Genomic DNA, 144,179 nt, shown 5'->3' on the forward strand with positions numbered 1-144,179 from the left:
CCAGAGGCAGACAAGCACATATTGTGATTACACCATGTGGAGAGCGGCTACAGTGTTTGGACAGGCTCAAGCCTCGGACTAACGAGAGGCACAGTCCCCTCATTGCCACGTGCAAGTCCCAGCTTGGAGGGCAGAGTCCTCCCAGCATAATTATAGCCAACAGCTATAGTTGTAAGCTTGAACCTATGGTCCGAACATGTGGCCCCACGTGCCTGAGTGATGTGGGCTTGATAGAGTTCAGGTGCATGTAATTGAGTAGGATCGAAACCCACAAGAATGTTGTAAACATCTTGACCGCGCCCTTACTTTGTCTCATGGAATCTGGCTATAAAATAAAGACACAGCGTGTAGTTCGTGGCACTGTCTCTCCATCTGGGAGCAGCGTCCCACGCAGACCCAGCTTTTATTCTCTTGTCTGTCTTTTCTCCATCCTCCACCGCCCCCTCTCAGGGTCACTGAACCTGGTTGAGCTGGCACATAAGACACCCTGGGGTTGAGTATTCCATGGCCGTGCCGGCTCGCCATAACACCAGAGAAATTCTCAAGGATCTAGTAATGGTGTCAGAGAAGAGACTAAGCAAAAATGCATCACAGGCAGTATGTACCCATGTACTTTGAATGGTACAAAAATAACAGAGAAAGGACAGATGGTTTCGCTGTGGGATAAATAGAACCATGGAGGAAGCAGGACAAAGTCAGGACTTGAGGAATGAGTTGGAATTTAATTATTTTCCTGTGGGGTTGGGAGGATGGCATTGAATTTGTGGTCTGGGGCTGACGGGGCCTGGAGAGGAAAGGAAAGGGAAGGAAACCAGCATTTACTGAGTGTAGGTCCAGCCTAAAGGGACACAGTGATCAGGAGCACAGTTTGTACACACACTATCACATTTAATCCCCCAAATAACCACATGAGCAAGGTATCTGCCATAGTCAGCTTGGCTGCTATAACCAAGTACCATAGACTCGGTGGTTTATAAACAACAGGAACTTGTTTCTCATGGTTCTAGAGCAGCGGTTCTCAACCTGTGGGTCGCGACCCCTTTGTGGGTCGAACGACCCTTTCACAGGGGTTGCCTAAGACCATTGGAAAACACATATATAATTACATATTGTTTTTGTGATTAATCACTATGCTTTAATTATGTTCAATTTGTAACAATGAAATTGGGGGTCACCACAACATGAGGAACTGTATTAAAGGGTCGAAGCATTAGGAAGGTTGAGAACTACTGTTCTAGAGGCTGGCGGTCAGAGAGCAGGGTGCCAGCATGGCAGGGTTCTGGTGAGGTTGTCTTCCAGGATGCAGACTGCTGAGTTTTTGTATCCTTACTTGGTGGGGAAAAAAGCTAGCTGTCTCTCTGGCCTCTTCTAATAAGGGCATTAGTGCCACTTATGAGGGCTCCACCTATGATCTAATTATCTCTCACAGGTTTAAGGCTTCAACATATGAATTTTGAAGGGACACAGATATTCAGTTCATTGCAGTCTTATATAAACTAGAGGCCTGGTGCAAGAAATTCATGCACAAGTAGGGTCCCTAGGCCTGGCTGGTGATCAGGGCCGATCAGGGCCTTCTGGCTGCCGGCTGGAGCCTCCCTTCCCTGGCTGCTGGCTGCCTGCTGCTGGCCGGGGCCTTCTTCGTTCTGCGCCACCCCCTGGTGGTCATCACACGTCACAGTGAGCAATCAAACTCCTGGTTTTCCAGTCGAACTCCTGAGGGGACAATTTGCATATTAGGCTTTTATATATATACTAGAGGCCCAATGCACAAAAATTCGTGCAAGAGTAGGCCTTCCTTTCCCCAGTTGCAGGCACCGGCTTCCCTCTGGCACCCAGACCCGGGCTGCTTCCCTCCGCCAGCCGCCTGCAGGCACCCGGGACACTGGCTGGCTTTCCTCCAGCCTCGCTTCATCAGGAAGGACGTCCGGGATGACGTCTAGTCTAATTAGCATGTTACCCTTTTATTATTAAGATACTAGAGGCCTGGTGCACAAAAATTTGTGCACTCGGGGGGGAGAGGGGGCCTCTCAGCCTGGCCTGTGCCCTCTCGCAGTCTGGGACCCCTCAGGAGATAATGACCTGCTGGCTTAGGCCCGCTCCCAGGTGGCAGAGGGCAGGCCCAATCCCTAGGTGCAGCCCCTGGTCGGGCTCAGAGCAGGGCTGATTGGGGAGTTGGGGCGCCGCCCCCTGTCACACTCAAGGCAGGGTCGATAAGGAGGTTGTGGCGCCACCCCCTGTCACACACAGAGCAGGGCCGATCAGGGGGTTGGGGTGCTGCCCCCTGTCATGCACAGAGCAGGGCCCATCAGGGGGTTGGGGAGCTCCCCCCTGTCATGCACAGAGCAGGGCCCATCAGGGGGCTGGGGAGCTCCCCCCTGTCATGCACAGAGCAGGGCCGATCAGGGGGTTGAGGAGTTCCTTCCGTCACTCACAGAGCAGGGCCAATAGGGGAGTTGGGGCACTGTCCCCTGTCACACACAGAGCAGGGCGGATCAGGGGGTTGGGGCACCGCCACTGTCACACACAGAGCAGGGCCGATCAGGGGGTTGGGGCGCCGCACCCTGTCACACACAGAGCAGCAGGGTGACCAGGGGGTTGGGGAGCTCCCCCCCACCCCCTGTCACACACAGAGCAGGGCCAATCAGGGGCTTGAGGAGCTCCCCCCCGTCACGAACAGAGCAGGGCAGATAGGGAGGTTGTGGCCCCGCCCCCTGTCACACACAGAGCCGCGGGGCGATCAGGGGGTTTGGTCGCTGCCCCCTGTCACGCTGATCCCGGTGCCAGGAGGCATATTACCCTTTTACTATATAGGATAGAAGCCTGGTGCATGGGTGGGGGCTGGCTGGTTTGCCCTGAAGGGTGTCCTGGATCAGGGTGGGGGTCCCGCTTGGGTGCCTGGCCAGCCTGGGTGAGGGGATGATGGCTGTTTGCATCTGGTTACACCCCCTTTAGGGTGGGGGTCCCCACTGGGGTGCCTGGCCAGCCTGGGTGAGGGGCTGAGGGCCGTTTTCAGGCTGGCGGGTGACTGAAGCTCCCAACCTCTCCTTTTTTCCTTTTTTTAAATTCTGGGCCAGCCTTAGCTCTGAGGCTCGGCTCCAGCTATGAGACCTTCGCTGCTGAAAGCAGGTTTCTGGCCTTTGTTTACCTTCTGTATTTGAAACAATGGTTCGGTCCTGCTGGCTGAAGCCCGGGGTTTTGTTTAGCTTCTATATTTGTTACAATGTTGCTTAGAGTGCAGCTGAGAGGCCGGCAAGGCAGGCGGGGAAGCTTGGCTTCCTCCGTCATTGAAGCAAGCAAGCCTTCCTGTTCACATCAGCTGCCTGGCTGCCGGCCGCCATCTTGGTTGGCAGTTAATTTGCATATCTCACTGATTAGCCAATGGGAAGGGTAGCAGCCGTACGGCTAATTACCATGTTTCTCTTTTATTAGATAGTATATAGTTTATAGAATAGAAAGGAAAGGCCCAGAGATTTAATTGATTGGTTTAAGGTGACACAGATAGTAAGTAGCAGATATAGGGACTATATCTATATGAGCCAGTGCTAGAAAGTAGATGAAAATGCAGCTTATTGAAAAGTTTAATTTAATGAAACAGCATTCCATTGGACTGTAATGCCAAAAAATGATGTTCATTATTTATCCACATTCCCATGTTCTGGCTCATTACTTGACAAAATCAAACTTGGTAGACAATTTTAATCACGATTACTGAACAGATGAAGAGCCTAAAGATCTGGAGTTATCACTAGGTTCTAAGACACTACAATATTTTTTTTAAATGGAAAGAGAGTTAATTCCCATCTTTTTTACATAATGTTAATGACACTAAAACATAAGGAAGGATGCTTTGTATCTTCATGCACCAGACTCTTTTCTAGCTTCTTCTCCTTTTAAAAATAATTCTTTATTGTTGAAAGTATTACATATGTCCCCCTTTTCCCTCATTGATCCCTTCCAGCCTGCCCCTGCCCCCCACCCCAGGCCTTCAGCACCCTATTGTCGGTGTCCCTGGGTTATGCATATATGGTTGATTACTTCCTGACTACCCTCCCTCCCCACCTTCCCTCTGAGATTCTGCACTCTGTTCCATGTCTCTGGATCCACTATGTTCATCAGTTTATTATGTTACTTAGATTCCACATATGAGTGTGATCATGTGATACTTGTCTTTCTCTGACTGACTTATTTCACTTGGCATAATACTCTCCTGCCGGCGACCAATTCCAGCATGTCATAATTTCAAGAGTTTCATCAAAAGGTTGATGAGACTTGGGGACTCAACAGGGTTGAGTCACACATGTAGTCACCTGTTGGGAATGGCTAAAGGCATTTCCCCAAACCTGAATAGGAAACTGACTGTGGCTGCCAGACAGCTAAAAGGCATCTTAATCTACATGTTTTTGCCTCCTACTGGCCAAACACCTGAACAGCCGTAGGCTAATTCCCCCAAACTGAATGCTTCTGTACCCTTTAAAACCTTACCCTTTGAAGTGTATTATCTCCACCTTGCCTGAGGACAAATTGTGTTAATAAAAGCAAGGGTCCTAGACAAGGAGATACTCTTCAGTTCCTTTAGCTGAAGGTCCTCTGACCCCCAATGCCTTTCAAAATTATATCTCATCTCTGGACTCTTTATTCGTCTCTGGATTCCTATGTCATCTATGCACAACCTTTTCCAGATTCCTGAACCCTTCTTGATGCTGGGACAAGAACCCCGGCACTCTTCAGGTCCCTCCATGCTGTCTCAAAGGGTAAGAGATTCTTCTTTTTCACTGCTGCATAGTATTCCATGGCATATAAATGTACCACTGCTTTTTTAACCACTCATCTACTGATGGGCACTTGGGCTGTTTCCACATCTTAGCTATTGTAAATTGTGCTTCTATGAACATAGGGGTGCATACATTCTTTCTGATTGGTGTCTCGGGTTTCTTAGGATATGTTCCTAGAAGTGGGATCACTGGTGGACCTACTTTCAAGGACCTCTAACCTCAAATGGCAAATCCTACCTCAAGTCATAAAAGACATAATAGAATTAGCAGTTTTACCTTGAAAACATGGATGTAGTGAAGTGTGTCTGTTACAAACCGAAGGTCCTGTGCCTACTGCTTTGAAAGGCCACAACTTAAAACGTCAGAGTTTGGAGTAAGGAAAGGTTTATTGATCGAGAAGGCGCGGACCACCAAGATAAGAGACCTAATGGAGCCTCAAACCTGCCCTGCTTGCTGGACTAGCTTAAGGGTTATTAGGGGCTGGGGGAATAGGTATGCGGAAGTGCTGGTGGGGCAAGTCTTAGCTGGAGGACTTTGGAACCTGGCCGTTTATGGAAAAGGGGCATCAACACTGGATCTTCCTGGACAACAGACCCTTTGCTTCTGAAAGGGTTTTAGTGTTCAAGTTCCAGTTACATCCTGGGCCTTTGGTTCCATGGTTGAGGGGTGGAGACTTCGGTTCTGGGTGCAGCTGGAGGTCAAAGTTCTCTCCTCTGCTCATGCTTTGGCTGCAGGACTTGCAGTTTTGGTCTGTCGTCTCTGCAAAGCAACCCAGTATCTTGTTAAACAGGATAGGACCATTTTGAGCAGGTTCTGCAGTTACATGTCCACTTAGCTATGCAAAATGTTTTTGTTTGTCTTTGCAGTCTCTTTAGCAAATTGACAGTAATGAGCACCACATTCATGAGAATGACCTGGGTAGATTGAAAAATACAGATTCCTGAGCCCTCCCAAGAGATTCTCTCAGTGAGTCTGAGCAGAAATGGGAATCTGTGCATTTAGTAAACACCCAGGCAATTCAGATAATTAGCTGGGTTTGGGAACCAGCGTCTAACTAATCCCTGGCATGTGTGTTCTTGTGCTAGAAAAGAGCCAGTCAAATGAAAGAAGAGTCTTTAGTCACTTGGGGAACCACTGAAAGTTTATCCCAGTGAGGACCCCTTTGAAATTGCTTTATTCCTTTCATTTGGTTCCATGTGTTTTTCCCCCTCTTTTTTCTGTCTTCTTCATTGCTTTTTATTTCTACATGAGCTCATTATACAAGATCTTAAAGTACCCAACTAATTCTGGTCCAAGTTATGATTTAATCAGCTGCATCTATTGGACTTAGGTTCCAAATGTTTTCTGACTCACATACTCCTATCTCAACTACATGTATTAAAGAGGTATCCAGTGTACTCTGTGCATGCCAGCGCAATGGCAGACGATCGTAAACAAAGACCTAGTAAGGCCGTTTCTCAAGAAGTTCAGGGACTTTCTTTGTTAGATTAGCAGAGACACTATTTTCTAATTATACCATGTTATTACCTTAAACAAAACCATATCATTGGAGATTTACTATGGTTTTGGTTGTTTATCACCCCAGCTCTGGTGACACACATTCACTGGTAAGGCTCTGACTGAACCAGGGGTGGTGGCCTCGGTTCTGTGTCTCGTGGCTGCCTTTCCACCAGCACAGCTGCAGCAAAAGTGGTAGAACTGTGATTGAGCACATTTCTGGGTTCCTGTGAATTTGTGCCATATTTCAATGGAAGTAAACCCAATAGCCACTGTCAAAATAGATGACATTGCTGTGCGGCCTATGAAGAGATAATTTGGGCAGTTACATAGGAAATGTAATTCCTTGGTTAAAAAAACATATGTAAAGTCAAGAACAGGGATCTTTCTTTTTACAGAAAGTCATTATCTATTATCCCTGGATGGTAACATAAAAAAAATTGATCATAGATTCTAGAATTGGCTTCAGGTGTGTTAGAAAAAGTAAAGGAATCAGAAGCAAAGGGAAATGGGTTCTGTTTTTTTCCCTTATCTTCACAATTTATTAAATTGCACCTCATAAAGATTAAGAGTAATTGGGGAGGAGGTCACAGTAAACTGGAGAGTTGTAGCAAAGATTGACTTACCTGGAATCCAAAAATAACCCTCTCAGAAGACACTTTGCCTAAAGTACCCTGTTTGGTTTAATACAACATGAATCTCCATTCCCTGTCATACAGCCAGCCTCCTGCCTGCCTACCTCTTCAACATTTCTCAGTGCTTTTTTAAAAAAATGTTTTTATTGATACTTTTTTTTTAGAGAGAGAGGAAGAGAGAGAAACATCAAAGTGAATTTCTCAGTGCTTTGAACCCTGCTCAGTTTAATTTTTTTCCCCTTTTAAGTTAAATTGATTGGGATGACATTGGTTAATAACATATAAGTTTGAAGTGTATGATTCTAAAATACATCATCTGCATATAGACCCATAGTCTAGTCTCCTTTTACCCTCTTCATCCTTCCTCCAAACCCCATCCCCTCTGGTCACCACCATTCTGTTGTCTTCATCTAAGAATTTGTTTGTTTTATTTGTCCATTAGTTGCTTTCCATTTTATAACCCACATATGAGTGAAATCATGTTTTTTTGGTGTGCTTTTCTAACTTATTTTCTTTAGCATGATACTCTCAAGATCCATCTTTCCATGTTGATGTAAATGGCAGTATACTATCCTTTCTATGGCTGAGTAGTACCCCATTGTACATGTGTACCACATCTTTTGTTTGGAGATGAGAACTAGAAGTCAATTTGCGCTTTAGCTTCAAAATAATTAGTGCAAACTGCTCTTTGACTTGTTATCCATTTGTTCCTTCTTTCACTCATTTCTCAAATCATTTACCAAACATTTGTTGAGTATTTATCTCGAGTTATAGAGATAAGTAACAAACTATTTGTGCTCAGGAAGCTCAAAGTCCTGGAGAAGTTGGACATGTACACCAGCAGTTCATTAGGTGTGATGGGTGTATAGTGGACACTGTGTCCAGGGTAATGACGAGCCTGGAAGAAAGTGGATGACCAACCATCTGCTTGGGGTAGGGTGTGGTTTCAGAGGAGGAACCTTTGAGCTGAGTAGAAAAGAGGAGGGAGGCATTTCATTGCTAAGGAATAACATATGCAAATGCAATGCACCACTGAAAGGTGAGTAGTTGTCAGGGGCCATGTAATTATTGAGGCTGCAATAGTAAGAACAGTAAGAAATATACTGTACCTATAGATCTAATGAAACCTGGGCATGGCGGGGCTAGGTTGGTGGAGAAGGCACATACACCCTTTTTTTCCATGCCATCTTTATTTTCAGGAATTATGTTACTGGCACTACATTGGCATTGCATACATATTTTGTTGAATTTGATTGAATTGATTTGATAGTGTTTTCTTTTCAATTACGAAGATATGAAAGTAATAAAGCAAATAGAGAACAATACATATGTTATTTGCTATGAGTGAGTTTATGGTAATCAAATTTGCTAGTGGCAATAAATGTAAAGATGTTATTATGGGATCAACATTCCATGTCAGTATGTCTTCTATACGGAGAGAAAAGGAAGTTGACAATCCCACTGCAAATGAAAGGAAAAAAAACACACACTTCTTCAAAGTGTGCACCAGAATTTGTACTCAAGAGTGACTCAGCCCTAGCTGGCTTGGCTCAGTGGATAGTGTGTTGGTCAGTGGACTGAAGAGTCCTGGGTTTGATTCCAGTCAAGGGGTTGTGGGCTCGATTCCCAGTGTGGGGTGTGCAGGAGGCAGCCGATCAATGATTCTCTCTCATCATTGATGTTTCTATCTTTCTCTCCCTCTCTCTTCCTCTCTGAAATCAATAAAAATGTATTTAAAAAAAGAGTGACTCAACTGATTCTCCACCAGTAAGACAGTAACCTATATTACCATTACTTTCTCCTAGGAGAGGGGAGGACCCATAAGGTCTTTGTCACTAAGGACATACATCCTTATTGAGAAGTTGCCTACTTCATGCTGTTGCCTGCCTGTGATGAAAGTGGTCACTTGTTTACAAAGATGATTACAAAATACCTCCCATGTCCTCACCATTCCCCTTTACAGTGTGACTCTGCCACCCCTGTCCATTCCTAAAGTCTGTTTCTCCTTCCCCTTGAACCTGGGCTGGTCTTGTGGCTTGCTTGATGGACAGAATGAAGGAGAATGATGTTCAACATTCATTATTCAAGGCTATCCTCAAGAGGCCCAGCAGAGGAGCTTGTGTTCTCACCTTAGGAAGCTTTGATTAGCCTGTTGGAGACATAGGGACAACTTAGCAGATAATACAAACTTTCAGATGTGATTTAGACCAGCGGTCACCAGCTGGTGGTCCACGGACCACTAGTGGTCCATGAGGTCTGAAAGGTTGGTGACTGCTGATTTAAGGAAACCTTTGGAGCAGCCGTTGCCAACCGGTGGTCCGTGGACCACTGGGGGGTCTGTGAGCTCTGAAAGGTTAGCGACCGCTGATTTAGACCATCATCTTCGTTAAAGAGGACATACAGACGGCCAATAGATATATGAAAAGATGCCCCCATATCACTAATCATCAGGGAAATGCAAGTTAAAACCACAATGAGATGTCACCTCACTCCTGTCAGAATGGCTACCATCAATGAATCAACAAACACCAAGTTGTGGCGAGGTTGTGGGGAAAAGGGAACCCTGGTGCACTGTTAGTGGGAATGCAGATGGGTGCAGCCACTGTGGAAAACAGTATGGAGGTTCCTCAGAAAATTAAAAATGAAACTGCCTTATGACCCAACGATTCAACTTCTGGGTATATATCTGAAGAAACTAATACAAAATAACATTGAATATAAACAGTAATTGAAAAATAAAATTAAAAGAAAAGAAAACATGAACAGATCTAAGATTATCCTTATGATGCTCCAGAGCCAGAGTCAACAGGCCAAGATAACACCCTGGAAGAGTTAATAAGTTGAACTCAGACTCAGAGATGCACAAAAGCAGCTCCTGAGTTGAAGAGCCTGTTTTAAATTGTCATGAGGAGTTATTTTAGCTTTGTTGCTAAAGATGCTACAACTGCATCCTGAAGTAGACTTGAATAACCGAAGTAAGCTGTGAAATACTCATTGCTCTAATTACGTCATTATTGCTGAGGCAATTGTGTAGCGTGTGGCCCCACTACTCGCCCCCCCCCCCCCCCCGCCCCCCGGATTACAAGTCCCACTTTCTTCACTCAAGTCTCCTTTTTCCTTCTTTGACTGCCGTTTCCATCAGAACGTGTTGATTGAGCAGCTACTGAGAGCAGATGCTGCTTAATGCTATGTGAAGGAGGGGGATCAGAGCTCAGGTCTGGCCTCAGCGGTATAAGGCAGTCTGGAGCCAAGCCACAGGCATGAGACAAATGGGAAGCTATCCCCTATTTAGATGACAAGCACAGGGAGTCAAGACAAGAGAAGCTGCAAGGCTGCTCATGATTAAGAAGTGAGCGAGCATTTTACACAGTGTACATGGGGAGTCATGAAGTCCTTCCCTCTCAATGTGAGGGACCATTCTCTTTTCTAGGATGTATACCAGTAAGGGTACTGTCCCTTCTTACAGGATATAGTTTCCATTCCTTTTAATTAAATGAGATAATACGTGAAAGTGCATGTCCTAATCTCTGACACATAATAAGTCCTTAATGCGTATTTGTTCATGTCTCCGAAACCTCTTTTCTCTGTATTCTTTCCAAAGTGAGGTCACTACAACCGGCAGCCCACAGTGAGGCTTTCCATGGGTTGTGAGTTGATGTCCATAGAGACATCTCTCCAAGAGAGTTTGGAAACTCGGAAAGGAGACGTGGTGGGACTAAGGGAAAAGTAACAGCAGGAGACTCTATGAACTTAGTATAAAAAATGATTAACTGGCCAGCTGACTGATCAGTAAACTAGAGTCACCACAGAACCTCAGCTGCAGGCGAACTGTGGCATGGGTGTAGGGACGGTGAGTTGGTAGGGGGAGGATTACACAGGAAGCAGGCAGGAATGCTTTCAGACCACAGGTCGGTGAGTGAAGTTTGAACCAATTACAAGAAAATCTTACCTTCAAACAAGGCTTTTGGCTGACTATGTAAGTTGGGACATGGAGGCGTAAAATGTAGAGAACTCATTTACTGGTATTTCAAAATCAAGCCCCAAATAATGGTAATGCTGCTCTTTTAACTTTTCCTTTGATGTCAGTTCTTAACTTGCATTTAAAAGAAATGTTTAGATGTACCACAGTTTTTTAATCCACTCATCTGCTGATGGGCACTTAGGTTGTTTCCAAATCTTAGCTATTGTAAATTGTGCTGCTATGAACATAGGGGTGCATACATCCTTTCTGATTCGTGTTTCTGGTTTCTTGGGATATAGTCCTAGAAGTGGAATCACTGGGTCAAATGGGAGTTCCATTTTTAACTTTTTGAGGAAACTCCATATTGTCTTCCACAGTGACTGCACCAGTCTGCATTCCCACCAGCAGTGCACGAGGGTTCCTTTTTCTCCACATCCTCTCCAGCACTTGTCGTTTGTTGATTTGTTGATGATAGCCATACTGACAGGTGTGAGATGGTGCCTCATTGTTGTTTTGATTTGCATCTCTCGGATAATTAGTGACTTTGAGCATGTTTTCATATGTCAGCCTTCTGTATGTCCTCTTTCGAAAAGTGTCAATTTAGGTCCTTTGCCCATTTTTTGATTGGATCGTTTATCTTCCTTTTGTTAAGTTGTATGAGTTCTCTGTAAATTTTGGAAATTAAACCCTTATCTGAAATATCATTGGCAAATATGTTCTCCCATGCAGTGGGCTTTCTTGTTATTTTGTTGATGGTTTCTTTTCTGTGCAGAAGCTTTTTATTTTGATGTAGTCCCATGGAATACTATGCCGCTATAAAAAAGAAGGAACTTTTACCATTTGCAACAGCATGGATGGAACTGGAGAGCATTATGCTAAGCGAAATAAGCCAGTCAGAGAAAGATAAATATCACATGATCTCACTCATATGTGAGATGTAATGATCAACATAATTTGATGAACAAAAATAGATCCAGAGACTAATGGCAGAGGAGAGGGGGGGTTAGAGAGCAACCAAAGGACTTGTATGCATTCATATTAGCATAACCAACGGACACAGACACTAGGGCAGTGGGGGCTTGCCCGGGGTAGGAATGGCTGGGGTGCAGGGGTCAAGCGGGGATAAAGGAGACATACATAAAACTTTAGACCATAAAAAAAATGTTTAGGTAGGCCCGAGCTGGATGTCTAAGGAATGTATTAGCTTTGGTAAGTTTTTTTCTTCTTCTCTGTTTTTATTTTTTTTAAAAAATTCAGACAAAGAAAATTCATTTTGCAACATATTTTTAACTTCTCAAGTGCTAGTTAACTTGGATTGTTTGAAGAACAATCTAAGAATTAATGAATAAATCCAGTAAAATATTGGGTGTGCAATGCTAAGTTACTTTGGACATGGCGCTCTGTTTCGTTGGGCTTTGATTCAAACACTGACTAAAATAAAGGATTAGGTTAGATGATCCCCAAGTTTCTTCCAGCTTTAATCTTCTGCTTGAAAGAATGTTGCAGTCAGTATGGATATTTTGAGCAATAATATCCGTCATTCTTAAAGTGACAGTCAGAAACTGCACCGCTCATGATGCAGACTGATCCCATCTATTAGCATAATAGGCATCAGGCGTGTTTCATTCAGAGCTCAAATATATCTGTGGTGCCTGAAATTCCCACTATTGACCTTGCCTTCACTAATAAAGATGGGAAACTCAAATGGACGACCCCCGTTCAGGAGGGAAATGTAAAAGGGGAAAGTTGGGGGTGGGGTGGAGGAATGACCTGGGTAAACAGAGGAGGGCAATGTTTTATTTAAAGAAGGAAACAGCTGCTCACCTCCAGCCAGTTTTTACCACGTGGGAATATGGGTTTCAGGGTTGCCAGGTTGTCTGAGTTTTCAAAGGGTGTTGGATATTCTGATTTTCTGTGCAATCTCCTATTTTAAAAAAATTGGATCAACATCGTTTGGGCCAAACATGTCTTTGACTTAAGTTGCCTAGTGGGCTGTCAGTTTGCAATGTCTATTTAGGAACAACCAGCTAAGATACGCAAGCCCCAGAGAGAGACCACATGCTAAGGCCATTTTACCAAATCTCAGCATCTAGTGGAGGAGGTTTTAGATTAGTCAGTGGAGGGCCTGGCTCTGGCGAGAGTGGACCAGTAGCTGGGGCTTTAGATGCACTGACTTTATCTTCCTTTGGTCCCAGCTTATACACTGAGCTTCTCTGGGGTGAGTAGTAGGTGCTTCTTCATTAGCATGACTTCCGTGTTGTGATTCTTGGATGGAGATGTGCAGAGTCCAACTGGACAACGTTTCCATTCCTGGCAGATGTGTAGCACGTTCTATGAATATTGAATCACGTGGATAAACCACTTGCATGGGGAGTCGCTGAGATAACTGTATGGAAGTCCCTCTTGTTAAAGAGACTCCAAAGAGGTGCAGCCCATCCATCCAATTACAGGAAAATCAGTAGAAAAGTCTGTATATTTGATATTTAAACTATTTTTAATGTTTAAGATAATTTAGTATACTAGGGTATCAGATTAGCTTTCTGATTTCAATTTAAAATGTGTACTTGATGTTTGGTTTACATACTTTTTTGTTCAGAATTTTACTGTTTACAAATAGCATGGCAATGTTTAAAAGAATTAAGACGAATTATATGGATACACGTTCTTTTACTAGATTTTTCTAAAATTGCTTAAGTACTTGGGAAACTTTTGCTTAGTAGACATTTGAAGAGCTTAAAAATTTGAATATATTACTTTTGCCAATTCAGTTTAAGATATTTAAGGGAGTTAATAAGTCCTTTTACAAATGGAACCAAACCTGAATCAACATTCCCCTTAGTGACTATTGAAATTTACTAGATTGTAAGTAGAATAAGGGGATTTTAAAATTGAACGCAAATGCTTAAGAAAAACTGCCTTTTGAATTTGCAGTTCTTCTAAACTTAATCTTAGTTTTTTAAAAAAGGACAGAGTGGCCAGGTTATAGAAAAGCCTTTTACAAGTTAAAAAGCGGTCCTTAAGGAGCTGAAAGCCTCACTCTCACCCCCGAGGCCTCCCAGCCTGGTACAGCTCCTGCCTCTTAGAGCTGCTTAATTAATGTTTGCTGAGCAGGTTGAGAATTGAGGTTGTTACTTAAAATGGGGAGAGTGATGCCCAAAGGGAGTGTGGGAGGATGACAGAAATAGGCCGTGATTGCTTTAAGTGGTGCCTGGCAACTGTCCATGTAGCTGTTACCTGTGAAAGAATCTGTTGAAAGCTGTGAAATCTCACGACAGGAAAAATAAAAGTATATATATGTGCTTATGATCATAATTTGTATAAAATTCTAGGGGCTTCTTATTATAAACTCTTACTGCAAACAGCCCATGAAATTAAATTTTTGTTTCTGTTAAGTTGACATAAAAAAAATAATGAAATTGCCTTAATATGTGATTTCTTTTTTTTTTTAGCAACCCCCCAACCTCCCTTCCATCACTATTCCCTTAGACTGGTTCCTATAGTAACTCCTGAGCTCAAAGGTGGAACCTCACATGGGACATTTGGAGTTCTCCCCCGCCTCCCTCCTTCCTTATTGCTTTCCTATTCCCTTTGGGCTTTCTCCTTCTCCTTCTGGATGAAGGGCTCCTTCTCTTTATTTTGTAAATATAAACCTTTTGCTGTTCCCAGCTCCCTCATTCTATGGAAATGTACCTGTTGCAGCTTTTCAGCTTCCCTATCCTATGGAAATATACCTTCTGCTGCTCTGCTGCCCTGTGCTTCTTCCATGGTCCTCTTAATTTCCAAAATTTCCTAAAATATGTCTTTTTCACCCCCAAAATTCCCATTTCACTACCACCGGGGTTGTCATCCTTTTCTGGATTACGAACCCCTGTGAAAGAATCTGTTGAAAGCTGTGAAATCTCACGACAGGAAAAATAAAAGTACATATATGTGCTTATGATCATAATTTGTGTAAAATTCTAGGGGCTTCTTATTATAAACTCTTACTGCAAACAGCCCATGAAATTAAATTTTTGTTTCTGTTAAGTTGATATAAAAAAATAATGAAATTGCCTTAATATATGATTTCTTTTTTTTTAGCAACCCCCCAGCCGCCCCCTCTCCCCCTCTTCAGATGGACAGTGGTTGTCTCACTGGAATTCCTTTTGGGCTGAATTCCAGGTTTTCACTTACCAAGTACACCAACATGCTTTTGAAAATTCAGCTGCAGAAATATAAGATCCATGTTACTGAAACAGTCTGTCTCCTATTCTGTTTGATAGCCTTTCTGCCATCTGTTTTTCTTTTTTTTTGCTGTCATGTTTGTAGTTGCTATTTTCATTTGCACAGTTTTCCTCTGTCAGATGCGTTCTAATCCAGGTAGAATCCTGATCTACCTGTCTTTGCTCCTCCCTAGGAGTCTCTAACCCCTCCCCTGGGTGTGGCCACATGCACGATGCGGCCCTGTGGTCTGTCCTGGAGGTCATGTGTTGGTCAATTTCTTTTTGGACAACAGGTAGCAAGATCCTCCTATTTGAGTTGTAAAATTTGTATACAGTCCTCCAACTACCATGTATAACTTTTGCTTTTTTTGCTGATGAGAAACCAAATTGGATTATTCATTCATGAATATAAGTCAAGATTATTTTTCTTGGTTTCTTTCCTGCCGTTCCCAGTTACCATTTTCTCTTACTTACACAAGTAGCAACTCAAGTCCGCCCTCAGTCTTCCAGTTTAGCCAAAGGCAAAGTGTGGGCTTGGCACCCCCTCTGCTGTCCAGAGGGATCTGTTCTGACTGAGAGCTGGCGGGGGCTCTGACATTGAGAAGCCGAATTTAATCATCCAGGAGCTCGAAACTTCCTGCATCCTGAGCCCATTTCATCTGGGTGGATGCTTTGGGGCTTGTTTACCTTCCTTTTCTTGTGCTTTCCCCTGGGCTGTCAGCACTCTTGACTATTTATACGGATACTCCCAGGCGGTTTGGGGGTGTTCAATGTCTTCCTCTTCTATAGTCCAGCCATTAAAAAGGGGGAGCTCAAGTCTATGAAGCTTCATTTGAGAATCCATTCCATCCAACAGTGACAAGTTTTGACTCAGCATTTGGGTGTCTGTTTACAATGTGGTACGAACTTTACCCAAAGTTCTAAGCTCAAAGAGCAGAAATCCTGGCACCTCAGAAATGGAGGGACCTAGCATAGCACAGGCCCTAAGCTTTTTATGTTGCTGACAAAGGATTTGAAACCTGGAGTTGTTAATTAAAATAACAAAACTAAATTTGCAAATGGAAAGCAGTTTCCAAAAAATGATGTAGTTTTCATTGGCATTTTATTTTTTAGCTCCAAATTAAAACATAAGAGTCTTGTGGGAAAATAACCACATTCAACAGTTGTTTTCCAGGAAGGATAACTTTGTCTGGGAATTAAAGTGATTTAAAATGTATTTATTGTGACATCAGGTGCCAAATGGAAACTCCAAAAAAGTCTCATAGAAGTTGCTAAGTGACTTGTGATGGTTTACAGGGGTACCTCTTGCTTCCCCAAGCTTGAATCTGGGAAGGGGCCACAGCCACAGGGCATCAGAAACCCCTTCAGCCCCAGCCCACAGGGACCAGTGGGGTCACAACCTCTCTGGTCCTCTGGCAGGCTTCCCAGCGGCCCCGCGCTGGCAGCTGCCAATGTTTTACTGCCCCAGTGTGAACTGTTTAACACTGTCGCCCAAGTGGGCTGTTGCTACTTCTGCTTGTGCTGCTGGGCTCAGCGTTTTCCTTCAGAAATGCAGAACTTGCCAGTTGTTAACGGCCCCATATACAGTATATGTGTTATTTCTTTGCTATTTCCTTCTCTCTCCTAGGTTCTTGATGAAGTCAGAGTGTGACTGAATGGCATTGATCAGGGTAAACTCAAGATCGCGCCTCCTACCAGCCGCTGCAGTGGCAGGTCCCCCACGCCAGGGAACCCCTTCTCCGGGGTCAGTGACTCACTTCACTGCTCCCAGCCTGCTTCCTCCACATGCCCCATCCTGAGAGAGGGCAGGTGAGTAGCCAGTAGCTTGATACATGAGGCCCTTGGTGCCTGTTTTCTGGCTCCTTTGGCTTCATATCCCAGAGCAATTGCACACACTTGCACCTATCCTTTTGTTTCAGCTCTAGTCAATCCTTGTTTTTGGTTTCCATATTTGCAAATTTGCCTGCTTTATAAAAGTTACCGGTAACCCCCAAACCAACACTGGGGGTGCCTGGGTGGTCACGGTGGGCATGGGCACGTGCAGAGTGGTGAGTTCCCCATGTGTTCCCAGGTGACACTCTGCCTGCTTGTCTCAGCTCTCATACTGTAAACAAGTTATTTGGTACCATGTTTTCTGCACTTTGTACCTTTTGTTGATGATTTCACTGTTTAAAATGGCCCTTATGTGTGGTGCTGACATGCTGTCTAGTGATCTCAAGTGCAAGAGGACTGAGATGTTCAATGTTCATGAGTCAATAATACAGTTTAAATAATGTGTCTCTAAACAGAAACACAGTTCAAAAGAGGTTAAGTATTGAGTGACTGATGGAAATGTGACCAGAGGGTTGCAGGAGCCTAACCCTGTATTTCCCCTCTCGAGCAATAAATGGTTCAGTAACTTTTAATTCAGTGTTTGCTGAGACTTGACAGAACACAACTGATGCAAATGAGGATGACGCTATGTATGTGAATACTCGCAATTCTTTAAATAATGATATGCCGAGTGCCAACTTGTCGCCTGCCTGAGGCTGTCCTCTGTCATTTCTGGCAGCTTCCCTCCAGCTCCTCAATCTGCCACCTCTTTATCCTTTAAGACGTAATTCATTAATCCATCTACCCCTCAACTGCTTCACCCACAACTCATTGTGTATATTCACATCAGTTATTTTCACATGAAGTTGGAGGATCATTTCAAGGGGAAGCGGAATCTCACAAGTACAGGTGGAGCTGGAGGGAGGGGCACGATGCTTTGGTGGGGAGGCAGGTCTCATGGGGAGGAGAGAGACAGGTCGACAGGTAGGTGTTTTCTCCTCTTTCTCCTTTCTGGGTACATTCCCCACACTCCCATAGTTTATTCTGGCTCTTTGGGGATGGCTCTGGTTTGGGGAAATGTGAATGATTTAGGATGGAAATACTTGAGGACAAAATATGAAATAGAAATAGAAATATATATATATATATATATATATATATATATATATATATATATACTCACAGCAACAGATAACTGGCTGGGAGTTTCCAAGAGAGCAGAACAGACAGGGAAGCCTTGAGAACACAGACATAAGTGGGTTCACAGGGAGTGACCCGGTGCCCACCCTCCTGCCCGAGTTCCAGGTGACAGTTTTCATTTGCATAGTCTGAACAGTAGGATTCAGAGATATGGGGGAGGGCACTGTACTCCTGCTGGACCCATGGAGGCAGCAGGACTTCAGAGCAGAAATGACCACACTGACTGTGGAGCCGGGAGGGGTCTTAGCAGCCTCCCAGAGTCCCTTGCACATGCATTGTCCCCCAAGGACCACGAGGCTGGGGAAGAGGGATGTATATTCAGTTATCAGGTGGCTGATGGGATCTGGTCTAAATGGTTGCTGGTGTGTCCAGATGCCATCAATAACAGGACTATTCCCCTCTTTCAAAATGTGCCTTCCCCTCCCTGCGCTCAGGCACAACCCCAGAGAACCACAAATTCACTGAGACACAGTTTCTGCCACCCCAGCAGAATGGAGAATTTAGGTAGAAAAATAACAAAGCCCTAGCACATTTCTTACACATGAACTCACTGACATTTGTATTTACTAGGAGATTTAAAAATAGTCAAAATAATCACCCAGCAGAACTGTGTTTATGGATGCGCAGTAAAATAGAGCACGCCAGAAGGACTTGCAGGTCACACGTACCGAGGCTGCTAAGTAAACATGTAAACCTGCGGCATATTTGACACGCATCGTCATTTCACAAAACCTTCCCTTCGTACTTTTACAGAGACCCTGCGCATCCTGGGCCAGCATGTCAGCCTTAGCTTCTGCCCCTTTCTGCCGTCTGGCCCAATGCCTGACCTTCGACAGGTAGTCAACAAATGATTCTTGAATAAGGACTAGATACAAAGATGCAAACCTAGTCATGAGATTCTGGAAAACGGACACCAGAGATCACTGTGGCCCTAAGCCAAACTATAATGGAGAGAAACTTCAGGGTCTACCTCAAATCCATTCCCTCCTCCATGGGCCAGTGTGCCCAGGCCTAGGTGACATCCATTACTGACCAAGACACTCAGGGCAGCGCTGTGTTCCCGCTTCCTCACCAGCTTTTGAGCTCTGGTGAGCCCGTGCCCCAGTGCTGGCTCTCCTCAGACACCAGTAAGATGAGGGCTTGCATCCAGAATGTCTTCTGGGAAATCTCTTACTTTTCTGATGTGTCGAGTGAAACTCCTATTCTCACTTCTTTTTGCCTTAAATGTGTGAGCAACTGTTTCACAATCAAGAGAGAAAGTTCAAGAGAGTATGAGACACAGGCTTCACACTGTGGAAGTGTTGGGCCAATGCTGAGAGCTGTCTGCTTCCAGACGGCTTGTTACATGAGAAAATAGCCTTTAGCAGCAGCATTTACAATAGCTAAGATTTGGAAACAGCCTCAGTGCCCATCAGCAGATGAGAGGATTAAAAAACTGTGGTACATCTACACAATGGAATACTACGCTGCTGTAAACAAGAAGGATCTCTTACCATTTGCAACAGCATGGATGGACCTGGAGAGCATTATGCTAAACGAAATAAGCCAGTCAAAGAAAGATAAATATCTCATGATCTCACTCATTTGTGAAATATAATGAACAACATAAACTGATGAACAAAAATAGAGCCAGAGGAAAACAAATGTTTTAAAATATAATAGAAGTAACCCTGTTTTTTGCAGATTTTTAATATTTTCTACAATTTTTGTGATATCATCCTATGTTAGTACAGTTTTGGTAATATTATTATACTTAAAATCTTTCCTTCTTGAGATATTAATGTTTATTGCATGTAACATTATTATATTTAAGATCATTTTTTTGAAGTGTTAATGTTTATTGCATATAACATTATTATATTTAAAATTGTTTTTTCTTAAAATTAAAAAAGAAAAAATATATATATACATAATAAACATTTTAAAAAAAGAAAGAAAAAGAAACTACATGGAATTCACTGAAAAGGAGCAGTAAACTGTACCAAATAGTTAGAAAACACTTGGACATCACTTCTAAACATCAGGAAGGAGTGTAGACGGTGTTTGACAACTCAGGGAAATCACTGCTACAGAGCAGTAAGAACACTATAGCACAGTGTTTGCAACCACTAAGAACTCACTGAAAAGGAGTAGAAAACTGTACAAATTGTTAAAAAAAAAGAAAAGAAAAGAAAAGAAAATATCCAGATTGCTCAGGCCACTGTTAGATGTTCTCTCACCGCAGCCAAGGGATTTCTGAATGATACTCTGATACCGGTGAAAAAGGCTGAATATACGATAAAGAAATGAAATGCAAATTTCCATGGCAGCTCGTGCTCTCCTGCTTCTTCCTCAGGAGAGCTCTTGAGCTGTGGTCTTTCTAAAGGAAGTGGAGAGTTGTGGGAAAGTATTGGTCAGGAGAGGGTAGTTGTTGCTGATGTCACAAAGACCAACATCTCAGTTCCTTAGCTGTAAAGCTGGGGTCGATGAACCACTTCCCTCAAGTAAATTTGTCCTACAGCCTCTTGTTGCAAACAACACCGTCCCAGCACTGTGGGAAGCCACGGGGCCACTGGGTATGGCCATTGCAATGGAAACGAATTGAAATGAACATAAAAATTCTGTTCCTCACTTGCTGTCCAATATGGCACCACTGAGTCACATGTCTTCCAAGGACTCAATAGTCATATGTGGCTAGTGGCTACTGTACTGGACAGTGTAGATACAGGACATGTACATCATTATAGGAAGGTTTATGGGAGCATTGCTTTATAGGAAAGGCCAGCAAGCATCCTACATAATAAAAGGCTATAACACAGTGTTTGCAACCACTAAGAACTCACTGCTCTTTAGCAGTGATTTCCCTGAGTTGTCAAACACCTATATGCAAATAGACCGAAAGGTGGAACAACTGGTCGCTATAACATGCACTGACCAACCGGGGGCAGATGCTTAATGCAGGAGCGGCGAGCGCAGTGGCAGTGGAGGGAGCCTCTCCTGCCTACGCAGCCGTGCTAAGGATGTCTGACTGACGGCTTAGGCCCACGGGGAGCAGGCCTAAGCCGTCAGTTGGACATCCCCCAAGGGCTCTCAGACTGCAAGAGGGCACAGGCCGGGCTGAGGGACCCCTCCTCAAGTGCGTGAATTTTGTGCACTGGGCCTCTAATTTTCTATAAAAGAACAGGTGGTAAATACTTTAGTCTTTGCAGGCTATGGGGCCCAAGTGCAGATAACATTTGTCTCTGTGGCAATGACTCCACTGCTCAGAGGCAGCCATAGATGATAGGTAAGCAAACGGGCTTGTTCCAATAAAACCGTTTACAAAAATAGGCTCTGGGCCTACTCGGTGACACTTGTTCCATAGTGTTCCATACTGCAGTGCTGGGTGTTCTGTGTGACTTCAGCATAAATCACCCTAACCTGACTAATAATTCTATCCAAGAAGGTGGTCAATAGAAGGTACTTTTGATATTGTTCTTAAAAATTGCACACAAAACATTATCAACATATACTTAGAACAAATGTAAAGAATTAGAACTTGAAATAATTTTTTTTGAGGGGGAGGTGTTAAAAATACCCCTGCTTCAGCATGATTTTATAAATTGATCACTTTGCAAAATCTTTTTTTTTTTTTTTAATTTTTCGCTGAAAGTATTACAAAGTGTATTACATAAGTGTCCTTTTTTCCCCCCCGCCCTTGACAGACCCCTGCCCTCCCTTACCCCCCAGTGTCTTATGTCCATTAGTTATGGTTATATGGATGCATACAAGTCCTTCGGTTGATCTCTTAATCCCCTCCCTCCTCCCCCCCAACCCTCCCTGGCCTTCCCACTGCAGTTTGACAATCAGTTTGAGGCAGCTCTGCCTCTGTATCTATTATTGTTCAAAAGTTTGTAATGGTCTTTATTATCCATGAATGAGTGAGATCATGTGGTATTTTTCCTTCATTGACTGGCTTATTTCACTTAGCATAATGCTCTCCAGTTCCATCCATGCTGTTGCAAATGGTAGGAGTTCCTTCTTTTTTACAGCAGCATAGTATTCCATCGTGTAGATGTACCACAGCTTTCTAATCCATTCATCTACTGATGGGCACTTAGGCTGTTTCCAGATCTTAGCTATGGTGAATTGTGCTGCTATGAACATCGGGGTGCATATATCCTTTCTGATTGGTGTTTCTGGTTTCTTGGGATATATTCCTAGAAGTGGGATCACAGGGTCAAATGGGAGTTCCATTTCCAATTTTTTGAGGAACCTCCATACTGCCTTCCATAGTGGCTGCACCAGTCTGCATTCCCACCAGCAGTGCACAAGTGTTCCTTTTTTTCCACATCCTCTCCAGCACTTGTCGTTTGTTGATTTGTTGATGATGGCCATTCTGACAGGTGTGAGATGGTACCTCATTGTTGTTTTGATTTGCATCTCTCGGATGATTAGTGACTTTGAGCATGTTTTCATATGTCTCTTGGCTTTCTGAATGTCCTCTTTTGAAAGGTGTCTATTTAGATCCTTGGCCCATTTTTTGATTGGATTGTTTATCTTCTTTTTGTTAAGTTGTATGAGTTCCCTATAAATTTTGGAGATTAAGCCCTTATCAGATATGACGTTGGCAAATATGTTTTCCCACGAGGTGGGTTTTCTTGTTGTTTTGTTGATGGTTTCTTTTGCTGTGCAGAAGCTTTTTATTTTGATGTAGTCCCATTTGTTCAGTTTCTCTTTAGTTTCAACTGCCCTAGGAGCTGTATCAGTGAAGAAATTGTTTTGGCATATGTCTGAGATTTTGCTGCCTTTGTATTCTTCTAGAATTTTTATGGTTTCCTGTCGTACATTTAAGTCCTTTATCCATTTTGAGTTTATTCTTGTGTATGGTGTAAGTTGGTGGTCTAGTTTCATTTTCTTGCATATATCTGTCCAATTTTCCCAACACCATTTATTGAAGAGACTATCTTGGCTCCATTGTATGTTCATGCCTCCTTTGTCAAAAATTAATTGAGCATATTGGTTCGGGCTAATTTCTGGACTCTCTATTCTATTCCACTGATCTATATGTCTGTTCTTGTGCCAGTACCAGGCAGTTTTGAGAACAGTGGCTTTGTAATACAGCTTGATATCTGGCATTGAGATCCCACCTACTTTGTTCTTTCTCAGGATTGCTGCAGCTATTCGGGGTCTTTTTTTATTCCAGATGAATTTTTGGAGAGTTCGTTCTAGATCCTTGAAGAAGGCCATTGGTATTTTAATGGGAAGTGCGTTGAATGTATAGATTGCTTTGGGTAATATGGACATTTTAATGATGTTGATTCTACCAATCCAAGAACATGGTATGTTCTTCCATCTGTTTATGTCTTCCTCTATCTCTTTTTTCAATGTCCTATAGTTTTCTGAGTAGAGGTCTTTTACCTCTTTAGTTAAGTTTATTCCTAGGTATCTTAATTTTTGGGGTGCGATGGTAAATGGGATTGTTTTTATAATCTCTCTTTCTGAAAGTTCACTATTGGTATATAGAAATGCCTCAGATTTCTTGGGGTTAATTTTGTATCCTGCTACATTGCCAAATTCATGTATTAAGTCTAGTAGTTTTTTGATGGAGTCTCTAGGGTTCTGTATGTATAATATCATGTCATCTGCAAATAAGGACAGTTTTACTTCCTCTTTTCCAATTTGGATGCCTTTTATTTCTTCTTCTTGTCTAATTGCAATGGCTAATACTTCCAGGACTATGTTGAACAGGAGTGGAGAGAGTGGACATCCCTGTCTTGTTCCTGTTCTTAGGGGAAATGGTGTTAGTTTTTGTCCATTGAGTATGATGTTGGCTGTGGGCCTGTCATATATGGCTTTTATTATGTTGAGGTATGATCCTTCTATTCCCACCTTGCTGAGAGTTTTTATCAAAAATGGGTGTTGGATTTTGTCAAATGCTTTTTCTGCATCAATTGATATGACCATGTGGTTTTTTTCTTTCAATTTGTTTATGTGATGTATCACGTTTATTGATTTACGGATGTTGTACCATCCTTGCATCCCTGGGATAAATCCTACTTGGTCATGGTGTATGATCCTTCTGATGTACTGCTGGATCCGATTTGCTAAGATTTTGTTGAGGATTTTGGCATCTATGTTCATGAGGGATATTGGCCTGTAATTCTCTTTCATTGTGTTGTCTTTACCTGGTTTTGGTATTAGGGTGATGCTAGCTTCATAAAATGTGTTTGGAAGTGTTCCATCCTCTTGGACTTTTTGTAGTAATCTGAGGAGGATAGGTTTCAGTTCTTCCTTAAAAGTTTGGTAAAACTCCCCTGAGAAGCCGTCTGGTCCTGGGCTTTTGTTTGCTGGAAGCTTTTTGATGACTGCTTCAATTTCTTCCATCGTTATTGGCCTATTGAGATTTTTAGATTCTTCCTGATTGAGTTTTGGAATGTTGTATTTTTCTAGGAATTTGTCTATTTCCTCCAGGTTGTCTAGTTTGTTGGAGTAGAGTTGTCCGTAGTATTGTTTAACAATCATTTGTATTTCTTTGGGGTCTGTTGTTATTTCGCCTCTATCATTTCTGATTTGGTTTATTTGGGACCTCTCTCTTTGCTTCTTGGTGAGCCTGGCTAGGGGTTTGTCAATCTTGTTTATCCTTTCAAAGAACCAGCTCTTGGTTTCATTGATTTTCTGTATTGTTTTTTTGGTCTCTATTTCATTGATTTCTGCTCTAATCTTTATTATCTCCTTCCTTCTGCTCACTCTGGGCTTTTCTTGTTGCTCTCTTTCTAATTCTTTGAGTTGTAGAGTTAGATGATTAACTACCATTTTTTCTTGTTTTTTGAGGTAGGCCTGTAGAGCTATAAACTTCCCTCTCAGGACTGCTTTCATTGTGTCCCAGAGGTTTTGGATTGTTGTGTTTTCATTGTCATTAGTGTCCAGGATGTTTTTAATTTCTTCTTTGATGTCATCGGTAACCCAATCAATATTTAATAACATGCTATTCAGCTTCCAAGTGTTTGAGTATTTTGGGTTGTTTTTATTGTGGTTTATTTCTAACATTATGCTATCGTGGTCTGAGAAGATGCTTTTTATGATTTCAATCTTCTTGAATTTGTGGAGACTTTGCTTGTGACCCAATATGTGGTCTATTTTTGAATATGTCCCATGAGCACCTGAGAGGAATGTATATTCCGCAGCTGTGGGGTGAAGTGTTCTGAAGATGTCAATTAAGTCCATCTGATCTAGTGAGTCATTTAGGATTGCTGTTTCTTTGCTGAGTTTTTGTCTAGCGGATTTATCCAGTGATGTTAGTGGTGTATTAAAGTCCCCTACTATGATTGTATTGTTGTCGATCTCTCCCCTGATACCTTCCAGGAGTTTTCTTATGTATGTGGGTGCTCCTGCATTGGGTGCATATATGTTTATCAGGGTTATATCCTCTTGTTGTATTGATCCCTTTAGTATTATGAAGTGGCCTTCCTTATCTCTGGTTATGGCCTTCACTTTGAGGTCTATTTTGTCGGATATAAGTATTGCTACCCCAGCTTTTTTTCCATTTCCATTTGCCTGAAAGATATTTTTCCATCCCTTCACTTTCAGTCTGTGTGAGTCCCTTCTAATGAGGTGGGTCTCTTGTAGACAGCAAATGTATGGGTCATGTTTTTTTATCCATTCAGCCACTCGATATCTTTTGATTGGACCATTTAGTCCATTTACATTTAAAGTTATTATTGAAAGGTACTTGTTTGTAGCCATTTCTATTTTTTTGTGGCTGCTTTCTTTCTGGGCTTTTTATTTCTTCTTTTTACACCAGTCCCTTTAGCATTTCTTGCATTGCTGGCTTGGTGGTGATGAACACCCTTAGCCTTTTTTTGTCTGTGAAGCTTCTTATTTCCCCTTCAATTTTGAATGATAGCCTTGCTGGATAGAGTATTCTTGGATTCAGTCCTTTGCTTTGCATCACTTTGTAGATTTCCGTCCATTCTTTTCTGGCCTGATGTGTTTCTGTTGAGAAATCGTTTGATAATCTGATGGGGGACCCTTTGTAGGTAACTCTCTGTTTCTCTCTTGCAGCCTTTAAGATTCTCTCTTTGTCTTGTACATTTGCCATCGTTATTATGACGTGTCTTGGTGTCGGTCTTTTGGGGTTCATCTTGCCTGGGACTCTCTGTATTTGTGTAACTTTTTTCTTCCCCATATCTGGGAAGTTTTCTGTCATTATTTCTTCAAATAGATTTTCTAATCCTTGCTGCTCTTCTTGTCCTTCTTGCAGCCCTATTATGCGTATGTTACTTCGTTTCATGTTGTCCTGAAGCTCCCTTAGGCTCTCCTCCTGTTTTTTAATTCTTTTCTCCAGTTGCTGTTCAGATTGAGCTTGTTTCTCTGCCTTATCTTCTAACTCACTAATTCGGTCTTCTGCTTCTTCTAGTCTGCTGTTGAAACTTTCCATGGTGTTTTTGATTGTAGCTATATCACTTTTCATTTCTTCCTGATTCTTGCATAGGTTGTTGATTTTCTCATCCATCCGGTGAATGAATTGTACAACCATCATTCTGAATTCTTTTTCTGTCATGTTGCACGCTTCAGCTTCATTAATTTCCTTTCTTGGTGATTCTTCATTGTCTTTCCTCTGGGTATTGTGTCGTCTCTTCATTCTGATTATCTCCTGATGGTTCAAAGGTTGAGTTGCGTGGGCCTGGGCCGTGCGCAGTGGGAGGCTCCCACCACCCTAGTGTCACTGAAGAGCTCTGACACTAAGATGTGTGGTTGTTGTTGGTTGGTGGGAACCAGGCTCGCTCTGTGTCAGTGTTGCCAACACTCAATGTGGCCTCGCGCGTGCCCTTAGAATTAGGGACCCTGCCTGCACTGTGCTGAAATAGAGGCCCCCCTGACGCGTGTTTAGCACCAGAGCAGAGCCCCCTAGCTTGCGCCAGGAGTCAGAGTTCCCCAAGAGTTCAGTATCAGAGTCTCTGTTGCTTCGCGCAACCTCACCTTGAGAATCAGGGTCCCTGTGTGCCCTTGTACCAGGAATTGGATTCACTGGCTCTTAGTATGAAAGCACAGGAAATCAGGATCTCAGGCGCAGGTGATAAGAAACACAGTCAAGTCACTGGTGCTTGGTGCTGCCTCCTGCCCTGAGAAACGGGGTTTCTGGGCCTGTGCTAGGCGGACAAACTCCCGTTCGCGCGATTGCTCCCAGCCCAGGGCTCTGATGCCAGCAGTGCGCGCAGGATTAGTTCCTGGTGCTGTGCGCGTTTTTGCTCCCAGCCCAGGGCTCTGATGCCAGCAGTGCGCACAGGATTAGTTCCTGGTGCTGTGCGCATTTTTGCTCCCAGCCCAGGGCTCTGATGCCAGCAGTGCGCACAGGATTAGTTCCTGGTGCTGTGCGCGTTTTTGCTCCCAGCCCAGGGCTCTGATGCCAGCAGTGCGCACAGGATTAGTTCCTGGTGCTGTGCGCGTTTTTGCTCCCAGCCCAGGGCTCTGAAGCCCGAAGTGCGCATAGGATCAGTTCTAAGGTGCTCGCGCACTTTCAGGCCAAAGTTTCTGCAGCGCTGAGGCCCCGGCAAGGGGTAGGTCTATCAGTTAGTTACTCTGGCACTGCCCGCGATCCTGGGGGAAGGGGGGATGGGCTCTGCTACTCACGGATCTGCTGCAGGGATCTCCGAACTTTCCGTGTCTGCAGGTCTGTAGCTGTGGTCACAGGTCTCTGTCCCCAGTGGCTGCAGGGTCCTGGTATGCGTCTGAGATCAGACTGGGTGGTGCTGAGGCCAGGATCCTAGTCTCAAGCAGCTCTGTTTCCCAAGATGGCGTGGTCGCTGTGCCTCTGCTGGCCGCCCAGGAGTGTCCGCCCCTCCGTGGAGGGGCGCAGGCCTCCTCTGGGCTCCCGCAGTCGCGCCGCCCGCAAGTCGCCGCCTCCGGGTTAGTAGCCGCTGGGTTAGTAGCCGATCTCTGGATGCTGGTAGGTAACCGCTTCCCAAGATGGCGCGGTCTCGCCGCTGCGCTGGCGCCCAGGGGGAAGTTTCAGCCTCAATCTCTAACCATCCGCATTTTTCAGGAGTTCTCTGTCTTTCCTGGCTGCAGACTGTCTCTCAGCTGAACCTCCCCAGCTTGATCGGGCTGGTTGTTACCCGTTTCAGCTGCTCGCCCCTATCTGCTCCGGGACGAAGGACCAACATGTCCGTCTAAGCCTCCGCCATTTTTTTCTCCTGCAAAATCTTCTCTTTGGTTCTTTCCTCAAGCCCTAATATCATCTTGGTGAATGAAGCGCTCAGTTGAATATGATGAAGGCTTAAAACTGGCACTAGGGATCATAAGAAAAACTCAGGGACATGGACAACAGTGCGGTGATTGCCTGGGGGTGTAGGTGAGGGGAGCTGGAGGAGGGTATAGGGGGGATAAATGGTGATGGAAAGAGACTTGACTTGAGGTGGTGAGCACACAACACACCAAACGGATGATGTGTTGTGGAAGTGTGCACCTGAAACCTGTATCAATTTGTTAACCAGTGCCACCCCAATAAATTCAATAAAAATGAAATGAAGAAGTACAAGTGTCATGCATGATCTGACTTAGACCAATCTGATTTCTTGTGTCTGCTGCATCATTTGCAGGGCTGCTTGCAGACCTCCCAGAGTGCTGAGCTGGGTGGGCAGAAGTAGTAAACATTAACTCACTTTGGACCTTGGACAAATAATTCACATGATCAGGCTTGCGTTTTCTAATTTTACCCGCTAGCACTTCCAAATTCCGTTAGAGGTCTATGCTTAATTATCCAAGCAGCCACCAGGCATGGGCGCTCTTTTTATTAGGTGACACCGCCCTCTTCTGGATGCCTTCTGTATCTGCACTCTGATTTCCCCCTCTCCCCGCACACCACCTTGCTTTGGTTTGTTAAATTTAGTACAGCTGCTTACTCAGGCTGAGCGCCTCTGTATTATCATGTCATGAGCTGCAGGGTTTCATTTATGACCAATGAGACATAAGCATAGAGAGGGAATTTTGAAAAGTCCCTTTACTTCTGTTATTTTATTAAAATAAAAAGCCAAACTATACCATAAAATTATAGTTACAAGCATGCCAAGATTTCAAACAAATACCACATCTGTTTTCAAATACATAATTACACTGTGAGAATATAAAAACACGGGCAGGAGTGACACATGCCAACTTCAGGACTAGGGTCGCTCTGGGGAGGGAGGAAGGTAAATGGTGTCAGGAAGGGAGGCTTCCGTATCTACAAAGTTTCATTTATTCAAAAGAAGGATCTGGGGAAAATATGGCAAAATATTTATGTAACAGCTGGGCTTGGAGGGGTAGATATCACAAAATACTTTTAGCTTCTCATACTCCTTTTTTGTTGTATGTACACACGAAACTCTCCCTTCTCTACCCGGGGACAATATTTTGGGCAGATTCCAGAGCTTTTGCTGTCACGTTTAGATATTAACTTAGAATCTCTTTTAAAGTTTTTGTGAAGCTTTGTCTGATCTAAACAAAAGCTTTAAATTCTCCTTCAAGTACTAGCATCCCCCCTGTACCTGGGTGCCGGGGCCTAACAGGCTCAGAAGCTAGTGATGTCAGCCTCTTCTATGCCTTACTCAGTGCTGTCCCTTGATGGCAGGGATGGCACAGAGTGCTGTGTACACACCACATACCACACACACACCACACACACACACACACGCACACACACCACACCACACACACACACACACACACACCACAACACACACACACACACACACACACACACCACCCCCCACCCCCCTACACACAATGGATGAATGATATTTTCTTGTTGTTGATTTCACTTGTTTTTTTTTCTCTTCTTCTCATTTATAGGACTAAAGGAGAAATTTCCTGGGCTTTGGGAAAAAACAAGAATTTCCTGTGCTCTAGATACAGGCCCAACTTTTGAAAGTGATAGACCTGGTGTAAATCCTGGCTCTGCCAATTGCTAGCTGAGTGGTCTCAGAAAGGTAGTTAACTTTCCTAGTTCTCAGCTTTGCAATTTGTAAAAATGGTTGCAATTATTAAATAAAATGAGACATGTGAAGCTCATAGGACAATCTCTAACAGTTACAAGAATTCAATATGTCGAGCTATTATTATTGTTATTAAATAATTACATAAAGGGCTGGAAATTATTCCTCATTCTATTACCTTGGTTGTCAATGTGGTCACAAATTCAGTTTAAAATGAGTTAATCTTTAATAACAAAGTGGTTTCATCAAACGCTGCTGCTGCACATTTGATTTAAATTCTATATACTTTATTTTATTTTGTAGGGATAGTTTATTATTACTCATTAATTTACTAATTCCATTAGCCATTTATTAAAAAGACACCTTTTCAAGTAATTGACATGTCATGAGCACTGAACTAAGTGTCAGGAATTTACCAGTCAGGGTAGGTAAGGTTAAGCTGTGGTAACAAATAATTTTAAAGTCCCAGTGGCGTAAAACAAAAAGGTTTATTTCTTGCTTTTCCTAATGTGCACTGGGGGTTGTTCTCTGTCCTCTAGTCCTCATCAGGGATCCACGATGATGCATTGGCCACTGTCTGGTAGAGGGGAAAGACTCCATGGCAAATGCACATTGAGTCATCGGCCAAAGAAATTGACAATAGGGAAGGAACATCCTACTATGCATCATGAAAGACAGTTATGAACTGTCCTTGTGACAGCCACACAGGATCAAGATGAAAAGGATACGATCTTGTCATCTTGTCTTTCAAAGAGTTCTCAGTCTAGAGGGGAAAACCTAATTTTAATTAGATACTATGTGCAATAGAAGCTCATAGTAAGTAAGAGCTGGGAGGGGGGAAGGTTTTCACAGAGATGCTGATGCTAGAGATTTTAACATTTTATTATTTTTTAATTTTCTAATTTAAAATGTTAAAAAATATTGTAGTAAAATACACATAACAAAATTTACCGTCATAACCATTTTTGAGTGTAGAGTGGCACTAAGTACATTCACATTGTTGAGCTACCATCACCACCATCCATCCATAGAACTCTTTTCATTTTGTAAAACTGAACGTCCATACTCATTAAATAGTAACTCCCTATTCCCCCTCCTCTCAGCCCCTGGCAACCACTACTCCACTTTCTGTCTCAATGAATTTGACTCCTCCTCACATAAGTGGAATCATACAGTATTTGTCTCTTTGTGGTAGGCTTATTTCACTTAGCATAATGTCCTCCAGGTTTAGCCATGTTGTAGCATGTGTCAGAATTTTCCTTTTTTTATTTTTTTAGACTTTCCCTCTTTTTAAAGCCTGCATCATATTCCATTGTATTAATACATTACTGAAGGGGCGAGGACTACACCCTCCATCTTACCCTGTGTCCTCCATTTTTGGGCAGCCATGTGCTCGGCAAGGCTTCTTCCCGGAAGCCCAAGCCTCTGCTAGCCACACCCAGGATTTCTTTAAACTAATCAATGACAATCAAGGGAAGTGCGCTCCATAGATATGACCACATCCTGTGTAACGAGACACCAACTTGCGCCTGGCCAATCGGCAGGGCCCACAGTCCCCTCTCCTCCCCTTACTCCACCCTCCTATAAAACTCCTCTTCCCACCGGGCTAGCCCTCTCTTTGCCACTTGCCACTGAGTCAGTAAGGAGGGTAGGGGAGCCAAACCCGGGTTTGAAATAAAGACTCTTATGCTTTTGCATCGGACACGGCTGGCTCCCTGGTGTGGTCTCTTGGGGATCCTGAAATCTGGGCATAACAATCACATTTTGTTTACGCAGTCATCTGCTGATGGACCCTTGGGTTGCTTCCACCATTTGGTTATTGTGAGCAGTGCTGCTATGAACATGGTTGTGCATCGATCTCTTCGAATCCCTGCTTTAGGTCCCTGATATGTGCTCAGAAGTGGAAATGCTGGATCTGATGCTTGCATTTTAAGGAATAAGAAGTTTCCAAGGCAGACCAGTTAGGAAGGGTATGTCAAGTGCAGGAAGCCAATTCCAGCATGTCATAATTTCAAGAATTTCATCAAAAGGTTGATGGAACTTGGGGACTCAACAGGGTTGAGTCACACATGTAGTCACCTGTTGGGAATGGCTGATGGCAATTCCCCAAACCTGAAAAGGGAGGATTGTTGGCTGCCAGACAGCTCAGGGCATCTTAATCTACATGTTATTGCCTCTTACTGGCCAAACACCTGAATAGCCGTAAGCTAATTCCCCCATTCTGACAATGCTTGTGTATACCCTTTGAAGTGTATATCTCTGCCTCGCCTCAGGACAAGTTGTGTTAATAAAGAGCATGGGGTCCTGAGACGTGGAGAACTTAGAACTTAGATCTTATTTTCGTTTAAGCTAAGCTCCTCTGACCCCCAAATGCCTTTCAAAATTATATTTCATCTCTAGACTCCTACTTAATCTACGCTCAGCCTTCTCCAGATTTCCTGAACCCTTCTTGATGCCGGAACAAGAACCCTGGCAGTCAAGCAGGGAGAAGAGTGGGTGCGAAGGTCAGGGAAATGAGAGGGCACCGAGTCCTGGGGAGCAGCAGAAAATTTGTTGTGTTTGGAAAACCAAACAGCGCAGGAGTGTTTGGAGCCAGCCAGGGCCAAAGGGTGGAGGCAGGGTCTTATGTGCTTGTTCAGAGTCTTGGCTTTGACTCTACAGCTTTTGAGGGATGGTCTTAACAACAGTGTCACCCTGTCGGCTGAACACATGCTGTGAAAGGTCCGCGGAGAGCCCTTGCAAAAGAATTTACATGTTTTTTTCTTAATCAGTCCATTTTCAGATAATTTAAAAAGTGCCTCGTATGTTGTCGACACTCAATAAATTACTTAATAATGGTAATTTTATTAGAAAAAATAGAAGAGAAAATTCCTGTGATCTCCAAACTTTGAGTTCCTTTAATGCTCCACAGACTTCCTGCATCCTTTTCCAATTAAATAAAATGTAATATCAGGCAGCTGTTGTCACAAATGGCCAAATTGGTTTTCTTAAGTAGCCACTTTTATACCCGTTTCTGCTGCCAGACAGAACTTTAATAGCAGTAAGTACACTCAAACAGAAGAAGAAAGTAAATAAAAATTGCCAATAGCTGTTAACTTTGGACACCTAGCATGTAACACTCCCATGCCAGCATTGCTCACCCAGAGGTTCTTGGGACTCATATCAGAGAAAAAGTTATTAAAATCCTTATAAAGGCAAAAACGTGCTGTGAAAACCTAAGATGTGCCAGTACTTTATTAAGTACCAAATAATTTGTGTTAAACGTATATATTCAAGGTGCTTGTAAAAGCCACTTGGAGAGAGAGAGAGAGAGAGAGAGAGAGAGAGAGAGAGAGAGTTCTGGAAGTAGTCCCTGAAACTGTGTTCTTTGAAATACTACAGCACACTCTATTGGCCTTCATTAAGAATTTGTTGGATCTATCAAAGCCGATCTTTTCAGGGCCTTGCAGTGTTTAAAGGCAGTGTTTGGATTGTCTTCGAAACAGACTAAGGAGAAAGGCAGGTAGAAGAACCTATATTTCAGATAACACCACATAGATGTGTGTAAGTGGTTTTACCCCAAAGGACTGACTAGAATAAATGAACCAGAATAATCTCTGAGGGGGGCTGGACTTTGGGGAAAATCATACTGTATCTTTCCCAAATTTCCTACACCTTAATGGAGGCGAGATCAAATCTAAGGAGCAATAAAGCAATGTTGACAGAGAAAAAGCACCGAATACATAATGTGATTAGATTGTGTTTTGGTGGTATGGCTGGATTTTATGGAGCATGTGCCTATGCTTATGTTTCTGCTTTTGAAAAAAAGAAAAACAACTTCTTTTTCTATGTGAATGTGACATTGTTTGGGGAGAAAAATTCGGTCCGTTGGTTGGAACCCTTGTAGTCTGCCTTCATGGGATATCAGAAAGCCCTTGACTTAGGCCTTCTTATAAAGATGAGGGTCTTCTATTTTTAAAATGGAATGCCAAACATTGTCTTTAAACACTTTGCTGCATGTTTGAATGGGAGGGGGCAGGAAGAGCATGGGATATATATGACCTTCATTAGTCAGGATAGACGTAATGACACTTCAGATGCTGATCAGAGGTCAACCTTGTGTTAGCATAACCCAGCATCTACCAAAAGCATGATCAAAATGCGGATACACAAGAGACGAAGTCATTGTTTTGTTTTCTCTTGTTTGCTGTTAGCGTCTTAAGCATGAAGCTGTCCAGGACATCTAAGCCCCAGCCCCACATTGAGTTAGATGTGGCCCTGGAGGTCCAGGCTCCAGTCAATTCCGCCGCTGACTTGCTTGACCAGGATCCGTTTTCACATCTGTATAATTGGAATACAGATGGCTGCTGGGATCACTTATAATGTAGGTGTACATATCAAATACGTGTAAAATGAGTCCCATGTAAATATAAAGGACTTTTCAAGCAATTAATATTATTTGATAAAAATGAAAAACAACAACATTGGGGTAAATGTGGCTGGGACGAAGGGAGAGAGCTCAGATAGACTCACTGGGTGTCACTACACAGCAGTGAGGGAGGTTTGAAGGAGCCTGTTTCCTGAACTGGCGTGGAACCTCCATCCTGCCCGTTAAGCCAGGTGATGTACGTGCATTCTGTGAGTCCACGTACGCCCAGGACCCAGGTGACCGCTTGGCTTCTCTTCACTCGGAATCTGCTTCTCTTGCTTTATTCTTCTCTTTGCCAAATTGGAGCCCCTGGCTCCTCACTCTTGCTCTGATTCTGCCCCTGAACTTGGTGTTTGTATTCAGTTGCCCTGAGGTTTGACTCTTCACATTCTCCAGTTGAATTTAGCTTGGAATGCCTGGATGTTGCCACAGCCCGCTTGGGTGACAACTGGTTTAGTTCAGCCACTGCCCCACTACGAGAGGGGAACTGGGCCATCGGAGTGTTAAAGGCTGGAACCAGTGTTCCTGTGGGATAAACCAATAATCATGGATTGGTCTCATGGATAATGTGACTGTAAGCCTTGGTTTTCTGAGATTTTCTCCATTTTAACTTTTCCCAGTTCCCCGTGAGTCTACTTAACCTCAGCAGTGTGTGTCCTCATAGTGGAGAGCTGTACTGGGAGCCACTGTTTCTGAAAGTGTAGCTTGAAGTGCCAGACGAGAGCTCACTAAGGTCAAGAGTAACTGACTCTGACATACTTCTTTTGCTCTTGGCTTGACTTCAGTGGCTCCATCTGAGTGGTGTTGGTTGGTTGGCAGCATGGATTATTGAGTAGCAGTAGCAGGATAAGTAGGAATAGCCTCTCAACCACTATATTTTAATTCACTTGTGTGTTTACATGTCCATCTTTTCTTTCCAGGACCTTCTTCACTGGGAGTCCAGGTGAGATTTTACCTCGAACGCCCTAAGGTATCCATTGTACATAATGAATCAACTTCTATCCATCCATGGTATAAATTATACCTCATCTTTGGGAAAATTGAGAAAATAGCCACTTAATTAATTTTCTCTAGGGCATCTGCTAGATCCTGGTGGAGAAAGGCTGCTTCTCTTGCTTTACTCTTGAGGGCAGAGATTATGTCTCCCTCTTTCTATCACCAGCACCAAGCACATTGTTTGGCAGGGATGGATGCTCAATGAATGTTTGTTTATTAATTGAATGAGGGAACATGAAACATTGGCTTTAACTACCTGAATCTGTTCCCTTCCTCCTCTTTTTAAAAACAATCTCTTCTCATGCCATTCCCATTTATGGACTGTCTGTCCTTCATCTTTCTTTCCAAAGCTTGTGAGAGACTGAATGTACAGACAATAGAAAGACCATATGTAAAAATAGAACTCTGACCCACAGTCCGTAGCAAACAGCCCAGGAAGCCAACCTACTAACCATAGCTCAGACTTGTAAGAAGCCAGACCACTGTCTCTACTAACCAATATAGGAAGTGAAACAATAATTCCTGTGACCAACGGGCCCAAACAGGTGGGCCTTGCTTTATAACTGACAGCTTCCCTAATTTTGCCCTCACTTCCAACTTAGGATCAACCAAAGAAAGTCAAATACAGACCCCCAATCAATGAAATAAGATGCCCCATTTTTAGTTAGCTCACTTCTAACTCCCCTGTGCCAACCGTTTCCAATCAGGGCACACCTGGAGCCTTCTCTTTTTTTCCATAATAAAGTTTTCCCACCCGTCTGCTGGCTTTTGAATCTTTGCCAAATGTGGTGATGGTGGCTGACTCACTTGCTACAGCAAGCTCTGCATCAAAAGCCTTTCCTTATTCTCATTTGGGTGGTCTTCATTCATTTATTAACACAATCTTCTCAACTTTAAAAAATAAATCCTCACCCAAGGATATGTTTTCATTGATTTTTCAGGGAAGGTACTCAAATATTTTCTCTAACCTCTTCCTAAAGACCAGCACAGTTCTATGCTCCCAGTTAACAGTAATTATTACACAACTGATGGTTTTATTTTATTTCCACTGATAATTCCTGTGGCAGAGTCAAGCTAGATCAGGAGTCCTCAAACTACGGCCTACGGGCCACATGCGGCCCCCGAAAACATTTATCCGGCCCGCCGGGTGTTTTTGCCGCCGCTGTGTGCATAGGAATTTGTTCATAGTTTTTTTTTAAACTATAGTCCAGCCCTCCAATGGTCTGAGGGATAGTGAACTGGCCCCCTGTTTAAAAAGTTTGAGGACCCCTGAGCTAGATGTTCACCAACTCATTGCCTTTTCCTGGCATACAAGAAAACAGTATTTCCTAGCCTTCCTGAGGATAGAGTGGCAACATTGGATTGAGTCTGGTCAATGAGGACATGAGCAAAGATATTACACTTCTGGTCGGAGCAATTAAGAGTGGATGGGTTTTCTCTTCCTCTCCCTTCCTGTGATTGGGAGCAAAAAACTTCAAGATAGCCCTGGCAGGTATGGCTTAGTGGATAGAGTTTTGGCCCACACACTGAATCAAACTCACGGCCAGGTCATGGGTTTGATTCCCAGTCAAGGGCACGTACCTGGGTTGCAGGTTTATTCCATGCCCCAGTTGGGGTATGTATGCAAGGCAATCCACCAATGTGTTTCTCTCACATTGATGCTGTGTCTCTCACCTCTCTCTCCCTCTCCCTCCTTCCTTTCCACTCTCTCTGAAAAAGCAATGGAAAAAATATCCTTGAGTGAGGATTAACAAAAAAACAAAAAAACAAAAGAAAAAAGAAAAAAAAAAGATGGTGGAATTGTAAGGTGGGAGCTCCCTGGACTGCTCAGAGAAAAGCCTCACAAGATTGTTGACTGACCTCCAAGAGTGAGATGAGCAAGAGGTAAACCTTGGGTAACCCCGAGCCAATCCCCCAAGCTGTTAGCATAACCTTGGCTAATAGTATAGTCTCTTTCTTTTATAGGTCATTGTGAAGATCTGTCAATTGTACCCTGTACCCTCCACTGAAGCTTTCACCAAAGTAAATAATTTAATGATATTTTCATTTGGATGATTACTTCAAATACACTGCATTTAGGGCGGGCTTCACAGGCATGCAAGCTGTGCACCTGCACAGAGCTCTGCACTTAGATGGGCCCCACACTTGATTTAATGCCCTAATGTTGCTCTCTTAAAATTCTTAATTTATTTTTAACAAAGAACTCCAGATTCTCATTTTGTACTGAGTCTTGCAAATTATGTAGCCAGTTCTGACTGGGAGAAATGAGAGTGGGATTAGAGATGACGTCAGCTCGATGAAGGTGGGCAGACTGCTTTTCCAACAAACACAAGATGCAACACTGAAGTCCTAGAGCTTAATGAACTTGAGAACAAAATCTTTATGTGAAATCTTCTCCATGGCCCTCCATGATATAAAATTCACCTCAACCTCAGAAGATGATCACCCGAAGAAACAAAATCATCTGCTTCTTTGTTCTCCTCCAGGGGCTGGGCTTTTCATCCCGGGAAGCTTCACTTCTGGAAGGTCCGTGAGTGTGAAGAAAGCTGGCAAGTGTTTTGTAGATCAGTATAATTTCTAAATTTATTTTTCATGTTAATACATACACATGGATATCTTAAGTCATAAAAACATGACTTACATTGTTATACATTGAATTGTGCTCCCCTCCTCCCTGCTTCCCCCCAAAAAAGTTGTGTTGGAGTCCCAACTACAGTACCTGAAAATGTGACCTTATTTAGAGACCGGGTCTTAGTTGAGGTAATTATGTTAAGATGAGGTCTTTAGGGTGGGCCTAATCCAATATGACTGGTGTCCTTATAAAAAGGGGAAATTTGGACCCAGAGACAGATAAGCATAGAGGGAAAATGACAGGAAGAGACAGGGAGAGGATGGCCATCTACAAGCAAGGAGAAGGGGCAGGAGCAGATCCTTTCCTCCTGGAATTCAGAAGGAACCAACCTTGCCCACACCTTGACCTTGGTCTTGTAGCTTCAAGAACTGCAAGACAATAAACTTCTGTTACTCAAGCAACTCAGTCTGTGACACTTTGTTATGGTAGCCCTACCGAACACATACAGTATGTGTATGTAAACATAATAAGGTAATAATAATTGTTTCATTGTATACTTATTCAAGTTATCTGAGATGGGTATACTAAAAAAAATTTAATTCCATAAGGCACACATGAAAATTAGTTTCATTGTTTATAATAATACTCTATTTAATGAAAGAGATTTGGATCAATGCCATGAAATACACTTACCTCCCAATGCCTGAATTATGCCATAAAGGAATCACAGTATTTTTACCTTTATACTTTTATGAATGCTTAAGGGCATGTATTTCATGACTAAAATTCATGATTTAGCTGTTCTTCCATAGTCTCAAGATGAATTTGGGTGTTCCATCTTCCTTGAATTATTCCATTTCTTCTTCCAGTTTTGGTCTGTATTTGTTAATTCTGGCATTCATCAAATTGGGGACAACAGTTTGGGTTGGTTTCAGCTCACACTTTAAAGCATTGTGAAAAGCACAACACAGCAGGTACAAGACAATGTTGCCATCTCGTTGTACTTGCTTATCACATCGCTTTGGTCAGTTGATCTTAATTGTGCAAACTGAACACTATTTATGGAGACAGGAGAGAAAGAGGAACATCAAAAACAGTAGACATCTCCAAGGAGAGGAAGACATTTTCTGGTTATAAAGTTAAGTGATCCAACAGTTATAGCAAAACTGATCCAAGAAAAACTCTAGTTGTTGGCGAAACAAACTTCATTAGGGTGGGGATGTTTGACTCTGAGGTGGATGATAAATTCAGGAGCTGACGTGTTGGATGTTAGGCTGTTTGTTTTTGTTTTAAAGACCTCTAGATGTAGAGCCAGATGAACAATTCTGAGCACTTAAGAATGTGAAAACCCCATTTTCTGTTGGCATTAAACAAGAAATAAAATCTCAATTGAGATGATGGTGTCCAAACTAAATTCAAATGTGAGAAGTCTATAAATTACAACGCCAGGACCTGGAATCCAGGGATGCTGGCCATGGGCTGTGGCTGGAGACATGAAGCCAGTGTCAGAACTGTGGCCACAAGACCGGAAATGAGGCCAGAAAACCAAACATTCCTACTGGCGGCACAGCAGGCTCCGTAAGCCGGAGGGAGACAGCCCGCAGTGCCAGGGCAGCATGCAGACGGGACTCTGGCTAAGCAGAGAGAGGTGGAATCAGTACCTTGGAAACCAGAAGCAGGCGCTGCTCCAACAATCCTCTGGCTTGTCACTCCTCCGTGGCACAGCAGCCCAAGGGGACAGTGAGTGGTGAGGAAGCAAAAGGAGACGCCCCTGGTTGAGAGGACCAAGAGCAAGCAGGAGACCAGTTAACCCTGAGATGTCCTTTCCCGAGGCATGCCAAAGTCAGGGCTTTCTAGATCACCAGCCCTTTAATGTGGACCTATCTAGGTTCTGGGACTGATCTCATAATTATATACTATGTTCTATAGCAAACCTTTATGGATTATTGGAACCAAACTAGACAAAGGCAAAGTGTCATTGAGGTGCTTTGAAATACTTGTTACTGATGGGAAAATGAGCTAAGGGGCTTTTCATTCAACAATTATTAAGTGTCTCCTATGGACCCAATACTGTACAAGGCAGTGTGGCTACGAAGATGTAAAAGACTCCGCTTCTGCCCTCAGAGAACTCACAGCCGGGAAAGGCAGAAGGCAAATAGCCACGTGCGGCAGGATGTGCACGGGTGTGGCTCAGAGCTTAAGCAGGGCTTTTTTTTTTTTTTTTTTTTTTTAAATATATTTTATTGATTTTTTACAGAGAGGAAGGGAGAGAGATAGATAGTTAGAAACATCGATGGGAGAGAAACATGGACCAGCTGCCTCCTGCACATCTCCCACGGGGGATGTGCCCGCAACCCAGGTACATGCCCTTGACCGGAATCGAACCCGGGACCTTTCAGTCCGCAGGCCGACGCTCTATCCACTGAGCCAAACCGGTCCTGGCATTAAGCGGGGCTTGAGGACAGCAGTCTCCTTAGAGGGGTGGGTGGCTTCAGGAGGACTTGTCTTCAAGCTGTGTTTGCATATAAGCATATTATTAAGAAATAATCCGCTTGTCTGTTTATGTGGGGCGGTATGAGGGTAGAGCTTGGCACCCCCAGAGCTGGGCCTAGGGTACAACATGTGAGGTACCTGCTTTGAACACAAAATATAAGGGAGCACACACACACACAAATCAGTAATCAAGATAAATACAAACTTAAAGCAACATTTTAAAAAATCAAAATTAGTGCAAAAAAAATCCATGACAAACAAAATATCAACATTTTCAATAAAGACAGGATCAGTGCTATGCCATCTTGGAGCCTGAAGCAAAAAAAAAAAAATCAGTGATACTGATCCTATCTTTATCTAAAGTTTTCACGTTTTGTTCATCTTGGATATTTTGCATTAATCTTGATTATTAACAACTTTGCATTTCAATATTATTTCTCTTCATTATGCTAGGTAAAATAAGCCAATCACAAAAAGACAAATACTGTATGACTCATCCCACTTACTAGGGGTACCGGTTAATAATGCGGATTTTTTTCAATAGATGGAGTTACACATATGTTAATATATATGTGATTTGATATGTATGCTATTTTGTTGTATTGACAATACGCTTCAAAACTTCATATGTCAAATTTGTTGAAGGTGTTAACATCATAGATATTTTCACACTTAAAAATGTGGAATTTTGTGCCAAAAAAGGAGCATTTGCGGGAAGTTTTAATTCATTACTTCATTTTGAAGAAAAGTGCTGCTGAATACTTCGGGAAACTTATGGTGAACATGCTCCATCTCAAGATACTTGTGAACGCTGATTTAAACACTGTAAAAGTGATGATTTTGATGTGAAAGACAAAGAACGTCCAGGTCAACGGAAAAAGTTTGAAGACCAACAATTACAAGCATTATTGGATGAAAGTGCGTGTCAAACTCAAAAAACAAACAAACTTGCAGAAGGCTTAAACATTGCTCAGCAAACAACTTCTGATTGTCTACAAGCAATGGGAAAGATTTTAAAGGAAGGAAAATGGGTGCCACATCAACTGAACGAAAGACAAAGGAAAACCGAAAAGTCATCAGTAAAATGTTGCTTCAACGGCACGAAAGAAAGACTTTTTTGCATCGAACTATGACTGGCGATGAAAAGTGGATTTATTTTGAGAATCCCAAACGCACAAAATCATGGGTTGATCCAGGTCAACCATCAACATCGACTGCAAGGCCAAATCACTTCGGAAAGAAGACAATGCTCTGCGTTCGGTGGGATCAGGAAGGTGTGGTGTATTATGAGCTTCTAAAACCAGGTAAAACCTTTAATACTGATCACTACTGACAACAAATAATCAATTTGAACCACGCTTTGATTGTGAAATGACCAGAATGTTCCAGAAGCATGGCAAAGTAAGTTTGCTTCATGATGATGCACCATCACACACTTCAAAACCAGTTACAGACATGTTAAAAGATCTTGCCTGGGAAGTATTAACCCACCCGCTGTATTCACCGGACCTTGCTCCTTCAGATTACCACTTGTTCTGATCGATGGCACATGCACTTTCTGAGCAGCACTTCAAAACATACGAAGAAGTGGAAAATTGGGTCTCTGAATGGTTTGCTTCAAAACAAGAAAAGTTCTATTGGGACGGTATCCACAAATTACCTGATGGGGGAATGTGTAGCTAGTGATGGACACTACTTTGAATAAAACACTTGATTTTTCTCTTGAAATTATCGTCTTTTCTTTGATTACAAAATCCGTCATTATTAACTGGTACACCTGGTATATGAGGTACCTGGGGTAGGCAAATATCTAGGGGTGGAAAGTAGAGCAGAGCTTACCAGAAGCTGGAGGCAGGAGAAATGGGGAGTCATTGTTTAACTAGAGGCCTGGTGCATGATATTTGTGCACTGGGTGGGGGGGGGGGGGCGGGGAGGAGGGGGGAAGTGGCCCTCAGCCGGCCTGCGCCCTTTTGCCATCCAGGAGCTCTTGGGGGATGTCCCACTGACGGCTTAGGCCCACTCCTCGTGGGCAGCCATTGCCCCCACCCCCGCTACCATCGCTGCCCTTGCCAGCCATCAGCCCAGCTTCTGGCTGAGCGGCGCTCCCCCTGTGGGAGTGCACTGACCACCAGGGGGTAGCTCCTGCATTGAGCATCTGCTCCCTGGAGGTCAGTGCAAGTCATAGCAACCAGCCGTTCTGCCAGTTGGTCAATTTGCATATTACCCTTTTATTATATAGAATGGGACAGAGGTTCTGTTGGGAAGATGAAAAATTCTGGAAGTGGATTGTGGTGATGACTACACAACATTATGAATATACTACTGATTGTACACTTAAAAATGGTTAAAGTAGTACATTTCATGTTATGTTTTTATATCTATTACTGAATGTTTGATCACCCTTAAATTTGTCCCTGCATTAAACGCCTCATTCTCCTCACTCCCATCCCCACCCTGGCACCAGCACCTTATGCACAAGATTTATGGGCAGCACAAAGGAAAAAAGATCCTGTGAAGGGGGAGGGGAAAGGCAGAGTGTCAGGGAAGCCTGGCAAAGGAGTTGTACCTGAGCCCCGAAGGAAGAGGAGGATGGGCAGGCATTTCCAGTAGGAGGAGCAGCATACAGACAGCGAGGAAGGGGGATGGAATGTGGACGCCTGGAGGAAGGCAGTGGGCCAGGGATGCTGGAGGAGCAAGTTTGAGCTGGGGTGAGAGTAGGGTGGAGGTTGGGGAAACGAGGTCACAAAAGGGGTCCGGGACCAGCTCGGGTTAACTTCGATCTGTAGGCAGTGGTGGGACAGGGGAGGTAATACACAGAGCAAATCTTTGTTCCTAGAATGCTGTGACATGGTGTGGAGTGTAGGCGAGAAGGGGAGGAGGCCAGTTAGGATGGCGGGCACTGCACTGGGCACACTAGAGGTGACAGAACCGGCTGGCACAGACACCAGAGGGAAGGAGCGGAGAGGAAGGATGTGAGCTATATTTAGGAGGCAGAATGGATGGGATTCTACCCTTCGGAGTCATAGACTTTACAACTAAATAAAAAAGGGCTGTTGGTGGAGTGACTTTAATTTTGCTAAGAGGAGGCTGCCTGGTTTTGAGCTTGTTCTCTGGAAGCCACACTGTGGCTCTGCCACTTACTGACTGAGTGACTTCAGGGAAGTTTCTTATCCTTGAGGGGCTTCCGTGTCTCCATGTGTAACAAGCAGATCATGTTACCACCCACCTCCGAGGATGATCATGCAGATTAAAAGAGTTACTCTTTGGGAAGCCCTTAGAATCTGCTGGGCTAATAGTAAGTTCTAAATGGGTGTTTGTAAAAATAGCAGAAATAAATAAAATACTGTTTCGGATCACCTGTCTGAGGCATTGTCAAAAATCACCAGGATTGCCAAAACCGGTTTGGCTCAGTGGATAGAGCGTCGGCTGGCAGACTGAAAGGTCCCAGGTTCGATTCCGGTCAAGGGCATGTACCTTGGCTGCGGGCACATCCCTAGTAGGAGGTGTGCAGGAGGCAGCTGATCGATGTTTCTCTCTCATCGATGTTTCTAACTCTCTATCTCTCTCCCTTCCTCTCTGTAAAAAAATCAATAAAATATATTTTTTAAAAAATCACCAGGATAAATGCTAGGACCTTTTAGTGTGGAGTTCCTGTTAAGTCTGGGGAGAATGCCTGGTGTCTGGGAAAATGAGAGAGCCAGGTCAATGGATATGATCCATAGAAGAGAAAACTCTCACTGGGTCCAAGGTACAAGATGCTGCAAGTGTGCAAAGATGAAGCAAGGACTCAGTGGGGTCCAGAACTCCCAGCAGGCAGACTTCCAATTGGCAGGATGCCCACTGCGTAGAAGGCTTGGCCACTGCCCTCTCATTTCCCGAGCCAGAAGCTGAGACGCAATTCGCTGCAGGAATTTGGTGAATTGCTGGGAAAGGTTTATTGGTTTTTATCACTTTGTTTGGAGTCAGTTTCATAGAAACGACGTCATGAAGGCGTGGACACTCATGGCAGGTTCACAGTCAGTGGCTTGAGCCTCTCTGCCTGGCAGGTCATTGCTTTTCACACACTCGTTGCTCTGCCTGGAATCCTCGCTCACCCTGCACCCTCAGTCACTCCCGCTCCTCTTCTTGGTCTCAGTCCTAATGGCACGTCCTCAGGGAAACCGGCTGTGCCTTTCCTTCATGTCCTTTGTCACGGTTTGTAATTCATTTTTGGGATGATTTGTATGTTGCTCATTCACCCCCCGCCCTCCCCCCCCCTCCCTTAGACATCAAGCTCCATTAAAGGCAGTGTTTTTGTTTTTCACCACTGTCCCTCATGCCTACGTGGTGCCGGGACAATATGAGCGCTAAATAATTTGTGGACACAATGATATTTTTGTTGAATAACGAATGATTATTCTGATACCATGCTATACACCCCAGCCACCCAAAGGAGTTCTTGGTTTTTTGAATCCATAGGAATATGGATTTTAAATAAGAAAGACAGGATCAGTGCTAATAAAAGACTGGGGGTGGTTGAGCTTGACAGCTGCTTTCAAATTAGGATTGATTATCTATACTATGTCTGATGATCAGGGATTTCTTCCTGCAGACCGAAGCTCTTAGTGGGTGTCTGGAGTGGCAAGCTGTGTGGCACAGAACTAGGGTCTGTCATCTCCAGTGGGCTGTCCTTGTCCCACTGGGGTTCCTGAGAGACCACCTCAAAGATGGCCAGAGGTGCTTGTCTGTTGCCCTGGAGTGGGAGCATTACATCGAAGGGAGAGACTTGAACCCCCTCATGGTTTTGTCTCACACCATTAGTAATGGGGAACAACGCCATCGAAATGTCATCAGTTCTAATGTGGCTGGCTCTATTAAATGCTAGAAATAATAACGGAAGAAATGTGAACCTCTCTTTGCTGCAGTGTGCATTGCTGAGGAAATGAAGAACGTCGCATTCAGAACCTCATTTCCCCTCTTAACTACAAGGTATTTCAGCATCAAAGGACTGCGTACCCAGACTTTCACCTTCTAAAAACTCATTCTGCAAAGCAAGCCAGCAGGGGGCGCTGCAACCCTTCCTAAAACTCATTTGGTTCTAACTGGAAGACAGTGACATCTGGATTATGAACCAAAGATGATCAAGTCTGATATTTATGACACTCCAGTTACAAACCTGAAAAGAGAAAGGTTTATGATGGTGTAATTTATATGCTTTCTTTAAAAGTCACATGAAGCTAGTTTGTGTAAGCAGTATGTTTGCCATGTAAAAAATGTCCTCATTTAGTTTGGGGAAAATCACCTTGCAAAAGAATGGATGACCTGAGCTTTGGGAGCATTGATTTAACTTGATCCAAATTCACATGTCAGTTTAAGGTCATCTGAGCTATTAGGGGTCATAGGAACTTGGATGTGATTTCTCAGTGAATGTGGAAATAAGTAAGGGAGGTTGAAAGATGATTATGATAAATGAAGGGGGACATTTCATAGTTATTTCATAGTTCATAAATATCAAAATCTGATTGCAGCTCCAGTGAGGCCTTCAGAGAGAGCATACAATGAGCGGGACGTTAAAGGGAAGCAAGTGGCCTTAGCTGCAGGGGTATAGCTGGTTTTCATCTAACTCCCTGGAATATAGGCCTGGCTTGAGAGGCCTGAGTTTTTGAAGATCTCTGTGCTCAAGAGGAATTTGATCCTGAAGTCTCTTCATTTCCAGCTGGGTCTTGGGCTTCTCTCGGAGTTATGCCATGGTAGCCTGGAGTCGATGGTCACACCAGTAACCTCAGGTCCCTTCTCTTTACACAGCTCAAGGCCTCTCTGCTTCTGTTGCTGCAACTGAGGCAGATGATGACACAGGACTGAGCCCCTCACAGTGGGTTATGCCCTTCACCCATCTCCAGGGTGGTCTGCTAAGGGCTGGAAAGGCACAATGATCGCCCCATTCTTCTTCCATGATCCAGGCTGCTTTGATGATGCTACTGATAACCCCCATGTTTTTCTCTCCGGCCATTTGACGACCAACATGGGGAAGTACTTAGGCCATTGCCAAGGGACATGGAGGAAAAGACATTTTCAGGAACCACTCCGTATTGGAATGACAAAAAACAGTGGGTGGGAGGAAACGCAGACGTTACCTTCCAGCTTGCTGAGTGTGCCTCATTCCTTATTCAAGTTTCTGGCCACAAACATTTCCTGGGAAACATCACGGCTAGTGCCTGTTTATTTAGTCCTGAGGCTATTTCTAGCACCTCCAATTCTTTCATATTAATGAGGAAAAAATTTCACTCCCCCGCTCTAGGAATTTCATTAGAAGTTGACCATGCAAACTGTGAGGCTGGATTGGGAGTTTGGGTTGGAATTGCTAAATCATTATCAATACATGAATAAAAAAGTCAAGAATTCCATATGAGGTGTCATATGTGGCCTCCTTAATAGATGACCTATGAGTCTTTTTTCCTTGTGAAGAATAAAACGCTTTAAAGCTCATGAGTGTTTAGGAATTTGCCTCCCTCATGCTGGCTCCTCAGAAGCTGAAGGGCTGCCAGTGGCCAGGTGGGGGATGACAGGAGGGGCTCCGGCTGCCTGAGGCCCGCACCTGTGCCTTGGTCCTGACAGAGATTAGAACAGGACTCTGCCGGTGCGGCGGCCTGAGCCGGGCAGCACCACACACGCAAATGTGGGCAGATGTTGGAATGTTGAGAGTGGAGACAACACGGCTGTTCCTATTTGATGGGGTGGGATTGATTAATGGGGGTGGGGACAATGCAAATTCAACAAGCCAAGTAGACTGCTGGCAGGAGAGCTGGTGTTTGAACACTTTTTGTAAAAACTTCACGGAGGTCTTTGAAAACCGGGTAAGTCCCCATGTGTCTGGAGGTTTAGTGGGAGGTCTTCCCATAAGGTTGGGCGTGGATTCGATGAACCCTCAAAGTCTTTTCAACATTCTGATTCTGTGGTCAAGATTAGACAGACACATGTGGCCACAAAGGAAAGAGAATGGGGATCTAATGGAAAGTTTTATGTTCTGTATCTTTAGTTCCTGCCTGTTTCCAAATGGAAGGTAATCTATTGTATGCTGTAAGCTTGATCCTGTTCTGTCTCTATTTCAAAAGCTCAATAGAGTTGATTCTCTTCATCTTGGCCTTAGCATTCTACTTTAATGTAGAAACATTTATTCCAAATCCTTCTGAAGGACCCAAAGCAAAGGGCTTGAGAGAATGCACTCTTCCAGGATACGCAGATGTGCTTTTTTGAAGTCATTCATTTAAACCCCTCGCCCCCAATTTCTTCAACAGAATTTATTTTTTTTCCTGTTAACATTTAAAACTTGTCCCAAAAGAAATAACAACCATCCAAAACAAACCGAAAATCCAACAAGTGTCTTACAGAAACTGTCTTTTTCTTTGTAGGTGCTTCTTGCTTGAAACAAGAGGATCCTGTGGTTTGATAAAATATGTTTTGAATACCCAAGGAGGGCTTTCTTTTGAAGGCGTATAAACTGCAGTCTCTCTTACAATCTGAATGTGCTCAGAGAATAAAGGTGAACTGCATTTGTTCCAAGTAAAATATACATCTGTATTATTCACCATCGCACCCCTATTCCATTATAAACAAATACTGACCTTGTCCCTCTGATGTGAAGCCAGAGGGGGTGTGAAATATAGCAAGGAGAACAGTCTGATGCAAAAATGTGAACAGAAACAGAAACACAATATTTAAAAGGAGTAGAGAAGGTCCCAAGTTGGTCTCTCTAATTCCTATTCTGCTGCTGACCGTGGGGAAAGTAATGCAATAGTTATCAGTCACTTTGGGAAAATGGCCCACGTTATTTCAGATCGCCAGTTGGAACCCCCCAACCTCCCCCCACTCCAGCCCCAGGATCTATTTCTTGGAAGACCCTATGTTTCTTTCTTTTGGACTTAAGAACTTCTTTTGAGAACTTTTTTTTTTGGAGGGTGGGTGAACTTTTGACTTAAATACTAGAAACCAGTTTCCATTTGGATGCTAAGCAAAGTACCTCCTTACATGCAGCAAGGAACTGCTCCTTTATCTGTGACTTTCTCAGCGTGGCATCCTAGGAAAAGGCTTTGGAGTCTACTTGGCAAACATTGTATTAGAAGAAAGAAGGGGGTCACAAGTTGGGGGAAGATACCCAAGATGTGGGATTTGAATGTTAAATGAAAACCACACCCAGTGTTCAGTGTTTTCTTGGGCAAGGTAAGGATAATAAGAGGATCAAATGAGTTGAAACAGTTGTTTCTCCTCAATGTAATATATGTCTCCCTAAAAAATTGAGGCATTATAGAATTTCATGCAGTAAAAATGATGGGGCTTATGGGAAAAATAGGATTGGGTGGAACATTCAACACTTGTATAATCTAGTAAGGAATACTCTTTTGAAAACCTAATAAAAGTTTTAAACATCTTAAATCCCTAATAAATTTTAAAAATACTATGGTACATAGAGCACTTCCTCTTGCAGAAAGCATGGCTCTTGCCTGGTGGAGCCACAGAGTGAAACGTGGAGCTTCTGAGTTATGGAGAAGAGAAGGAAGAAAGGAGAGAGCAGAACAAAGTGTCCTGGCACCACAGAGGCTGTGGTTTGTTGATCCTGTTTTCCTCCTGCATTAACATCAAATAGAAACTCAGCATTCCTTGTTCGCCATTTCCTCCTTTCCCTAAAGAGCTGTATGGATGGCTCCAAGAGAGATGGGAGGCCACAAAGTGCTGGCTGTCCTGCCTGGCACTGGAGGTCTTGCTGTCAGTCCATGCAGGTGCCCTTGGGCCCAATTCCAGCAGACGACAGCTTTGGCGTCGACAGCAGTGTCTCCATTATCATCAGCACCATTACTTGTAGTGTCCTCAGACTTGTTCCAGAGACTCTGCAGCCCTCACTGTTCCTCCTGCTAAACAGCTTTGAGGTTTTTTAAAAAAAATTTACCTTTATTATTGAGAGTATTACAGATATCTCCCATTTTTCCACCATTGCCCCCCTCTACCCAGTTCCCACCCCAATTCAGGTCTTTACGACACTATTGTCAGTGTTCATGGGCTATGCATATTATATGCATATAAGTTCTTCAGTTAATCTCTACATACTCCCCTCCCCCCCTTCCCTCTGAGAATCTTCAGTCTGTTGCATGCTTCCATGCCTCTGGACCTATTTTACTCATTGGTTTATTTTGTTCATTAGATTCCACATATAAGTGAGATCATGTGATATTGGTCTGTCTCTGGATGGCTTACTTCACTTAGCATATTGCTCTCCAGGTCCCTCCAAGCTGCCTCAAAAGGGAAGAGATTCTTCTTTTTGTTGTTGTTGTTAATCCTCACTGGAGCATATTTTTTCCTATTGATTTTTTAGAGAGAATGGAAGGGAGCAGGAGAGACAGAGAGAGAAACATCTATGTGAGAGAGACACATCAGCTGGTTGCCTCCCACATGCATCCAAATGGGGATGGGGGTGGGGACTGAGCCTGCAACTGAGGTTCATGCCCTTGACTGGAATCGAATATAAGACCCTTCAGTCTGCAGGCCAATGCTCTAACCACTGGGAAAACTGGCTAAGGCAAGATCCTTTTTCACAGCTGCATAGTATTCGATTGTGTAAATGTACCACAGTTTTTTTTTTTTTTTTAAATCCACTCATCTACTGATGGGCACTTGGGCTGTTTCCAGATTTTGGCTATTGTAAATAGCACTACTATGAACATAGGGATGCATATAGCCTTTCTGATTGGTGTTTCTGGTTTCTTGGGATATATTCCTAAAAGTGGGATCACTGGGTCAAATGACAATTCGGTTTTTAATTTTTTGAGAAAACTCCATACTGTTCTCCACAGTGGCTGCACCAGTCTGCATTCCCACCAACAGCGCACACAAGTGCTGGTGAGGATGCAGAGAAAAGGGAACAGCTTTGAGTTTTGATGCATTGCCACTGATGGGCCTCTTGCTCTTATGATCTTACCAGTTGTCTTTTTTTCTTTCAATCTGTTTTATTGTTTTAATCTTCTCCAGATTTAAGGCTTTCCCTTTTCATTTGCTACTTGAATCCATCTACTCAGGGTGCTTATTCATGATTAAGATGTCACAGTAGATTCTTTTAGGAAGAATATTGCATGAATTTGGGAGGAACTATATAGGGTCAAAGCATGTGGTCAAGTGAGAAAAGAGTGAGAAGATGAGGGGTGTGTGTTTGTGTTTCCCTCACAGCCACTTCATTGAACTGTTTGGCGTATTTCAATTTACTCGGTGGTTCTAAGTGGTGTAAACCAGAGTTGCCTTGTGAAAAATTGTGTATGACCTACCACAGCTTTGTATCTTAGGGATTGTATTCCCTATTTTTCTACCTTGTATGAATAAACTGGCACATAACAGACAGCTTTGCAACTGAGAGTGTATAAGAAAAACGCTTACCAACATACCAGACATATAATAAATACTCAATAAATGTCAGATATGTAAATAAGCAACACTTTTGAACTGATAGCTCAAACACGTCCAGTAGCATGCAGAGGTGTGCATGGTGAGATTAGTGAAGACAATCAGACGCCCTGTGGAATGACGTGTGGGTAGTGCATGCGCACCCTGGCTCAGAACTTCAGCTTTGTCACCTGTGAGCAGTATAATTGTAAGCAAACCACTTCACATTTTTGACACTCAGGCTCACATCTGAAAAATGGAGCCATTAAAGCACGCCTTTCCTCTGTACCTGCTTCAGGGAGTCCTACCTGTGAATTCTAAATGAGAAAGTGAATGGGAAGGCTCTGAAACTCTGAATTGCTGTGAAAATGTACAGCCGTGATGCAGGCACTGAGCTAAGAGACCACAATGCAGGAAGGGGAACATTGATTGCAGGTGTATAAAGGGCATTTTTCTTCTTCTCATAGGCCTGTCCTTTTTGTTTTCTCATTCCCATCTCAGTGGGATAGCTGACCACATGCCCTCCATAATTTGATAGATGTCTTGGAATTTCTGCGTGCACATGTTCTTTTTTGCTGTGTCAGAAATGTGAAGGGGAAGTCTCAACCCTACGACCTACTTCAAGCCAAGTCAGGGCGGAGATGGGGACACACTATAAGCTGCACTGCTCATCCCCAAATCCCTCCCCTGTGAGCAGTGCCTGACATTCTTCCCCAAGTGTTATTTATTTAAAATATTGTTATTGATTTAATAGAGGAAGGGAGAGAGGGAGAGAGAGATAGAAACATCAATGATGAGAGAGAATTATTGATTGGCTGCCTTCTGTGCACCTCCACTGGGGATCGAGCCCACAACCCAGGCATGTGCCCTGAACAGTAATCGAACTGTGACCTCCTGGTTCATAGGTTGACGCTCAACCACTGAGCCATGCCGGCTGGGCCATCAAGTGTTATTTATATACTAGAGGCCTGGTGCACAAAATTCATGCATGGGTAGGGTCCCTAGGCCTGGACAGTGATCAGGGCCTATCTGTGGGGAGATTGGTGGGGCGATGGGGGGGGGAGGGCTCCTGCTGGCACCCACCTTGGCTGGCCTGGGGCCTGCGGGCTGGGGGCAGCTCCTGCGTTAAGCATCTGCCCCCTGGTGGTCAGTGCGCATTATAGCTACCCATCATTCTGCCATTTGGTTGATTTGCATATTAGGCTTTTATTATATAAGATTGTTTTAAAGTTGGGCGGAAGTGATGCTATGGTGGTTGTAAAAGGCAATGCAGTTTCCACATTGCTGTCTGGAACACTCACACTGGAGTGAGTAAGAACTCCACTGTCCCCAGGCCACCATGCTGTGAGGAAGCCCCAGCCTCAGAGCAAGGCCATCAAGGTGCTCTGGCTCAGTCCCAGCTGAGCTCCCAGTCCAGTCACCTGCCCTGGAGCCAGGTACATGAAAGATGATTCCTTCCCTAGCTGTCAAGTCATCTTCAGCCTTTGCGTTTTCCCACTGAGCCCAAAAGATAAGCCTTCCCGCTGTGCCCTGTTTTAAAAAAATCTTAAAAAATGATTTTTAAAATTGATTTTTAGAGAAAGAGGAACAGAGAAGGAGAGAGAGAAACATTGATGAGAGAAAAACATCATTGATTGGCTGCCTCCTGCATACCCGATACTGGGGCTTGAGCCCCAAACCCAGGTATATGCCCTTACCGGAATCTAACCAGCAACCTTTACACGTGCGAGGGATGATGCCCAACCAACGGAGCCACACTGGCGAGGGCCTGTCTCATTTTGTGATATAAAGGAATGGTTGCTTTACACCCTAGTTTTGGGGTGGTTTGTTATGCAGCAATATTATCCAGAATGTAGGAAACCACAAATGTCCACCTCAGAAAGGACTACCCCGTCTGCTGAGCACATTTACTTCACTCTACATAATAGACAGATTTAAAATTGTACATAAATAAAAATAAATGTAACATTTTAAAGTTGCATACAAATAAGAAATTTAAATTGAATCTCATTTTAAAGAATAGTGCATCTATTCCTAAACCTATGTGCAAACCTAACTGTGGGTGAGCTATGCAAAAAGAAGGATTCCTGAGCCCAACTCCAAACCAGGCTCAAGCAGCCTCTTCAAGGGTGGGACTCAGCATGTCCATGTTCCAAACCCCTCCAGGCTACTCAGAGGCACACCCTGCCTAAGAATCATTGACTCAGAAACTCTACACGTGCCATTAATATCAACATACAGTTGGTGTCAGGTTGATAAATTATTGATGAAAAATGCAAAATGTGAAAATGTGTGAATCTTAAGGGCTGATTAAAGGTTCAAGTTGGCCTCACAAGTTTTTCAAAGCATATTTCAGAGGTTAACAAATTATCAATTCTGCATGAGTAGTTGAGGTGGCATAATTCAAATATGTTTATTTTTTCCAATGCCCTCATTCTTCTTAATGAATTAAACTAATTTAGATTGTTATGTGTTGAAGGGTAATGAAGCCTCAATTGCCCAAATGAGTGAATTAAGAGCCTTCCAAAAGATTTTGAAAATAGCATGTTTTGGAATTAAATTGGCACAAAGCATCAAAGTTCCACTTTGACTCTTCCCGAGGCCGTTGGCAGGCTCAAACACACACAGTATTTCTGCTCGGGGTCACCCTCTAAGATTCCCAATAGCTCCATCTTGAGCATTTTGTCTCCATTTGGCAGTCTTGGCTGGTCACATGGAGGCCATTCACAACCACACGTGGTCCTCGTTAGCACTTCATTGCTCTGCATCACAAAGTCTAATACCCGGTTGATTAATTGGATGCTATCAGCAGCCTTGGAGTAGACTTACTGCGAAGGCGAGACCACTAAATGAAGGCTGAAGGTGCCATGGTGTAGCATAAAGACTCTGTTTAGGATACTTCTTTTTTATGATGACTAGAGTTGAATGTGTGGACTTTTCCCCAGAGTGGTAGGTGCTTGCTTAATGATTCCTTCTGCTTAATATAATTGGGAAACACCTCTGCATTTAAAAATTCATGTTTTGAGGATTTTTTTTAGAGCCCATAGCAAGAAAAAGGTAGATGTTGACTTTATTTTCTTTGAGTGGTGAGCAGGAGGCTGAAAAATGAGTGTGAACTTCTATTTCCGCTACCTTCACTGATGATTGGATGGTTGGTATAGATTATATAAAAAAAAGAGCTTGGAATTTGAGAAATTTTAAGAACTTTATATGGAGAGACTATTTTGTTTAAAAACACTTCGGTATAAAAAGGGGAGTTTGATTTTCCAGTTCTTGAGGGAAAGGTGATTAATTGTAACGTTCTGAGATGCTCATGACATATCTAACTGTTATGAAGTGGTAATGAGTTATATTTGAGCAGGCACACTGGATTTAGCAGCAAAGCAAAAGCCAGTATTATTTGGATATATGCAAAGCAGCAGCCAGCCCATCTGAGGAATAATAATCATAAGCCATAGTGTTGGGGAATACATCTGGATACTATCTCAGCTGTGGGCATGAAGGAATATTTTAGACCCTTGTGGGTGCACGAGCTGCGGGCTCTAATGAAAGATAAGCTGGCCTCCGATGGGCCACAGGCGTGCAGGATTCGGTCTCGAGACGCCATGCTATGAAAACAATAGGAGTCTAAATTTTGCATTCTCAGTGAAAGCAATAGTACTGTCCAGGAGGCAAACAGTGATCTGGGATGGGGGGCAAAAAAAACCTTACCCTTTACAAATATATGAAGTACAGATAGCCTGCAGTACAGTATATCCATGGTACTAAAATTCAATTGGGGAGGGCTATTGGAGAAAAAAGTTTAAGAAGGCTCCTTGAGGGGGCAATAATGAAAACAAGTTTAGGAACACTGGTCTAAATGAAGGGGAAATGTTATCCTTGACACCAAAGTCCAAACAAGTCAAAGCATTTCCATTGTCTGGAACATTCTTCTCCAGAAAGGGATAGGCCCATGGGAGGAACACCATTGGACTCTCATGAACGGCTCTGCTATCTCCCTCTTGTCATCCCTACAGATGTTCCATGTATATTTGGACCAATGACTTACTTGGAATGGGGGCTTCGTTTGGGGCCCTGTCTTAGGAAAATAAGTGTGCTTCCCAGGAGGTTGCTAGAAATAATGACAGTGCATCTTAACCTTGGAGCAAACGGTGAATAAAACCCAGGGATGTCCCAGGCCTCACCAGCTCTGGTGTATGGAGGTCAAGAAACATCTGGAATCTGTGTCTTATAGTTTCTGCTCGCACCTGCTCACAGGGACCACAGCTCCTCCATAAAACCTCTTCCATTATTTCTCTCTGTGCCCCTGGGACTCAGGCTCCTCATATTTTTCTTGTCTGGAGTTTGCCCGCGGGATAATTAACGGAGGGAACTTGTCTCTGTGGGGTTGCTGGTGCCATCCACCCCAAAGAGTCACTGGGCTCCCCACTCTTCACTGTAGCCCCAGAGCTGCCTTAGGGAAAGGGAGACTGTCCTCCCTCTTTAGGGGTCTGTAGGGTGGGCTGGAGTAGATGCTACATTCTTCCCTCCATTGTCCTCGTCATCTCTATCCCTCTTCCAAATTCTTAACACAAGATGACTTTCTTCTCACAGGATCCTTATATCCCCATGAGTTTTAGTCCATTCTGGCTACTGTAGGAGAATGTCCCAGACCATGTGGCTTATAAATAACAAACATTTGTTTCTCTCAATTCTGGAGGTTGGAAGTCTAAGACCAGGGTGCAGCATGGTTTAGAGGAGGGCCGGCTTCTGTAGGCTTCATGTTGTATCATCAAATGGCCAAAAGGCCTTGGAACTCTGTGAGAGAGATGGCTTTTATAAGAGCACCAATCCCATTCACAGGGCTCCAACCTCAGGACCTAACATACACCACCCACCTCCTAACACCATCACACGGGGTTAGGATTCCAACATGTGAATTTGGGGAGGATACAAACTGTAGCACCATGTAAATGAGATACTAGTGAGGGACTATCTCTGGCTCCTCACCCAGCTTTCTGCCAGTTTAAGCTCCACAAAGACCATCCAGCTACAACCACATACTCCTGATTCATTGGTGGAGAGTGTGAAACTCTGCAAGGATTCATGAATGGGAAGTTCTTTGCTCCAAGGGAACCCATTCATTTGTTAACATTCAGCCTCAAATTTCCAAAATTTTCATGGGTTGCTTTTTACTGGGGGAAGTGTTGATAAGTACCCTGGCTCATTTAAAAACTGTAAACACCCAGAGAAAAGGAACGGGAAAGTGAATTTCTTGGAACTTTTTGCAAAGCACCAGAGACATTTTTAAAGAGGCAGGGCATAGTCTGGGTGGTAGGGGAGACACCTCAGAGTCAGAGTTGGGAGGGGGCTAGCTAGGGAAATGAGCTATAAGGGGGCTTCACAGGGCCAGGAGGACGAGCCCAGCAAATGTACTATGGCATTTGTATGTACTGCTCATGAGAGTCTGATGATGTTCCTTTCCAAGGGTCTGTGCCTCTCTGGACATGAACTTGGAAAGAATGTTCCTGACAATGGAAGTGCTTTAACTTGTTGGGACTTTGGTGTCCAGAATAACTTTTCCACTTTAAAAAGAAAGCTTTTTTCAGCATGCCTCCGTCCTCAGGCACAAGCCAAACCTTCTTTGGTATCATTGGTTTACAATCCTAGGACACAGTCCATTAGAAGATTTTCTTGGAAATAAAAACCTTCAATTTCATAATGAAATAAAAATACAAGTTGGGTTATTATTACAATACTCTTCTTTTGTGTCAGCTTTGCTGCGTTATATCTCTGGAAATATAGGGCTATTTAAACATTGGTTTCTTACTTTCTTCAACTGTGAAATTAACCCACTTGTCCAGGAACTAGAGAAAACTATGATGAACCTAAAGGCAATCAGGAAACAGGTGCTAGAAAAAGAATGGACACAGTTTGCCTATTTCCAAGAATGATATGGCTGTGTGTACCTCTATCTCTGCCTCCGTTTCCACCTCTGTCTCCGCCCTACCTTCATATTCATCTCAGTGTTAGCACAGGCACTGACCAGTAAGCATAGATACCTCCGTAGGTGCCAGGAATTAACTCTTTGTTTGCTAGCTCGTGATTGGCTGGCAAGAGAGGGACACTTAGGTGATTTAGAAATATTTCAACCTTACCTGAGGGCGGGGGAGGGCGGTGGTTAGGGAGGAGAGGTGTAAGTGAAGAGAGGATGGGAGATATCTGTAATACTATCAACAATAAAAATATATTTTAGCCGAAACCGGTTTGGCTCAGTGGATAGAGCGTCGGCCTGCAGACTGAAGGGTCCCAGGTTCAATTCCGGTCAAGGGCATGTACCTGGGTTGCGGGCACATCCCCAGTAGGAGATGTGCAGGAGGCAGCTGGTCGATGTTTCTCTCTCATCGATGTTTCTAACTCTCTATCTCGCTCCCTTCCTCTCTGTAAAAAATCAATAAAATATATTTAAAAAAATATATTTTAAAAAAGAGAAAATGTTCAACCTTTCAACTGGTACAGCCATCTTGGTGAATACTTGCTTAATATTTTCTCTTTATTTAGCTTTTTAAAATTGTTTTATTGCTTAAAGTATTACAAAGGGTATTACATATGTGTCCTTTTTTTCCCCCTGCCCTTGACAATCCCCTGGCCTCCCCTACCCGCCAGTGTCTTATGTCCATTGGTTATGCTTATATGCATGCATACAAGTCCTTCGGTTGATCTCTTACCCCCCTTCCTCCTGCCCCCCAACCCTCCCCGGCCTTCCCGCTTTTAGCTTTTTATTATGATTTTGTAAGGGGCTTGGGGACAGGAGAAGAGAATAATGACGGTGTTTTGTTTTCTCTTTGTACTAGACAAATGGGCAAGGGTGGAAACTTAGGGAAACCTGGGTTGGGAGAATGTGGCTAGGGTGAAGAAAACCACTGTAAGCCAATTTTGTCATTGAATACCTCCTGATTTATGAAATCTGTTTGCAAGAGTAATTCATTTGCAAAGAGGTACTGACGTTGGAAAGAGTTTGCGAAGCTCTGCTGTTCAAGGCCACCCAACTCAACAGAGTAAAAGTTTCTAGGATCAAGTATGATTCCAGACTCACTGTTTAGTTACTCAAAGACTCATTGGCCTTCTTAAGAGGGTGAATAGGATTTTAAAAAATGCGTAAGGCCTTTTACGCTCCATTTAGTTTAAACCGTCTAAAAGGGCCAAGAAAATGTTCTCAGGTTCATGCTAGACAACACTGAGCTTGCTGGGCTGTGATGTTTATCATTTTGCCCTTCATGGTGGGATAGTATCATCATTTTTTCCAGAGTAGTAACTTGGAGCTACTTTTCACTTCTAAACTATAATTAAACCTGAGAGATTGAACAATGTAATGATATATCTTTTCTCAGAATTGTACTGCAAGTTATAGTTTTTTGTCTTACAATTGCTGGAGTCATATTATAGGTTTATGGTTTGAAGTTGAACAGAAGTAGTATTCATGGTTCAATTAAGGTAAGAAATTTTATTCCTTTTCTTACTGAAAATGCTGCAGTATGTAGCTGGATCCCACCTGTGAAGCCTGGGAAAATTGGTTCTAGTAATAACATTTCCTTTTGTGGACCACCCAGCCCTCTAATATTAGTTCTAATCCATATTCATTATTTTTCATCACTTCTGTCAAAAGTTAGTGTTTCCCAATTAAATTAACCCTACTGAGCGCCTCAAACTTGGAATCCTTTAGCAAGTAGTCTGTACCATAGCAAATTGTGAGTATAGATAATTTGCTCTTTAGACTTCATCCTTCAGAAATGAGTTTTCTTATAGCACTCGATTCATTCATTCATTTATTCAACAAATATTTCATGGGTGTGCACCATATCTCTTACATATTAAGGGCTGTATAATTATTGGGTGAATGAATGAAAGAATGAATAAATACCAGTCTATTGATACTGATCATCCAGTAATGAACAAAAGCTTACAATTTGGTGGGGAAAGAAGATAGATCTTAAAAATCACAATTACATTGTTAATATTTTGTATTATGTATTTTGTAATTATATAACAAAAATTTAACCACCACTACTATACACTACTAAGGAAAAGTATATGGTATGTTGAGAATGTTTAATAGAAGGAACTAACTTAGTCTGGGAGTGAGAACAGGTCTCCGTGAGGAAGTGACATTTTAAAATGAGACCTGAAGGATGAATAGGCCTTATACTGATAAAATTTCAGTGGGGATCATTTACACCTCCCCAAATATTATGGCATCTTTGCATCTCTTGAATCATGCACAGTGCCTTGCTTGTGCCAAGTAGGTACTAAAAAAAGGAGACTAAGTAAATCTAAAAAAATGAATATTGAACAGCTACTAGGAACCAGGCACTGTGCTGTGTATGTTAGGGAGGGTGTGGGTGGGTGCCAAGGGTGTCGTGTGGGGCAGGGAGAAATTTCCCGCAGCATCTTCCCCAAACATCATGGAGCCCTCCCTCACTGTTGCCCCACCTTCTCTCAGCATATATCCTTAGCTGCTCTTTTCAGACAAACTGAGTGCATTGACATAATTTCTTCAACTTCCTACCTCCACACTACAAACTTCCTCTCTGCACTGCCCCCGACCCCGACCTCACTGCTAACCTCAGGGGCATCTCTTCCCTCTCTCCAGACTGCTTTCTCCATCTTGCTCCTCATCTGATCCACTGGACCTCTTTCAGGATTGAGCTCAAACTGTTGAATGCAAAGGAATGGTCCTTATTCCTCTCTCTTTTTTTGTTTACAGCCTTGGTCAAATTGTGATAGCAGAGCCTCTTGGTCTTCCTCCAGCTGCTGAATATTCTGTTCTCATTCTCTTGTGTTGGCCCCTCCTCCTCCACTTTCCTCTAATATGGTGGGGAAAACACCCAAATCAACCCTCTGCCTTATTCTCTGTACACAGAGATCTCACACTCCCTCAGAGATCGTAGCTACTGCTTTAGCTTAAACTGTAACTCGTATGCATACGGTAGTCACGTTCATAGCTCCAGCCTAGAGTTTATTCCTGGTCTCCGAAATCATTTATCCTGCCTTCTGGATATCCCTATTCATATTTTGTACAATTATTTCAAATTCAGTCCGCCCTAAATTGAGCTCATTCTTTTCCCCACAAACCAAACCTGGTCTTCCTAGTGTATGCTCTGTCTTGGTAGATTACACTGCTTTATATACTGTCACTACAACTGGAAAACTGACAATTATCTTTGACGCTGCCCTTTCCTTTTTTGCTGATTCCTAATTGGTGACTGAGTTGTGTGCCTTCTCAAAGTCTCTCTTTTATGTCCCTCCTCTATCTTCCACTACTGATTTATTTCAGGCTTTCCTCATTTCTTACCTGGATCATTGCAACAGCCTTCTAATGGGGATACCTCCCTTCATTCTGGGAAGTCTCCGATCCATTCTCCAAGCTGTTGTGAGAGTGAACTTTCCAAGACACAGATCTGGTTATGTCTCTCTCACTTTAACCCCTTCAATGATTCTCCATTCCCGAGGATAAACTCCACACTCTTTAGGTAGTTCTCAAGGTGTTTCATATCTGGACCTTGTCCCTACTCTGGTCTTGCCTTTTTCTATACTTCACCATATGCTATAGTTCCTCATACTATTTCAGGACTCCATGCTCCGTACTTGTGTTTCCTCTGTTTGGAAAGCTGTTTTTTTCTTTTGACTGCTGCATAAAAATTTGAGCTTTTCTTAAAATTTAGTGCAAGCATTTCTCAGGTTTAAGAGCATATGCATGTTTGTATGTGTGTGATTGATATAATTCACTCATGTACACCCAGGATGCAAACCCAACGAACTAAAGAGTGGGGGAGGGAGATGTATATATAATAAGACTTTTGGGGTCCTTTGGCTATGTGTTTGTCATCCTCATTAAATTATCAGGAGCTGAAGCACAAGGTTCCTAACACAGTGGTTAGGAATTCTTCTTCCATATAGTAGACCCTCAGTAAAAATTACATCAAATGTAGCTGGCCAAAAGGCTTTCACAGCTCAGTGATTCAAAGGAAGTGGGTTGGGGGCGGGGTACAAAGCTGTGAAACAGGTTCCCCCAAAACAGTCAAGGAAAAATAGGAGGCTTTGGGTCTATTGTTGCTTTCTTCATTCAATGCCTTGGAATATTGGTAGAATCAAGTGATATCCGGCCATTGGATGGCAAATACCAATGTTGCCATGGCAATGAGTAGAACTGGGTTGTCCTGACTATTCTGTGCCCTCTCTTATTTTGGAAAAGTGAACCCACAAAGTCGAAGAGCAAGTTTATCATTTAAAGTTATCTCCTAACGATCTCTTTATTTCTCTCAGTGAAGATGAAAGGAAATGCGGCATGAGAAGAAAGCAGACACATCTCCTCATCTGAGGATGTACAACCTCCTGAGCACAAGTCTGTGTAGTGACTTCGAAAATGTCTGCTGAACCCCAGTAAAGCCCTAGAAATCTAGTTGGTGCTTCTTTCTTGTTGGTGGAGCAGAAGGCAGTTGGGGTAGAGATGAAAGCCAGTTTTAATAAATGGGATAGAAGGCTTAACTCTTTCTAAAGTGCCCTGTGCAACTTGCTAATAAAACCACTTATTTATTTTAGCAAAGCCATAGATTTAGCCAGACTTTGGTTTTACAGGTTTAATGTAATTTCAGCATCATTTATCGTAAGCTAGCTCTTAAAGTTTTTGACCTTAAGAAGAATTAAAGTAGGAAATATATTGGACATATAAAAAGTGAAGTCAAAATTTTCAATGGAAATTTAACAGGAAAGAGTAAGTTGGAAGCAGATTTCAACTATGTTCTCAAATTAATTTTAGTCGGAGAGAGTTTCTAGAGTAACAAACCTATTTGTTTGGCTATGTCAAATGTTAAACTCCAGGCAGGCAGTCAAACTCCCTAATCCTTTCACGTTTCCTTCCTTGAACAGGAAAAAAAAATTGGGGACGTGGTAGGGCTGCTCTGGAGAATAATTTTAAATTAGTGTGACTTTGAAGTGGAGCTCCTGTTGATCCTACTAAATCTCTACTCGAGGAGAGTGGCTGCTACGTAATTGCTGAGGTTTAAAGTGTTACGCAGCCCAAACGCCATGCACTGGAATGACTTCAGAAAATCTTCTCTTACCATCAGGGCTCCTTTTTGGCAGCACCGTACCAGGATCAGGGACTCTAACCTGCTTTGGGTTCCTTTGAATCCATCAGATGGACAATCTTGCGTGTCTAAGGAATCTCAGGGGTCAGTCGGTCCACCTAGCTTCTCTCTCAGGAACCCACTTACAGGTCCAGAAAAGCCAACAGTTTTCTCACCCAGAGATAAAACAAGCTAAGGTTTTCCAACATCATTGCTGACATGAAACCACATCAATTTGTTTTTCTGCTTTTTTAAATCTCCTTCAGACATCCAGGATGGCTCAGGTTCAGTCTGAGAGGCATAAATTAGCCCCTGAGGAGGCCTCCCCATGAGTCTTGTAGGCGGGCAGGGCCGGCGACTGTCTTCCCTACGGAACACTCACTAGACACCAGTGTGTACATCATGAAGCTAACTGGTTTGCTTATGGTGAGACATGTCCCTGGTGGAGGCTGGACACTTGAATGTTGGCAAGTACCTTCAGACCTTCACTCCCCAAAGGCTGCTGGTAGGTAAAGAACAAGAACCATGAGAACCAGCATCACACAGAATTTGTTTTTTCAGGCCACGGGGTACTGCCTCTCAATGGAGGAACCGGTTCCTCTTTAGTCCTAAGATTTATTCCTTTCTGCAATTCATCTCTCTCCTTCCTTAACAGGGTTGACTACACCTTGACAAATTCTTTTTAGTTAAAAGTTAGTTCACATATGCTTTCTTCAGGGAAGTTGATGTCACTGATAAGACAAGATTTTGTTTACATTTCGTCAAGACCAAATTATTCTTTCTAGCTCCTCTCCAGTTTCGGATGTGGAAGATACAAACTTCTGCAGATATCAGATGTCTTTTGCTGTGCGTTGCTTTAAACTAGTTTAACCCTTGGGAGTCTAGGGTTTCTAACTCACTGTCCATGTACTAACCACAGTGTATGTTTGCAATATTTATTTATTTACTTATTTATTGTTGACAGTATTACAGATGTCCCCAATTTTCCTCTCCTTTGCTCCTCTCCACCCAGCCACCACCCTACTGCAGCCCTTCCCCACACTATTGTCTGTGTACATGGGTTATGCACACATGTATATATGTTCGTTGGTTAATCCCCTTCCCACTCCTGTCTGAGATCTGTCAGTCTGTTCCATGTACCCATGCCTCTGGACCCATTTTGTTCATTTATTTGGTTCATTAGATTCCACATATAAGATCATGTGATACTTGTCTTTCTCTAACTGGCTTATTTTGCTTAGCATAATAATCTCCAGGTCCTTCCATGCTGTCACAAAGGGTAAGAACTCCTTTTTTACTGATGCACAGTATTCCATTGTGTAAATGTGCAAATTTTTTAATCCACTCATCTACTGATGGGCACCTGGTCTCTTTCCAGATATTGGCTATAGTGAATCACAATGCTATGAGCATAGAGGTGCATATATTCTTTCTGATTGGTGTTTCGGGATTCTTAATTTAAAGTGAATTATAGTATATTTTCTTTTGAGAGTTTCATAAGACAATTGGCAATAATAAGATACTAAAAACAGGTTAGAAAATGTCTGTCTTAGAATAGTTACAAAATAATTGAAACAATTTTCATCTGGGAAACCCAAAATGAATATTGAAACCTTTAAGAGAGGTAATGAGGGGTAATATCACATTCATAACAACAAAATAAGCAAACAGAAAATGTCAAAACATAGTTGAGGAAGACCATAAGACATCCTGAAAATCATGGAAGTGGACTTGATTAAATGAAAATGCACACACACAGGCACAAATTTCTGTATATATATTTTTGAACCATTTGAGAAATTGTATATAGCATGCCTTTTTACCTGATAATACTTCACGAGAACAAGAATTCTCACAGTAGAGGTATCACATTTAGGACATTTATTGTTGATACAGCACTTTAATATACAATCCACATCCCAGTTTTAACAACTATCTCAATAATGTCCTTCATTGCAATTTCCCCATCAGTATAATATGCCACCTGAAATCACTTGTTTTTACTTTATTTTTTAAATGATTATTATTTAAAATATATTTTTATTGATTTTAGAGAGTAAGGGAGAGAGAGATAAAAACATCAATTATGAGAGCATCATTGATCAGCTGCCTCCTGCACATCCCACACTGGGAATTGAGCCTGCAACCTAGGCATATGCCTTGACTGGGAATCAAACCTTGACCTCCTGATTCATAGGTCAACATTCAACCACTGAGCCATGCCAGCTAGGCTGCAATCACTTATTTTAGACATGATTTTTGGTCTTTCTTTGCTTTTGTGTCATTTATGTAGTTTGAAGACAACAGACCAGTAATTTTAAAGTGGCTCTTATTTTTGGGTTTCTATGATGTTTCCTCAGGATTAGATTTAGATTATATTCTTTTTTTTTTTTTTTTTGGTTGACATGATAGATTTTTAAATGAGTGTTGTTAGGGTAACAGGATGACCATGTGGAAAAGATACCATGCACCAGGATAAATTCTAAGTATATTAGAGATTTACTATAAAAAATTAAACTCTATAATTACCAATGATCTGTAATGGCTGCTAGCATCACAAAAAGAGAAAAAAATCAAACTTGAATGTAATCAAGTCTCTAGACGTAACTAATAGTTTGCAGGAAGAAATAGGGGAGGAGGGATATGTTAAATGTGAGAAATGATAAAAAACCCCTCCTGATTTCTTCAACAACACATTTCAAGAGAAAGAAAGAATAAGAGAGAGTACTACAAATTGAGATACAAAGTGTGTCAATTGAAATATATGAACCTCAATTTGAACAAATAATAAAAAAATGTAATGAGACAAATAGGAAAGTTTGGTTACATACTAGATATTTGATGATATTTAGGAGTTATTTAAAAATTTTAATATACATTAATGTCTGTGTTCCTTATTTTTTAAATATATAGACTGAAATATTTACAAGTGAGACTATATGATGTGTGGGATTTACCTTAAGGAAACCAGTGGTGGAGTGGAGTGAGTGAGCTATAGATGAAATTTGATTGGCTATAAGTTGATCATTGTTTGGACTAGAGGTGGTGAGTGAAAGGTTCATTATATAAATCTATTTTTGTATATGTTTGCCATTTTCCATAAAAAAGAGAATACTTAGAGGTTAGACTCTCTCTCACCCTCAGGTATGGTGAGACCATGGAATACTCTAGCCTTTTCTAGGGAATCCTCATACACTGTTGGTGCGATTATAAGTTGGTGCAGCCGCTATGGAAAACTGTATGAAAATTCCTCAAAAAATTAAAACTAGAAGTACCATATGACTCACCAATTCCTCTTTTGGGTCTTTATAAAAAATATGAAAACATACAAATTCAAAATGACATATGTACTCCTATGTTCATTGCAGCATTATTTACAATAGCTGAGATATTTAAACAACACAAGTTGTTTCAGTGGATAAAGAAGATACATACTATTTAGCCATAAAAAGGTGAAATCTTGCCATTTGCCATACCATACATAGATTTTGAGATATCATGCTAACTGAATAAGTCAGATGGAAAAGGACAAAAATTGTATGATTTTACTCATATGTGAAATATGAAGCAAGTAAGAAATAGATGAACAAATGAAACAAGACAAAAGCAAACTTATAGATACAGATAACAGATTGGTGGTTACTAGAGGGGAAAGGGGTGAAGGAAGGGCAAATGTGTAAAGGGGTCAAATACTATGTGGTGACTGATGGAAACCAGGCTTTTGGTGGCGAGCACACTCGAGTATACACAGATATCAAATTATAACGTTGTATCCCTGAAACTTATATAATGTTAATAACCTACAACACACACACACACACACACACACACACACACACACACACACCAACCTGGCCTTTCCCTAATGGGAAGCTTCACTGCTATTTTGGAATCTGAAGAGCATACATGTATCCTCTAGAAACTGCCACAGGCCTTCCTGGAGGTGTTATGTACACTTAGCAACTTCTAGCTCAAATGTGTCTCCTCTAAAACACTGAGAAAGGGCGCTCATGATTTTAGATCTGAGGTCAGCTCTTGAAACTTGCTCCCAGAAGACTGCACCAACAGAGTGTTTAGAGGAACTTAGCTGTGCCTGGTCTGTGAACTTAGCGTGTGAAGTGTGGGTAGCTCTGTGCTTCCGTTCCAGAAGTATTTCCAACTCCCCTCTGTGTAGTGTGTCAGTGGCTGATCAGGTGCTGAATGGAGGTCAGATGGACCCCTTACCGGGAGCTATGCTAAGAACTCCAACTTGTTTTTCTGAGTGAGGCTGTCAATTAGAATTGGTTTCCTGAAGGGAAAAGTCTATTTCCCATTCCCATTCCAGAGCCAGTCGTTCCCACCAGTGGTATTTTAATTGCATACCAAGCAGCTGTCTGCATATTTTGTTGCCCAACATGTCTAAATTTGTCTCAAAATCCTTCCAGCGCATTTTCTCTTTCAGCAATGGAACAGGGTATTTTAACGGAGGATGTGTTGCACATGAATCAGGGTGAGGTTCCCAACTGTCTGGAACTGAGAACCACTCTAGTTTATTTTGATTTCAAAAATTAAATTTCTTGAAATGGTAAAGTCCTTCCTTTCACACATTTGGAATCAATATTAAGATTACAAGACATATAAATCATTGCTGCATTGCAGTTGAGAAAATTTGTCAACTTTAGACTATTTCTGTTTTGACTCTATAGTTTAGAAATAAAACTGGGTTTGTTGATCTCACCCCATTTTATTACCTGTTCCCATGGGTAGCTGAGGACATATTCCCACAGATGGAGGCTCTTGAAATATCTTCTGGGCCTAACTTAACTTGAGAAATAAGTCTGAAAAGCTACTGGATTGTCTCTGGGTTGGTGAGCAGGGGTCTAATTCAGGCGCAGAATCCAGACCCTCTCCACACTCGCCCTGGTTGAATTTGTTGATGGTGGCCTGTGCTTATCACTCACACTGTCCCACACTCAGAGCTTTTTTTTTTATTACCCCCAGCAAGTATGTCCAGAAAGCATCAATGTGGAATGGAGGACCATGGCCCAAGTGTGGGGGTAGTCACTAGTCAAAGCCCGTGTCTTCATTTGGGGTCATAGCTGAGTCTGCTGCAATATCTGGAATTCCATTCTGAGCCTAGTTGTTTCTGGATTTTCTGCCTTAGATGCATCATTTCAACTTGGAAAAGGAATAAGTAAAAACAAATCTTCATTTATTTTTAAACATGTGTTCTTATGATGGGGAAACCATATCATTGACATGTTTAATATCTGATTAAAAAAATCAGAGTTTCATGGCCAAAAGTAGTTAAACTGATAGAAATTTAAAAGCATTCATTTAGTTCACAAATATTGTGGAGGTTTTAACACTTTCCAACACGAGACCAAGTGTGGGGAAACTGAGGAAGACAATTTCTCTCTTCAAAGAGTTCTCAGCATAGAAGACTGACAGTTAAAAACTGGAGCTTTGATGTTCATGGATTTGATATTAGAGATTTCAACTCTCCTCAAATTATCCTCAAGGCCTAACACAGAGCCATTTAGAAATTTGGTCAGGGGAGGGAGTCACTGGACCAGTAATTGAGTCCGGCAGTCTTCCCCCATCCTTTTCCTCTTTCCACGACACCCCCTTCAGAAATTAGTTTGTTGTTATTCACTTCAGTAGCAAATTTATAGTGGAAACTATAGGCTTTGTGATATTGAGGAATTCGCTGATACATGAAGATTTCAGGAAAGGGCACCATGGAAGCTGAGAGAGAGAGAGAGAGAGAGAGAGAGAGAGAGAGAGCCCTAAGCCCACCTAGATAGGGCAGAAAAGGCTCTGTGGAAGCTGAAATGCCCGCACTGAGTCCGGGAGAACTGGTAGGAAGGGCCAGGGAAACACACAGTAGGCAGTCACCGAACATCTGGAGTGAATCCTGCATTCTGTGCAGAGGGAAGAGCACATTCAGAGGGTAGGAGGGTAGACACCATGGTATATATTTTTTTGGGAAGTCAAAGGTGTAGCCCTTCAACCTTTGACAAATATTTACTTACTGAATGAGCATCTGCTACATTCAAGGCTCTGTTGTAGGGGTTGGGAATATGGTGGTGAACAAAACTGATAAGCTCCTGTTTTTACAGAACATAGTGAGGTTTGTAATTAAGCAATCAATCAATAAATAAGATAATGCAACAGATATAACTGCAAGAGGATGTACCAGAGCGATGAGGAGTCAGGCTAATAATTTAGTGTATTACTTCTCCTAGAGCTTTTACATTAAGAAGGATGATTATTTACTCACTAGAGGCCTGATGCACGACATTTGTGCAAGGGGTTCGACACTCGCAGCCGCAGGGGCTTGCCTCGGCCCTTGCAGCCCTGGCTTCATCCAGAAGGTCGTCTGGAAGGATGTCCAGAAGGTCGTTCGGTTGTCCAGTCTAATTAGCACATTATGCTTTTATTATTGTAGATAGGATTGAATGTCTAATTATAATATTTTAGAGAAAGTTTTATGTCAAGGCAGAAAACTTTCCTTTTGACTGTCTCTTAAATCACTACACATGAGATTGGTCTTGCCCATGGGAATGAGTGTGGGCATAGACCTCGTAAGGGAAAAGAAGGGAGAAAATAAAGGTGTTAAGGAAAGAAAGAGGAGGGTAGAGTGATTAAAGAGACCAAAGTGCACATTGTGATGTGGATTATTAATAATAATTGCCGGCATTTTTTGAGTGCTTATCATTGAGTGCTAAGTGATTTAGATATATTAACTCATTTTATCTTTACCACGATACTTTGAGGTAGTCACCAGTGTCACCCCCATTTTATATTTAAGTAGAGGCCCAATGCACGAAATTCGTGCAATAGTAGGCCTTCCTTCCCCTGGATGCCAGCACCAGCTTCGCTCTGGCAGCCGGGACCCGGGCTTTGTCCGGAAGGATGTCCAGTCTAATTAGCATATTACGCTTTTATTATTATAGATGAAACTGAGGCAGAGAAAGGTTTAATGACCTGTCCAAGTGCTTGCAACCAGAGGTGAGACACAAATCCAGATGTGTTTTCTCCACAGTGCAAACTCCTAACCATGAGTTTCACTGCTGTTGCCAATGGCCTTGGAGCGCACAGTGGCTTCCTTGCCCAGCATTCATTTACTCACCTTTAGAGTTTTGGAGCCAGTTCAAACTTGTGTTTTCACAAGAACAATTTTAGTCTTTCTAGTGTCATAGTCTTGAGCTCAACTCTCTTTTGCCTCCTAGAGATGTTACCCAGGTAGACTATGGGGATCCAGGGAGAAAGGTGATATTAGAATCTCTATTTTGCTGCCCCAGATAAAATGCTCCCACTGGGATGTACATGGTCTTTGGTTTATTTCTCAGCTCATAACTGGACCACTGGGAAGACCTCTGAAAACTCTGGTGCCTTAGAGTCATGGAATTGAAGCCTGGAAAGGAAACATGAGGAGTTCACGCAGTGATGTCATGATGAAGAGAATCTGGAGACAAATTCAAATGACCTTCAGGAAAGGTGATTTCACAGCATTCTTGCAAAGGCATTCATTCCCTTGTCTAAGCACCCTGTGATCAGCATATTCCGCTGCTCTCCAAGTCTTCTACTTCCTGTGACTTCATTGCACATAAAAATTGCCTGTTGCCATCCTTGATGCACTTGAACTCTCTTCAGAATTTTCAATTATTTAGGCTAAATAATCACTTCTTTTTAAAATGCAGAGCTTTTGTTCAGATTCTCTATGAGAATTTTATGCTGCTGCCTCAAGCTTGAGCAGAGGGTTTTGAGCAGATGATGTGATGGGCATAGATTTTCTTTGAGTGTCTTCCTCAGTTTACAAGGTATTTCTGGAATTGTAACTTCTTGATGTTTGCATACTAATTGTTAAAAATCGCTTCTTTGTATGGAAATGAGCATTGTTTCGGATAATGAAAACTGTAATTACCTTATTACCGTGATGCTGCACTGACGACAGGGTTGGATTGGGGTAGCAGAGGTCCTGGCTCCATTGCTCACTGGCCACCCTTCAAGCAGTAACTGAAATATTCCACACCTCAGCTTACTTAGCTGAGAATGAGAGGTTTAGAATGGATGGTTTTTAAGTTATTTCCAGTTTAAAAGTCCGTGATTCTAAACTCTTGGAAACAAAAAGTACAATGGCAGTTGCCAGGGAGAAAGGGAACAAAAAAAGGGGGAGCTGTTAATGACAATTTCAGTTTTGCATGATAACCAACTTCTGGAGGTCTGTTGAACAGCAATGTGAAATAGTTAGCATTACTCTACTGTAGAGTTCAAAATGGTTAAAATGGTAAAATTTATATAATGTGTGTGTGTGTGTGTGTGTGTGTGTGTATTTTACCACAATTAAGAGTCCAGGACTCTAGCAGACATTCATATGTTGTATCTCAGTAAGAATATTCTTTTAAAAAAATGAGCACGCTAAAATTGTAAGTTATATTTATCTTAGCGGTCTACTTGAACTTTAACTCTTAGACACATCTGACATCCAGAACACACACACACACACACACACACACACACACACACATTCTCTCTTTCTGGGGAGTCCCTGTAGAATAGTCCCTTTGAGTGTACTTTAATGGTGAGGAAGTTGTCACAGTGTTCCTAAAGTGAAGATTGCTTGGCTGGATTCATTTATCTTCAAGAACTTTTCCTTCATGATGGGCCTGGAAAAATTTAGAATTTATCTCCAATGTGGGAAATATTATCCTGCAATAGTCTTCCTCAAAGCTTGCCCTCAAAGCCAGACTTGGCAAAGGCTGACATTTGGTTTCTGAACAAAGACAACTGATTGCTGCTTCTGAAGGAGGTCCTCCACGTTCCTCTTTCATCACTTGTTGGATCCCCTGCGTTGACATGGTGACGTGGAGGAGAGCAGAGCTGCTCTGTGAACATCAGAGCATCAAAACCGAGTCGGGTGGGGGACTTCGAGGTGGGCCGAATTGAATGCTGTGAGCCAGAGCAGATGTCGCTTTCTTTCCAGCAACTTCCACCCCACCCTTTTCCTACACTGTCTTGATTTATTTGGTGCCAGTAATATTTCTCCCTTGTACATGTTGATATAGAATACATCAGTGCTACTGAAGCTCCAGAAAGTTTTAGAAAAGAAAATCTCAACGTTATTCTACTGAACATTTAGAAAACCAAGACCACTCCATGCAAAAAAATAAATAAATAATAAATAAATAAAGAAGGAAGGAAGAAAGAAGGAAAGAAAACAGGAGATTCCACAAAGGGACAAATGCTCTTTGCAGAGGTGAACTTTGTTGGGCTACTCCCGCTGTGAAGATGTTGATGTCCCTGCTTTATCTCCTGTAGATTGTGAAAAGCTGTGGACCAACTCAAGGCACAAATTGACACCATGTGGTTCCCTCATGGTGAACTCTTGCTTTCTGATCACTTCAGGGCAGGAGAGAGCCAGTGCTTGGAGGGCATGTGGCTTTGTGCTCGTGTGTGTATGTGTGTGTGTGTGTGGGGAGTAGAGGGAGCAGCGTGAGAGTGGGGGGTGTTTAAGGGTGTGGTAGGATGGATTCTCCAGCTGAAACCAATAAAATTCCCCTCGGAAGAATTCTTCACAAAGTCACATGATGGTTTGACAGTCCCCAAATGCTCACATAATTCCTGCAGCTGTGCAGTCCTTTCAAACAAGCTTCATGGGGAAAAGAAAAAAGACAATGGTTCAGAATTTCTCTCCCTGCCTTCACCCTATGTCTGCCTTTAGGCATATGATCAGAAGAGCTCACTTCTTAGTGATGTTAATTCACTAGTCATTGCAAACACCCCTGTTCACACATCTCTGAAGTTTGCCACATTTCTTTATTCTCGGTAGAAGTGTGTTCAGTTTCATCCCCATTGATTTTATCCAGGTGAAGAACAGGCTGCCTGGTGAGTTGTTCAGGTGCTACCACTAGCCCCTGGAGTTTTCAAATGTGATCGATGTTTAAGAAAACATCCAGGTTTTTCTACTTTACCAGGTCTGAGTCATCTTTCAAGTTAGTACTACCATATACCTTGCAAACTGTAGAGAAATGAGTGCTGAGTTGCTACCTTAAAAATGTTTTTCCCTTTCTTTTTAGGGTCACAATGAATGGTATTCTCACAACCTTGTAAATGAATGTGCATAGCAGCATTGTACATATTAGCCCAAAGGTAGAAACAACCCAAGTGTTCATCAATAGATGAAATGAATAAACAAAATGTAGTAAATACATAAAATGAAATATTATTCAGGCATGAGAAGGAATGAAGTAGTGAGACATGGTACAGCGTGTGGTAGGATGAACCTCAAAAACATTATGCTAAGCAAAAGAAGCCAGACACAAAGAGATACATATTGTATGATACTTTTTAATATGATAAATCCAGAGTAGGTATATTTATAGAGTCAGCAAGCAATTGTGGGAGGGGGACAGAGGAGAATGGTGTGGGTATTCTGGGGTGATAAAACAATTTCAAAACTAGAAAGAAGAGGTGACTGCATAACATTGTGAATACACTAGATGCCACTGCACCATCCACTTTAAAATGGCTGATTATATGTTATGTGAATTTCACCCCAATAAAAAATTAAAAAAAGAAGGTATTATTTGTTTCATTTTTATTTATTTTTTTAAAATATATTTTATTGATTTTTTACAGAGAGGAAGGGAGAGGGATAGAGAGTTAGAAACATCGATGAGAAAGAAACATCGACCAGCTGCCTCCTGCACATCTCCCACTGGGAATGTGCCCGCAACCAACGTACATGCCCCTGACCGGAATCGAACCCGGGACCCTTCAGTCCGCAGGCTGGCGCTCCATCCACTGAGCCAAACCAGTTTTGGCTTGTTTCATTTTTAGAGATGTCATGTTTTTGTTCATATGTTTGCTTCTCCTTTTATGCCATCTCAGCGAGGCTCACTCTCCACATTCTGTCTAAATGATCGGTTTCAGGCCCTTGGACCAGGCATAGTTGCTATTTAGCTCACCTCTTTCTATCCTCCCTCAGAAATTTATACATTCATGGTCCTTCCCAATCTGCCTTATTTTCTTAGTGACAAATGTCACCTTTTAAAGAGTCTATAATCTGTGCCCAGAACTAGCCCTGATCACAAGTGAGGAGAACTCTGGAAAGTTGGTGAACTCTCTGGGTACCGGTCGCTTGAGATGAATAAGCTGTTAGCTTTTTAAAGGCTTGTGGGTCAGAGTGTGACCAGTGCAGTTTTTTTTTTTTAAAAAAACCAAACACCCCCTTTCCTTCTGCTCTTTTATTCAATTTCCTTGGCTGGTTCCCTTGGTGGACTGTTTTAGTAAAGGAAGGAGTTTTCCTCCTGACTAGTTAGTTCTCCATTGGAGCCTCCGAGTAATGGAAGATGCTAGAGTGAACCCTACAAATCATAGTCACTGGACAATGGTCATTCATGTTCTGGGATGACGGTGTCTCACTAGGAGGAGAACACAACTGGGAGAAAGCTGCAGAGGAGGCTGCCGAGAATGAATACAAGCAGGTAGAGGACTCAACTGCAGCCCATTAGAATCAGAGGAAAAGGAAGGAGAGTGGGCTTGTGGGGCAGGACTTATTATGGCACCACTGCCCCACCCCTTCCATTTATGGTGTTACAAGAACTAGAAAGAATCTTACCTCAGTTTGGTGGGCTTGTTCTTTTTTTTTTTTTTTCACATCTCTTAGTCACAGGAGACAGAGACCTGTTTCCTTCTAAAACCAAGGACAACCTGATGTTGAAAAGCTTCATGTTGAATTACTTTGGGGCCAGGTTGACCAACCAAGCTCCAAGCAGAGGCCCTACAAGGTTCAGATTCCATGTACTGAGGGGGAAAGTCAGTCTACTTGTTCACAGAGAAAGGACTGTGGCTACTTTTGCAAAGCTCTCTGGACTTCAGATAATGAGTCAATATTCAGATCAGCTAAGTAAAAATTAGTTAGAAACATACACATGGAAGTTTAATTTGATTCACATGGATTTATTTTATTTACTTATTATTATTTTTTGTTAATCCTCACTGGAGGATATTTTCCCCATTGATTTTAGAGAGTGGAAAGGAGGGAGTAGGGAGAGAGAGAGAGAGAGAGATTGATGTGAGAGAACCATATCAATTGGTTGCATCCTCCAACCCAGGGGCGGGGAGCCTGCAACCCAGGTAGGTGCCCTTGACTGGAATCCAATCCAAGAACCAAATGCTCTAACCACTGATCCATGTCGGACATGGGTTTTAACATGACTAGATTAATTAGAAAGGTTTGAGGAATTTCAGCAAAATGCTTCTTGTGTTGAGTTTGTAGACAGAAATTCTCAGATAAGAATTCAGATTATCCAGAAGATTCTGAAACTGTAGCAGATTATTCACTGTTTACAGGTGATACTTAATTCTCAGCATTCCAACAGGCAGTCCCTTTTATCAGAGTTTCAAAATGAAGCCAAGAGAGACAATTCTTTTTTTTTTTTTTTAAATATATTTTATTGATTTTTTACAGAGAGGAAGAGAGAGTGATAGAGAGTTAGAAACATCGATGAGAGAGAAACATCGACCAGCTGCCTCCTGCACATCTCCTACTGGGGGTGTGCCTGCAACCAACGTACATGCCCTTGACCAGAATCGAACCCGGGACCTTTCAGTCCGCAGGCCGACGCTCTATCCACTGAGCCAAACCGGTTTCGGCGAGACAATTCTTAAAAGGTTTTCAAGTAAGAACATTATTGTTTTTAGAGTGAGATATTAAAGTAAGGCAGCAGATTTGTTTGATTTTTTCCTTGTATGAGAGTTTCATTATTTCTTCCAACCACACTCAGAATGCCGAAAGAATGAACCCTAGCCACAGCTGATTGGATCAGATGTGGGCCTGTGACTCAAGATGGGTCAATCAGATTTTATCACCTGGAGGAATATAGCATTAGGGCATGGAGACAGTCTTGGTTAACTCTGAATATCTGGTGAGTCATGTTGAATTGGAGGATGAGGTTGCCATTGGTAAGGGGATGATTAAATCGAGAAGCTGGCTTGAGGAGAGAAGAGAATTAAATATAGGTGCAGAGAGATAGAGCAATAAGAGAGGACTTGGTTTGAAAGAGAGGGAGGGCAAAGGTGCCTGGTGACTTTCCAGTTTTCCTAAGGCCTGGCTCTGCTTCCTCTGTTTGGCTTCCTCCAGATTTCCTTGTGTTCTCACAATAAACCCCTTTCATTCATGCTGGCTTGAGAGGGTTTCAGTTTCTCACAACCCCTAAATGAGCCCCAAGTAATTCAGTTCTCTGCCTGTTCCCCAGAGCCACCCCTTCTAGGGCAAATAGTGATTTCCACCATTCTAAAAGCTTTTCAGGGATGGGGATTCCAACTCTCATAAAAGCCTATTGCAGTATTTAGAAACCTTTAATTAGAGTCTTTCTTATTCCACACCAAACTTTTACAGAAATGACAGCCCATCTTGTTTTTGTTCCTTCTTGTTCAATGAGATAGGTAACAGTTTCATTTTTACTCAAAGTAGGTTTTAGATCCTTTATAAGGATTTCACAAACGTGCTTCTTCCTAAGAACCCTGCAGGAGGTACGTGTTAAAAATTCAGATTCCCTATCTCTTTCTTTGGGTCTAATCCAGGAGGTCTGGGGTGGAGCTAGGAATCTGTATTTTTAACAAGCATCCCTAGCGATTCCTATAATCAGGGAAGCTGAAAAACATTGCACTTAAAGATAGTTAATAAGTTACCCCTTGTGATTTACTGTCTTCAAAAAAAAACTTCCTCACCTCTAATTGCCTCCCCACCTATGCCTACAAGTTTAAACTCTTCATGCTCTTCAAGGCTCAGGACAAATGCCCATGTCTTCAGGATCCCATAGCTGGAGAATGTCTCTTCCTCCATTTCGAGTATAGAAAGACAGTTCTTGAGCTGTGCTCAATGCAGTACAACCCATCCTTGACCTTTATCTGTGGTGCCCTTATGGAATTTGTTCTACTTGACCATGATGGTTATTCAGTTGCCTGTTGAATGTGCCCTGTCAGACTGTACACCCATTCATTCTGGAATTCTTTGGAGCATCCAGCAGAGGGCCCTGTAGAAAATCGGTTCATGTAGTTTCAAGTTGTGTAGGAGCTGATGAAGATCTTCCCTGGAAGCCATCCAGCAGTAGCTCAGGGGTTCCCGTGGAGCCCCCTTGTTGGGATTGTTTACTGAATTCTCAAAGGCCAAGTCCAAGGAGGACTTGCTTCTTAATGTGAGTCTCCCACTGAGAGGCTCACCAGTTTTCAGAAAAGGTCTAAGACAGGGAGGGGGAAGGAGCTGAGTTTTGGGGAAATGAAGATTTTCCTGAATGTCAATGGTATCTTCCCCCTCTCTTTGCCTTGTACAAGAGGGAACATTTGATTTGTTCCCTCCACTGAATGCAAGATTGGGGTGCTCAGACTATTCTCTCCATAGTTAGAAATGGGTAATAGTCTCTTCTATGAAAGTTGTTGTGCCCCTGAACCCAGAGCCGACAGCATGTGTAACAGCACTGCTTGCGAGGAAAAGGAGCAGGAGAGAGATGGTAGGCGTGGGAGGAAGCTCTGAGATGGAGTGGGGGGCAGTCTGTTTGACTTGATAAGGAAATGTGGGAGTTTCCTGTGGTCAAATGGAGACCTCAGGTAGGGACTGGGCGTCAGTAGGCTTACTCTTGGTAGGAACTTCGAAGAGTGATGTCTGTTTGGAAGAGGGAAAGACATAAGGCACGAAAGGCTATGGATTGGGCCACCCATTTTGATGGATGAGGGTGGGGAGAAAGAGGCAGAGTCTTAGCAGATTTCTTGCCTGGGGGGGCACTCTGCAGGGAGAGGTCACGAGTGGCCCCAGAGGAGCAAACAAATGCACCCCCTTGAGATAGTCAGCATTTAGGTGCCTGCCATGGGGGGAGAAGCAGTGACAAAGTATAGGAAAATGGACAGTGGGCTTGTCGCATATGACTTGTGGCTGCTGAAGTAAGAGGATGCCAAGCCTTACCCAACACCCACCACTGGAGCTTTTGTTCTTATTCTTTAAAAATCTACTTTTTATTAATGTCAGAGAGGGAGAGAGAGATAGAAACATCAATGATGACAGAGAATGATTGATCAACTACCTCCTGGATACCCCCTACTGGGGATTGGACCAAGTCATGTGCCCTGACCAGAATTGAACTGTGACCTCCTGGTTCATAAGTTGACACTTAACCACTGAGACACACTGGCCGGTCACCACTGAAGCTTTTGTAGTCAAAACATGGAAGATTATTTGCCAAATCTTACAAAACCAAACCATGTTGACTTTTTGACAATCTATCCTATATAATAAAGAGCTAATATGCAAATGGTCATCATGCCATCACGTTGTAACTGCTCAGACACTCAACATCGGGGAGAGAGTAATGGGGACCAGTCAGGCACAAATGAACTCTCAAGAGAGGAATGGGGACCAGCCAGGCACAAATGAGCTCTCAAGAGAGGAATGGGGACCAGCCAGGCACAAATGAGCTCTCAAGAGAGGAATGGGGATCAGCCAGGTTGTGGTCTGGGAGAGGGACAAGTCACCCACCCAACGGTCCCAGGTGCCAGTGGCTGGGGCTGCGGCCCGGGAGAGGGACAAGCCACCTGCCCTGCGGTACTGGGCACCAGTGGCTGCGCCTGTACCTGTGGCCTGGGAGAGGGCCAAGCCACCTGCTCCACGGTCCCAGGTGGCTGTGGCTGCGGCCCAGGTGAAGCCATCCTCCCACAGTCCCCTGCGGCTGCGACCAGCTCAGGCGAAGCCGACTCGGGTCCTGGGTGCCTGTGGCCGGCCAGAGGGAGGGAAGCCTAGGTCCTAGGAGCCTGCAACCGGCCAGATGAGGGAATCCTGGGCCCTGGGTATGGAGTGAGGCAGAGGTGGTTAGGGGCAATCAGGCCAGCAGGGGAGCAGTTAGGGGCTATCAGGCAGGCAGGCAAGTGGTTAGGAGCCAGTGGCCCCACATTGTGATAGGCAGTCGGATATCCGCCAAGGAGTCCCAGATTGGAGAGGGTGTAGGCTGGGCAAAGGGACCCCCCTCCTGTGCACAAATTTTGTGCACCAGGCCTCTAGTTGTTCTCAGGTGATGCACCCTGAAACCAGAGAGCAGGGAGCCAGATTCCTCGTGGGGCCATGTGATTCTACCTTTGGCTGTGGGTTATGTTGCTTCTGGGGCACTGTCAGCCCTGAATCTGGTTTACTGCACAGTTGTGTTTGCATTCCACACCCTGTCCGATAGCAACTTTGCAGAATGACCTTTTGCACTCTGGGACCCCTCAGGGGATGTTGGAGAACAGGTTTTGGCCTGATCCCTGTAGGCCAGGCCGAGGGATCCCACCTGCCAGAGGGACCCCGCTTACTACGCACAAGCTGGGGAGGGACCGCAAGGAGGTTGGCTCCAGGGCATGTCTGCCTGTCTTGCCCAGTCCTGCCCCACCAGCCACCTTCTAATTAATTTTTTTCCAATGTGCATGAATCTGTGCACCAGGTCAATAGTAATATTATAAACATACTATATAGATACATTGAGTTATCCATTATCATGCCAGTCCTTTTCTTTCTTCATTTAGTATTTTCTCCATTTATTTATTTGCTTATTTATTTATTTATTGTGTTTTTACAGTTTTATTGAGATATAATCATCATATAATAAATTACATATATTTAATATATATAATTTTATAAATTTCAACATATGTATACTATAGTGAAACCATCAACACAATGAAAATAATAACCATATCCACTAATCCCAAAACTTTCCTTGTGCCCTTTTATAACCCCCCTTTCCTGTTGCCCTTTCCTACTCTTCTCATGCCCCATGGCTCCCACCTCTCAAATCCCCCAAACCACTTATTTGCCCAATGTCATTTTTAGATTAGTTTGCATTTTCTAGAATTTTGTATAAATAGATTTATTCAATACGCATTTCTGTTTTTCTCCTTTCACTTGGCATAATTATTTTGCAATTTATCCATGCTGTAGTGTGTATTAACAGTTCATTCCTTTTTATTTCTGAATAGTATTTCATTGTATGGATATGCCACTAGTTTATTAATCCATTCCCCTGGTAATGGCAGTTGGACTGTTTCCAGTTTTTAGCTATTGCCAATAAAGTTGCAGTGAAATTAGTGTAGAAATATTTATGTGGACATATACTTCTTTTTTATGGGGTAAATACTTAGGGTTGGAATGGCTGTATCACAGATAAATGTAGGTTTGATTTTTTAAGAAATTGCCTACCTCTTTTCCAAAATGGATACAGCATTTTGTGTTCCTACTTGCAGTGTATGAGCATTTCATGTCACCTACATCTTTGCCAATACCAGCTATGTTCAATCTTTTAAACTTTATAGGCATTCTGTTAGATGTGTAGAGGCATCTCATTGTGGTTTTAATTTTGCATTTTCTTAATGAATAATGATGATGAAAATCTTTTTATGTCCATATTTACCATCTCTATGTCTTCTTTAATGAAGTATTTGTTCATTTAAAAACACTGTTATTTCTTTTCTTATTATTGGACTAGAGGCCCAATGCACAAAATTCCTGCAAGAGTAGGCCTTCCTTTCCCGGGCTGCCAGCACCAGCTTCCCTCCAGTATCCGGGACCCAGGCTTCCCTTGCAGCCCTGGCTTCATCCAGAAGGTTGTCTGGAAGGATGTCTGGTCTAATTAGCATATTATGCTTTTACTAGGGGCCCAGTGCACGAATTCATGCACTTTGAAAGGATCTGTGGGCTGCGAGGCTGTAGTGGGCACAGAGGTGGGTCTTGGCCCATCCTCCACGCCCCCGCCTAGCCCCTCCCACAGTGGCCCCTGGTCCCCTGTCTTCCAGCAGCCCTGCTGCCATGCACTGCTGGTGCCAGCCCCGCTCACACCTGTTGATGGTGTGGAGTGATTCGGGCAGATGCCAGCAGCGGGTGCGAGCAGCAGCTGCTGCCCCAATCGTCCCTCAGGAGCAGGGGGAGGTGGAGAAGCCCCCAGGAGACAATTGGGGCCGGCAACCACTGCTTGCACCTGCTACTGGTGCCGAGTTTTTGGGACCAGTGCCAGGCACCAGCAGCGGGTGCAAGCAGTGGCTCCAGCACTGGCTGTGGATGCGAGCAGGGCCATTGCTGGCAGCGGGTGTGAGAGGCGGCTGCCAGCCCCAATCACCCTTCAGGATCAGGGGGAGGTGGAGAAGCCATTGGGGCTGGCACTGGCAGTGGGTGTGAGCGTCAGCTCTGGCGCCGGCCCTGGCAAAGAATTTTCAGTAACCCCCAGAGGCTCGCCCCGATGACAGCGACCAGTGTCCCACCTTGGTCTGGCCACCCCCCCAACCCCTGCTCACCTGCCTCACCATCCCGCTGCAGCCAATGCCTGCCATGTTCCGCACACGCCCCCTGGTGGTCAGCGCACGTCATAGCGACTGGTTGTTCAGTTCGGTTGTTCTGGTTGTTCCACCATTTAGTCTATTTGCATATTAGCCTTTTATTATATAGGATTATTATAGATGTTCTTAAGAGTTCTTCATAAACACAAGTTCTTTATAAGATACGTGATTTTCAAATGTTTTCTCCCAATCTGTGCTTTATCTTTTCATTCTCTTAATATTGTCTTTTGTAGAGTAGAAAAATTTAAAATTCTGATGAAGTTTATTTATTTTTTTAACATTTATTTATTCATTTTATAAATCGTGCCTTTGATATTATATATGTCAGAAATCTTTGCCTAATCCAGTTGTGTGTTTGTATTTAATCTGTAAGCATTCCTAAACAACATACTTTTGATTTTTGCCTGATATATTCAGATTAATTTGGTTCCTATTTTTTATAATGTTCCCTTTAGGCCCAATTTGTTGCTGAACATTCTAGTGATTTTGGGCTACATCCTGTCAGCCAAATTGTCGATAAAGCCATGAATGATGTCAACCATCCTACTCCATGACATCCTTAGGCCGATGCTGAGCATAACCACAGTTTGGGTTTAGCTGTTTAGTTGATTGTGTGTACTCACACATGGGAAATATGATCTAGACCAGCAATTCTCAACATTTTTCATCTCATGGCACACATAATCCTAAAATTCTGTGGCATACCAAAAAAAAAATCATAATTTTTGCTGATCTGACAAAAAATAGGTATAATTTTGATTCATTCACAACAGACGGCTATTGTGTTGGCTGTTGTCATTTTTTTTTATTTGGCCATCTAAGGGAAAAGAGACCAATGCTCCCAAATAAATAGTCAGGTATTGCGTGTTTTAAAAATTCTTGGGGCACACCAGTGTGCTGTGGCCCACAGGTATCACTGATCTAGACCATATATTCTTCATTTATTGATAAGAGTGTTAGATTTGGAGAAATCAAATTCTCTGGAAACATTTTTTTCCCTTTTAACATAATCCATTTATTGAAGAAAAAAACTAAATTGACCTGACACAGTATAATATCCTCCCTCTGAGCTCACAAACATTTCACACACACACTTCTATTAGCTCTATCTCTAGGCTTTCCTACTGAGAGATTGGTCTACAGTAAGCACATAACCAGTGGCATAAATGAGCACATTTTGAGAGCTATATAATGACTAGTGAATATCCTTTGAACCTCCTCTAGATATTAGTCAAATTGATTTCAATTTTTGGTTCAATTTCTATCTTTTATTTTAATTGCAGGAAGCATATCACTATTTTTGTTTCCACTTTACCACTTCAGGATCCTCTGTTGAGTTCAGAGCTCTTCTGCCTCTTCTCATGAGGTTTTCAGAGAGCTCATATTCCATCCTGAGGAACCCATCTCCCCACCAGCCTCTAACTGTGCAGCTTAGACCTCCTGTGTCATAAACCTCCTATGTAGGGCTCATAATCACTCTTCCTGGGTGTCTTGCTTCCAGCTCCACACATGTCTTAGAACAAAGTTTACTCATGCTGTTTTCAACCACAGTTCAATTGCTTCCCATTGGTGTTTCCTGCCTGGCTGTTTTCCATCAGATTTGCAATTCTTATCTCTCCCTTCTTTGACATATTAACTCTATTAGACTCAGTCTTATTGACTTCTGTAGAACGATCAGACTCCTGACTCTTCTCTCCATCTGTCCACCATCTTGCTACAAAGAGGCTAATTGTCTCGACATGCCAATTTGTCAACATGAAATTGTTAAGTATTTTATGTGAGCTCTCTCTGTGGCCACTTCAGAAAATTTGGAGATTTGAAAGTACCTTTTTGCATTCAGCCTCAATATGATTTTGATAGTCCTGGAAGATTTTAAAACAAATAAACAAACAAACAAATAAAATGAATAAATAAAAATATACATCTTTACCCCCAGTGAGTTCTTAAATGAACTCTCTGTGTCTGAATCATGAATATTCACTGGCTTTAGTCAGTGATGAATAAATCTGGTGCTTGATAACTGTCAAACCAGCATGCTTTGGGGTCCACCGTCTTCTACCCACTCCCCGGGGTTACTGTTTTACTGTTATGTGAGTTCTGGAGACAGAATTTTGGATTGATTTGCAGTAACATGTGAAAATGGGATTGTGGGTTCCTTACAGTGTCCAGTGGAAATCTGTCCACATCAGAGAACTTCTGCATGAGGTGGCATGATTGGTTTTATGCGTTCCAGGGAGGCCTAGTATTTGACAAGCTGGGAATGTTTTGGATTAAAATGGAAGCACGTTGGCAGAATGATGTGGGGAAGCTTGCATAATGTATAATGCCTGTCAGCACCCTGCCCTGATCGAGCCTGTGCTTATGAGTCCCTCAGTTTAATGAGTCCAATATACACCTATGAGTTTTTATAAGCTAACACCAAAGCAAGTTAGAAGGAGTTGAAACACATATGTTTTTTTACCAACTGTGATATTTTCAGGGAGTCACCTATGAGAGTTAAAATGCCTATAAAATTTTCTATTGGAAGCAGTTTCTGGAAGCAATAGTGTACGTGGGGTCTACATTTAGATAGCCTGTGAAGGTACATCACGTTCATGGTCTGGAGATCTACCTGTAGCAATTCCTCTTCCCCATTCTTCTTGCATTGATTTATTTTGGCCCTTTGCTTCATCCAATGCCCCTTGACCCATACAGTTATTAAAATAAAAATAGTTCTGAAATTACCTAAAGGGTTACAAATACTAAAGCTGCAGAGGACAGTAGTGCTTGTTATGGAATTATCTGCGTAAAGCAGCGGTTCTCAACCTGTGGGTCGCGGCCCCTTTGGGGGTCAAACAACCCTTTCACAGGGGTCGCCAAAGACCATCAGAAAACACATATATAATTATATATTGTTTTTGTGATTAATCACTTGCTTTAATTATGTTCAATTTGTAACAATGAAAATACATCCTGCATATCAGATATTTACATTATGATTCATAACAGTAGCAAAATTACAGTTATGAAGTAGCAACGAAAATAATTTTATGGTTGGGGGTCACCACAACATGAGGAACTGTATTAAAGGGTCACGGCATTAGGAAGGTTGAGAACCACTGGCTTAAGGCTTGACAATAAATCCACTTGTGTTTGTTTCCTTATTCATGGAAATCTTACTTGAACATTTTCGTAACCTTCATGAGATAAAGGTAACCTTTATTTAATGATTGAAAATATTGTGTCCGAGGTTCACATTTCTAGACATGGACCCTCATTGGGGACAGTTCTTAGTATACAGTAGGAGTTTGGTGAATATTTGCTGGAAAAAAAGTGCTTTAATTGCACAGTTCTGCCATTACAGAAGATGTGAGAAAAGCACTTTAGTCCAACATGACACCAGGGTGTGCAATACCTATTTTCCTATTAAAGATTGTCTTCTATTCTTTGTCTCTCCAGTCCCCAAAAGTGGAATGTGGAAAGGATGGTCCAATGAACTGAGTTAAGTTTATTTTTTAAAAATCTTTCTTGTTGAAAGTATTACACATGTCCCCTTTTTTCTCCCCTTGATTCCTTACAGCCCACCCTGCCCCCACTGGGTTAAATTTAGATGGGTTCTGATAAACTAACAAATGATATTTTTCTTCCCTTGTCCTTTGTAGAAAAAGTATTCAAAAAGACTGACAGTATTAGTAAGAAACAGGTTTGTTCAGATGTAGCTTAAGATGTAAAGCTGTCTTGAGCATTCAAGAATGTAGTGGGGTTTGTGTGTGCCAAAACTCTTTAGCTTATACCATCCCAACTCTTAGATGAGAAAGTTCACCGATCCACAGAGTCAAAAGGAGCACAGCTCAAGCCAAAAGGAGTGACAGGATGCACAGTATATATTGTATATTGCCCTCTTTTAAGAGACGCTTTTTCAAAGAAGACATGAAATGAGAATTCCCTAGCCAGGCCCTCTACTCTCATCATTACGGCATAATTGGCACATGGTTTTCCTGACATCTGTACCAAAGATGTTGCTGATTGCTGAAAGCATGATATTGGCAATGGCCGTCAGCTGTTCTGGGTTAGTGTAGCTGATGTAATCACCAAGGTTTCATTCATAACAAGCGCTCATCTTATATGGCCCCTTAACCACTTGAATATGGATTTGTGCTGTACAGGTCAAAGTTTAAGCATGTATGCAGCTTGAAGCAGTCCAGAATGTTCTGGTAGGTATTTTATTTGCCAACAATGTTTCTTTCAGTTCTGTCCAATAAAAATAGTTTGAGTGGATGGACAGTGGAGAGACAAGGTTCTGATACCTGTAGGTCTCTCTGATCTTTTATCTCCCCCCGCCCCCCGCCCCGAGATCTCTACTACACTTTTCATCAAAAGCACCAGAGACACGCTTCTTCAGGATGGATTCTCATGCCCGTTCCGCAGCGATTGATGATGTGTGCTTTCCTTGCGTAGCCATGTGGATGGTGTAACTGATCTTCCTTGTTCAGCAGTTAATAAGCACTTTTCTTTGCCTGGCAGGCTCCTAGTTCTCTTTTAAGACTTGGCTCAGGCATCCTCTCTTTAAGGATCACTTCTTGACACCCCCACCCCCAACACCTCTGCTTCTGCTCTCATAATATCATGTGTTTATGTCTGTCAGAGCACTCACAACACTATTGGAATTTTGTGGCATATATCTGTCATCCTCTCTAGAGCATAAGCTTGTCTGTCTAGGTCAGTGGCTGCCTGGGATTTCAACTCCAATTTTTTTTAAAATTTCATTTCTGCACAAACTCTTCATACTTTGTCACACACGGGTTACAAAGTGAAGCGATAGATGCCTGGGCTCTAGAAATCTGTGAGAACAAAACATTTAAACATACACACACTGTGTAAATGATTGCACATAATTAGATCCTTTTCTTAAAGAGACAGGCCAGTTTCTGAGGGCTCTCACAAACCAGATACTAGAGGCCAAAACAATTTGAGTTAATTGTCCATTGTCTGAAGTTTTACATTATAAGCATGTTTGTGAAGAGGTGGGTTGGCTGGAAACAGGGTCCATGCTTTCCTTTCCTTTGCTTTTCATGGTTTTGTAAAAAGATGGAAATCATAAGTGGTTTTAAAAGCAGAAAGAGTAATATTGGCTGAGAGGGGTGACTGTGAGCCCACGATGTTTGGCATGGAGGAAGCCTTTGCCTTTCCTGTGTTAACTGTGAGGAGCAAATGCCACTGAGCGGTCTCAGTTTACCCCAAATGCTAAACTTTTCTCCTGAGCAGAGGACAGGGAGAGCAGAGTTTTGGAATCCTGGGGTTGCAAGGCACTTGAAAAATTATCTTAATTTATTGAGGGAAAGATAGATTGAATAGATAACTCTAACTTTCCATCTCTATGGTACTCAAGAGTTGGTTAATAAGCCAACCGTTAGCTCCTTTCCCAGACAAATGCTTCACATTAACAAAAGGTGGAGGTACGTTGATTTGCTCCATCGGCAATATTCTCAAATTGTATGTCTCTAGAGTAAAATTCAAAAAATATTTTACCAATATATAAGTATAAATATCTTAGTTACAGTTGCAGGTATATAAAAAATAAAATAAGATAAACTATCTTTAGTTTTCTATGACTCGAATTTATCTCCATCTCTTGCGCCACATCACTGCAGAAAATAAAATATTAGAAAATGCCACGCAAGTATAGTCACCAAAGGTTAAAACTCAGTCCATTCAAGATTTTTTTTTGCCCCTTTTCCCAGGTCATGACATCATTTTCCAGGGTTCTATGCAGTAACTCTGGGACTCCCAAACTTATTTGGGTGTTCTGTAACTCTACCCATTGGAGCCAAGGGGGTGAGGGACACAGGCCCGGGGATTCTGTCTAAGAAATTGTCATCAGTGTCTAACTCTTGTCGTCTCTCTAATATTTCTCCAACTTCTTTGTCTCATGGAATCTTTATTGAACCTGGACTGACAAACTCATTATACCAATATTATGGCTTCTGTGCTTATTGTTTAAATCAGCCTCAAGTAATGCAAGATTTAGGGTTTTGAGCTCAAAACCATCCTCATAAAGCCACTGTTTGCCCCCCCTCCCCACAATTATTCAAATATATATATATATATATATATATATATCCTATATAATAAAAGCATAATATGCAAATTAACCGAACAGTGGAACAACCGGTTGGTGGGGGGCGGCGCCGGCGAGCAGGTGGCGCCAGGCCAGCCAAGGCACATGCCAGCGAGCAGAGGGAGGGGATGGTGATTGGGGGGGTGGTGGCGACCGGCAGCGGCAGAGAGGCAATGGGGGGGGGCAGGGCCGGCTGGTGCTGTCCCCTGATCAGCCCGCCCGGTTTCCTCCCCCAGAGGGAGGCCAGACTGCAGGCCTAAGCCATCAGTCAGACATCCCTTGAGGGCTCCAGGACTGCAAGAGGGCACAGGCCGGGCTGAAGGAACCACCCCCCCTGCCCCAATGCACGAATTTTCGTGCACCAGGCCTCTAGTATATATATATTCTAAAGTTTTACATATGTCTTCTTTTCCCCCAATTGACCCCCCCACCCCCCAGTCATTCCCACCCCGGGCAAGCCCCCACTGCCCCAGTGTCAACATTATATTTTTAACATCAAAAACTGAGCCTGGATCACTGGATGTTAGGCACATTGAAGTTTGTTTTATTATAAAACTCTATGACTTACATATACAGGGTGTCCCCAAAATGCATATACACTTTAGCAGCTGATAGCTCAATTTTGAAAATGAAATGTATTTTATTTAAAAAAATGTATTTTTATTGATTTCAGTGAAAAAGGGAGAGGGAGCGAGAGATAGAAACATTGTTGATTGGCTGCCTCCTCCATACCCCCAATTGATTGAGCCTGAAACCAGAGCATGTGCCCTGACCAGGAATTGAACCATGAATAGTTCATAGGTAGACTTTCAACCACTAAGACATGCTGGTCAGGCAGTGAAACGTATTTTAATAAACACTGCCTTATATATAATTATTCAAAGCGTGTGTATACATTTTGTTGGGACACCCTATATATTACATAATACACAGGTTGGGGCAAAAGGAGGTTTACAGTTGTATGTAAACACATTATTTATTACTCACTAGAGGCCTGGTGCACGATTTTCATGCATGGATAGGGTCCCTAGGCCTGGCCAGTGATCAGGGCCGATCAGGTTCCCTTGCCTCCCTGCCTTCCCACCTCCCTGCCTCCTCTTTCCCTTGCTCCCTCAGTGCCCTGCCACCCCCACTGGTCACCTGCCATGTTCTGCACTGCACCCTGGTGGTCAGCACATGTCATAGTGAGCAATTGAACTCCTGTTCTCCCGGTAGAACTCCCGAAGGGACACTTTGCATATTAGTCTTTTATATGTATAGATTGTATTATTTTCAATATGAGCACTGCAAAGCTACTTTTGTCCCACCCTGTATATGTAAGCTAGTATAATTTTAAAAAACTCAAACTGAGCGGTAATTTCTGCATCTCTACAGCAACAATTCAACTCTGAGGGCATGAGGCTGGAGCACCCGTTTCCTGGACTGGTGTCAAGGACTCAGGGGAACAAGGATGTGCAGGGGATGGATACCATGCATTGCAAATTTTTCAATCATCCTCCACATACATGAAACCACTCATTTTTATAAGTCTGATGGGGCATTAAATTTAAAAAAATATATTTTTATTGATTTCAGACAGGATGGGAGAGGGAGAGAGAGATAGAAACATCAATGATGAGAGAGAATTATTGATTGGCTGCCTCTGCACCCCCCACACTGAGGATCAAGCCCACAACCTGGGCATGTGCCCTTGACTGGAATTCAACCTGGGACCCTTCAGGCTGCAGGCTGACGGTCTTTCCACTGAGCCAACCCAGCTAGGACTAGGGGCATTACATTTTATGTTGCTTCTAATCTCACTATAATGAAAGCTTCTTCCTACAGCCTCCTGAAGGGTCCAGTCAATTTTTTTCTTCCCTATTTATCATGAACTATGATCAATCAGATGTGAAAGTGGATAAATTCTTGATTTAAGTTCTTCAATAGAAATTGTATTTAAATGTAATTTTAATTTTACATATTTTTCATGTTAGTCTTTTCAGATGAGAGTGTATTTTTGGAGAGCAAGGATAGAGTGCTTTATAGCTGGTGGAATTTAGGAACAAAACTGTCAGTAATAGCTTAGCAGTTTGGGCCCTTCCGGCAGGCTCCATGAGCACAGGGGACACAGAGTCTGAAGCCAGGCTGCATGATTCTGTATTCTGGCTGCTCTCATAATGAGCTGCTTTGAGTCTCCTCTGGTCCTCAGCACCCTCACCTGTGAGATGGCAACAATAGCCTTACCGTTGGGGGATATTGTGGGGATCAAATGTATGTGGAGAGTTGGGCTAGGGAGTGAAATCTTAACCATTAACTCTTGTCTTCTATAAAAATTCAAATACACATTCCCCCCATAAAGATGATGTCCAAGTCACATCACAGTGGTTGATTCACAAACAGAGGACAGGTGAAGGACTTGGTTCAGAATACTTTTGTCAACAGATGTTGTCAGATTACATCATTGGATTCTGACTGTTTGTAAAATGCTGTATTGGCATGGACAGCAGGAATATAAAATGATCTAAGACATGGTTTGCCTCCAAGGAACTTAGACACATGGCAATAAAATGGGCAGAAAACAGATAGTTTTCGGAGCAGGATAGTTTGTGCACAGGGTCAGTGGAAACCATAATTGTCCAGGGGGAGTTTAGCTTGTGCTGACATGGGCTGGGTGTCCAGGATTTTGTGTGTGGTACTCCATTTCATGTTTCTTTTGTTAGAAAGGTATCTTTCCCCACCTTCAGCAAGCTTTCCCTGATCCTACTGCTAATCTCCTCTGGGTTCACCATGCAGAGACTGGGAGAGCATTTCATGTAGGAGAAATAGCACAAAGTCCTGAAAATTTGGAGTGCAAAGAGAACCTACATGGATTGGGTTCTGTGAAAAGGCAATGTGTATCATGGGAAATGATGGGGTTGTTGCTGAGACACTTTTAGGCAAGAGACTGATACGATCAGGCTTTACATGTTAGCAAACAATCCAATGGCATATGAAGCCAGCATTCCCTGGGGCAGGGCTGGAACCAGAGAAACCATTGAGGAGCTCTTGTTGTAGTCCAGGTGAGGGTTGTTGCTGGCTCCCACTAGCTTAATAGTCATAGGCCTAGAGATGAGCAGATAGATTCATGAGCTATTATTTCAGGAGAAAAAATCTGCTGAAATTAGTGACTGGAGGTCAGGAGTTATATGAGTGACATGGACTCACTGGAAAGTGTCATTTCCTGAAATAAGGGACGTAGGAGGAGGAGCAAGGTCGGGCTGAGTGGGAATCATGAGTGTGACGGGCCTGTGAGACACCCAGGTAGAGGTGCCTTGTAGAGTTTGGATGTGAGTTAGGAATTCAAGGGAGAGGTCAGGATTGTGATACAGATTTTGGAATTACTGGCCTATGTGGATGAAGTAGGCCAGGGAACGTGTCGGGTAGGGGGAGTGGGGGACCAGGATGGACCTGGACAACACTCATATTAACACAGGGAGAAAGAGGAGAAAGCACAAAGGAGTCTGAGAATAAACAAAGAGGGGGCAGGAACCAAAGTTCAGGGGGTGGAAAGTAAATGGGAGGAAACCAGTGTGGATTACTTTTAAAGAGCCTGGCTTTGGGGAAAGGAGTAATAGTTAGAAGGGAACAGGCAGAAAGTGGGTGAGCAAAGGGAAGTGTGAACAGGGAAGCCACGAGGGTCCTGCTGGGATAGTCTAGGCATGGGGTTGTAGCTACATGAACCTGAGTGATGACAGGAAACAGGAGGGCAGACAAGGACACCGGGGGCATTAGGAAGGAGGGCTCTCAAAGGCAAAACACGCTGCTGTTGTCGGGCAGAGGTTGTCTTCAGTCAAGCTGTTTCCAGGAACATGTGTTTCTAGATCGACTATGAGATGGAAATTATAGGACAGGATGTGATGGTGGTATCATTTAAAATCAGATCCTATTTGTATGCACTAGCAAAAAGTGTTAGAATGATATTTTCACAGGCACTCACTTTTTATGTAAATGTGCGGAAGTTGTGCCTTAAAGTGACAAATCAACATAATTGCAGTTTGTATCTCTTGCTTGGAGGGCAGGCAGTAATGTTTAAGCTCTCAGACTCTACTGGTTCCCACTTGTTTAAAAGTGGGGGCAAACAGAATACCTTCCTGAAAAGGTTGTTTTGTTGATTAAAAGAGATCAGTATGCACAAAAGCATAGAGGCTGGCATATAATAAGCACAGAAGAAAAGGTTAGCTGTTATGTTCATTTCCACTTTGGCAGTTACTCTTACATGTGATTTTTATGCAAGTATAAATTTATTGAACAGGGCTTCTGGAATTTAAAATTTATGATAATTATAAGTAGCTTATATATACTTCTGAGCTATTAATAGGAGACATTACTGGTAAAATCAAAGATATAGCAATTATTAAGAGGAAGTATTTGCCTACTTAAGAAATCTGCTTTTTTACCATTTTAGGAAGTCTCTTTGCATACTCATGATTGAAGTTCATGTAAACAAAAACTGATAGGCAGACAATTTGTGCACATTACAAATTATCCAGATCTGTTGTTGAGTATAGAATGTCTACTTATCAACGTTTAACCCAATGCAGCCACAAGGGGCCTTAGCCTTAAAATTGTATTCTATAGGAGAAAAATTGTACTGGATTCAGAAAATACTTCTCTCCAACAGGTGAACATTACTGAAGGGATTTGATAATTTTTAATTTACTATTTTTACATCTGTAACCATATTGCTGAGGCTAGATGGGACCTTGTCTTATTTTCCTTCTGAAATGTGGCATTCTCTGAGGCTGTCTTCCGCATACGGTAGATATTTAATAAATATTACTAGCATGCGTGCAGGAATAAAACGAAGTTTCTGTAATCATTTCTGAAATTGGTTCATTATTTCATGCAATGTTCATTGGAACACTTTAGTATTTATTTTAGTCATCTATTATCAGGATGGGAAGATATCTCATTCAATTAATGGTTTAATTTTGTTCTGGAACATGTATCTACAGATTATTACTTTTTCTTTCCCAGAGAATAGACTTTTATTATGGATAGAGTTCCTGGAAATTTGATGCTTAGCATTGTATCTACGAGCAACACGAGTCAGGTTTCTCTTCTCAGGGAGGATTTGGGTTTCACATCAAGGAATATTCACTTACCAACCTCATTTCCTCCATAAAACTCCGTGAGAGATGAAATGTTTTAAGCTCAATCTGAAACACAGTAAGATTTGTAGCTACCTTGAAATATAAGTGATTCCTAAAAAGATTTTTCTGTTACTTATTGACTTCCCTTTTCACAACTGAAGTGCTGGCTTTAGTTATAGAATGGGAAAAAGACCAGTGGGGGCTTCCTATGCCAGGGTGCCTGTCAGAAGGTCACTTGTAAAGAAGAAAATGCCGTACCCTCATTATCCAGAGTGAATTTCAGGCCTACTTGAGTGAAATCAAAGGAAAAAATTATATAATCTTTCACTTCCATTCTAGGTGATATTGATTATTGATCCTGACCAAAGTCATTTTTTTTTCCTATTTCTGTTTTCTTTCTTTGGAAAAAAGGGACACCTTTTCAGAAATAAATCTGAAGTGAACCTAGCATGATCAGGGGAGACAGAGGTTCATATTTTAGAGAACGATCAGGTCTTGGGAAAGAGATCTCCAATTCCAAAGTCCCATCTAGACAATGTTTTGGGTCTTTATTGTTCAGATGTTCTCTACTAGTAAAATATGAATTTCATGGGGTTGTACTGCATTTAAGGGATAGTCTATATTGCTTACGGACTTCACTAAACCCAATAGCTTATGTGTGTCTGTAACTTTATATCTACATTTGGTGAAGTGACATAAACCTCAGTGGTGAAATCAGAGAAGCATAAGTCTTCCCAGTTACAGTTTCAGTTTATCCATTTAAAAGTCTGCATTGAAAAATGAGCAGTGCTTACCAAGAGCAAATCAACAACAAAAAAATCCTTGGTGCTTGATCAGACTTGACAAAAGAAAGAAATCCTGCAATAGATCCTTTGGTTATAAGGCTAAGGAGTCAGCATCATCAGCAGTATGCAACTGAGCAAAAAAGAAAAAAGGAAAGAAAAACAAGAGAGAGAAAGAACTCATGGACATGGACAACAGTGTGGTGATTGTGGGGGAGGGGAGAGGAAGGAGGTGAGTGGAGGTGGGAGAGGATATAGATGGGATAAATGGTGACAGGAAAAAAATAAAGAAAAAATAAAAAAATACTCTTGGTTAACCCTTTTTTCTTAAACATAGTGTGGATTTCTCAGTCGCTCCTTCCACATTGATTTTATCTGTTCATTGAGGTTTCAAATTCCCTTAATAACCACATAAAACTTTTACGTCCTAATTACAGATAAGATTTCAAATGCAAATAGAGTGTGGAGTTGAGTAAGTCAAATGCACACCAAAGTATAAACGATTAATACCAGAGTCTTTCCACAAAGCAGGGAGTTTTTGCTCCTCACCTGGAGGGCCTGAAACCGGTCTGCTATAGGAGCAGGCGTGATGCAAATTGGATCTGTTGTTCACCAGTTGGATCTGTGGTTCACCAGTTCTTCTCTTTCTGTGTGACTCTGTTTATGTCTTGAATCAACAGATTGACTCTATATGTCACCAATAGCACAGTCATCACTTCCGCATGTTATCTCTCGGCTTTTGGATAGTATGTCAAATTGGAATAATTATAACTCAGGCTATTTTGTCATCAATTAAAAACATATGATTTGAAACAAACATACCATTAGGAAACATTTGGAACTCTTTATCTTTGTAAGCATAGTTTTTATTTTTTTTATTTAAGGCAACCGTATGGAATTCTAATGTCTGACTGACCTAAGAGGGAGTAGTAAGGGGCTTAATGTTTCCTGGCCAGTGCCTGTGGTCTGAATGATTGGCAAGCTCCATAGTTCTCAGGGAAACAAATGACCTCATAGGTGGCGTGGCTCCACATTAGGAAGTGCCAGAGTTATGAAATGCAGTCACCAGAGGGAAAGAGCTTTGTCTGCATTTGGATGGCAACCTCTTATTTTTAAGGGTCCTGCTTATAAATGCCTTTCCTAGGGTCGTGGGAGAAATTCTGGTCTCCCTTTCCCTCTCTCTTCTTGTTTAATTCATATACATATTTTTAAAATATATTTTATTGATTTTTTTACAGAGAAGAAGGGAGAGGGATAGAGAGATAGAAACATCGATGAGAAAGATCGATCAGCTGCCTCCTGCACGCCCCCCACTGGGGATGTGCCTGCAATCAGGGTACATGCCCTTGACCGGAATCGAACCCAGGACCCTTGAGTCCGCAGGCTGACGCTCTATCCACTGAGCCAAACCGGTTCGGCCATATACATATTTTTTGATCTGGGTTTTTGGCAGCTCCTACAAGTTATGGGACATGCTTGATTCTACCAGGTGAGAAGGCCTTTTGGCCTGAATTTGATTCCAGGAAGTAGAGCTTCCTGGTTCCTGGCTCTTTGAGGATGTTTATTCCTGGAGCCCCCTCAGTGGTTTGTAGCCATTTGTCTATGTTGAAGTGATGCTTATTGTTCCTGATATTGTTATAGGAACGCAGCAAGAGTGTAACTAGTACACCCTTCACATCTTTTTCTCATATGCGCAGGAAGCTGTAGATGAGGGGAAGAGGTAGAGACCTTGCCCCGGGGAAGGCTTGTTCTGTGATGGGACTCAGGCCAGGAAGCAGAGGTCTCAGCAGTCTCTCGGTCACCAGCACATCTGGTCAGCCCAGACAGACTCATTTGTCTTTTCTGCTCTTGTCTGGGTGGCTCCTAGCAACGTAAAGTCAGCTCCTATCTTTTGGATGTTTGCTCCTCTGGCTCAGAAGAATGGTGACAGAGAAGACTCGTCTTTCTCCCTCCTTCTAGTTTCAAGCTCCAAGACTGTCCTGACTTCCCCCTTTTAAATAGACTTTATTTTTTAGAGCAGTTTTAGGTTCACAGCAAAATTGAGCAAAAGGTACAGAAACTTCCCATATATTCCCTTCTGCCCTGCATACAACCTCCCTCACATTCAACATCTTGCACCACAGTAATTTATTTGCTACAATGAGAACCTGCCATTATACTTGTTCCAAACCCACAGAATGTATACCAATAGCGAACCTCAATGTAAACTATGGGTTCTGGGTGAAAATGATGTATCAAATGGTAAGTCTTGAAGTTGGGGCATATTCGTCCTCCAACTTTCTTTTCCTTTAATATTGTGTTGGGTATTCTGGTATTTTGTTTTTTTGTTTTTGTTTGTTTGTGTTTTGGCTTCTCTGTATAAATGTTTTTGTTTTTTTTTAAATCTTTGTTGTTGAGAGTATTACAGATGCCCTCTCCCCTTTGTCCCGCCCCCCCATTTTCCCCACTCCACCTGAATCCCACCCCACTCCAGTTTCAAGCTGCTGTCCCAGCACTGGAGCCCAGAGGGAGTGAGTCCAAGTAAGTGTGTGTACTGGCCCTTTAAACAGAACTGCCTGGGACTCCAGCGCCTTCATATCGCTCAGCCACAATCCCCACTGGCTTTTACAACTTGAAGATAAGGGACTTCTCTTCCCAGCACTGGAACCCTGGGCTGAGGGATCTGGTGTGGGGCTGGCACCTCTTGCTCCTTACAGGAGGCCACCGCAGCTGAGATATCTCTCCTGATGAAAAACAAAAACAAAACAAACCACAAGTGGGTATGGGCCCTGCCCGTTCTGTGACTTTGCCCCTCCTACTAGTTTCACTGTCGCTTCTTCTTTACTTCTCTAGTTGTGGGACTTCTGTTCAGCCAGATTTCAGGCGGTTCTGAATGATGGTTGTTCTGTGGCTTAGTTGTAATTTTGATGTGGTTATGGGAGGATGCAAGTACTGTGTTTACCTACACCTCCATCTTGGATTTGTGTCTTTTCATATAAACTTTAATCAACTTTTCAATATCCAAAAATAACTTGTGGAATTAAAAAATATTTTTATTGATCTCAGAGAGGAAGGGAAAGGGATAGAGAGATAGAAACGTCAATGATGAGAGAGAATCATCGATCGGTTGCCTCCTTGCATGCCCCCCACTGGGGATTGAGCCCACAACCTGGGCATGTGCCCTGACCTGGAATCAAACCATAACCTCCTGGTTCCTAGGTCGATGCTCAACCATCAAGCCACACTGGCTAGGTGCTGGGATTTTGACTGGGTCTATAGATCTATTCAATGAAGCTGGGTAATTAGTTCAAGGTTATCAGGGTGCAAAATGCAAGTGATAGGATTTGAATGCAGGTCTGCCAGGTCCAGAGTCCTAACTGCGAGCCAGTTTCCAAGGCAGTATGTGGAGCGTGTCAGGGAGCAAGCTCCGGTGTCAAACCAGCATGGTTTAAGTCCTGGCTCTGGCACTTACTGGGCCAGTGACTGGCATGTAGTATAACTTGTCTTGCTTCAGTTTCCTCATCCATAGAAGAGGGATGGTAATAATAGTACCTGGTTATAGAGTTGTTTTGGGGATTAATGGAGTTGGTAATGTGTAGTAATGTGAACAATGACTTGCACGTAGTAAAGCTTAATAAATTTTACCCACCACTAGTATGTCATTCCCTGTTGGCCATAATGCCTTGTGGAGCCTGGGATTTGGCATTCAGGCAGTGCAGTCTAAGTATTGTAGGAAGGGCAGTGGCCATTTGGCATGTCTACAAGAATGTCTGCTCATTGGACAGAGAGCTTTGAACACAGTATAGGTGAGTCCATGTGACGAAGCAATATTTTTATTCTAAAACCTTTCATTTGAAAGCTTTAAACTGCAGAAATGTCTACAAAAGACAAATCTTATTTTAAAATTTCTCTAATGTATAGATGGCTTATATCGTAAATATTTTCCTGGGTATAAAAGGTTGTGTCCAGAACTTTGGACCAGGGACAGACCAGAAAAGGAAAGGAATGCTCATGTTGGGAACCAGAGACACTAAAGACGATCTTCATTACTAAACATGTAAGAGAACATCATTAATGAAACATCATTAACCAAATTTGGTGCTAATTCTAGATCTAGGACCAATGTCTTACAACCTGTTTTTTATTATCACCTCTTTAAGGAGAAAACAAAATTAAATTTTAATCAATTAATTAAAATGAATTTAATTTTTCCATAGTAAAAAAAAATTAAATACTAAGAGATAATATTTTGTCCCAAATAGTATTGTCATAAATACTATTACAAGCTATTATAATATCTAATTTTTTTTTTCATACACCCCAAACCAGTTGTCCCCCTGGGAGTGATAAAGCCCCGAGATGAGAAGACATAATGAAGATTATACTAGCCTCATCGCTTGTATGAATTACTGTGATGGTTCATAACTGAGGTTGATGCCTTTAAAACTTAAATTGATCCATAGACCAATGGATTTTTTAAAAAATATATTTTATTGATTTTTTACAGAGAAGAAGGGAGAGGGATAGAGAGCCAGAAACATTGATGAGAGAGATCGATCAGCTGCCTCCTGCATGCCCCCCAGTGGGGATGTGCCCGCAACCAAGGTACATGCCCTTGACTGGAATCAAACTTGGGACCCCTGAGTCCGCAGGCCAACGCTCTATCCACTGAGCCAAACCGGTTCAGCAACCAATGGATTTTTGACAGAGGTTTATTGTTGATTTGAGACTGGTAGGAGAGGATGAATTCGGGGATCCTCCTTGATATTTCTTTGCCCTGTTGTTCCTGGTTGGACCTTATACTCGTGTCTCATTTAGGCCTCTGTCAGGGGCTGCTTGGTGTCTAGTTCCTCTGGCCTCAGCACCCTATCCATGATAGCCAAGCCTGTCACTTTATTTCCCTCCCCATCTACATGTACCACAACTCTCTCCATGATTTCTTTTTAGTGCATTTTTATCTATTCAGAAAGTCCTCTGTATCTTTTTAGCCAATACAACTATCTTCCATTAACAACCAACTCAAGAATAGTTTCTTGAGTTACTCAGGCCCATATTCACCTTTTAGTTCTTAATAGATCAATTGCCCTTATTCTCTGTTACACAATCACACCCTGCGCAATATGTGTGCATATGTGTGTGCGTGTGTTTTCTTTCTAGCTCACATAGGTGCTTGTTGCCTTTCAACCAGACTGTAAATTCTTTTTTGGAAGGAACATTTTTTTTCTCTTCAGTGGGATTCCTAAGATCTGTATTGAGCATGCAGAAGATGCTCAGGAAATACTTCTATTCCTGAAAACTATGGTACCCATGAGTAAATAATTCATGTTGAGAGTCATCCAGGAAACCTCACATTCCTCTTCTAAGCTTCAAGTTACAGGAGGGAGATTGGACTAGCTTAGACTTTGGATTCCATGGACCAATAGAATTTCAAATACATATTTTTTGGGTATCCTATATAATAAAAGAGAAACATGTAAATTGGCCATCCCTCCACTACACTCACCAGCCTATCAGGAGTTAGCATGCAAATTAACCCAACAAGATGGCGGGTTAATTTGCATACACAGGCGCCAGGTGGAGAGCAGAGCAGGAGAGCCGGCAGCTTGGGGGCACATGGCTCCCTCGGTTGCTCCATGACCGAGGGAGCCACATCCCCCCAAGCTGCCGGGTGGAGAGCAGAGTGGGAGAGCCGGCAGAGAGTGGAGTGGCTTGGTGAACTTGGCTTCCCAAGCTGCCAGAGAGCAGAGAGGGAGAGCTGGCGGCTTGGAGAACTTGGCAGAGTGGGAGGCTGTGGGATGGAGACAGAGCCAGGAAGGGAAAACAAAGAGCGTGGGGAGCACCAGGAATTCTGGGAGTAGTAGTTCTGGTGGCAGCCCTAGGACCTGAAGCGGAAGCCCAGAGCACGGGGAGCACCATGAATGCTGGGAATTGTAGTCCTGGTGGCAGACGGATCTCCTAGACACTAGAGCAGTGGTTCTCAACCTTCCTAATGCTGGGACCTTTTAATACAGTTCCTCATGTTGTGGTGACCCCCAATTTCATTGTTACAAATTGAACATAATTAAATCATAGTGATTAATTAATTACATATTAAACAATATGTAATTATATATGTGTTTTCCGATGGTCTTAGGCGACCCCTGTGAAAGGGTTGTTCGACCCCCAAAGAGGTCACGACCCACAGGTTGAGAACCACTGCACTAGAGCAAAGTGAGCCTGGAGCAAGTTACTCTTGTGGTGGGGGATGGAGGGAAAGCAAAGGTGAGAGACATAAGTAAAATCAGAGTGTCTAGGAAAAATTAAAGGGAAGATATCCTAAAACTTCCAGGAAATTTCCACCAATGAAGTAAAGAAAAAAAAAGCCTCTATTATTTTTGAGCAACAAACCAAACTGGGTTGGGGGGTCTCAGACAATTTGCTCATATAATTGCAAAGTCAGACAGAAACTTCCAGATTGGAGAGGGCTCCCCTGAGAGCTTCCAGATTGGAGAGGGTACAGGTCAGGCTGAGGGACTCACCCCCAGTGCATGAATCTTTGTGCACCGGGCCCCTAGTAGAATAGAATTGCTAACTTTTTAAAACATATATATATTTTATTGATTTTTTACAGAGAGGAAGGGAGAGGGATAGAGAGTTAGAAACATCGATTTGAGAAAAACATCGATCAGCTGCCTCCTGCACACCTCCTACTGGGGATGTGCCCACAACTAAGGTATATGCCCTTGACCAGAATTGAACCCAGGACCCCTCAGTCTGCAGGCTGACGTTCTATCCACCAAGCCAAACTGGTTAGGGCAGAATTGCTAACTTTTTTATTTTGCCAACTATGGACAAAATACTGGCAACTATCTCAAATAGTTATGTCATTTCATAAAAAAAACATTTACACACCAAAAGAACAGAAATGACATAATCTTAAAGTTATAGAATCCTTGACATTGAATAAATTTAACTTTATGAAAAACTCAGTGTAGTTTCCTTATTGTTCCTGTGTTTTCCACCCATGTGTGAAAACTGGCATGCACTAGCAGTTTTCCAAGGGTGAGCTGATCAGGCCCATCCTTTTTTGTATTTGGTTCTTTCTAATATCTCTTCCTGACTTATTGTGGCAGTGGCCCACTGGCCCCAAATAATACTTTAAAATCCATTACAAAGGCAAATAAAACGATTTTAAAATTGAAAGTCCATATCATTACTATTTCCCTGTCCATAGTTGAGAGTCAAGTAGAGAATGTTCTCTATTGTTAGCAGCCAATTGCCTTTGGGATCACCTGTGTTTCAATTCCATCCAAAACTTACTGTGGAGTTCTCTTGTTTTATCTAAAGACTTTTGTTAAACAGTGATACAATTAATAGCAATATTTGTAGCAGTTGACATTTTGTTCAAATATTTAATTATTGAAAACTGAGTATACCCAGTTTTATTCTGAATATTCAATGGCAGCAGCTATTTGTCTATGTTTCTGTGTCATTAGTGCTGGGACCTTAGAAGAGCAGGTGTCCTGAAGAACATGGAAGCCAAAGGCAGAATATGGGATAAGTTGTTGCCCAAATGACAAAACATCAGCTCTGATGTCCTCAAAGGAAAGATGTTGTTTACAAAGTTCCCACAGAGATTTCACATATTAATTTAGGTCAAGAAGGCACATAATTTAATTTAGGTTAAGAAGTTGGAACCCATGGTCAGCTATCTTCCCTCTTAGCTTTCTGAGCCAGCTGTGGTCTCTGAGATTTTAAATCCACCTGATTTGAGAAATACACAACAGTCCTCATGAACGTATCTGTACTCTTTGTGACGTTTCTGTAACTCTGCATGTGAGGAGTTTCAGGGGCAAGATATTTATTTCTCCTCTAGGAGGATTATGTGTGATCAAGCCCTCAGCCAAAACATTTCCTTTGTATGAGGCCTTTTTAAAGTTCTGTGCACTTTTGTGGGCACCCTTGAGGCTCAGTTCCATGACCCCAGCTCAGAGACTTCCCTGTCCTGAGAAGTTATATTGAATAAATGGATTAACCCTCAGCTAATAGGACATCTCAGTTAAAGAGAACATTCTGATTTCTAGCATGCCTGTCACCTTAAGTGTTACCATAAGTCACAGAAATATTTGAGCATTTCTGTATATAACCTTTAAATCAGTTCTACAGTTACTACTTCTCTGTTTCTGACCACTTGAGTGTGAACATTTTTATAGCAAAACAGAAAAAATTTTTTGTGACTTTCTTATCAACCTTCTTCAAGATTTGTTTATGCTTTTTTTTTTGTTTGTCTCAAATGAAGAAAACATTACTGAATGCTTGAACTCTGTTGTATTTTGCTTTTAAAAGCCTATTATTGAACAGGCTGTATGGCTTTGTTTGAAGGGTAGACAAAACAGCTAGTTTAAGATAGCAAGCTATGGCAGACCTGGGATAGCCCTCCTAAGCAGGTATGCCGTCATGAAATGCACATCCAGGGAGGATTGCATCTATGAGAGGCAAGGAAGGGTGTAAAAGGAGGGGGACCCCCCGAATGGCATGTTGGGAGAGGTGATCACTTTTATTGCAGGTTATAAGAATGGTCACCTGGAAGAGGTTAGAGATCCATGATTCAGAAATTCCTTTAAGCATTTTGAATGTTTTTGAGGAAGAATGATGGTTGAGGTAGAAGTGTGTTCCAGTTCAGACCGCTTGCTGCCTCTTATTATCAATGACTAATTTCTCTGTGACTCCGTTTTCTCACTGGCAAAAGTGCAATAATAATACACGTATCATCTGGGGCTGGTGGGAAGTTGGCTGTCGTTCAAGGGCGCAGCCTGATAGAGGCTCTGCCATGGCCCACAAGCCCAAGGTGCCTGTCTCATCCCAGTTAGCTGGAAGCGGAGGAGCATGGAAGGTTTCATTGAGTGAGACTTGGAAGGCTCATACCACTTACACGCACACTCCATTGGCTAGAATTCATCCCAGGGCCACATGGAAACTAAAGACAAAGGAGGCTGCAAAACGAGGATTAGCTGTGTGCTCAAGGAGAAGAAAACAAGGATTTTGGTAAAGATCGAACAGGCTCTACTACCAAGTATAATAGCACTTAAGAGAGTGTTTTTGTGACTATAACCTTTTAGCTTAGTGGACTTTGTATGCCCAGCAAAGGTTCATTTATTTATTTACTCGTTTATTCATGCCACACATATTTGTTAAGACCTATTATGTGTCATTCTTTATGCTAGGTTCTGGTAGTCAAAATGGAGATGACTTTGATTTTTTTTTTTTTGTAACAAAAGAAAGAAACTCCCAAATTTCAAAACATGTATGTGTTACATTGCATCATAACCTATAATTGAAAGCAGAAGTCATGAGAAACCCTGGTTTCTTGTACATCAGTCTTATACATCTTCCAGATCTCCTTTCTGACTTGGCACAGGTTTGACTGAGCACATAGTAAGCATTCAAATATATCTGTTGATTAACTGCGTATTTATTTGATCAAGGAACAAGTGTGCCTGAAACCCATTAATAAATATGAGTCACTCTCTCCAATATGTAGCCTAAAAGGATTTGAATTCTAAGAGAATATTTTGGTTTTTTTAAAAAAATTTTTTATTAAGAATTTTGGCAAAATTCATTGACCACTTCATTTAGTGCTGTGTAGACAGGACCTTTAGTTCTTGGGGTAATAGATCTTATGGGACCAATTATGTTTTATCCAGAAAAGCAAATTTTCCTCCTCTGAATGAGATCTGATTTTCATTAGATAGGTTTGCTGAGAGGTTATTTAGTGAATGTAATGTCCAAGAGCTTCTGACTCAATTCAGATTTTGCTTCTTCTTATTCACCTGCATTCCTGTGGTACCTGAGTCTGATAGCAGGCTGGAATTCCCTTTGGGAAGCTACCATTAATATAATTTGGACCAAAAGCTTAGCTCTCTATGGAAAATGAATGAAAGGATGCTTGAACATGACTTTCCTCAGAAGAATAAATTAAGGATTAATAATGCATCTCAACTACAGTTGGCCAATGATTATTCTTAGCACCATGGTTTCCCAAATAAAATAATCCTTGGGTGAATCACAGAAATAAAAGAAAGAAAAGAACTAGATCAGCTCAGGGGGCAAGTTTTATGGGAAAATATGCTGAACTACCTAAAGCATATTGCAATTTGCCACAGTGGAGCAAGCACTCAATTAGCTAAGCTCTGGGCTCAAGATACCTTGAAGCAGCTAGAGAGTTTGTGGGGGTGGGGGTGGGGGATGAATAGCTTTAATTTTGTCCAAAAAAAACCATTGTATAACACATCTGTTGGTAGTTAACAGATCTTCAACATGTCTAAAAGACTGAAAATATTGTATATTTAAGGAACATAACTTTGGATCTCTGCTTTTTCATGAATTCAGTGGTAGAAATAAAAACTTATTAGAAATGAGGCTTCTAGACTTACTTATGAGACTTTTAAAACTATTTTAAGAAAAAAATTCCAGCCATCTTCATAGCACCTGGAGGACAACCCAAGGACACTTTGAATATCCCCTCAGCCTAGGCACTATGCAAGCAGAAGAGTGTTCTTGGAATAATTGTCAAAGTTGTTGCACTTTGATGGCTCTCAGTTCTGTATCTTGCACTTTCTTTTTTCATTTGGTAACCATCTCTTTAGCAGATCTTACAGGAGACTGAAGCTGGGAAAAAACTTGTGCATGGATTGGGAATGAGAATGGGTGGTAGCTCAAGACGTCTTCCCTGCAAAGGCAGGTTGTTAGAGCAAAGAAGATTCTAGAAGCAATTTTCATAACTGTTGGGCTACTGCCTCCAGTTACCCTGACCACTGTGTTATTGTATGTAGCCCAATTGAGGGTTTTAAACTTTGGAGGGTCTCCATAAGAGATGCAGTGTTTCTTGAAACTGGCTGCCTGTTCTAATAAAGATGCTGAGACGTGCTCTCAGATATTTAAATATATATATATTTGTATTGATTTCAGAGAGGAAGGGAGAGGGAGAGAGAGCTAGAAACATCAATGATGAGAGCGAATAATTGATTGGCTGCCTCCTACACGCCCCCTATTGGGAATAGGCCTGCAACCATGTGCCCTGAAACCGTGACTTCCTGGTTCATAGGTCTATGCTCAACCACTGAGGTTTGTTGATGTCTGCCCTAAAGAGACTCAAAGAGTCCACGTCATGAGGATTAAATGCACTCAGCTTGAAAAACCAGTATTTGCCTTTGCAATTGACAAGCACGTTATTGACAGTCATGAGTTGCTCTGGCTTTGATAACAGAACCCTTTAAAAGTGTGCAGGTTGTGTATTCTGCCTCGAATCCACCAAATCTCCTGCAGGGTGAAATTTTATGGTAATTTGAGTGTGTTTGGTCTTGGCAACCCCTTCCCAGAATCTGGCAGCAGTATGTTCCCTTTCACCTTCTTCCTCTGCTTCCTCCAACTCCATTGCTGTGATCATGGCTGCAGTTGGCAGGACCTGGGGTATGTTTTTTCCAGCCCCAATACTTTGTGAGGGGCTGCTTTAGGAGGCTGCTGGAGCTGAGTTGGTCCAGACTTTTCTGTGGGTCTTCTTAGACATTGTTTGCATTATTGTTGATGGAGAAAGATCTCTCACTTGACGCTTTGTTTTAAAGTCAAGTTCCAAGCACTTGTCTTACGTTTTCTTTTTCTTAAACTCAGTTCTAGATTATCTGTATCAATGGCATGTGTGTGTACAAGCTGTAGGGATGAAGTAAAGATGGAGGATAATCTAATCATTCACTCAAAATTGACATTTGGAATTCCCTTGCTTTCTCCTTCATTTTCTTCCTCTGTGAAGCAGCATTCACAGAAAACCCACATTGAAAGTCACGTATAAAAAGCCTGACTGTAGGAAGCTCAAGAGTCACTTTTTCAAACTTTCTCCCCCTCCTCCTCCCTTTATCCCTCTTCCTGTCTTTGTCTCTCCCTTCCTCTTTCTCTTTTTGTGACAACAGGGAGGGCTTGTGGTCACACCAATGTTTTGAAAAACTGGGAAGGATGCTCTAAATGACATGTGGTATGTCCCATTACATCCTGGGCCCCTGGGTTGACCTTTTGTCTCAAGGTATGTGAGGGAGGATCTTTGCTTACCCTCTACTTCATCATCTCATCTCTCAATACCAAGCAATAAACAGAAACCTGAAGATTCCACTTCCCAAGGAAGCCAGAGACTTTAAATCATACAGGGTCCACGTTTCCTGCCTTTTTTAGGCTCCACATCAGCATGCAAATATGTGTTCTTCTTTATTATTATTATTTTTCAAATTTCAACTTTTTAATTTTATTCCTTTGTTTTGTTTTAAAATGAACCAGGCTGTTAATCCAAAAGAGCACAAAAATTCACCGATTTTATTCCTTAACATTTTGTAAATATTTCGCAGAAGCCAGAATTGCAGAGGTGATAATGAAATGACTGTGTGTTAGGTAGGCCCCCTTTACCCCACCTGAGCCCATCAAGTCAAGCCAGTTATTAGCACATGCTGCAACTTTGTCATTACTCCAACATGCACTGGCTTCTGTTAACCACATTGGAAATAGTCGAGGGGTTTTATTAGAAAAGGGACGTGGCAGGAGAGAGGGGTGTAGGACTTAACAATTTAGGGACATGAATTTTGGAAAATGCATTCTCTCCTCCAAGGTAAATGTGTATGTTCTCTTCACAGACTATGAGCACATGCTGAAAGGTTCTTATAAGCAAACACAGCTACTGATATGTTCACGATCAGGGAAGTGCCCTCTTCTATCTACAGATGTTTCCATCTTTCCTTCCATATGAAGCCAACTTGACCAGCTAAATAAGTTTGTACCATCAGTGGAATGACCAATGATATATCCAAATTACCCTGATATTTATCACCTAGGACCATGGTCGGCAAACTGCGGCTCGCGAGCCACATGCGGCTTTTGGGCCCCTTGAGTGTGGCTCTTCCTAAGCCTTAGGAGTACCCTAATTAAGTTAATAACAATGTACTTACCTATATAGTTTAAGTTTAAAAAATTTGGCTCTTAAAAGAAATTTCAATCGTTGTACTGTTGATATTTGGCTCTGTTAACTAATGAGTTTGCCGACCACTAACCTAGGATGTTCATTATACATTAGTGCAGTTGAGATTGACTAGTTAGTATCCCGTTGAAGTAAAAAACTGATGCCCCTTTCAAAATGATGAACACATTACATAAAGTACCTCTGCTTTGGAGGGACTGGTTTCATCCTTGGTACCTTCATCAAGGAAGTGTGAATGAGAACTCAGTCAGTCCTGAGTACAACATTTTGCAGATAAGGGAACAGGGCAGAGAGATAGATGGCAAATGTCTTGCCTAAGTTCTCTGAGCAGGCCTTTAACAGCCTATGAGTCACAACTTTCCTTTCCATCTTTTTCTTCCCCTTCTTCCCCTCCCTCTTTCCTTGACTGCATTTTCTTTATTTAGCGCCTATCATACTCTGGGACAGCATCTGTAATAGACCCATGGTCTTCGACTCTAGCTACTGAAGCTCCTGGTTTTTCTCTTTCCTTATACAAAGCCTCCTCTGCTGAATTGTCCTATGTATGTGTATTAGAACACTTGCTCTCCTAGCAATTGCCAAGAGCCACTTCTCTTAGGTAGATGCTCACTCTTTGGGGGCCATAGTGTTGGCTGGCATCAAAGTTTGAGATAAGAGAGCAAAGCTACTTTGAGGTAGAAAGAGAAATCTGTGGGATAGTGGGACACTCTATAGTACATGATAGACACTCCCCTTGACCGGTGAAGTTATTAAACTCACACGTCCATTTGCAAGAATGAATTTCTTTGTGTAAGGAAGAAGTGGTTGAGTTTTTGACTGGGTTAATATGGAGTGAGATGGAGACCATGTGCTCAACACTGAAGGCAGAATTGGAAGAGCCCTCATGGAAACACACCCTAAGAAACATTCGGAAACCACAGGAAGGTCTGGACTGTCACTGACCATGGAATTGAGGGATTGGATTAAGTGTTTATAGGGTTGGGAAAGCCTCAGATGCCATTTAGGGCACACAGGTCAGACTGTCTAAAGCAAGGATACCTTGGCAACTATTGAACCAATACATGTAGAGAACCCTTTATTCCTTTAATACAGAGGCTTGCACTTGAGAAGAGGGACCAGGCATTCTCAATTATTTCTTTCTTGGAGCTCAAGTTATGACATGTTTGAGTGAAGTCAGCAGAGAGGGATATCTCTGAGTTTTGTGTCCTACAAATGGGGTTCAGGGAACAAGGTCAGAGTAGCTAAGTGGACACTTGGATAACTGGACTGTAATCTTCTGGGTCTCTCTCTCTCTCTCTCTCTCTCTCTCTCAAGAAAGCAGCTCAAGATGGAGAAAGAAGGGTGGGTTGTGAGTTGTGGTATCACTTTGGCTGGCATTTCCCTTGGGTGCCCCTCCTTTTCTGATTCTCCTCTCCCACCATTATCAAGTATTAAAGAATTCTATTCATCAATTAGAAATAAAGTCTAAAACAAGCACTCTTGAAGGAGGTTCCACCTTGATTTGAAATCACACTGTGGGTCAAGGCCAGTGTCAGGATCAGGGATGGGGAGCAGATAGGAAGCAGAGGATGAGGAGGGCTGAGATGTGGGAGGAAGGTAACAGTTATAGAGTGTCCACAGTTTTAGACACTTGTTCATTTTAATCCTTGCAACAACTCCCTTGAGGATGGCATTATTTCCTATAGTTAACAAATGGAAAGAACAAGTCTTTTTGTACAAATAGGGAAAACAAGGCAGAGAGAGAGAGAGTACATAGCTAGTGGCAAGCCAGGATTCAGATATTTATGAGATCCACCACACCTTGTGGGATACCCAGAGAGGGGAGCTGAGCTGAGGGGAGAGAAGGTGCATCAAAGGGAACACAATGTGCCGAAGAACAAATTTTCCAACTTCATGGCCTGCCTTTGGCTGGCTATGACGGTTATTGGGCAAAGAGAGAAGGGAAGGATTAAGTGAATTAGGGAGGTAGACCAATCAGATGGGGCTGCGGGGAGGGCTACACCTGAGATTGGAGAGAGAAAAAAGAAGCAAAGAAAGGGAAGTGAGGAGAAATGGGAGGAAAGCTCGGCTTTTCGGCAGTAGATGTCCATATCCATCCATGGTGAAGTTTCCTTTGTGCTCTATCTGAACAAAATCAGTTCAATAGAATGACACAATTGAAACTCAATCAAAATACTGTGCATGGTCTGGAACTGGTTTTAAAAAATCAAAACAGTCTTGGAGAGATATTTTATTTTCCTGACTTTAAAAAAAGTTGCAGATAAATGTGCTTCTGATCAGAGGCGAAGCAAGGAGAGGGCACAGGGCCAAACATATGTAGGCAGGTGCTGTACAACTTCTCCACACAGCTCTGCCAAAGCACCCCGCGGGTGACCTCGGCGTTTAATGGAAAATGTGTGTTTCTCTGTGCACGCATTGAGAAGAGGATGAGACCTCCCAGCTGATCTGGATTTGATATCAAGGTGATATTTGAGCACATTACTCCAAAGGTGTCAGAATGGGCAATTCCCTCTTTGTGTCTTGTCCTGTTCCACACCTCCACTCAAACTCACTCCAGTGTTCTGATTATAGTTTACCCAGCAACAAAGGGTCGAAGCTTTTCTACTAGTAAATCCTAGAATAATGAGGCTGATGAACATCAATGTTGGTGAATTTTGAAAAAATAACAGCAAGTAAGTCAGTCTCCTGGTCCACACCCATATCCTTAGAGTGAGCACGATTTTCTATGTTACCTCTTAAATTTTTGTGGCTAGCAAACACAAGGTCAGAGAAATGAAGCATAATGAGATGGAGGGTATATATATACCATTTCAGAACAGCTTGGGTGGAGGGACCCAGCTTTAGCCAAAATGGGTGTATTAGATTCCCAGGGATGCTGTAAAAATTACCATAAATTAGGTGGCTTAAAAGCAGAAAAAATTTATTCCCTTACAGTTCTGGAGGCAAGAAGTTCAAAATCAAAGTGTCAGTAGCCACACTTCCCCTGAAACTCTGGGTAGAAGCTTTCCTTGCTTCTCCCTAGCTCTTGGTGGTTGGTGGTCGTTAGTTCTTGGCATTTTTTTGCTTACAGCTGCTGTTGGTTCAGTCTCTGTCTTTGTCATCACATGATATTCTCTCTGTGTGTCTGTCTCCACCTGTGTCCCCCCATCCCCTTTTATAAAGACACCAGTTATACGGAACTCACCAATGACCTCATTTTGGTTACATCTGCAAAATTCTATTTCAAAATAATGTCACATTCATAGGTACTGCAGATTAGGACTTCGGCATATATTTTTGGGTGACACAATTCAACCTATAACAGCAAGTATTCAGGTCTGATGTGCTGATGGAGCAGGTGCTACAATAGAATCCAGTTGTACAAGCTGATTGGCATGGGGGTGGATGGCAGAATCCTGGGTAGGAAGAGAAGGGACAGGAAGCACAGAGTTGGTTAAAGTCTGTTGTATCCTTGGTTTACCACAAGGAGACAAATTTGAGGTCCACAGAGAAGGGTTTCAGGCTGTGCTGTCAGGGAATTCTGGGAGGCTCAGGCTACACACAGGGGCTATTCTGGGACCCAAGTGCTGCAGTGTGCAGAGAGGGAGGGAGATTTTCTTCACTTTTCCAAGGAATACAGTGTGGCTTTGGCATATTAAGGGCGCTAGGAATACCGTACTGCTTGGCATCTTAGGGTTGGCAGTCTTGAGGATACCGGGAGACAGGAGAGGTATGAATGGGGGAATTAATGTCAATGGCAGGATGAGGCCCTCTCCTGATGGTTTGGGATAGGAATAAAAGGACAAGGGAAAGAGACAAGCCTTGAGGATCCAAGAATTGCTGGCTCCTTAGCCATGTTGCCATATAGACAATTGTATGAACTGGGAGAGCTTGAGAGCAGAAGGGGATGCTACCAATACTTACCCCTGGACAGTTGGGATTCCTCAAGCAAACCAGACTCAGAGTCACCCTATCCCTCAGAGATCTGAGTCATGTGAGTAGGACAACCCCTTTCAGAGCTGACCTCAATCATAGGCACAGTGGGTCTGTGGGGCAATTATCTTTTATTGAACTGAATTGGGTTAGAGGTGGGCTACAGGAGACAATGACATTTACTATTTTGATTTCAGAGTTAACCTTTTTGATGGACCTGGACAGCATCATGCTAAGCGAAATAAGCCAGTCGGAGAAAGATAAATAACACATGATCTCACTCATTTGTGGAATATAATGAACAACATAAACTGATGAACAAAAATATATCCAGAGACAGAGAAGCATCCAACAGACCATCAAACTTTAGAGGGAAGGCAGGAGAGCGCGTGCGCGCTTCTGTGTGTGTGTGTGTGTGTGTGTGTGTGGTAAGAGATCAACCAAAGGACTTGTATGCATGCATATAAGCATAATCCATGGACACAGGCACTGGGGGAGGGCATGTGCTGGGGGTGGGTTGGGGTGGCCGGGGAGAGGTTAATAGGGGGAAAAGAAGACATATGTAATACTATATGTAATACTTTAAACAATAAAGAATTAAAAAAACACCCTTCAAAGGCTTATTGAAATGATAGACTTTTGCCTTTGGGCTGAGAGTCCCTTCAGAACAGCACCTCCTTTGTTGAGACAGTACCAGGACTGCAGGAAAACACACAAGTTTCTTTTCAGGGCGGAAGACCTTGACTGGGAAGGGAGTGACCTTCTCCCAACAAACTGTTGCTATTGGCTGGGTTGATTTAGATAGAAAGAGATCACTTTTGACACCAGACCTGAAGGAATGGGGGTTCAGTTGAGGAGTTGGGGCTGGGAAAAGGACCACCAACCATTTGTCTGTGTCCAAAGCCAAGTTAAAAGCTGGGAAGTAGAGGCTGGAGGGATGGTGCTGAGAAAAGGTCTCAGGAAAGAGCACAAGGATAACTAGACACACTACATCTATTTCTCAAGGTCTAAAAACAGCCTTTCTTATACCCAGGAGGAATCAAGAACCATTTAGTCTCTCTTCCTTCTCAAAAAACCAGGCTGGCCGGCTTTCCTGAAAGATATTAAGTTTTCAATATGACATTGACAACAGAGATGCCATTCTGCTTGTACCATTCTCGGGGCTCTATGCCTGCTGGTCTGGAGGAATGGAAAGAGCTTAGTTCCCATTGGGTCTTTATGAGGGTCAGGGAAATTTACACCAGCTTTTCAAAGCCCCTCCAGACGTCTCATTCTCCAGATCTTCCTTTCATATTTTTTTGACAGGCTTTTATTTGCCCCAATTGGTAGTGCAGTCTCAGTCAGCTGGAGTGTTAATTGAATCTGATTGTTTTCATCAATGCCCAGGGGACAAGGCTTTTGAGCTCCCAGCTCCCATGTCAGTGAAATGCATAGAGCCCTGTGAATGCAGCTCTTTCGGGAAGCTGGAAGTCAGGTCAAACAGTGACCGTGGCCTGGGCCTTTCTGAGGAGCTCCAAAGCCTGTCTGCTGCTCTGGTGGCTCCAAGGCTGGTGGCTTTCACAGCTACTTCTATGGAGTTGGGAGGGTGGTAAACAGAGTGGCCCAAGTTAAAATGTCACAGACCCTTGTCTTGTTACTGAGGTATAGTAGTTTTTCTTGAGTAAACTCTCTTCAGATGGTCGTAAGCCTTTGGTTAATTTCTAGTGTTCTAAAGACGTTGATTTAGATAATTTTGCCAGTATTTTCGTGGTTTTTGTGGAGGACTGGGTTTATGGGGTCCTGACTGTGCCATCCCGGAAGTCCTGCCTCCCCCAAGTTGTTTCCTTTCCTTTTATGTTGTGGTTGCTTCACTCTTTATGGCAAAATGACACCGAGGAAGCATCATTTCTCAACCCACTCAATGTAGATAAGGGTTCATAGATAACTCTGGCCAAATACTCTGTTTGTTTGCATGAAAATGATTGTAATTCCATGGGAGAAAAAAATATTCATAGTATATATATGGGTGGGTTTAGAGGTCTTTTGTTTTCTAAGTCTAAGATTGTAGGCGTGGTAAACATTCCAAACATTCTGGATACTATTCAGCAATATCAAGTGAAACAGAAATAATTTAAAACAAATACTGGTGGAGGGAATCTAGCATTTATTGAGTATTTAGTACGCGTTATTTCATTAGAAAATATTATCTTAGGTATCCAGTGCATAGTATTGAAGCATGAAGGTGCTTAGAGGTTACTTTAAGATTTTACTTCCTCCTCAGTATTATTCTTGCTTATTTCTATGTGTAGCTGAGAATTTTGTGTGTACATGCATGGCAAGTAATAAATACTGCATAAATGTTAATATGTATATTTCAGTTTCACTTATTTTTGTTTTTACAGATGTACAAATTTGTTTTTGATCCCCTTTCTCTATTAGAACCTAAGTTATTTGCCTATTTCTTTTTATTTCATAAATATTGTTGGTACAGGTCCATTTCTGTGCACAACACATGTTCAGAAATTTGCTGTCCACTTCAAAACCCAACCTGAGGCTGGGGCTTGCCATTGCCATTCCCTTGAAAAATTTCTATCCTTATTCACGCAAAAAAGTGAACTCTCCATAATTCTTGTCTACAAAACTTGGCTTTGCATCATAAGCTGAGGCATCAGTGCCTGAAATATGTCAAAAATGAAGCAAAGATGAAGAAAAGGTTTTTGTTCTTTGCTATTTATAGTAACAAAAGTTGTATGTAAAAACTGAAAGGTATGTGGTTACACAGAGGAAGAAGAAACTTCTAGTGTAGATCAAACACCACCTTCCCTCTCTCTTTCTCAATCCCTTGACGTTACTTCCACTCCACTCCACTCCACCCTTTAATACTGGAGTTATACATCAAACCGAGGCCATACAACATAGGCAAGGAGGTGGGTAGGACACAGAATATTGAGGCAGATTGGTACCTGAAGGAGGCGAAGAGAGCAGAGAATTCTTGGTTTATTTATTCTCTCAAATATTCCCAAAGTATGTGACAGTCTTACTATCTATCTTAACAATGCAAGAGAACTTTGAAGAAAGTGCAGAGAGAAGTGACTTCTAGATCAAGTTCCTGAGTATGCTTTCCGTTGTATCTCAGAGTGACTTTAGGGATGGCAGTGAGGTCCCCCACTCTGAACATGAAAATTTGGCTGGTAGATTGTTGCTGAGTTAGTTCAAGGCGAGTATCAGATTCAAAGTCCTGGGAGCTGTGTCCACATTAGTGACTAAACCTCTGTTCTAGAAGGTTTGGCAGCTGCTTTGGATGACCCTAGTCATAGAGACCGTGTTTGGGCTGACCCTAGTTTGGAACTTAAGTAGTTCTGCTCTGGATCTGTGCTGGAACTGGTTGTGAAGTCTACTTTAATTCTAGTCATCCTCAGGGATTGTCTATCTAGGTCTGTGGTCGGCAAACTACGGCTCTCGAGCCACATGCGGCTCTTTGGCCCCTTGAGTGTGGCTCTTCCTAAGCCTTAGGAGTACCCTAATTAAGTTAATGACAATGTACCTACCTATATAGTTTAAGTTTAAAAAATTTGGCTCTCAAAAGAAATTTCAATCGTTGTACTGTTGATATTTGGCTCTGTTGACTAATGAGTTTGCTGACCACCTAGATTCTAGGTGATAGAAAGGTTATAACTTATTAAGTCAAATTGAAATCCCCTGTGAAAATTTGCACTTGAAATTTTAACTGGAAAAATTATAAACAAAGAATTAAAATGTCCTTTCAGAATCTTTGGGTGACAGCTTGTCTCTCATGTATATAGAGATAAATATTAGGTTAAACACAGAGCTGTGTTAGATATTTCAAGCTTGTTAATAAAAGTAATAAATCTTAGAACCCAGGTTGTTTCCAAATTTGTATTTGTAGCACCTCATGTTTCCATGCTGCAGAAGGAAAATGTGGGCAATGAGTGAGATATATGGCATAAACTAAGGACTTAAGAATAAACCCAAATCTTAAGGGTAGATAAAAATCATACATTTGACTTTATAATTTAGGGTCTGACCTCCTTATTTCCTGAATCCTGACACAGCACAGCCTTTTGAATTCTGCAACACCATGTTCTCTTCATACAGAATCAAACCTTGGGATCATGGGTTCTTGTCTGACCAAGTCTGGAATGGAAGAGGTAACTGTGGGAAGCTAAGACCTGTTGCTTCATGAGCATGTTTTTGCTCTAAGTTTGTCTTCTTGCACTAACCATAGTTTCTGTTTTTCTTTATATGGCTTAGACATAAAAGAGGTGTGCTATTTATATGTCTAAGGGATTGTGAGGTGGGAACACAGCTAGTTAGGATTTGCTGATCATGGATAGAGATGATTCCTTTGGCACCTTCTGTGAAGTTCTACTCTAGAATTTCTTTTTTTATGCCCTTTTCCTCAAGGTGGGTTGTCTAAATCTGGACACTGGGGCAAGTGGTGCAGACTCATTCATTGTTGCGCTAAGACCTCTCCTCTCCCATCCTGCTGAGGTGGCATTGGAAACCTCTAATCCATGGTTATTTAGCCTGAAGTGGTGGGGAGGCAAAAGGCTCCTTCTGTTGCCTTTACTATCTCTTGGAGAGCTTATTGGTACTCTTTTGGACAAATATTCATCCCAGCAGGGGACACTTCAGGGAGATGTGGTGTTCTGGCCTTAGTGGAGCTGTGCAGTGTCTTTGGGAGATCCAGAGGAGGAGCCCAAGTCATCAGCTCCCTGAACTCTTCCCATCACAGCTTGAAGGTCACAGGAAACCTGCTCTCCATCTTAACAAACAAGATAAGGTAATGTCTGGTCATGTAAAGAACATGTAAGCAAAGATGACTTACTTTAGCAGAGCGGATACACAATTGGGTTGGTCTGACTTCACACCGTGGAATACTGAGTCAAGAACTAGACCCGTATTTTTCACTAATTGCCTGGTGTTTCAGATTATAGCTCCCAGGTCATTTTGGGAGGCACAGCAAAATATATACATCTTTCATTGTTCATTCTTTACTTACTAAGTTTTGTGTTTGTACAATGTGAAGGAAACTTTAACATGAGAGTTGCTGTTTTGTGAAATAAAGCTTATAAATCTAGTGGATTGAGGCACCAAGTAGGTTAGCATTCATATTAAAATTTTTCTTTTGTGTGTGTTCAATATCTTCCAATTCAACATCTTTTGAATTTCAATTAATGAATGTAGAACTCGGGAGCTACACATTGAAGGAAAGCCAAGGTTTTACTTTATAGACAACTCAAGAGACCTCAGGTAGAGTGGAAGATTTTGTTTGCATCACTTGAACACTACAGAATCTGAAGCTCATATTTAGGGTCTAGAGCAGCGTTCTGTATTATGTAGAAAGTGTGAGAAATGTGGAAAGTATGAAAATGCAAATGAGCTGAAAACTTAATGTTAACCTTCTGCCCTGACAGAATTGTAGGTTTGACTATTTGTAATTTAGTCTCATGACCTCTGCTAACCCCCATCAATGTTTTCGTCTTTTCTCTCTGCTCCCTGAGCATTTTTGCCATCTCTGTAATATCACTTACCACGCACCTTAGGGCAACTTCTTCACCTGCATGCTGTTCTCCCTATTGCATTTTTAGCTTCCTCAAAGCAGGGCTTGGGTCTTTACCAGCCCTTAACACAGAGCCAGGCCTCAGGAAGTGCTCGATAAATGTTTAGTGAGTGGAGTAGAGTAGTGTCTGCCCACACATAAATAAATCCTCTTCCTTTCTCTCTCTCTTTGTTTTCTATTCTTCAGCCCTTCTGCTTGCCTGCTCTATAATGTCTGTTGCTTAAATTATTACATCTGAATAACTGTTTGCAATAATCACTTTCCTTGCTGGTCTTTGCCTGTTGTTTGTATTCCTTTTGAAATGTCAAGATTAGAGTTGGAGTAGACAAGTTTCTAAAAATTTCTCCTTTTGCTTAAACACTGATTAAAATCTTCTCCTGTGGACTTCAATGTTTATTCAAACCACAATCTCATTGTTCTTTCTGTCCAATCAGAACCAAGGCTAGCATATGACAAAACCCTATCTTCAGAATTCCATGGAGTATGTGGATTTTAATGCTTTTTATTATAGACTAGAGGCCTGGTTCACGAAATTCATGCACAGGTGTTGGGGGGTTGCTCAGCCCAGCCTGCACCCTCTCGCAATCTGGAACTGCTGGCTCCTAACCACTCCCCTGCCTGCCCGATCGCCCCTAACCACTCGCCTGCCTGCCTGATTACCCCTACCCCCTCTGCCTGCCTGCCTGATGCCCCTAACCACTCTGCCTGCCTGATGCCCCTAACCACTTTGCCTGCCTGATCGCTCCTAACTGTTTGCCTGCCTGATTGATTACCCCTAACTGCTTGCCTGCCTGCCTGCCTGCCTGCCTGCTTGATCGCCCCTAACCACCTCTGCCTCAGTCCCCGCCATGGCAGCTTCATCCAGAAGGATGTCCAGAAGGTCATTCAGTTGTCTGGCTTAATTAGCATACTATGCTTTTATTATTATAGATGCCACAGTGCACAGATGGTAAGTAGCTACTCTAGGCTATAAAGCCAGTTCAGAGCAAAGCCTTTAAAGGCAGCAGACTTTATAATTCCCAGGTTAGTGGCTGGGGCCCTAAATTACCCGCTGATTATCCTTAGAAAGGTACAAGGAAGAGAGGGAAAGGAAGGAAGAGAAAGAAAAAAGAAAAGAAAAAGAAAGGAAAGAAAAGAAGGCAGATCTGTATTCAGTATCTTGGTTTTCAAAGTAATATCCGTTTTATCATCTTGTGTGATGTCTACCAAACCTGAGGCTGTGAAGAGGGAAAGATCTTATTTCTAGACTTTTTGAAATCGACAAAGGTGGATGTTTCATTTTTGGAGAGACCGGGAATTTTTGCTTCTGGAATCATATGCTTCATATCATCAAGTTTTACAACTACATTATTTTTCTGTAAATATCAAATCATTATTTGTGAAATTATTAAATAGCACAATGCTATATTTTATATTTTTAGATGATTAAAGAAAATGCTACAAGTTGACTATCAGTTTCCAATTTTTAAATTCTTAAAAGAAGTCTTAGCTATAATTCTTGTTTTGATGCGCTAGCTGGATGAAATATTTTAATAGCCAACTTCATGTTTAAATAGCTTTTCTTTTTCAAAAGCGAATTTATTCACTGGACTCTCTATAGACAGTCAAATTACACATTATAATAAAATAGTTTTCTTTACATTTAGGGGAGAAAAGTGTCAGTGTTGACCGCATAGGTTTTTAACCATAAGATCGTTTGGGAATTTGCACTGTCACACTCATTTCAGCAAGGCATGCAAACTGTCTCTCAGGATTTTAAACACTCCTGGTTATGAAAACAAATTTTCATCTTTATTTTTCCAAGCTGTCTCCTTCCATATAGCACTTCAGAAAACTCACCATTACTGGTTTTACGGCCTGATTGCTTAAGAGTTAATTGGTTCAGCACCTGGACCGGAAGCTATTTTGGCAGAAACTCTGTTTTCTTCCAAGTTCTAGCCATAAAATTCTGGATAGTGAATTGTAACCAGGCACTCCTTTTTCACTACAGAGCACACAGAATATGAATGTGTTAGCTGAAGGAATGGCAGAGCACTCATTTGGAATACAGAAATAGTTTCTTGGTTATAACTTGGCATTAAAGGAGCACATTTCTTACTGGGCCTTGGATCTAATTTTTTGGTACTTATTTAAAACACATTAGATAAACATATCTATACTTTCTTCACAAATTCTCCCTGAATATATTATCTCATACCATTAGGTAAGAGAAGGGCTTTAATCTATGTCTCTCTCTGATTTTGCTAAGTTGTTAAATTGGAGATGGGAGGGTGAGCAAATCGACCAGTATATTTAAAATAAAGCCTGAGAAGTTTCATACCTATGTTCTCAGCACCTTAAGCCTTATTGTCGTGTCTTTTATACAATCTTTTTATTAATTTATGATAGCAAAAAATTTTTTAAGATGATAGTGTTCACAGAACACTTCCCCCTACCCCCAGTCTACCAAGAGAAGTCTAATTGTTAGCCCAATAATTGGCATGGGAGGAGCTGCAGGGGTGCAGGAAGGGGACAGGAGAGGCATGGAGATTTAGTAAGTGTTATTGAGGACTATGAATTGGGATCCTCGTTATGGTTTTCTAGAAATAGAGCAAAAATGGAATTCCTTTTAAATTACTTTTGGCTATTGAACTGTATTTCTTGAATGTGTTACAGCTACAAGACTGAACCATGTGGGGCCAGGTTTCATTAGTGTTACATGTTTGTTTTAACAAGACAACTTCCTACATGTACTTAGCTTTCCCATAATTCTTTGTCCACCCAAGGCCTTCTACTCTTGTTCTATAAGAAGAACACATCAGTGGCAGGTTGTATAGGAATTCTGCAGAGGTCCATGTGTTTATCTTAGCTCCAATAGTAGCACTTGCTTTCCAAGTTTATATAAAAGAATATTTCTCTTTCTTTTGAAGTCCCTTTATACTGCTTAATTTTTAAATATTTCTAAAATTGATTTTTAGAGAGAGAAAGGGAGAGGGAAAGAGCAAAACATCAGTCAGCTGCCTCTTGCATGTCCATAATCCAGGAATGTGTCCTGACCAAGAATGGAACTGGCAACATTTTGATGCATGTTATGATGCCCAACGAACTGAGCCACACCAACCAGGTCCCCTTATGCTGTTTTCTAATCTCATTGCCTTCCCTTCCCTTTCATGGGGCAACATGATTGTAGATTGTGTTTTTCAATCTTTGATTTTCTTTATAGTTTTATTACATTTTTGTGATCCTAAACAATATACTTAATTTTGCATACTTTAGAACTTTATATAAATAAATCATGTCATATATGTCCTTCTGTGACATGTTTTTTCTACTCAACATTATGTTCCTATATTTGTATGCTGCTGCTTGTAGCTGATATTTATTTACCTTCACTAATGTATAACATTCATTTATATGAATATACCATAATTTATTTATCATTCCTACTGTTTATGAGTTTCCCTGAGAAAGGGAACATGGGACGTAAAAATTCTGACACTTTGCATGACTAAAAATGTATTTATCTTTATGTCTGATGATATTTGACTGGGTATATAATTTTAGGTTGGAAATAATTTTTTTCTCAGAATTTTGATGGCACTGCCATAATTGCTTCAATTTCTAGTGATGCTACAGATAATTCTGCTACCATGCAGTTTCTTCATCCTTTGTAGAAAACCTACATTAACTGCTGAAAAGCTTTAAGATTCCCCCTTTTTTTTTATTAGTTAAGGTATTACAAATGTGTCCTCATCCCCCCCATTAACCCCCAACCTCCCCCCCCCCACCCCGCACACTCATGCTCCCATCCCCCTGTTTAAGATTCCCTTTGATCTCAGGGTTCACAATGGCATTTTTGTGGGTTTATTTTCATCCATTGTGATGGGTACTTGGTGGGCTCTTGGAATTTGGAAACACAGCTTTCAGCTCTGGGAAACCCTGAACTGTTTGTTCACTGATTCCTTTACTTCTGTTTTCTCCTTCTGAAATCCTGTCATATCCGTGCAGAATTTTCTAGAATAGTCTTCAAATTGTTTTCTCTTTCTTTTTTGCTATTTTTCATCTTTCAATATTTTATATATGTTTTGTGAAAATTTTCCTACAAGTCTTTTATTGAGGTTTGTCATTTATACTACTATATTATTAAGTTCTTTTTAAATGTTTCTTTTTAAATGTAGTGTCCTGTTCTTGTTTCAAAGTAGTGTTATCTTTTAATGAAAATTATAATAGTACTAGAGGCCGGTGCAGGAATTTGTGCACCACTGGGGTCCCTTGGCCTGGACCCATTCTCTGACATCTACTGAGGGGTCCCGAATTGTGAGAGGGCGCAGACCAGGCTGAGGGACCCCCCCCTCCCACCCCCCCAGTGCACAATCAGGGCTGGGCAGGGACGCAGGAGGTTGGCCAGTCAGGGAGAGACCAGGGGAGGGCTCCAGGGCATGTCCAGTCTGTCTTTCTCAGTCCAGATCAGTTGAACCCCAGCAGCAAGCTAACCTACCGGTTGGAGTGTCTGCCCCCTGGTAGTCAGTGCACGTCATAGCAAGCAGTTGAGTGGCCTTAGCATATCATTAGCATATTACGCTTTGATTGGTTGAATAGCCAACTGGTCAACCAGACACTGAGCATATTAGGCTTTTATTATATAGGATTTTTCTTTCTTTTTTTTGTTAATACTCATACTAATCCTAGTATTGATTTTTAGGGAGAGTGGAAGGGAGGGAGGGAGAGAGAGAGAGAGAGAGAAACATTGATATGAGAGAGACATTGATTGGCTGCCTCCTAAACATGCCCTGAGCAGGGCTAGGGATTGAACCTGCAACTCAGGTTTGTGCCCTTGACTGGGAATCGAACTGTGACCCTTTGGTGTGCAGGCCAATGCTCTAACCACTGGGAAACACCAAAATTCTCTAGGGCTATAATAGTATTTTTCTTCTCTCTCTATAGTCTTTATTTCCTCCTAGTTGCTTTTGTCCTGCTAGTTTTGGGCTCTTACTTTAAAGTAAGTGGCCTTCCCCAGATGTTGGTTGATCTGTGTCTGCCTAGTCACATGTAAGAGTAGGGTCCTGAAAGGCCAATTGGAAACTTTGTGCTCATGAGTGGGTCTCATTGACAGACTTCATTCCAGGATGACTATTTGTGTTGTTTCCTTGGGGAGCCTGTTGTTTGTATCTTTAGGTCTTTTCTCTCAAGATGTTTAGATTCCCTACAGAAGAATATTTCAGTCTCTAGTCTAGAGCCTATATACCTGGTTCCCAGCATCTTGGGAGGCAAGTAAATGAAGAGAGTAGGAAGTTTCAGCATTAAGTGTGTAAGATTTTGTTTAATCTTCCTGTTTTTATTCAGTATTATCTGCTCTTAATTGTGCCTAGTGTTTCTCAGTCCAGAATTTCTGTTTTACTTTCTCCATATAATAAAATTCTAGTCAACTGTTGACCTGAGAGAGGAGATGGGAACAAAGCACATTTTAAATGGACATTCAGCCAATCCTCCAGTTTTTGTCTCCCAACCCCCATGTCATTGTCCAGAAGTACCTGGTGTCTCCAATTCTTGAGTCTTTTAGTTGTTCCAGTGTAAATTGGATTGAATTATATATTTCCCATCTGGCTTAGACCTTCCCAGGTCAATCACCTATCATGCCTCTGTTTTCTAACTTACAGATTTTTGTTGATCTTACTTGTCATATTGCCTTTCTCCCTCTTTTTCCTCCACTTCCTCCTCCTCTCTCTCCTCCTTTTCTCCTCTTCCTCCTCCTTCTAGATTTAATGACAAATGAATCATTAAAAAAAAGGTTCCATAGAGGCGGGATGGGTATCTGTTTGTACTAGCCTTAAGAATATATCATCTCACCCTGACTGGTTTGGCTCAGTGGATAGAGCGTCGGCCTGTGGACTGAAAGGTCCCAGGTTCGATTCTGGTCAAGGGCATGTACCTTGGTTGCAGGCACATCCCCAGTAGGGGGTATGCAGGAGGCAGCTGATCGATGTTTCTCTCCCATCGATGTTTCTAACTCTCTATCCCTCTCCCATCCTCTTTGTAAAATCAATAAAATATATTTTTAAAAAAGAATATATCATCTCATACTGCTTTGGAGTTCTGGATTTAGAAGGTCAAATGATGATAGTCAATATGGGTGATTTTGTTTCTTTAATTTTGATGATACTAATTAGAAAAAGAAAAAAGGAAGGGGAGCGGTAAATAAACCTATGGTTAACTTGAATCTTATAAATAAACAAAACTCAAATTTATTGTTCTGAGCAATATTTTTTAACATGAGCAGAAAAGAAAAATGAAACGAAGATTCTATCTTAGGCATTCAGCATAAAGAATGGTATCCACTTTTTAGTTTTCAAATTAAAGAAGGAATTTTAAAGGAGGAAAGTGTCTCTAGAGTCAAAGGAACAAAACCTGCAGAATTTTAACTGAGGAGTGAGATGGGGTGGAAGGAGAGTAAACTCTATATTTGAAAAGCAGTTCTGGATAAAAGAATAAGAAAATTCTCTAGGGATCAAATCAGCTCTGAGCCAAATTTTAATCTCTATTCTTTTCCAAGTTGAGAAGTTCCCTGTTGCACATGTGCCTTAGATGTTAGAATCAAAACCCTTTCTTTGCCTGCCAAATTGCCTGCCTGATTTTAATGATCAAGCTCTAGAGAAGCTTCAGTTATGATGGTTTTAAAGGAAAAGATGGAAAACCAGTAAGGAGATTTGCTAAGCAATGAGTGAGTCAGGCAAGGAAAGTTATTTTAACCTAACAGTTGATAGAAAATAAACCATACACCTATGTTTTTGGCTAGTTTACAGCTGGTGAAAGGGTCTGGAATATTGTTGAAACAATGGGAGGTGATGTGTTTGGAAGCCTATGAAGTGCATAAGGTACTCAAGGAACTTGGGGTCTTTTTAATGAACACGATTTTCCCTGGTTTTTGCCAGGTGTGGAGATTTGGCCTTCACTTCCAGTTCACTCAGCGATCTGTGCCACCTTGGCAAACCAGGCAACAATACTGCCTCTTGGATACTCCACACTGTCTAGACATGATAAAAAAGGAAATATCCAGCAATTCAGAATTTAGTACCTCAAATGGAAAATAGGGTTCAGAGAATCTTGAATTGGTGCCTTGTACTGTCACCTAACTCTGTAACTTTCTATGTGGTTTAGCCATGCTGCCCTATTGAGATTACCAGAAGCTTGAGGCACAAGTCAGCCTTCATTCATGCGACTGTTGTTCATTGAGAAGCTATGACATTGTCATCACTTCGTTAGTATGGAAGAATTTGAAGATGACTAATACAGTCAAGGAGCTTGGGCCATAATTTTTACTGTTTTACCATTTATAAATAAATGTTCTTACCCATTAACTATTTGCTTATTTAATCTTTATTAACAATCATGAAATACTATTGATCTTCATCATTTGTTGATTACATATTTGATAACTTGCCTATTTGCTAAATTATTTTTGGGCATTTCCCTCCCAAATCAATAATCTTGGTGCTTTCATAGACATGTTTGAGCTCAGAGCAGTACAAAATTTGAGTGCCCATCATGCTTATTTCCAGCTGAGGTCAAACAAGGCGACTTGGCCTCTCCTGCTGCCAGAGGGTCTGTTTCAAGGTCTGGTTAGTGCCATTCCCTTTGTATTTTTGTTGGTGGTTTTTATTTTTCAAATGACTCCCAAGTATAGTGCTGAAGTGCTGTCTAATGTTCCTAAATGCAAGAAGGCTGTGATGTGTGATGCAACGTGCCTTATGAAGAAAACATATATGTTAGATAAGATTTATTCAGGCATGAATTATAGCACTGTTGGCTATGAGTTCAATGTTCATGAATCAACATTATATATTAAATAAGGTATCTTTAAGCAGAAACACACATAAACCAAGGTATGTACTGATGGGTTGACAAAAATATTGTGACCAGAGATTTGTTGGAATCTAACTCTCTGCTTCCCTTAGGAACAGTAATTTAGTATTTGCTAATTCAGTGTTCATGGCAATTTTATGGAGCATAATTACCATGAATAACAAAAATTGACTGTGCATGTTACACTTATTCTCATTTTATAGATGGGGCAATGATTGAGCCTCAAACGAAGAAATAGCTTTTTAAAAAATGTCATTTTTATAGTGGCACTGAGACCCTAACCCTAGTTAGTGCCATTCCCTTTGTATCACTTGATCTAATGATCTAAATTTCCACCTAGCATGTGGCTGAATATCTTTGCATTCACCAAATGCATTGTCTACAGTAAACCTACCCATACTGGTTAAATAAACCATGTGAAAACCTCTTGGGCTGGGAAAGACCCAGCCTCAATTTCACATTTCTAAAGCTAAATATGAATATAAACCAGTTGAAACTAGACTCAGTTTCAATATTATTAAAAAGATTTAATATAATTAAATAACATTTAAACTTTTATCATATATCATGTCATATTCTCCTAACTTATTATATATATATTACATATTAACTTATTATATAATCTGTATTATATATAATATAGCTAAGTTGAAACATTATATATTATGGATTAGTTAAGTTTAAATATTACATATATTATATATCTATATATCTATACTATATCTAGCTAAGTTTCCATTTGAGTCAATGAAAACCAAAAAAGGAAATAAATAACCTCTGAAGATGTTTTTAATGAGACAGCCCTGCTTCTGAAGGTCACCATGTAGTTCTAATATGATGTTTTACCTTCAAGCTTTGTATTCCTTTTGACACTTGACTAATTTCTTTAAGAACAAGCTGTACAAAGCCATAATAGAATAAGGCCTGTGGTTTGCCAGGACACTAATGATTTCCAAAAGGCCAGATACTGTGATGTTTGCCATGTAGTTCAAAACAGCAGTATTGAGATCCTCAGGCTGGTGTCTGAAATGCTAAGGAACATAAGTTTATCTGGGCAGATGAAAGTAGATTCATGAGCTCCGATGAACTGTTTCCAGAATGCTTCCTTCTAAATGACTATGCACCAAAGTTGGTCAGTCTGATGCAAAATTCTCCTAGAAAAAAAGTTTTGCTTGGTTTTCCTTATATACTGAGGGTGATCCAGGGGAATTCCTAGAATAAGAGACTTTTCCTTTAGAAACATGACTATCGCTATTCACTCTTTCTCTATAATAGAAGTGTCAACCAAATTCATGATTGACAATGACAGATCAAAACATACACGTGCAATTGGTGCCAGTGAGAACTTTATATGTATCATACATATGCAAGTCAACTTGGCCTTTTATATATATAGAACAAACTTGCTTAATTAGACCTGCTTTCTGATGTAGCTAAACTTTTTCCAGCACAGTGGAGCACCCCAACTTCTCTTTCAGAAAATTGTCAGCCACACAGCAGTAAATATCAACATGAAGCAGATTATTATTGTAGATCACACAGGGAGGACACAGGGTAAAATATTTAACTGCAGCAGTGTTTGACTATATTCTGTGCAGTGAAAAAACCTGAAGTCATTTTCAAGGTCCACCATTTCTTACTTCTTTTCAGTTGGGTCAAGTTTCTAAGCTTTCTAAATCTCCATTTTCCAGGTAATGAAAAGAAAATAGGATTCCACTGAGTCTCCTATCTACCTACTTCAGGACTTCTGTGAGGATCAAATGAGATGAGGCATGGGAAAACGCTTCACAGATATCTGGTTAAAGTGTAAAATGTTTCCACCTGGCTATAAAGCAAGTCGTATTCCTGGGCTGAAGAAACAGCAAGTGAGCTAGTCACTGGTTGCTAGGGAGAGGAAGCTGGGTGTTGCTACATGATGTCATTATCCGGCACCCACAGAGACACTTTCTGGGCTGGGCTGGGCTGTGGGCTGCATTTTGCACCTTGGGGTCTCAGCAGCATCGGCTGTGATTTGGTGGGCTGTTGCTCCAGGGTGGTGGCAGGGCCTGTGTTCCACTTGGGGGAAGCCGAGTGTTGCTTTGTGGGCACCAGGTCCATGGTACCGTTTCTCTGTGTGCGTCATGGCAGCTCCTGTGTTGAGCATCTGCCCCCTGGTGGTCAGTAGGCATCATAGTGACCGGTTGGATGGTCAGACACTTAGCATATTAGCCTTTTATATATATAGATATCTAAGGGCAGCTGATGCCCATTAGATAATAACAGGAAAACAACCTGATTGACTTTCTTCACACTAACATATCAATTACTGGTAGTTACTTGTCTTCTACTTGTATGTTTTTAAAGGAGGATCAAACAAATATTTAATTAGCAGAATTTCAAAGAATTTCAGAAAGTGAAATGATACTTTTAAGCAAAATTAGGGAGGAAGTAAGACTACTTTGGATAGGAGAAACACTTTGTGAGACATACCAGTCAAGTCTGTCCTTCAGAGCAGACATTGAAGTCTTGCTTCTAAAACTGGGCAGGGGATGTGGTGTATCTTTCTGGCATGTCACTTTTCTTCATGGTAATTAATTTAAAATATGTAAACATTAAGACAAATACAGTAGTATTAGTTATAGAATGCAGACTCATTTGGATAAAACATTAGACTTCAATTGCCTTTCCTTATTATAATGGGTCACTTCAGGCTGTGCTAGCAGACCCTCCTCGGGGGACCAGTTTGCAGCCTCTGCTCCCCTGGATCCTCACAGGGAACGTATGAGAAACACCATTCAGAACTTTTCCTGTGTTTCACAGTTTTCTTTGTTATATGATCCCAAAGTTTCCCTAAAGGTTCCAAGTTTTCCCAAAAGCTTGAGTGAGGAGGAGAGGACAGGAGGTGGATAACTTTTCCTCTAGTGTTTGTAAGTTGGTGACTAATTGTCAGTTGCATCCTATTATAGTTGAAAATTTCTGAAACAAAAGTAACAAGGTCTTCTCAACCCTCCAGCATTTCCCCCATTTCAATCAAGTCATCTCAGGGCTTTGCTCAAAGGGAATGTCATTAAAATAAGTAAAAGGTGGGGAGCATGTCATGTTATTGTTGATAATACATTGGAAGTTTTTTTTTTCTTCTCGTGAGGGTTTGCAAAATGCTTTTTTAAAAAATTGTTTAAGGTATTACACATAGTAGTGAGGGAAGATTTTTTGATGGATTAAAAATGCAAGGGAGAAAGAGAGCAAGAGAGAAAGAGAGAGGGATTTGTTTTTACCCCCCCCCCCCCTTTTTTTAACCCGGAAACATTAGATAACATAACAATTTTTCATAATATAAGAGAATTTCAAGAGCAAAACTGTTCTGGACATTAGAGTGAATTGTTAGACTAAGTTGTTTGACCTTTGACTAAAGTGTGTGGAATACAGGGCTGGTTTGTAAATGCCTTAAATATACTATGATCTTAACTCTAGTTTCAAAGAGAAGTGGGATTTGCTTCCTCTTTTCTCCCCTTCCTCTAAAAACAAAAATGATTAAATCTCTTAATCTAGGCTCAGTGTGAACTCAAACCTCACAGTGTAATCAAGAACAGGAAATTTGTTCATGTGGACATCTCTACAAGTCTTCTTTTTTTCAGCATTAAAAACAGACCTGCTCTCAAAGAGCTAGAGTGGACCTTTATTAGGGCAGATATTTCCATTTTGCCTAAAGCCTATTCCTGTAGTACTGAGAAACTCAAAGAAGTGAGTCCACAGGTCATGGTTAATAAGGATAGAAAAGGTGAGAGTTAACTTACCTGTTTTGTACATTAGCAAACTCCGTAGTTTCTCATTATTTCCTTTACTCAGCCATTTGTCTCTAGTACTTCCTCTATATCAGGGCGTTTGGTGGGGACAGGCTCAAGTAAGGAATGCATGAAATTCACAGCTCCCACAGGAAAACCCAGATTTAAAAATTGAGGGAAAAACCCAAGGTTTTGTGCACTAACCCATTGATTTTAGAGCCCCCTTAACAGTAGATATTTTTTCTCTTAAAATGAAATTTGCCCATTATGCAATATCTACTAGTAGCTACAGTACTTAGTTGACCATTAATGCCCAAACTAAAACTTGGGCATGTCTTGTGAAGATCTGAGTGCCTACTTTTAGGCAGTGAAATATTGAAAGTCTTCCTCTCTCTTCTGGAAAGATTATATAAATGAGTGAGGAGAGAAAGGGAAGGAAAAAGGGAGAAAGAGAGTAGTTTTGACTGATATATTATAAAACTCTTGCAGAAGAACAATCATAAAAAAACCTCAAAAATTATTTGTTCCACTGTTAAAATGCCTCACAACTTTCCAAATTTCATTTTCTCATTGTGTTCTTCAGGGAACTTGTGTTCTTGGAGAGGTAATTTTGCCATCTTGTCTTGCACTTCTTTGTTTGGCCAGAAACTTGAACACATAGGCCTTGAAATAAGGAAGGCAGCCTTTTAGAGACAGTATAGATGGTAATACAAGTCCCTCAGAAATATTGCAGGTTCCATTCCAGACCACTGCAATAGAATGAGTTGTAATGTTTCTGCTGGTGAAGGGTCTTGCCTTCAATTTATAAAAAAATATAACATTTGTGAAGTATAATAAGATGAAGCACAACAAAACTTGGTATGCCTGTAATCACAACTGGTTCATTCTCAGTTTGCACAATCTAAGTCCTAACAACATCAGCATCAACACTGTTTTATGACTATAACTCATTCACCATCAGCTTGTAATACCAACAAGGCTACAAGACTGGTGGTAGAAGTCACTGGCTAACTCAAAGTTATGGTGTTCTTTTTTTAAATGTATTTTTATTGATTTCAGAGAGGAAGGGAGAGGGAAAGAGAGATAAAAACATCAATGATGAGAGAGAATCATTGATTGGCTGCCTCCTGCATGCCCCACACTGGGGATCAAGCCCACAACCCAGGCATATGCCCTGACCAGGAATTGAACCATGACCTCCTGATTCATAAGTCGAGGCTCAACCACTGAGCCATGCCAGCTGGGCTGTGGTGTTCTTATAAAATTCTAGGTGCTGTCATCTCAAAAAATCTCAAATGAATATGTGGGTTGCAATTGCTATCATATTGGGATATGTTGTTGTTCCTGGAAAATGTTCATATTGAACCCTTAAAATAGAGAATTCACCCAAGTAATCTGAGATACTCTGTGCCCTTCGAATCTGGCCATTGTTTTTTCCCAAGGATTACTACCAAATCAGGACCACAACAAGTTACCAGAAGAAACTCCAGGTGGGACCCTGCAGATTTCCCCGTTCACCATCTTCTGATGAAGTCGCCTGATACTACTGTGAATGGACCCATTGTGAATGACAAGTGCCAGTCAGCATCACAAACATGCTCACCCCTCTGTCAAGAAAAAGGAGAGGAACCAAATGAAGAGAAACTCTGCTTTAGGACCTGGAGGGTGCTATAATCTCTCAGCAAGAGCATAAATTGCACAATTTCCTAGTTAGTGTCCCACTCTGTCTCATAGACAAAAGAAGAATAGTTGAACTGAAATCATATTTTTTGAAACCAGCCATGGAGTTTGAGTCTCCCCAACTCTGTGAAAGACTCGATGGGACGTGTATCTCTGGCTCTTTATGAGTGTCTGTTGAAGCCCCATGTCTGCAACAAAAATATGTGAAAAGTTTCTCAGAGGAGAATATGAATGTTGGCCACAAATTTCTAATGGTTCTGTTCAATAACTTGTAAACTTATGTCATATTAATGTAATTTTGCATTTTCTGCTCAGGGCTAGACAAATTAAAATCCCAAAGTACATCCTAGAAGAACATTTCTGCAGGATTGCAAATGAGTTTTCATGGTGTCTTGTAAATGGCCGGTCCTAAAACAAAACAAATTTAGGACATTTCCATGGGTCCCAGACTCACCTCTCTCGATGTTCAGCTGAGGCCGTGCGTATTAACTAGGTCTCTGAAGGTTTCCCTCACCCAGTGCAAGGCTAGGCTGCTTCCTTCTGCCTTAGTGCATTTGTGGTTCTGCTGACCCTTCTCCACACAGATAGCATTGACCACAGCCAGAAGCACCCTGCCCATTCTTTTTTTTGCTGCCAGTGAAGTTCCTTTGCATTGTGCTGTTTGCAAAACGCATTTAGAATTGACCTTCCTCTGTGAGCTGACAATAAAGGAGGATTTACATGGTGTGTGTGCTCAAGTTGGGTCTCTTTCTCCACTTCCATATCCTGCCTTAAGTGTGAGTCATGTCTCCAATTCCATACAAAGCCCCCTTTTCCTGAGATTTGAATCGGACTCTTGGGTTCATTTTCTCTATTAAATTTATGTTCTGCCTGTTTCCTTGCTTCCACCCAAAGCCAGGAGATATATGACTGTTCAAGAAATGCCTTTCCAGAAGAGATGCTGGATTTCGGCTATATGTGTGTGTGTGCCAGAGGGGTATTGCCTTTCCCAGTTACTTTGCCTGCCTGATGCTCAAAACCAGATTCTTTTTTAAACTTTGAGGGAGGTGGATAGTGGTGGGAAAAGGATATATAGATTTTTACTCTTTCGTGAACAGGAAAACTTCAGAAACTCGGTGCCAAGTTGCTAAGTGCTGAACCCACTGAGGAGATGAGAGGAATGGGAGGGGATGAAGTGAATGGTCTTGCCCACAAACGTCTCCCAGCCCCTCTGCTGGGTATATTCCATCTGTTCTCTTCTCCACCCTTCTCCAGCCTGCTTTCTGCCCCAAGGCTCACCTGCTTGGACTGCACTGATAGACTTTGGAAACTTCTGGTTTCCTATGGGCTCAGCCAATGGGGATCCCAGCAGGAGATTGGAGGGAAGGGAGAAGATGAATGGTTAGTCCTTGACCCTGTCTCAGTTAGGATGTCTTGGACTGGCTTTTCCTTTGATATAAGGTAACGTCTCTCAAAGCCGGTCTCCATGACTCTACTTCTGGGTTCTGGGACCCTCCTTCTCCCTTTGTCCCTGTGGGCCAGTTGTGGTGGCAGCTCTGTTGCTGGTAGCTCCAGGTTCCTGCATTATCCCTTATGGTTCCCATTAATCCACTTAAGTCTCTTCATAGAGGATTTTTCCTTGAACTGTCTTAGTTTGAACACATCATCTGGTCTCTTAGGACCCTGGTTAAAATAACGCCTCTTTGAACTTACCAGCTAAATGACTTATTTGGTTAATAAGCTTTTCATTTACAAAGCAAATACAGTACATTCTGGTAAGGTGAAGCCTGTATTTGTACTAGATTATAAATAGGAAATCAGGTTTTAAGGAATTTGGGACTTTAAGCTTAGAGATTTCAAGGGGGAAAAAGGAAGGGAGGGTTTTTGAAGCATGGAGGAAAAGGAGTGATGGGAAGGTAGAAAGGCAAAATGTGAACTACAGTGGTCCTGGCTCAGTTGGTTAGAACATTGTCCTACTGTACCAAGGTTGTGGGTTCGATCTCCAGTCAGGGCACATATAAGAATCAACCAATGAATGCATACATAAGTGGAACCTCTCTCTCTTTCTCTCTCTCTCTCTCTCTCTCTCTCTCTCTCTCTCTCAAAAATCAATAAAACAAATGAACTACAGTGTTTACCCCAGCTCATCCCTGATCCCCATCTGTGGCATAATGACAGGGGATGGAGAGGGCTGTTGTTTCCATACATAAAAGCTTTTCTCAGTAAGCATCGCTGTCTCCTGGACATATCCCATCAGAAGCGTGTGTGCCGTGCCCCTTCAGCAAGCAGATGAAACAGCTTGTCCCAGCGCACAGTTAGGAACTAGCAACGTTGGGGCTTCAACCCAGGGAGTCCACCTGCAGAGTGCAGGCTCCTCACCACCAAATGTAAGTCTTTAACAGTGAGTGGCCTTTTGTGCCCTTTATGTGTCCGGGTCACAAAATAAATGGAGAGACCATTCCTTTGGTAGGAATCTTGGGGTTTCAAGCATTTCAACCTGGCTGGGCCAGAGAATTTGGAAACATATGAAAACTACAGAGACTTACAAGAAAGCAGAACAAAATCCACTTGGAATTTGTGACCAATATTCAAATGTTCCTCAGAGACGTTTTTATCATCTTGTAGTTGTGAGACTTCTTGTAAAGGGACCCAGGGAGGGAGCCAGAAACCACAGGGAATGATCAGCCCAGAGAAGACGTGTAAGAAAGTAATAATGACTTTCACACTCACCGTCAAGCGGGATTTTCACTCACTATCAACCACGTTTGTCACTGAATCAGACACCTAGAGCTGAAAAAACTCTTTATCCCACTTGTAATCCTCTAAGCCACTTAAACACTGGATTTAAATATTTTTCAGCTGGTTTCCAGCCAGCTTGTGCCAAAGCGGTTTTGAGGTGGAGGTAGTGGGTGTTAACATTCGAGCGAACGGCACTTCTGAGCAGATTGCCTGCATCAACCTGAGGTCATGTTTTTAGATTGGGGCTTGGATTTAAGCAATGAAGCAGGGAGATCCTGCACATAGGGGGATGCCTGGGAAGTCTTTGCTCTGAAAACAAAGTGCTCATTTCCATGGTCGGTCAGTGGTTCTCAACCTTCTGGCCCTTTAAATACAGTTCCTCATGTTGTGACCCAACCATAAAATTATTTTCGTTGCTACTTCATAACTGTAATGTTGCTACTGTTATGAATCGTAATGTAAATATCTGATATGCAGGATGGTCTTAGGTGACCCCTGTGAAAGGGTCGTTCGACCGCCAAAGGGGTCACGACCCACAGGTTGAGAACCGCTGGTCTAGGTGCTGCCTTGGCCGTTGGCATTGTCTGCTGAAATCTTGCTGAAGTGAGTGAAGCACAGGTAGGTCTTTTCCAATTCCCAGGCGGCTCCCTGAATATTAATGCTGTGAAGAAGAAAACTAGGAATAAAGAGGCAGCTGGGTTCGACTGATACAGGCGATGGTTGAAAAGGTAATACGCACAGTGCATTTAGTCCCACAATTGTGAATTTGAGATTTAATTTTAACTGAAACCCGATGATACGTTAACTTGAAAATTTATTAGCTGTAACAGAAAGCAGCTCTTCCACTCCACTGAAATCTCTGACATGCTTTAAAGACAACAGCTGGTTTATTAATTTAGTCAACTTATGTGAAGTTTAATCATGCCTCAGCCCTCCAAAGGACCTTAAAACTAAATGCACAAAAATAACGAACAAGCGCATTGACTGTTGGTGTTTCCCTTAGTGCGTTTTTGTGTTGAATGTCAGAACTGAGGCATACTTTGGTCTCCAAAAAAACAAAACAAAGAATCAGAAAAATCCAAACCTCACTGTATTCCAATTATGTTCACTCCCAGAAGTAAGGCATAAAAGCACTTGATCAAAGACCAACAAAATGAGGAGGCCTGTTAACTCAGTGTGTTTCTTTTTAATTTGTGAGCTTAACGGAAAAAATTTATCCTTTAACAAACTCTCCAAGTCTAGGCTGAAATGAGCAGAATCTAAAAGTAGCTAAAGAAGATGTGAGAGGAAAAGATTGTGGGTTACATTTGCTATCTTTTATTTCTTTTCTTTAAAAAATATTTTTATTGATTTCAGAGAGGAAGGGAGAAGGTGAGAGATATAGAAACATCAATGATGAGAGAGAATCGTTGATCAGCTGCCTCCTGCATGCCCCTTACTGGGGATTGAGCCTGCAACCTGGGCATGTGCCCTTGACCGGAATCAAACCTGAGACCCTTCAGTCCGAAGGCCAACGCTCTATCCACTGAGCCAAACTGGCTAGGGCTTTTATTTATTTTCTTATCTACTTTTTTAACCATTAAAACTATATTCACTCTACTGTCTTTCTTCATATAATAAAATGTTATTAATTTAGACTCTTCTAAGATTAGGCCTTGGAGCTTTCTGGACACAGTGATTCTGACAGCTTTTTTGCAGCCTTTATGAAGAAAAAGACCCATTAAAAGAATAAAGAGTGCAAACATGATTTCCAAGGGGAGTTTTAAAATGAATTAAGATTGAATCCTTTGCAGACTTTCTCCATTAACTGTACGCATTTATGGACAACTGAGGCTTGGGTTGCATCGGGCAATGAAATGACAATCTGCTTGCAGAACTTTGGCATATTAATGAATCACATGTTTTCTTCTTTAAAGCAACCTCATTTGACTTCTTGGATGACATTTTTTATCATCGGTATAGTATTTTAGTACATGTTTCACACATTTTAAGCTTGAGCTCTGTGTTTACAATGTTCTGCTTAAACTCTTAATGACGGATGGATGACAAATGACTCATTAACATTTCTAGATAACTAAAAAGTCCATCCAAAAAAACCAAACACACAACAATTATGAACTTCCTGTCAAACCCCCCACATGTAGGTGCTGGCTCTGCCGTGATGATGACAGGATAGTGTCCACGGGGAAAAACCCACAGCCGAAGCAGATTGACTCCACAGGGTGGGAAGTGCTCCCACTCGGAGAAAACCAAACCCATGAGAGTTCGTGATCAGGGCACCCACCACCTGGTGCGAAGATTGAGTGTCTGAGCTGGCTTCCTGGAGGGTGTGATGTTGGACCAGGTCTTCGAGAACTGGTCACTGTGTTCTTATCACATGCCTGCACTGCTGTGGGTCTGAGAGTGAAGTAAGTTGGCCACAAGATCACAGAGGCCTTAGATCTTCACAAATTCCCCACATCTTTAACATTACAGCAGTGCAGCATCTTTGCCAAGATAGGTGATACCTACGTGTGATTTCTTAAACTTGAGGTGGGAAAAGTGCTTTCTGCAACACCCTGTCCTCCTAACTGGCCAGATTTCATGCAGCTGTGAATCTGCAGGGATTATCACTCAGGGTTCCTAACCTGACACGGGAATTTGGTGATTTACTGACATGGACCAGACATCCACTCTGGGGCGGTATTTCTGATGAGCAAGCAGTTCAGGGGCTGCGTAGGCAGAGCCTCCTCACTGAGTGCTTAACTGCTCCTGAGAAAGACCCTCCAACTCCGTGGTATTACTCAATCCGAAGTCTGAAAGATTTACAAACAGGCAGACCAAAAAGTTCACCTCTAGCTGAGAACACGCTCATTCTTCTTAGCAGTAGTTGGATAAAGAGGGTCTATGAATAACTTGATAAAATATTCAGTAACAACATATTTTATAGTAGCAATTCTCGTAGGGGTAAGGATGCTTAGGAAAAACAGGGTGAAGCATTGTCGTTATGTAAAATCACTTGATTTTGTGCTTCACATTCTTGGGTTCTTTTAGCCAGCTCTCTAGGAATGTTTTCTTTAGCCAATGCCTGGCATTTCATAACTTGTTATTTGCATTCCACTACAGTATTGTCAAGTTCCTTATTTTTGACAGTAGTCCATGAGGAGACCAAATAGTATCTGCCCTTTTAATCCCAACATTACCCTCAGTCAACTACCCACCATGCCCAACTGCCTTGGGAACCTGGTCCACTTTACTCATTTCCCCCCTCTGCCTCACTCTTCTAGGGTTGGAACCACAGTTCTACTTTTCTGTGCCTCAGTTTCCTCATCTGTAAAATGGTATAATATTAGTGTCTACCTCATGAGGTTTTATATTGATTAAAAACATTAATATGGGTTAAGAGCATAGAGCTCACTGTAAGTACTCCATTGCTATTGGTTATGTTATTATTGTAATTTGTGTGATTCTATTGATTTATTTATGTTTGCACACATTGTCTGTTTCTACAAAGCAAGGAGGTAGAACAGCTTTTGCAGATCATGACACTTTAGAGGAGTGTCATGATCTTTGGGGCACTTGTGGTTCAGCAGGAAAAATTTGTCTACGGGCTCCACCTGGACAGCCAAGGCTCCCGGGAGGGCAGATGGAGAGACAGGCCCACAGAGTTTCCTCTTAAGACAAGAGCAGCCTAGGAAGCAATAGAGCTTTGCTTGCGGGGATGTTGGTCTCTGTGAAAATCTCCCCCAGTGCGCATGGCTGGCCTGGAAGGCCCTCAATAGGGTCCCTGTCGGGAAAGCTGTAACCACCAGTGAATAGCACAGCAAGATGGACTGCCAGTCTCCAGGGCCCTCTGAGGCCACTCTGGAAACCTTTAGTTGTAACAATGCAGGTTGTTTTCAGGGTTTTATTACTTCCATGAGAATTGCTCTGAATTTAGTTAGCAATTCTTGAGAAGCAACAAAAAATGTTAAGCATAAGGAATTTTTCCTCTCCAGATTATTTGGTCAGGCTGATTTGGAATAAAATAACATTTTGAGAGAAATCTCAAAATAGTTTCACTGACAAAAGAATGTGTATTTATGCCACATGTAAGTGCACTTATAAAATGCTAAATTCAGAGTTTTATTTGCACTCATACAACATTTAAAATGAGACTTCACTTAAATTAATATACCACATGATAACTTAATATGATAAGAGATTCTGTGTGGGCATATCGTACAGTTTTATCTATGCTTCAACTATTAAGTTTCCACTACATTTTGAAATAATTATCTCTCTACCTGGGGAAAATGCCATAACTCTTAGCACTGCTTCCTGAGATCCTTTCGGCCTGTGTTTCAAAGAATTAAAGTCACTGTCAGCTGGATTAATGACATAGACATAGACATTTATACTACCAACAGTTTTGAGATTGTTGTATTCATCCAAAAGAAAATTTCCAATCTTCAAGTCCTTCAATAAACCAAGAACAGTGAAGGTTATATACTAACTAGAGGCCCGGTGCATGAAATTCGTGCGGGGGCAGGGGGGAGCGGTGTCCCTCAGCTTAGCCTGCACCCTCTACAATCTGGGACCCCTCGGGGGATGTCTGACTGCCAGTTTAGGCCCGATCCCTGCGTGACTGCTGGCTCCTAACTGCTCGCCTGCCTGCCTGATTGCTCTAACCACTTCTGCCTGCCAGTCTGATTACCCCCTAACCACTCCCCTGCCAGCCTGATTGATGCCTAACTGCTTTCCTATTGGCCTGATCACCCCAACTGCCCTCCCCTGCCAACCTGATGGCCCCAAACTGCCCTCCCCTGCCAGCCTGATCACCCACAACTGGCCTCCCCTGCCATGACCTGCCCCCTCTGCTGGCCCTGCCTCCGCTGTGCATGTGGCCATCTTGTGGTGGCCATCTTGTGACGATGTGATGTGTGAGGGTGTGACAACCAGCTAGGCTATTGTTAGTATAGATATTAGTGTTTTATGTTTTAGAACATTGCAGCTGTATACTAACTTGACTTGAGCCTTAAAAGTGATAATAGATTAAATTTTTTAAGTTCCCAGAAAAAACACTAGTAAACAGGACAAAATTCTTTTAGCGTATTGTTCCTAGCTTTGACTTGACACTGATAGGCTGCTCATTTGGAAATCATCTCAATTTTAACATGGGGAACTTGTTGAGAAATGAATAATAAGCAGGCTTTATATGAATCATAAAGAAATTGACCAGACAAATGGAGTTTCACCTTTTCTAACCAAGCTACAGTTGGAAAAAATGCAGTTAAAGATCACTAACTACCTTTGAGTGACCAGCCAGAATCTTGTGTACATGCAGCACTGTTTTCTGGGTTGTTTCAGCAGCATGGGACATGGGAGAAACCAGGCAGAGCAGGACAAATTTGGCTGAAGTGGACAAACTCCTCGAGTATCTGAGAAGCCTCTCCTCAGGAGCCCGTGTGGAAGGAGTTAGGAGAACTGTTACCAAATATTGTAGAAGCCACACTTTTTTGGTCTTTTAAAGAATGAACTAATTGAAAAAAGAAAACAAAACTCTTCTAATATTTTCCCAGGCACCTAATTGTTTGATTCCTATAGCAGCGCAGAGTCCGCTACCCAAAGTCCCAAAGAAAGACATTGAACTTGCAGTAGCCTTGCGAGATTTCAGTGAGGGTGTAGCCAGCACCAGATATCCCTGGTAATGCTTCCCAGGAGTGTCAAGGGAGTTCAATAACATAACAGAGCTGTGTGTTCACCACTGTGTACAAAGACAATGTGTGTAGTATTTTAACCAGAAACAACCCAAGAGAGGAGGTCAGGGCAGGACTTAGAACAAATAGTTGAAATATGATAATCAGAAACAGAAGCACATTTTCTGATAGAGTTTGTCTCCTTTCCTCCACCAAACATTTCCTCAGGCTGTTTGCTCTCCGTCGCCTCTCCTCTCTTTGGTGTGCAGGTTTTTTCAAGGGAGACGTGAGGAGGGGTGGGATGGCCACTCAGCCAGCAGAGCGATGCTTGGGACCCACTCCCAGTGGGTTCTGCTGCCTTCTTACACTGTGGCCTTGCTGTGAGGAGGGCAGAGACTCCTGCTTCCTCTAGCCATGCTGTGTTCACACAGCCAAATGGTTTTGTGTGATGATAAGTTTGACAGCCATTAAACAATTAAATAAGTCAGCAAATTGTTTGCTTAAAAAGTAACCGGTGATACCCTGGCTGGTGTGGCTCAGTTGGTTGGAGCATTGTCCCTTGCACTGACGGATTGTGGGTTTGATTCCCGGTCTGAGCACATACCCAGGTTGAGTGCTCAGTCGGGCACATCCAGGAGGCAACCGATTGATGTTTCTTTCTCACACAGATGTTTTTCTCTCTCTCCCCCTCCCTTCCTCTTCCTCGGGAATCAGTGAAAACATATCCTCAGGTGAGGATGAAAATAATAATAATAATAATAACAATAATAATTAAGTTTAAAAGAAAACAACAATTATGCAGGAGTTTGTTAGAAACTTTCGCCCTGTACGATTGTTTGGGTGTGTATCTTCAGCATCTCTCCTATTTTAAGTCCCATTATTCTCATTCCTGGAGTATCTCCCATTTAAAGAGCCTGTATATCTTCCACTTTGTGTACTATGGAAAGGGATCACTTCTCTAGGAATGCCAGGATGACCAGGAATGAAAAACTGCAGCACGAAGTTAAAGGATGACTTGAAGTCCCTTGCTAACCTCTGGAATTCCACTGAAAAAGGGAGTTTGTGGACAGTGATGTGGAATGAGCTATATATATAGTTTAGTGTATTAGGGATCTTGGGAATAAGTAACTACAGTATGATCTTTCCCAAATCATAAGACTCTTTATAAAGCATTCAAAACATCTGGGTGGATGAGAGAGTAGGCACATTGTCAACCAGCTAACACTATAGGTTGGTCTCAGGAAGAGTTTCCCCCAAATCATTAAACCCACAGACATTCACAGGAATCCCTCCCACATCCATCAAGGCCACATTCTCTTACTTCAATATATTTTGTTTGTAAAAAGATACAAAAATCTCCCTCTAAACTACAGTCACAATTTTCACATAAACATAGTTACTTATGAGCTCAGACTAAACACCAAGAAGGAGAAGAAGAGATGATCAGCTGTTGCATCAACTCTGTTCATACAATGGTATGGGGGGGGAGGGGTGCTCATTTTCTCACAGTGGCTCACCCAGTGGCAAGCTCCTCAAGGATACTGATCTTCCTTTAGCTACACTTAGCTATGGACCCTGTGCTGAGCTCCCAATCAGTGATTGACATGTCAAGGATTTTGTGACCTTGGGGTTTTTTGGTGGCCTTTTCTCTTTTGAAGGAATGAAAGGCATCGCGTATGATTTTGGTATAAGGGACGATGCTCCAACCGACTGAATCACCAACCAGGTCTCTCTGTGTATGATTTTATACCAGCGCAGATACCCCGCAGTGGACAGGATCTACTTGCAGAATGTCCTCACTCCCCTTTTACTAGTTTCTTTTGATCCCAGTCCTGCCCAGAGGTCGCCGCCATAGCTCCATCACCATGTAATATGAGCCATCTGTCTCTAGGGTTTTCTACAGCTGGGCAATGTTAGGGTGTTAAACCATTTGTTGGATCCAAGGTTTGTGCTTTCTATGCTTTAGAACATGGGAGTCTCACTTGGCTTTCTTCTTGTTTATAACTTTGATGATTACCTAATATATTCTTATATGTATCTAAAGCTGAATTTTTAGTAACTCTGAATTGATAGTACCCTGAGATGAATTAATAGTTTAGCAATTTACTAACTGTGATTTTGTAGACTTTTCTGACACAGCTGTCAGCAAAGCTGATAAAGTTTCCTTTTAATTGTAAAGAACACATTTATTAATTTAAAAAATAAGAAATGGGTCACATCTTAGAATGCATATCAGCCCAAAACAAAAGATGTAGTTGTTTCTGAAATAAAAATAATTAAATATAGAAAGATATCCTATATGCCAATAAAATTAGCCACAATGTATTCTCAGAAAACTCATTAAAATTCCCCCTTAGTTCTTCTTTTTATAGTTGTGAGTTTGACAGCATAAATTTCTCTCTTTGTTTTTAGTAGAAGCAGATAAAGAGGCATTTTATTTGAAGAAGAAAACCAAATAGAAGTTTCAATGTGGTATTTTTAAATCTTGTTTCTTTGAATTCTTATCTATTGTGAAAATAAATTAATTTTAAGACACATTAATATGTTTAATTGGACCCCACACACACATTTCTGGACTAAAAGACTGTCCAAGCCTGAAGACTATCATTGAATTCAAACCCTTTGAGTCTTCTCAGGAAATGTAGAGTGTAGGATGAGTAAGCTGTGCAAGAGGAAACATCCTTTTCCTGCTCCAGGGCACATAATGGACAAGCACCAGTACTGGAGAAACACTTGCCTTTTCACCCTGGGGGGTGCAGTTCTTCTATCACTTTGGCAAAAGAGCCCCTGTTGGTCATTTTGCTCACTAAACATGCCCCTACTTCGTTGGTGTGAGGGGAGGTCTCCTCCAGACCATGGCAGATCTTCCTGAAGCAACACAGGTGTGTGAAAATGTCTTCGCTTCCTCTCCAGGACTGGTGATGTCCTGCCCAGGTGCCTGGTGCTGGTGACGTAAGTACCCACTGCGGTATTCACTGTTGCAGGCATCCTCATTTGCACCATACTCTGCAGAGCAGATAGGTCCTGTGGTCCTAGAGGTGATGTATGACCACTAACAGCTGCTGCTATTGATTCTGTGCAGACATTTCTAAAATCCCTGGATAATGCAAGTACCAACTCATTCTCTCTTCCTCTGCCTCTATTCCTGTTCCGTGTGCTCAGGCATTAACCTGATTATTAACCTAACCTGATGGCAATGAATGGCTTGAAGTTCCCTTGACACTCAGTCTCAGGCCTTGTACAGGATAAACATTTTTTTCCGTAGGGCAGAGGGTCACACCAAGTGTTAAGCAACTCATCAGGGAAAAATCACCTAAATTAAAATGCAGGCCACCTGTGAGTTTTTGTTGTTGTTGTTGTTAATCGACTTTATATTTTAGAACTGAAAAATATTGAACAGACAGTACGAAGTTCCCATATGTCCACTCTCTTATACACAGTTTTTCCCATTACATCTTGCATTGATGTAGTACATTTGTTATAATTAATGAACAATGAATATTGGTACATTATCATTAAAGTACATAGTTTACATTAAGTTTCATTCTTTATGAGGTATAGTTTTATGACTTTTCAAAAATTCATGATGTCATGAGCCCACCATACAACATCATGTGGAATAGTTTTATTGCCGTAAAAATGTGTGTCATCTGTTCATACATCTCTACCCTTTCCAAACTTTTAGCAACTATGCACTCTATAGAGTGATGCTTTTTCTCTAATGTCATATAGTAGAAATATGCAATCTGTAGTTTTTATCAGACTGACTTTTTCTATTTAATAACATGCATTTAAGTTTCTTCCAGGTCTTTGTGTGGCTTGATAGTTAATTTCTTTTTAGTGCTGAATAATATTCTATTGTCTGATTGTACCATAATTTATTTATTCATTCACCTATTGAAGGACATCTCGGTTGCTTCCAAGTGTTGACAATTATGAATAAAGCTGTTCATGTGCAAGTGTGAACTTAAGTTTTCAGCTCAATTGAGTAACTACCTAGGAGCAGGAATGTTGGATCTTATGGTAAGACTGTGCTTACCTTTGTCAGAAATTGCACACTGTCTTCCAAAGTGGCTGTATCATTTCTCATTCCCACCAGCAATGAATGAAAGTTCCTGTTGTTCTATATCCTCACCAGCATTTGATATTTCCCATTTTGTTGGATTGTAAGCATTATAATAAGTATGTAGTGGCATCTTATTGTTACTTTAATTTTCAGTTCCTTAATGTCATATGGTGGAGCATATTTTCATGGTTATGTGTGCCATGTGTATATCTCTTTTATGTGGAGGTCTTCAGGTCTTTTGCCCATTGTTAATTGGGTTGTTTGTTGTCTTATTGCTGAGTTTTATGAGTACTTTGCATAGTTTGAATACAAGTCCTTTATCAGATATGTGTTTTGCAAATAATTTCCCCCAGAACTGCTTTTGTAGAGCTGGAAAGAGTGCTCTTTTCCTAAAAAACATTATGCTACATACATAGGTCAATGAAATGCAATTAGCTACCAACTTGTCGTAAGAGGTTTAAAAGTGCTGAGCGTACATTAATGCCTGAAAACACATAACCTACCTTACCGCTCTTTATTGTAGTTAAGCAATTACCTTTTAGAAACTTTTCTGAAAATATTCACTTTATGGTTAAGCTGACTTGAGCTCCAGTTAAGAATTGGTTATATTTTTACATCTTAAAAATCCTTAGTGTTAAAAGGATAAAGCTGACTATACACTTAAGATTTCAAAGGGAAACGTGATATTCACTGTTTAAAGACCAAAGACTGTTTCTCCTAATGATTTTCTAAATAAAGAGTGGTGTGGTGCAAATCCTTGTTGCCACTTTAAAGTGCTGCCTGCCTCCGTCAGTGGCACCTCATGCTGGACACGACCTGTTACCTGGCTTAGGAAGATGGGGCTCCATGGTGGCTCAGATCTCAGTCTAGACCAGAGCTTCCAAGGCCTGTGTTCAGTTCTGCTCCCGCTGAGGCATTGGTAAGGATTCCTCCTTTCTTACTCAAGGAAATCCTCAGAAATGTAGAAAGCTCCTGCTGAGAAACAGTGACTGACGCTTGAGTTTTTTTCTTTTAGTTAGAGAAGCTTGCTTTTTTTCGAATGAAGAAAACCAGCTTGTTTGTCTGTTTGTTTGTTTATTTGGCTAGTCCAGTCAGCACTTGCCATTTTTCTTAGTTATCATACCATAAACCTGCTCAGGAGATGATTAATTTTAATAAAATTTGGCTGATAATTACCCTAATAAAATTTGATGTTTGCTTTGTCGGATGGTGGAAAAACATGACATCTTCAAAAAGTGAGTCACATTTCAGAAGGAAACAAATTTGAGGAAAGAATAGCATAAAGGCAAAGACGTACCCCTGGAAAGGTAAGAAATGGTACTTGGTATTTGCTTTGAAATCAGAGACTTTATGAAATGAAGAAATCAGTTTTAATGATCACAACTTGATGTTTATAAAAGTCTTTAAATCACAGAGCTCAGGGTTATACTCTGTTGACGTCTAAGCAGCTTGTCTTATTACATATTAGTGATTTTATTATAGGAAGAAATGTAATTCAGTGATTTTCCAGCCATGAAGTATTAGTCAGAACAAGCTAGCTGCTATAATAAACAATTCTAGGTCCAATGGCTTAGCACAGTAAAAATTTACTTCTTGCTTATGTCATGGTATACTGTGGGCTGGAGGGAGGGTGTGGTGGGGTCTACTTTCTATACTCATTAAGGTGATGGCTCATTCATTTAAAGGATTTCCCCATCCCAAGGCCTTTGGAATTCTCTTCTGGAAACTCTGCATATAGCTTTCAATGAGAGACGAGAAGGTGAGAGGTTTTTTATGGGTCAGGCTTGGACAAGGTAAACATCTTTTCTGGCCCATGCTCTGTTGGGCAGTCATATAGCCCCACCTATTCTGTGAGAGAGGCTGGGAAAGGTAGTCTTGCCATATGCCCAGAAAGAAAATAAAACAGGATTTAATGACTCAAAGTAGCCTCTGCCACTTATGGCTACATCACAAAACAAAACAAAACCCAAAAAACTGTGTGAAGAAAAATATGAGAACTGATGAAAACTCTCATATAGAATGACATTTATAATTACATTGATTATTCAGCCTCTGTCTATACTTTTAGGAAGAACTGACTTTATAAACCTATTCTTGTGTTTCTGGAAGTAAAAACCCAAACCTAACCCTTCCTCCTGAATACATGGTGTAACTAAATGAATGAATGTATAGAAAGAATTACATTGTTTCCAATATAATTTGACAGTGCTGATGAGTTGTGGGAGAAATTTATTTCATCCTCAAGGAATAAAGGTATAGATAATGTTTTGTTTTTTGTTTCATATTAACATCATTTCAAATTTTAATTACTTTGCAACAAATCTCCCCCAAACTTGGTGACTTTAAAGAGCCACGATCATGCCATTATTCTTTCACAATTCAGAAATTTGGTAGTGGCTCAGCTGGGTGGTTCTGGCTCTGGACTGTCCCTGGTGTGATAGCAATTGGATAGTGGCTGGACCCATAATCTCAGGATGCTGAAGCAGCTGGGATTAGAGAAAGACCGTAGGGAGAGATGCTATCCATGCAAGCGTAGTTATCTCCTTAATGGCCTCTCTGCATCATCTAGTTTGAACTTCCTGTCAAAATGCTGGTATTAGTCCGGCTGCTCACACAGATGCTGAAGTCTTCAAGAAATGTCTCCCTGCCTTGAAGTGTCCCTAGCTAGATTATTAGGTTCATTAGATACAATTTAAATTTTTTTTCTCTGTTTCTTCCAGTGACCATGTTACCAAACTTTCCACCAAAAGGGTCCCATTCCCTCCAGCTTCCAGTAACATTTTCCTTACTTCCCTTTACACTCTCACTGACCGTCTCTTCAAGAACCTTCAGGCTTCTCCTAACGCTCTCGCCGAGGCCCCTTGGGCTTCTCACTCACAGCCTCCTTCTGGGTCTTCCACCTCCCACCCACCTCCCAGACCCAAAGCCAACGTCATGTGGTCCAGCTTTTTGTAACAGCGTCACCTTACTCCAGGCACCAATATCTGTTTCATTTATATATCTCTGCATAATAAATAGCCACAACAGTTATTGGCTTCAAAGAACAACAATTCTGCTATTGGCTCTCACTGTTTCTGTAGACCAGGAATGTGGGAAGGTCTCCGATGGCCAGAAGGTCTGAATCAGAGTCTCCTGCAGTTGCACTCACATCACAGTGGAGCTGGAACCACAGTTGGCAACCTCAGAAGGTTATTCTGAGAATTAAGTGAGATGCTCATAAAGTGCTTAGTGCTGTGCTTGTCATGCCGTTAGTGTTCAAAATATATAGCTCTTATTTATTTGTGCATCTTTCATGAAACCTAGCTAACGTTTTGTATATAATTCTCTTTAATGTTAACAAGTAAAATTAGAAAATAATGGAGTTTTAGGAACCATATATTCCCCATTTTATTGTGAATTTCCAAGGATATTTTGGATTGAATTTATTTGATCAGGAAAGAAAAAATTAGCTAATGAAAGATGGCACCGAATGAAAGATGGCACCAGACGAGGATATTACATTTCTGATACCCAGGTCTTCTTTCTTCCCTCTGTAAACCCAACATCTACTTCTAACAAAGTGTAACTTGCTCTTGGTTTTATCAGGAACTTCATGTTGTGTCTGAACGAACTCATCCCACAGATTAGAACCTCCAATTCTCATTGTTTTCAATTCTGCCAACCAGTGGGTCCTCATCTGAAAAAAAAAAGGAACTTTCTA

The sequence above is a fragment of the Myotis yumanensis genome, unplaced genomic scaffold, assembly GCF_028538775.1.
Source record: "Myotis yumanensis isolate MYYU_CA2020_CCGP unplaced genomic scaffold, mMyoYum1.0.hap1 SCAF_6, whole genome shotgun sequence".
Taxonomy (NCBI): Eukaryota; Metazoa; Chordata; class Mammalia; order Chiroptera; family Vespertilionidae; genus Myotis; species Myotis yumanensis.